Source organism: Haematobia irritans, chromosome 3 (genome assembly GCF_050003625.1).
Source record: "Haematobia irritans isolate KBUSLIRL chromosome 3, ASM5000362v1, whole genome shotgun sequence".
NCBI lineage: Eukaryota > Metazoa > Arthropoda > Insecta > Diptera > Muscidae > Haematobia > Haematobia irritans.
Genome location: NC_134399.1, coordinates 24,265,288 through 24,409,466, shown reverse-complemented (window position 1 = coordinate 24,409,466; position 144,179 = coordinate 24,265,288). Strand labels below are relative to the sequence as shown.

The 144,179-nt window shown below is 33.1% G+C and overlaps 3 protein-coding genes and 2 long non-coding RNA genes across 11 annotated transcripts in view; 1 reads left to right on the top strand and 4 right to left on the bottom strand.

The window, feature by feature from the left end:
- Nucleotides 1-34,660: 34,660 nt before the first annotated feature.
- LOC142229671 (uncharacterized) lies at nucleotides 34,661-35,259 on the bottom strand. Its single transcript, XR_012720457.1, has 2 exons — nucleotides 35,200-35,259; nucleotides 34,661-35,125 (listed from the first exon to the last, which is right to left on the bottom strand). It is a non-coding gene; the product is annotated as an uncharacterized LOC142229671 (long non-coding RNA).
- An 8,888-nt stretch (nucleotides 35,260-44,147) lies between these two features.
- On the bottom strand, nucleotides 44,148-69,712 carry LOC142230486 (uncharacterized). 3 transcript variants are annotated; one of them, XM_075301132.1, is made up of 4 exons: nucleotides 69,315-69,712; nucleotides 48,125-48,224; nucleotides 44,494-44,582; nucleotides 44,148-44,423 (listed from the first exon to the last, which is right to left on the bottom strand). In XM_075301132.1, exons 1-4 carry the CDS (start codon nucleotides 69,321-69,323, stop codon nucleotides 44,214-44,216), a joined length of 408 nt encoding a protein of 135 aa, XP_075157247.1. In that variant the 5' UTR covers nucleotides 69,324-69,712; the 3' UTR covers nucleotides 44,148-44,213. The 3 variants fall into 3 exon arrangements, with proteins under 3 accessions (XP_075157247.1, XP_075157246.1, XP_075157245.1); XM_075301131.1 differs by lacking the exon at nucleotides 69,315-69,712 and adding an exon at nucleotides 48,296-48,449; XM_075301130.1 differs by lacking the exons at nucleotides 44,148-44,423; nucleotides 44,494-44,582; nucleotides 48,125-48,224 and adding an exon at nucleotides 52,961-54,185.
- Nucleotides 69,713-73,800: 4,088 nt separating this feature from the next.
- On the bottom strand, nucleotides 73,801-82,172 carry LOC142229421 (uncharacterized). Its single transcript, XR_012720401.1, has 2 exons — nucleotides 81,892-82,172; nucleotides 73,801-74,126 (listed from the first exon to the last, which is right to left on the bottom strand). It is a non-coding gene; the product is annotated as an uncharacterized LOC142229421 (long non-coding RNA).
- Nucleotides 82,173-89,356: 7,184 nt separating this feature from the next.
- On the bottom strand, nucleotides 89,357-113,338 carry LOC142229498 (uncharacterized). 5 transcript variants are annotated; one of them, XM_075300059.1, is made up of 12 exons: nucleotides 113,171-113,338; nucleotides 112,541-112,582; nucleotides 111,655-111,696; nucleotides 111,369-111,404; nucleotides 111,245-111,292; nucleotides 107,090-107,125; nucleotides 106,968-107,018; nucleotides 94,541-94,576; nucleotides 94,406-94,468; nucleotides 94,041-94,076; nucleotides 93,908-93,970; nucleotides 89,357-89,926 (listed from the first exon to the last, which is right to left on the bottom strand). In XM_075300059.1, exons 1-12 carry the CDS (start codon nucleotides 113,247-113,249, stop codon nucleotides 89,676-89,678), a joined length of 783 nt encoding a protein of 260 aa, XP_075156174.1. In that variant the 5' UTR covers nucleotides 113,250-113,338; the 3' UTR covers nucleotides 89,357-89,675. The 5 variants fall into 5 exon arrangements, with proteins under 5 accessions (XP_075156174.1, XP_075156175.1, XP_075156176.1 ...); XM_075300060.1 differs by having other exon boundaries at nucleotides 94,418-94,468; XM_075300061.1 differs by lacking the exon at nucleotides 107,090-107,125.
- A 7,020-nt stretch (nucleotides 113,339-120,358) lies between these two features.
- The window catches only part of LOC142230099 (uncharacterized), a 26,477-nt gene continuing 2,656 nt past the window's right edge, over nucleotides 120,359-144,179 (top strand). The window contains exon 1 of the mRNA XM_075300736.1: nucleotides 120,359-120,416. Coding sequence (XP_075156851.1) covers nucleotides 120,374-120,416 — 43 coding nt within the window. The 5' untranslated portion in view covers nucleotides 120,359-120,373. The remainder of the gene's footprint in view (nucleotides 120,417-144,179) is intronic.

The following is a 144,179-nucleotide window of genomic DNA, read 5'->3' as shown; positions in this document are numbered from 1 at the left end:
GACTTTTGCAAAGTCAAAAAAATTAGTAAAGTAATTAATTGTAAATAATTACATTTTTTGTGAAAGCATTTATTGTAAATGGAACTGATATAGTAAGCAAAAAACATAAATAAATAAAAAAAGACTATTACTATTATTAATTTGTTACACAGCTATTTTAAACAAAATACTTTTTTAATATAAGCAATTTAATTTGCAACAATAATTTTCTCTGAATCATAGTTTATTTCTAATATTATTATAATATGTATAATGTTTTTAAAATGTTATAATTTAAATTTTAGGTTTCAGATATATAATTTTTTTAAATTAAAATTATAAATTTCTTTAATGGATAAATATAAATTTTGTTATACCGATAGCCTTTGTAGCTAATTCTTTAATGTTTATTATAGTTTTTAGAATTGTAATAAATAAATAAATAAATAAATAAATAAATAAATAAATAAATAAATAAATAATAAATTTTTTTAAACATTTAATACCAATTTTATAAATTGTTAATCCTGTTTCATTATACACATATTCTGACTTTATTTTTTTTTCCCACTATTTTATACTTTTTATTTTTGTATAAATCGAAAATAATTTTTCTTTTAAAAACTACAAATTATAATAATTCTTTGATGAAAAATATTTGGAAATCTAGAAATTTTTATATAGTTTGCTAAACTTTAAGTTAAGACAAAAATTAAAAAAAAAAAATATTATATTTTTTCACTTTGTGAATTATTTCCTTTGTCAATATATTCAGAAATATCCTTATAAAATTATTTAATAAATTTTGTCTTCTTTGGCTAAAAATATCTAAAAATTATTTACTTGATAAAATTAATGTATTTTCATGTTTCAATAATCATATAATTTTTTGTTTAAAATTTTATTTTATTTATTTCCTTTGTCAATATATTCAGAAATATCCTTATAAAATTATTTAATGAATTTTGTCTTCTTTGGCTAAAAATATCTAAAAATTATATACTTGATAAAAATAAATGTATTTTCATGTTTCAATAATCATATAATTTTTTGTTTAAAATTTTGAAAATACCAATTTCATATATATTCCAAAAAAAAAAAAAAAATAATAATAAATATTAAATAAATGATTACACTTTATTTTCTTCTTTCGCAATATTCAATTTTAGAAAAATAACTATATTCGAAAATATTTCTTGGAAAAGTTTTATTTTCTTACCCAAAAAATTATAATAAGAAAAAATTTTTAGTTTTTCTTTTTATATAGTTTTGTATATATTTTGTGAATTATAAAATAATATACTTTATCCCTATTTTCTATAATTTCTTATTCTAAAATTGTTTATTTGTTAAATATATTTATTTTTGGATCAAAATATCTGTAAATTCTTACATAATTAAAAAAAATATATATATTATATTTTTTATATTCACTTTGTGAATTATTTCCTTTGCCCATATATTCAGAACTATCGTTATAAAATTATTTAATAAATTTTGTCTTCTTTGGCTAAAAATATCTAAAAATTATATACTTTATAAAAAATTAAAGTATTTTCATGTTTCAATAATCATATAAGTTTTTGTTTTTACAATTTTTAAAATACCAATTTCATATATTTTTCAAAAAATAAAAAATAAATATTAAATGATTTAATATTTATATTTTGGAATAATAACGATAATAACTAAAATATTTCTTGGAAAAGTTTTATTTTTTTTTGTATAAAATAAATTCAAATTTTCTATTATAAACTAAAAAATTATAATAAGAAAAAATATTATTTGCTGAAAACAACCTTAGGTTTGATAGCTTAATCATATGGGAAAATTTAGATACTAATAAACGGACCAAAATAATAATCAAAAACAAAAATATTTTGTTTTTTATAGTTTTGTATATATTTTGTGAATTATAAAATATTTTACTTTATCCCTATTTTCTAAAATTTCTTATTCTACCGGAAAACAACCTTAGGTCTAAAAGCTTAATCATATGGGAAAATTTAGAAACTAATAAACGGACCAAAACAATAATAATAAAAAATTGTTTTGTTTTTAGTTTTTTTTTTTTGTTAGTTTTGTATATATTTGGTGAATTATACAATAAATTACTTCATCCCTTATTTTTATAATTTCTTATTCTAAAATTGTTTATTTGTTAAATTTATTTTTCTTTGGATCAAAATATCTTTAAATTCTTACATAATTTACTAAAAACGAAATTTAAAAATTGATGCATTTTCATTTTATAATAACCACATAATTATTTATTTTTTTAAGTTTGAAAATATAAATTTCATAGTTTTCCAAAACAAAACAAAATATTAAATTAATGAATCAGATGATTATTGTGTTTTTTTTAATAATTTAAAATATAAATTTTAAATTTTTCGTAAAGAATATTAAATTAATGACTCAGCTTTACTTTCTGCTTAACCAATAATAGATTTGGCAATGGTATGAAATAATAATAATCAGGTAATTTTTGTTTACAATTTTTGATATATAAATTTCACTAATTGCAAAAAAAAATATATATTAATTCAGCTTTATTTACTTATTGACCAATGGTATCTTTATTATAAAGCATTTCTTAAAAAGGTTTTATTTTTTGTATAAATTAAATTTACTATTATCAAATAAAAAAATCTGTAATTTTTTACAGTTTTTTTTGGGAATTATTATATTCATAATTTATAAAAAAAGGACTGTTTCATATTAGAACATTATTAATTTTTAAAATTTTATAATTATTTCGGAATGGTATCTTTATTATAAAGCATTTCATAAAAAAAGTTTTACTTTTTGGATAAATTAAATTTACTATTATCAAAAAAAAAAAAAAAAAAAAAATCTGTAATTTTTTTACAGTTTTTTGTGAATTATTATATTCATACTTTAAAAAAAAGTACTGTTTCATATTAAAACATTATTAATTTTAATTTTTTTTTTTTAATTTCTTAAATCTTCTTTGATTCAAAGATCTGGAAATTGTTGTATTTCGAATGTATTTAAGAAATAATTCATTTTAAGGTTATAATAATCACATATTAATTAGTTTTACTTAATTCAATATTTTAAGTTTTTTTTTAATTATTTAAAATAATTAATTTCTAAAATTAAAGATTACACCTCTTTTTTAGATAATTCCTATAAATGAATAAAGGTTTCCAACGATATTTTAAAATAAATTTAAAATAAAATTTATCTTTTCTCTAGAATATATTGAATTCAAAATTAAATTTATATTGAAAGAAAACATTGTTTTTCAAATAATCTTAAAAATTGATTCAGTTTCATTTTATAATAATCACATTTTATTATTTTTACTTAATTCAATATTTTGATAATATTTTAAATTATTTAAATTGTGGTAATTCGAATGTATTTAAGAATTTATTTAATTTAAAGTTATAATAATCACATATTTATTAGTTTTACTTAATTCAATATTTTAAAGTTTTTTTTTTTTAATTATTTAAAATAATTAATTTCTGAAATTAAAGATTAAAACTCTGTTTTAGTTAAATCCTGTAAATGAATTAAGGTTTCCAACGATATTTTAAAATAAATTTAAAATAAAATGTATCTTTTCTCTAGAATATATTGAATTCAAAATTAAATTTATATTGAAAGAAAAACTGTTTTTTAAATAATCTTTAAATTACTATTTGTGTTTTTGAAAAAAAAAATTGATTCAATTTCATTTTATAATAATCACATATTATTATTTTTACTTAATTCAATATTTTTATAATATTTTTTTATAATATTTAAAATTTAAATTAAAAAAAAAGTATAGTGACTAAATCTCGGTTTTAAAACATTTTAAAAATTTTTGTAGCTATTTCCTGTAGTTATAAATGTTTAACAATTTTTTTGATCAAATTTAAAAATAATCTCATATTTACTTTGGAACATTTGTAATTGGAAATTAAAAGTATATTTAAAAAAAGTTGTTTTTCTCAAAAAAATTTGTATTAAACAATTTGTGTTTTTTTTACTTAATTACAGTTCAGTGTTTTGTGTTTTCTATTAAATTCCACTATAGTTTTTTTTTATCAAAGTTATTAATTTCGAATTTTATTAAATTTTTTAACATTCTTTTTTAATTGAGATTTAAATTTTCCGAAAGAAATACATTTAAAAAAATCTCATATTTACTTTAGAATATTTGTAATTGAAAATTAAAAGTATATTTAAAAAAAAATTGTTTTTCTCAAAAAATCTGTATCCCACAATTTGTGTTTTTACTTAATTTCAGTTCAGTGTTTTGTGTTTTCTGTTAAATTACACTTCAGTTTTTTTTATCCAAGTTAATAATTTTATTAAATTTTTTAACATTCCTCTTTAGTTGAGATTTAAATTTTCCAAAAGAAGAAATTTTAATAAGCAATTTTTTCTATATGTAAGAATATTTTATTCAAACAAATTAATTTATTCATAAATTAAATTTACAAAATATATTCTTATTGAATTTTGTCTTTTAAACATTTTTAATATTTCAAACATTGTTATATCTTAAACCTACTTATTCTAAATTTTTTTCCTTTCTAGGAATATTATAATAATTAAAAAGTTTATTGGGAACAATTCAATATAAAAAAAATCTTAAGGGCTTTTAACCATTATTAACTACGATTTTTTATTTATTCGCTGAAAAAAAAAACAAACCAACAAAAATTTATATTGCTATAGGCAATTTCATCAAAGTTTTTAAATACAATATTCGCAAACTTTGTACGAAATATTATAGCCCAATAGATAGTCATCACATTAATATCACTGTCAACAAATTCACTAGACCATAACACCTCATACTTTTTTTATAGATTCCAATATTTTTCAATCTCTTTCGAAAAAAATGGATAATATGTCTGAATTACCTAATGATATGATCAATGTGGTGGCTGACTTTAATAGTTGTATGAACGAGTTAATTAATTCAATACATGTACATTCAATCATAAGAATATTTGATATTTGGCGATATTTATTTTCATGTTAATACCATAATATTATATTAATAATATTAAGCAAATATATATAAGTTTATAGAATTTAAAATGTAATCAACATTTAATTTTAAATTAGTTTCATAGATAGTTTTTAATTTTACTATATACAATGATCAAAGACTTTAAAATAGTATTATATATAGATTATAAAAAAAACATTGTTAAATAATTGAAAATAAATTAAATATGAATATACAAATAAAATGAAAGTAACCAGCTTTCGAATTTTTTTAATTTAGAAATTAGTCTTTTTACTTGAAAGCAATTTATTTGCATTTTGAAAAAAAAAATGTCGCAATAAAAACCGGTATTTAAGAGATGACTGCAATAAGCAATCAAATCTTATTATTATGGTACAAACAATGATGAGACATGCTATCGGAAAATAATTTATTATGATTGAAAAGATCTTTATATTATAAAAATCTTAAATATCAATTCCATAAATGCCAAGCCCGGCTATTGACCGTCTCGTTATCATTAAAGTATTATTTTGGGAAAATAAAAATGGATTTCTCTTATACAAAGGATATATTGTCAACCAAACACATAGAATTTAATTTGTTTTCGCGTTAGAAAGAGCTGGTCATTATATGAGATGGATTAGTTTTGAACAAGTATATACGGACGTAAGTTCGACAAGGCCGAATCTTATGTACCCTCCACCGTGGATTGCGTAGAAACTTCTACTAAAGACGGTCATCCACAATTAAATTACTTGGGTGTCGGCCGATGGCAAGGCATCTTAAAAATTCTTAACATCATCTTCTAAATTGTAAGTTAGTGCACGGACGAAAAAGACTGTTTGGTTGTAAAAATTATATGTTTGAAACTCAAAATTTTTAACACAATATTTTTAAGTGCAAGCATATGATGTTCATAAGCTAGCATAACATGTTTGGGACATATATGTTAGAACATATTATGTTTGGGACACAAAATGTTTGTAACTACAATATGCTTAGATGCAAACATATATGTGTTTAGAGAGATAGACCTAGAGAGTATATTGCAAGTAAAATAATGGAAGTAACCAATTGGCGCCTTAAGGATATATCCACACAAAGAAAATTTCATTAAAATTTTTTTCTACCAGTGTATGCCCTAAGGTGAAACAAAATATGTTTGAATAATAAAACAATATTTTGTTTGGACGAATCCTGAAAATATATATTCTTGAAGCAAAATGTGTTTGGGGCATATGTTACAGAAGCGATTTTTTTTAGGGTGTGCATGCGGGATATATAGTAGACAAAAGAAAGGTCGACTAAATACGTATATATTCAGTTCTTGACTGGTATATATAGGGAAGCAATAATTACGAATCGATATGAACTTTTGTGCTGTAATTATAGAGTCAGAATTGAAATATGGGGGTCGCTTTATATGGGGGCTATATACAATTATGAACACGAGTCTACCAAAAATGGCAGATTTTTTACTGTTTGGTAGATTGGTAGAATTCTTGATGTTTTGGCAGATTTTGCAAAATATTCCTCTCCAACTATGAAATGCTTCATAAATTTACTAAAGAAATAACATTTTGACAAAATTTTCTACAGAAATAAAATTCTAACAAAATTTTCTATAGAAATAAAATTTTGACAAAATTTTCTATAGAAATAAAATTTTGACAAAATTTCGTAAAGACATAAAATGGAACTATACAATTTTGACAACATTTTTTATGGCAATAAAATTTTGGTAGATTATTTTTGGCTCGAGTGACAATCGTGATTGGTTTATTTGGTGGCTATATATAATATAGATCGATATGGACCAATTTTGGCATGTTTGTTATCGGCGATACATTAGCGCAATGTACCATATTTCAACCGAATCGGATGAAATTTGCTACTCTGTGAGGCTCCGCAAGCCTAATCTGGGAATCGGTTTATATGGGGGATATATATAATTATGGACCGATATGGACCAATTCTGGCATGGTTGTTAGAGACCATATACCAACACCATGTACCAAATTTCAGCCGGATCCGAAGAAACTTGCTTCCCTTTGAGGCTCCGCAAGCAAAATCTGTGGATCGGTTTATATAGGGGCTATATATAACAAGTAAGGAAAGTCTAAAGTCGGGCGGGGCCGACTATATTATACCCTGCACCACTTTGTAGATCTAAATTTTCGATACCATATCACATCCGTCAAATGTGTTGGGGGCTATATATAAAGGTTTCTCCCAAATACATAGATTTAAATATCACTCAATCTGGACAGAATTTGATAGACTTATACAAAATCTACAGACTCTAAATTTAAGTCGGCTAATGCACTAGGGTGGAACACAATGTTAGTAAAAAATATGGGAAACATTTAAATCTGAAGCAATTTTAAGGAAACTTCGCAAAAGTTTATTTATGATTTATCGCTCGATATATATGTATTAGAAGTTTAGAAAAATTAGAGTCATTTTTACAAATTTTCGACTATGCATTAGCAATTTTACAAGGAAAATGTTGGTATTTTTACCATTTTTGTTGAAATCAGAAAAACATGTATATGGGAGAAATTTGGTTGAAATCGGTTCAGATTTAGATATAATCTGAACCGATTTCTACCAAATTTGGCACGCATAGTTACAATGCTAATTTTACTCCCTGTGCAAAATTTCAACTAAATCGGAACAAAAAATTGGCCTCTGTTGTCATATGAGTGTAAATCGGGCGAAAGCTATATATGGGAGCTATATCTAAATCTGAACCGATTTCAACCAAATTTGGCACGCATAGCTGTAATGCTAATACTACTCCCTGTGCAAAATTTCAACTAAATCAGAGTTAAAAATTGGCTTCTGTGGTCATATGAGTGTAAATCGGGCGAAAGCTATATATGGGAGCTATATCTAAATCTGAACCCAGAGCATTTTTGCCAAAGACCATGCGTCTATCTCGTCTCCTTCTGGGTGTTGCAAACATATGCACTAACTTATAATACCCTGTTCCACAGTGTGGCGCAGGGTATAATTATAGACCGATGTGGACCAATTTTTGCGAGGTTATTAGAGACCATTTACTAACACCACGTACTAAGTTTCAACCGGATCGGATGAATTTTGCTCCTCCAAGAGGCTCCGGAGGTCAATTCTGGGGTTCGGTTTATAAAGGGCTATATATAATTATGAACCGATATGGCCCAAATCTGGCATAGTTGTTAGAGATCATATACTAACACCACGTACCAAATTTCAAATGGATCGGATGAAATTTGCTTCCCTTTGAGGCTCCGAAAGCCAAATCTGAGGATCGGTTTATAAGGGGGCTATATATAATTATAGACCGATGTGGACTAAGTTTTGCATGGCTATTAGATACCATATACCAACACCATGTACCAAATTTCAGCCAGATCGGATGAAATATGCTTCTCTTAGAGGCTCCGCAAGCCAAATCTGGGGATCGAATTATTTGGGGGCTATATATAATTATAGACCGATGTGGACCACTTTTTGCATGATTATTAGAGACCATATACTAACACCACGTACCAAATTTCAGCCGGATCCGATGAAATTTGCTCCTCCATGGGCTACACGTAAAAGTGAACCGATATGTCCCATTTGCAATACCATCCGAGCTATCCGACATCAATAGCAACTACTTGTGCGAAGTCGATAGCTTGTTTCGTTCGGAAGTTAGCGTGATTTCAACTGACGGACGGACGGATGGACACGCTTAGATCGACTCACAATTTCACCACGAACCAGAAAATATATACTTTATGGGGTCTTAGAGCAATATTTCGATGTGTGGCAAACCGAATGACAAAGTTAATATACCCCCATCCTATGGTGGAGGGTATAAAATGATGTTTCCACTAGAAAGGCTATTGTATTCATAAAATTTCTGATCTCAAGAACTTATATTACCTAGATAATAGCACAATTTTTTGTTTTGGGGATCTCAAAGGCAAAAGTTCTCCTAAAGGTTATCGAAAAAAATGTCTTAAACACAAAAAGAAATTTCTGATTCCATCACGAAATTAATTGATTCAATTAATTATTTAATTGAAATGTCTTCAATCACAGAAATGATAGCATCAATTAAAAAATTAATTGAAAGTCAATTTAAAAATTAATTGATAGTATTAATTTTTGTTTCAATTAAAAAATTTGTTGAATCAATTAAATTTTTAATTGAATATTTAAAAAAAAAAATCAATTAAGACTTTACTTGGAAAAATTTTCGTGAAATTTTTTTTCTGTCAATGATTTGTAGGAATTCATAGTTGTTACAATTTACACCCACAAAAGGAATATGATCACCATCTTGAGTAAAATGTTTTTTTTTTGTTTTGGGACGGTAAATATATAAGACTTTAATTGCAAAAAATTTTCGTGAAATTTTTTTCTGTGTATGATTTGTAGGAAATAATAGTTGTTACATTTTACACCCAGAAAAGGAATATGATCCCCTCCTAGAGCAAAATGTTATTTTCGAACGGTAGATATATAACATGTTTGTCGCAGCCATGTTATTTTCACGGACATTATGTATTGGATTTCGACAACCATTTTGTATTTCGTGAGAAAACAAAATGTTTGTGGCAAAAATATTATTTTCTCCCCATTGCGATATCACTCAATTTATCTCTTGAATATGTGGCACATTTTGTACCAGCTACCACGCACACCCTCAAAAAAATTGCTTCTATAGCATATTCCCAAACACATTCTGCTTCAAGCATATATGTTTTCAGGATTGGTCCAAATAAGATATTGTTTGTGTTATTGGGAGCCACCGTGGTGCAATGGTTAGCATGCCCGCCTTGCATACACAAGGTCGTGGGTTCGATTCCTGCTTCGAACGAACACCAAAAAGTTTTTCAGCGGTGGATTACCCACCTCAGTAATGCTGGTGACATTTCTGAGGGTTTCAAAGCTTCTCTAAGTGGTTTCACTGCAATGTGGAACGCCGTTCAGACTCGGCTATAAAAAGGAGGTCCCTTGTCATTGAGCTTAACATGGAACTCAGTGATAAGAGAGAAGTTCACCAATGTGGTATCACAATGGACTGAATAGTCTAAGTGAGCCTGATACATATTTTGTTTTTCCTTAGTCATACACTGAGAGAAAAAAAATTAATGAAATTTTCTTTGTGTATATATATTCTTAAGGCGCCAATTTGTTTTTTCCATATTTCAAGCTCACTTAGACTAATCAGTCCATTGTGATACTTGCAACATACTCTCTAGGTCTCTCTTTCTAAACACATATATGTTTATAGGCTACTTCTAATTTAATATATGTTTGCATCCAAACATATTATATTTACAAAAATTTTATGTCCCAAACATAATATGTTCTAACATATTGACATATAAGCCCCAAACATATTATGCTAGTTTATGAACATTATATGCTTGCACTTACAAATAATGTGTTAAAAATTTGAGTTCCAAACATATAATTTTTACACCCAAACATATGAAAATCAGTCTTTTTCTTCCATGTATATCCATCGTAATTCATGTAATTATCATATATTACCAAAAAATAATGGTTCATTGTACTACCAGAAATCGATAACGTTTTGTTTTTATCAATTTTAATATATACACACTTATGCAAATAAAATAAAAATTAGGTAGTACTGCATGCCATTGACATCAGATTTTTTTTTGTAATTATTTACGTGACTACCATGTATTAATTCATTTTCTTGTTTATTGATAACAATATCCGAAATATTTATTTTAAAGTTTATTGTTTAAAACTTTGTCATTTATGACTTACTCATTTATATTTATACCGGAAGAAAACTATGTTTATAGACAATCAGCTGTTGGTGTTGTGTCTCTATGACTGTATTCTAGTTATGTTAATCGGCATTTTCTGTATTAGAATTTATTTATATTTATAACCAATATGGATAGCTAATGAGATATTTTGGAGGTCACTAATAAATTGACTATGATATGAAAGAGAAATTATGATAACTATACTATTTTTGGATTTTAGCTAGATAGATAGATAGATTGTCACCTATTTCTGTGGAAAAAAAAAACATCATTGACCTTGAAAATTTTAATTCGCTAGAACAAATTTAAGTTAAACTAGGTGCTTAAACATGGATCTTAATCAATTAATATTCATTTATTTAATATATAAACACAAAGAAGAAACTTGTTTTTGATGACATATTTTTTACACTATTCGACAAATGATTTATTCGCTAATTATGAAAACCCTCGAAATTATTAAATTCTTGAAGTAAATTCCAAATAGTGGAAATTCATAGAAACTCAACCGTTTTGTCTTTGCAAAATGCTATCTACACTGAAAAAAGAGTTTTCTTTTCTGGAGGAACGATATTTTAAAATAACGAAATGAACGCTAAAAAAATTTTTTTTAAGTAAATACAACAATATTATAAACAAAATAAATAAAATAAACTTTATAACAAAACGGAGTTTCGAGAGGATTTTTTTTGTATATGGAACCATTAGAGAAATTATGCCAAAATTAACCAATAGCTAGAAATCAACGCCACAATGATAGAAAACTCTGCTCGTAAGCTGAACAATTCACGAGAACGGATGAAACACATCCTATCAAAAAAGCGTACGCGATGGTAATGGTGTGGCCGCCTTACTGTCGATTTCAATTTCCCACTCGTATTCATCAACCATGGTGTCAAAATAAATACCGAATATTATCGGGAAAATGTCCTAAAGACAGGACTCAACATCATGATAATGATCATGCGTTAACCTAGAAAGGCTAAAAAAGACATTTTTTGCTTTAGAACAATAAAATTAAAAACCAATCAAATTGTATATCAGCCACTCAGTAGGGTAGTAATTGCGACCGGACCTAATGTTAAATATCAACCACCATGTACCAAATTTCACTTGAAAATACCCTTTTTATTTCTATGGAAAATTTTGCAAAAATTTTATTTCTATAGAAAATTTTGTCAAAATTTTAACCCTTTCACTACCGTTGTCCACTTAGAAGGACATTCGAAAAAGACACCAAAGTCTATTTTCCCACATAGTTTCGATTTATTTCTCGTTGTTATTTTAATTATAGGCTTTAATCTAAATAAGCTTTAAATATTTTCCATATTGGTGAGCACTAAAATAAATTTTTATTAACTTCTTTAACAATAAACGAAAAATATGAAAATTTGAGACAATTTTCCTACTGTATGTCTCTAGTAAATGGACATTTATGCAAAAACTATAGCCGATACTTTTTCAGGTTCTTTTTTGTATTTTTTCTCACACTTTGAAAGATATTATAGGCTAAATAGTGCTTCTTTTCGTAAGGCCATTTGGTCACAATTCAAGAATCAAGTTTAGAGAACAAGCTCATAAAGCTCTTGAAATAATTGAGGTAGGATCTCAAAATGACAATTTTTGTTTTACATGCTGTTAGTACTAGTAAAAACAGAAGAAAAATTAAAGTTTTTAACATTAGGTTTATTTCGGTAGTGAAAGGGTTAATTCTATAGAAAATTTTATTTTTATATACAATTTTGACAAAATATTATTTCTATAGAAAATTTTGTCAAAATATTATTTCTATAGAGCATTTTGCCAAAATTTTATTAATACGGAAAATTTTATTTTTATATAAATTTAGTCAACATTTTATTTCTACAGAAAATTTTATCAAAATATTATTTACACGAAAAATTTTAGTTTTGTAGAAAATTTTGTCAACATTTTATTTCTATAGGAAATTTTATCAAAATGTTATTCCTATAGAAAATTTAGTTAAAATTGTATTTCTATAGAAAATTTTATTTTTATAGAAATTTTGTCAAAATTTTATTTCTATAGTAAATTTTGTCAAAATTTTATTTCTATACAAAATTTTGTCAACAGTTTATTTCTATACAAAATTTTGTCAAAATTTTATTTCTATAGAAAATTTTGTCAAAATTTTATTTCTATACAAAATTTTGTAAAAATTTTATTTCTATAGAAAATTTTGTGAACATTTTATTTCTATAGAAAATTTTGTCAAAATTGTATTTCTATAGAAAATTTAGTCGAAATTTTATTTCTATACAAAATGTTGTCAAAATTTTATTTCTATATAAAATTTTTTAAAAATTTTATTTCTATAGAAAATTTGGTCAAAATTTTATTTCTATAGAAATTTTTGTCAAAAGTTTATTTCTATAGAAAATTTTGTCAAAATTGTATTTCTATAGAAAATTTTGTCGAAATTTTATTTCTATACAAAATGTTGTCAAAATTTTATTTCTATATAAAATTTTTTAAAAATTTTATTTCTATAGAAAATTTTGTCAAAATTTTATTTCTATAGAAATTTTTGTCAAAAGTTTATTTCTATAGAAAATTTTGTCAAAATTGTATTTCTATAGATAATTTTGTCAAAATTTTATTTCTATACAAAATTTTATCAACATTTTATTTCTATAAAAAATTTTTTCAAAATTTTATTTCTATCGAAAATTTTATCAAAATTTTATTTCTATCGAAAATTTTATCAAAATTTTATTTCTATACAAAATTTTGTGAAAATTTTATTTCTATACAAAATTTTGTCAACATTTTATTTCTATAGAAAATTTTGTCAAAATTATATTTCTATAGAAAATGTTTTCAAAATTATATTTCTATAGAAAATTTTGTCAACATTTTATTTTTATAGAAAATTTTGTCAAAATTTTATTTCTACAGAAAATTTTGTCAAAATTTTACTTCTACAGAACATTTTATTTTTATAGAAAATTTTGTCAAAATTTTATTTCTATAGAAAATTTTATTTTTATAGAAATTTTGTCAAAATTTTATTTCTATAGTAAATTTTGTCAACATTTTATTTCTATACAAAATTTTATCAACATTTGATTTCTATAAAAATTTTTTTCAAAATTATATTTCTATAGAAAATTTTGTCAACATTTTATTTTTATAGAAAATTTTGTCAAAATTTTATTTCTATACAAAATTTTGTCAAAATTTTATTTCTAAAGAAAATTTTGTCAACATTTTATTTCTATAGAAAATTTTGTCAAAATTTTATTTCTATAGAAAATGTCGAAATTTTATTTCTATAGAAAATGTTGTCAAAATTTTATTTCTATAGAAAATTTTGTCAAAATTTTATTTCTATAGAAAATTTTGTCGAAATTTTATTTCTATAGAAAATGTTGTCGAAATTTTATTTCTATAGAAAATTTTGTCAAAATTATATTTCTATAGAAAATTTTGTCAAAATTATATTTCTATAGAAAATTTTGTCAACATTTTATATCTATAGAAAATTTTGTCAAAATTTTATTTCTACAGAAAATTTTGTCAAAATTTTATTTCTACAGAAAATTTTGTCAAAATTTTATTTCTACAGAAAATTTTATTTCTATAGAAAATTTTGTCAAAATTTTATTTCTATAGAATTTTTTTTTTTCAAAATTTTATTTCTATAAAAAATTTATAAGCTCCATTATTAAGACTTTACCGTAATTACATCAGACAGACAGATTGGTTGGGATTGCCAATTAGAGTGATAATGTGCTCAAATTTTAGTTATCCAAACAATTTATGTATTGTTGTGCCAGACAAGAATTGGTTGCTCTAACAAATATTGTCGGTTATATTCTGATGGCAGATGAGACCAAATAAATTGGTTGGCACAACAAATTTGTTTTCTGTGTGTGTATACAAAAAAAAAAAAAACGAATCGATGCCAAATTTCAGAATGATAGCTCCATTACTGAGACTTTACCGTAATTACATCAGACAGACAGACGGACATAGTTTGTTACATTCCCAGCAAAAAAAGCTTCGCCAAAAAAAGTAATGAAAATGTTCTTTTTGGATCCGGAATTGGTGCAAAATTGACGCAGAAGCGATGAATTTAACATGGGCTTGTCATAGGATGGATGTCCTCCATTTCAACAGCCGTTGCACAGAATTTGCATCACTTCTTTAGGTGTGATCCGAATTCATTATTTTGGATGTAAATTAAAAAATTCTGTGATATTTTGTCAAATAAATCATTTTTATAATTTTTAATGGATTCTAACACTTGTCTGAAACGTTTGAAGATTTAGCATTTTTTCGACAATATTTAAATAATTTGTACCATTTTATGAATTCTTAAATTGTTTTTAACAAATTTGAAACAAAAAAAAGTTAAAATTACCCATTAAAAATGTGAAAAAAGCATGTTATAAAAAATTGAATGAAAATAACTTCCTGTATTGTTAAAATAAAGAACATCATTGGGAGTACATCTTTTGGAAGTGCTTTTAAAGTTGTGCTTTTGGAAGAACTTCCTAACTTTTTTGCTGGGATTGTCTTATAATGACCAAGTATATATATATACTTTATATAGTCGGAAACCGATATTTTGTGTGTGGTGGATATAAAACGCATCTTAAAAATGAAGTCTTGAAAGACGTCCCAGATTTTTGAATGACTTTTGATCTTATAGTCATGTTAAAAAATATAATGTCATTTAAAGATGACTTCAACATTATTGAAGATTTGTTTCAGATAGACCGATCACTAAATTTAGTTTGGTTAGCGTCGATCCAACTGAAAACCGATCTAGAATTAGATTTGGACCCATATAGACCGATTCCCAGATTTAACTTCAATAGCCTACAGAAGGTTTAGTTTTCAACTAATCCGCCTGAAATTGATGTTAATTTTTACGCTCAAGTAATAAAATAAAGATTCGTTCATACCAGTCCTTAATTCGATGCGCACACTCCAAAAAAATGGCACTAAAGTCAAATTAACTCAATTTTAGTTCATGGAATTATTATGTTTTGAAAATGTTTCGTTGACATAAATCATTTTTTGCTTACAGATTTAGTAAATTCATATTGTCCACAAAATAGGTTACAATTTATTTAAACTTTGCATGGAGCAAATTTTGCAATTTTGAACTCTAAACTAAGGAATTTACGTTTACAAATGAAATAAATTAATTACGTCTAATAATTTTTCTTAAATTTGTTGAAAAATGTGTATTTATTTTTGTGGTATCGGCGTGTAAAAAATTGTCTCCATCGATCCATAATTATAAAAGATCTTCATATAGACCGATCGAAAGACTTGATTTGATTATTCTCCTGCATATGTCATTCGATCGACTTTAAATACGACAAGTTTTATCTATCCATTGACTATTACTGGTCAACATCGGCCTATTATAACTGTTTATAGCCCTCATAACAACGATGTTCTGATAGTCCATACAAATGTTTGCTTGGAATACTAAAAGAAAACAGGTTTAGTTTTTTTTAATTCTATTCTAAGTTTAATGATCCCATTATTTCTTTCATTTCAGAAAGTACAATACTTCTAGATTACATTAACCCTTTGACTACCGATGTTCACTACAGAGGACATACGGAAGCGTCACCAAACTCTAACTCCCCATTTAGTTTCGCTTTATTTCTCGAAGCTGTTATTTAAATACGCTATAATTATTTTCCATACTGGTGGTCCCTAAAATGCATTTTTATAAAATTCTTTAATACACAGAAAAAAATATTTTTTGTCTTCAATCACGAAATTAATTGATACACGTAATTTTTAATTGAAATGTCTTCAATCACAGAAATGATAGTATCAATCACCAAAGTCAATTAAAAACAAGTAAGGAAAGTCTAAAGTCGGGCGGGGTCGACTATATTATACCCTGCACCGCTTTGTAGATCTAAATTTTCGATACCATATCACATCCGTCAAATGTGTTGGGCGCTATATATAAAGGTTTGTGCCAAATACATACATTTAAATATCACTCGATCTGGACAGAATTTGATAGACTTCTACAAAATCTATAGACTCAAAATTTAAGTCGGCTAATGCACTAGGGTGGAACACAATGTTAGTAAAAAACAAGTAAGGAAAGTCTAAAGTCGGGCGGGGCCGACTATATTATACCCTGCACCACTTTGTAAATCTAAATTTTCGATACCATATTACATCCGTCAAATGTGTTGGGTGCTATATATAAAGGTTTGTCCCAAGTACATACATTTAAATATCACTCGATTTGAACAGAATTTGATAGACTTCCACAAAATCTATAGACTCAAAATTTAAGTCGGCTAATGCACTAGGGTGGAACACAATGTTAGTAAAAAAAATATTGGAAACGTTTAAAGCTGAAGCAATTTTAAGGAAACTTCGCAAAAGTTTATTTATGATTTATAGCTCGATATATATGTATTAGAAGATTAGGAAAATTAGAGTCATTTTTTCAACTATTCGACAAAGCAGTGGCGATTTTACAAGGAAAATGTTGGTATTTTGACCATTTTTGTCGAAATCAGAAAAACATATATATGGGAGCTATATCTAAATCTGAACCGATTTCAACCAAATTTAGCACGCATAGCAACAATGCTAATTCTACTCCCTGTGCAAAATTTCAACTAAATCGGAGCAAAAAATTAGCCTCGGTGGTCATATGAGTGTAAATCGGGCGAAAGCTATATATGGGAGCTATTTCTAAATCTGAACCGATTTCAACCAAATTTGGCACGCATAGCTAATATGCTCATTCTACTCCCTGTGCAAAATTTCAACTAAATCGGAGCAAAAAGTTGGCCTCTGTGGACAAAGGAGTGTAAATCGGGCGAACGCTATATATGGGAGCTATATCTAAATCTGAACCGATTTGGATGATATTTTGCAAGTTTTTCGAGACTCATAAAATATTGGGATGTTCGGAATTTGAGGAAGATCGGTTGATATACACGCCAATTATGACCAGATCGGTGAAAAATATATATGGCAGCTATATCTAAATCTGAACCGATTTTTTCCAAAATCAATAGGGATCGTCTTTGAGCCGAAACAGGACCCCATACCAAATTTTAGGACAATCGGACTAAAACTGCGAGCTGTACTTTGCACACAAAAATACATCAACAGACAGACAGACGGACAGACAGACAGACAGACAGACAGACGGACATCGCTAAATCGACTCAGAATTTAATTCTAAGACGATCGGTATACTAAACGATGGGTCTCAGACTTTTCCTTCTTGGCGTTACAAACAAATGCTCAAACTTATAATACCCTGTACCACAGTAGTGGTGAAGGGTATAAATATGGGAAACTTCGCAAAAGTTTATTTATGATTTATAGCTCGATATATATGTATTAGAAGTTTAGGAAAATTAGAGTCATTTTTAAAACTTTTCGACTAAGCAGTGGCGATTTAACAAGGAAAATGTTGGTATTTTAACCATTTTTGTCGAAATCAGAAAAACATATATATGGGAGCTATATCTAAATCGAAACCGATTTCAACCAAATTTGGCACGCATAGCTACAATGCTAATTCTACTCCCTGTGCAAAATTTCAATTAAATCGGAGTAAAAGATTGGCCACTGTGGTCATATGAGTGTAAATCGAGCGAACGATATATATGGGAGCTATATCTAAATCTGAATCGATTTCAACCGAATTTGGCACGCATAGCTACAATGCTAATTCTACTCCCTGTGCAAAATTTCAATTAAATCGGAGTAAAAGATTGGCCAATGTGGTCATATGAGTGTAAATCGAGCGAACGATATATATGGGAGCTATATCTAAATCTGAACCGATTTCAATTAAATTTTGCACACTTGACAACACTACTAATTGTACTCCTAGTGCAACATTTCAACCAAATTGGGGTAAAACTCTGGCTTCTGGGACCGTAATAGTCCATATCGGGCGAAAGATATATATGGGAGCTATATCTAAATCTGAACCGATTTCAATAAAATTTAGCACACTTGACTATAGTACTAATTGTTCTTCTTGTGCAAAAATTTAACCACATTGGGGTAAAACTCTGGCTTCTGGGCCATATAAGTCCATATCGGGCGAAATATATATGGGAGCTATATCTAAATCTGAACCGATTTCTTCCAAAATCAATAGGGTTCTATTCTGAGCCAAAACACATACTTGTGCCAAATTTGAAGTCGATTGGACTAAAACTGCGACCTAGACTTAGATTACAAAAATGTGTTCACGGACAGACGGACATCGCTATATCGACTCAGGAGCCCACCCTGAGCATTTTTGCCAAAGACACCATGTGTCTATCTCGTCTCCTTCTGGGTGTTGCTAACATATGCACTAACTTATAATTCCTTGTTCCACAGTGTGGCGCAAGGTATACAAATTGCGATTTTTTGAAATTATTTGATATCAAACGTTTCAGACAAACGTTAGAATGCACCAAAAATTAAAAAAAAAATTAAATTAATTATTTGTCAAAATATCACAAAATTTTTAGTTCACATCCAAAACACTGAATTCAGATCACACCTTAAGTGATGCATATTCAGTGCAACGGCTGTTGAAATGGTGGACATCCGTCCTATGACAAGAACATGTTAAATTCTTGACTCCAGGACCAATTTTGCACCACTTCCGGATCCAAAAAGAACATTTTCACTAATTGTTTGCCTACGCTTCTGTTTTTGCTGGGATGCTGCTAGTACTACTAAAGAGTTAATGATGTGAAAGTTTTTTCCATCGGGTTTTGAACATATAAAAAATCATTCATAGTACATTGTTATAATAGAATAATGAATAATTTTTTTTTTCAAATGTGTATCTGTAATGTGTAAAATACCATATCGATGTCTCCATTCCAAAGTACGCTAAGTCTAAACAGTGAATTTTACAGAAAACAAGTTCAAAATGTTTTTTTTTTTGAATTTCCCAAAAACCGTATGTATGTACACAGAAAAAAATATCACCAAAATATTTCCAATTAAAAAGTTAATTGAAGTTGAAATTTTTTTCAATTAATAAATTAATTGGTACAATTAACTTTTTAATCAAGATAGAAACATTAAGTTAATTAAGTCAATGATTGAAAATTTTAAAATTTTTAATTAAAAAGTTAATTGATACAATAAACTTTTAATCATATTCGGAAGACTAAGTCAGTTAAAAAAGTGATTAACATTTTTTTAAATTTTTAATTAAATTTTTTTTCAAACAATCAATTGTTAATCCAAATAAAAATTCTAAGCCAATTCAAAAGGTAATTGAAAATAGTTACCTTTTTTTAATTAATAAATTAATTGAGTTTTGCAATCAACATCAATTAAATTTTTAATTGAATCAATTAAAAAATTAATTGAAATTTGGTAATGAAATCAATTAATTTTTTAATCAAGATTTTTTTCTATGTCCAATTAAAACGGTGATTGATACTATCATTTTCGTGATTTAATTAATTTCGTGATTGAATCAGAAAAAAATTTTTTTGTGTGTACGAATTCAAAATAGTGATATAGAACATTGCTAAAAATGACTTATACCACTTTAGACCGAACAAAACTTTTTGCCTTTTTTGGATTGGAAATTTTTAAAACTTTAGTCACAGGCTACGTACAATATTAACCATAACTTTTGATAGAGGCGTCCAATAAATTTGAACTTTTGACAGGATGCAAATCACATCAATCCGAATAAAAAACAACGAACTCCATCAAAAAACGTTAAGTCGACTTAGCGTACTCTGGAGTGTGGACATCGATATCTAGCTTTACATTTTATGAACACGTGTGTAAACAAAAAAACTATTAAGAAGGGATAACAGTTCATTGACTATTAATTTATTCATTTCTATATGAAATTCTATTAGTAATGAAAGATTAACCGGTTTTATAACACAGCTTAAGTGGATATCAGATTTACTTATAGAAACACAATGTACTTATTGTAACTAATTGAAGTTAGTACAAGTTATTGGTATAGAGGTTTTTTAATTTCTACTTATTCAAAGGTCAAATTCATATCAGTGTTTCCCAAATGATTAACATATCCATCTTGCTTTTATATATGGTAATATCTTATAGATAGAGATCTGTGTGTAAGTAAAATTTTACTAGCAACGTTATTATACGTCCATCTTATATATAACTAGCGTAACCCGGCCTGCTTCGCTGCGCCTCCCGAAGCATATTTTCGTTAACTTTGTCAACCATATCCATCAACCTGAAAACAAAGATTTGTACTCTTTTAAAGAGTAGGGTAAGGGGAAGTCTGGCACAAAAACTGAAGTACTGATTAATTACTCTATGGTTTCCACACATGTATCCCGTACATTTAAAAAACAAGTAAGTAAAGTAGAAAGTCGGGCGGGACCGACTATATCATACCCTAAACCACCATTACAGAATTAGTAATCATAAGCATTTGTGGGGTAACATATAGGTCTGGGAGATAAACCGCAGTTGCATATTTCAGAATATTAAGGGGCACATGTCTATGGATGCTTTTGTCAATCTGGCTATAGCTCATAGTCAATGTTGCCAGGGAAAATGTTCGGTTTACCCTACAAGGACAAAAAAAGTTCCCTACTTTCCCATACATTCCCAAACAATTTTGCCTACTATATTTTTCGTTAAATTTAAAAAAATTTTACAAAACAAAAATGGTTCTAAGTACTTTATTATCTTAAAATATGATAATGCAACGTATATAACTTAGAATATAAATTTCTATTACCACCACGGTTGCCACAGTTGCTAGAATTCCACCCAAATTAGTAATCTTTTTTGTTAAATCTCTATAAAAATAAAATTTTGGAAAAGTTTCTATAAACAAATTTTTGTGAGAAATGTTTCTATAGAAATAAAATTTTGACAATAAATTCTATAGAAATGGCATTTTGAGAAAAAATTCCACAGAAATAAAATTTTGAGAAAATTTTTAATAGAAATAATGTTTTGAAAAAAAAATTCTATAGAAATACAATTTTGACAAAATGTTCTATAGAAAAAATGTTGACAAAATTTTCTATAGGAATAAAGTTTACCACACATTGTTAAAGATCAAGCATTGTCGGTTTCTAATTTCCTCCTCTAGAGCCACCAAAATGTAAAAATTATTACAAATTGTGTTGAGTGAAAATGTCCTACATTGTGGCCCCTACAAGACGCTAAATATTAGAAAAATCCTACATATAGGGAATTTCCCCTATATGTAGGGTTCCATAAGGTTATTAGGGGCGAATTTTTCAAAATCGGGTGATACATATATGGGAGCTATATCTACATCTGAACCGATTTCGATGAAATTTTGCACATATAGTTAGTACTATAGATGACTGGATCTAGCCAATTTTTAGTAAGATCGGTTAATAAATAAGGGTTCTATGGCCAAATTTGGGAAAATCGGGCTATACATATATATGGGAGCTATATCTAAACCTTAACCGATTTCGATGATTTTTTGCACATATAGTTAGTGCTATAGAAGACTACATTTAGCCAAATTTGGGTAATATCGGTTGATAAATAAGGGTTTTATGGCCAAATTTAGAAAAATCGGGCGGTACATATATATGGGAGCTATAGCTAAATCTGAACCGATTTCGATAATTTTTTGCACATATAGTTAGTGCTATAGAAGATTATATTTAGCCAACTTTGAGTAAGATCGGTTGATAAATAAAGGTTTTGTGGCCAAATTTGGGAAAATCGGGCGATAGATATATATGAGAGCTATATCTAAATCTGAACCGATTTGGATGAAATTTTGCAGACTTGAAGGGCGATAGAAAAGATTACCTTTTGCCAAATTTGGTGAGGATCCGTTTGAAAAAACGCGCAACGTGACCCCATTTGTCCAAATCGGGCGATACATATATATGGGAGCTATATCTAAATTTGATCCGATTTCTTCCAAATTCAATAGCGTTCGTCCTTGTGCCCAAAAAACTCCCTGTACCAAATTTCATCAAAATCGGTTAATAATTGCGACCGGAATCCTGTGAACAACAAATACATGGACAGACGGACGGACGGACGGACACCAAGCGCAAGATCGACTCAGGAGGTGATTCTGAGTCGATCGGTATATATTTTATGGGGTCTAAAATCAATATTTCTGGTAGGCACATTTTTTGGCCGATCAAACTTATTATACCCTGACCACTATGTGGTTTAGGGTATAAAAATCGGACTACTTGCCTTTTCGTTTATATACAGAAATAGGGCGATCAAGCAGATGTAAAACGGACCGGCTTAACAAACGTCGAGTAGGCGTTTCAACCAAATATTTTGTTTTTTAATTGTTCTGTATTCAAATCGTTGGACAGTCTTCTACATTTCCTGTGAATTTCAAGCATGGTTTGTACTTCTCCTCAACATACCGTCCAATAAATCGGAAAAAGTAAAAGTACTTAAAAATTGGCCATATTAACATTTGTTAAAGTGTTGGACACGGAGAACTAGCCTTTCCCAAACATATACCGGAAAATGAGAGGGTGCTTCATTTGCTTGTCAACTTTAAAGTAAATTTAAGTTTTTTACTTAAAAAAGTCTGGCAGAAGATTGTGGAAAAATCATAAAATTATGTGCCGAATTCCCATTTATCGACAATCCTCCCATTTATCGACAATCCTTCTATTTTCAAAAAATCGAGCAAAAGAGAACCCCACTGCTTCGCTCATCCCCGACCAGATATCGTAAATTCACGTAGCCTTTATTTATTTCACAAACAACCCCACTTCACTATCCCCTTCTTCAACCAGACATCGAAGAATCATGTACTCTGTATAAATTTAATCATCTTCTTATCTCTTTAATCTTCTTCTCTTCTGGGCAAGGCCCCTCTTCCCTTCCGAATATCACAAAATCAAAGATCCCTTATAATAATATAACCTACATCCTCTGTAAATTTCAAGTAAATTGGAAAAGTTTAATTGTTTCACGGTACATACCGTGGAGGAGAAATGAGGTCTCCCTGTGCCCTTTTATTTTTCCCCGACCAAATATTAAAAAATCATATACCTCATATAAATTTCATAATCTCCCCCAAGTTCTCCGTAAAATTTCAGTAAGTCGACAAAATTTAGTTTTTTCACTGTACTTAAAAAAAAGTCGGACAAAAGGGAGGCCCCCTCATCGACCAAATATCGAAAAATAAAGTAGCTGGTCTCGGCCTAGACGCCCCTTCCCTGGAAATTTCAAGCAAATCGGATAATTTTGTTTCAATTTTCAAAAAGTCGGGTAAGGGGGAGGTCCCCCTTCCCGTCTAAATATTAAGAAATCAGGTACCCCATAATAAATTCGAACCTTACGGCGTGTTCTCTGTAAATCTCAAGTAAATCAGAGAATTTTTGTTTTTTACTGTACTTTAATCAAAAGTAGTATAAATAGGTGGTCCACCTCCGTGACCAAATATCGAAAAATAAAGTAGCGGGTATTTGTCTAGACATCACCCCTAACGTTCCATGGAAATTCCACCCAAATCGGAGAACTTTGGCCCAATTTTCAAAAAGTCTGGCAAGGGGGATGTCTCCCTCCCTCACCAGATGCCAAAAAAATGAGGTACCCTATTTTTAATGTGAAAAAATACAATTATTTTATAACAAAAGCAACTGCGATGAATTGAAATTATAAATTTTTGTAAGTGCGCTGTATGTAGAAAAAGATTTTCCCGCTTTTCCGTTGAAACTTTTCTTGAATTTTCTTTGCTATAAACCTCACAAAGCCCGAGACTTTTCCAACGTATGCAAAACCGTAGAAGTCGGTTCGTGTGTTCTGGAGTTGCATCAGAGATGGTGCTGTATATAAAAAAATATTTTCCAGTTTTTCCGTTGAAACTTTTCTTGAATTGTCATTGCTATAAACCTTGCGAAGCCCGAGAACTTTCCAACGAATACAAAACCGTGGAAATCGGTTCGTGCGTTCTGGAGTTATTCCGTCAGGAAGGAAAACCCGACTTATTTTTATACCCTCCACCATAGGATGGGGGTATATTAACTTTTTCATTCCGTTTGTAACACATCGAAATATTGCTCTAAGACCCCATAAAGTATATATATTCTGGGTCGTGGTGAAATTCTGAGTCGATCTGAGCATGTCCGTCCGTCCGTCCGTCCGTCTGTTGAAATCACGCTAACTTCCGAACGAAACAAGCTATCGACTTGAAACTTGGCACAAGTAGTTGTTATTGCTGTAGGTCGGATGGTATTGCAAATGGGCCATATCGGTCCACTTTTACGTATAGCCCCCATATAAACGGACCCCCAAATTTGGCTTTCGGATCCTCTAAGAGAAGCAAATTTCATCCGATCCGGCTGAAATTTGGTACATGGTGTTAGTATATGGCCTCTAACAACCATGTCGGTCCATAATTACATATAGCCCCCATATAAACCGATCCCCCGATTTGGTTTGCGGAGCCTCTAAGAAAAGCAAATTTCATCCGATCCGGCCGAAATTTGGTACATGGTGTTGGTATACGTTGTGTAATGACCATGCAAAAATGGTCCCTATCGGTCCATAATTATATATAGCCCCCATATAAATCGATTCCCAGATTTGTCCTCCGGAGCCTCTTGGAGGAGCAAAATTCATCCGATCCGGTTGAAATTTGGAACATGGTGTTAGAATGTGGTCTCCAACAAAAACGCAAGAATTGGTCCATATCGGTCCATAATTATATATAGCCCCCATATAAACCGTTCCACAGATTTGATCTCCGGAGCCCCTTGGAGGAGCAAAATTCATCCGATCCGGTTGAAATTTGCAACGTGGTGTTAGTATAAGGCCGCTAATTACCATGCCAAAATTGGTTCATATCGGTCTATAGTTATATATAGCCGATCCCCAATCACACAAAAATTGGTCCATATCGGTTCATAACCATGGTTCCCACTCGAGCCAAAACTAATCTACCAAAATTTTATTTCTATAGAAAGTGTTTTCAAAATTTTATTTCTATACAAAATTTTGTTAAAATTTATTCGGTTCATAATCATGGTTGCCACTCGAGCCAAAAATGATCTACCAAAATTTTATTTCTATAGAAAATTTTGTCAAAATTTTATTTCTATAGAAAATTTCGTTAAAATTTTATTTCTATATAAAATTTTATTTCTATAGAAAATTTTGCCAAAATTTTATTTCTATTGAAAATTTTGTCAAAATTTTATTTCTATAGAAAATTTTGTCAAAATTTTATTTATATAAACATTTTGTAAAAATTTTATTTCTATTGAAAATTTTGTCAAAATTTTATTTCTATAGAAAATTTTGTCAAAATTTTTTTTATATAAAAATTTTGTCAAAATTTTATTTCTATAGACAATTTTGTCAACATTTTATTTCTATAGAAACTTTAAACTTAATTATATACGTATTTAATCGGCCTTTTTTAGTTTAATATATACCACGTATGGACTATGTGGTATATATTACGGTGTTAGGAAGTTTTAATATACCTTGCCATCGGCAAGCGTTACCGCAACTTAAGTAATTCGATTGTGGATGACAGTCATCAGTAGAAGTTTCTACGCAATCCATGGTGGAGGGTGCATAAGCTTCGGCCTGGCCGAACTTACGGCCGTATATACTTGTTTTTTACTAACATTGTGTTCCACCTTAGTGCATTAGCCGAATTAAATTTTGAGTCTATAGATTTTGTATAAGTCTATCAAATTCTGTCCAGATCGAGTGATATTTAAATGTATGTATTTGGGACAAACCTTTATATATAGCCCCCAACACAATTGACGGATGTGATATGGTATCGAAAAGTTAGATCTACAAAGTGGTGCAGGGTATAATATAGTCGGTCACGCCCGACTTTAGACTTTCCTTACTTGTTATATTGTCAGATTCGGTCTATATGACCTCTCCATTATTTGAAAACTTTCGTAAAAAACTTCTATCAAAATAAGTTACAATTATGATCTTTTGATTAATAATAAACACAAACCACTTAATATAATCATTTCAAAAGAAATATTTATTTCTGTTTATTAAATTGTACTATGTTTGACAGAAAAGTTTCAACCATTATAGCCGTAACCATTACCACTTGTGCCGCTACCATAACGACCATCGGAAGTTTCATAATAATAGCCACCATTTCCTACAGCGCCACCATATGGACCATCGGGACCAACACCTCCAAAACCATAACCACCAGAACCATTACTTCCGCCACCGCCTCCTCCTCCACCACCACCATAGTATTGTGGTTTGCCTAGAATTGCAGTACAGCAGAATGCCAATAAAATGCCCAACAATCCCAGTATTTTCATTGTTACAACCAGAAACAATTCAACAATTCTGTAGAACAATCTTCCACCACTCGTATATGTCTAATCCACAAGGGTTACAAGGTGACTGGCAGAAATATAAAGAAAATTGCAAATCATTCGAATAAAATACGCTGATAAGATATTGATGAAAAATTTGCTGAGTGGAATATTGTCACACACTTAAAAAAAATCATATACACTTTCCATTTTGTTTTAAAGGAAACTACAATAGAGAAGGGCAGAGAATGAAGACACTGATTCTAGGCTCCGCTATAACTATAACAATTCTATATATTCAAGAATAATTCAAGAAATGTCACGCTCAGCAGATATGTATAAAATTTGATTTCGTTTGACAAATTAGTTGTTCAATTAATTTCATTACTATTGGAATACCTTTTTTTGATTTCTAATACATCTTAATTTGAAATTTGAGTAACATTGGTTAATAAATAAGAGTACGAGTATTATGGCAAAATTTGAGAAAATCTAGCGATGCATATATATCCCAGTTCCAAAGGCACAACTTTAACAGCACTTCCAAAAATGTCCTCCCAAAGATGATCTTTATTTTAATTACACCGGAAGTTCTTTTGATTCAATTTTTTATAACTCGCTTTCTCATATTTGTAAAGAGTAATTTTAACTTTTTTGCCTCAATAAGGTTACAAACACCCAGCAAAAAAGCGTCGCCAAAAAGATAATGAAAATGTTCTTTTTGGATGCGGAATTGGTGCAAAATTGACGCAGAAGCGATGAATTTAACATGGGCTTGTCATTGGGCGGATGTGCATCATTTCAATAGCCGTTGCACTGAATTATAAATTTTTGTAATATTTTGCCAAATTGCACATTTTTTTAAAATTGGTTGATACATATATGGGAGCTATATCTAAATCCGAACCGATTTGGATGATATCTTCAAGGTTTAGTTGATATTAGAGAAGATTACTTTGCGCTAAATTTGAATAACATTGCACTATGGGCGGAAATTGAAAATTTGCGGCAAAAATTATTTACAATCAATGTAGTATCGCCTATCATGTTTGGCGATACTACATATCGACCCCTTATTCCAGGCGTGTTACTATAGAGGGGTTGAAATTGTAATTCCACTTGGAGTACTATAGAATATACTCTTAGATGGAGTTTAATTTATACTAGCTTATTTTCCTTATAAAGAAAGCGCATTATCCCCAGAAATTGATGTAAATAGTATAAGCCAGTTGTCATTTTATTAAATTAATTTTATTAATTAATATTAAACAAATATTAACCATCAAAATCACTTTCTTCAGTATCTAACTCTAATTCCGTCCGTCTGTGTTTGCTGTTCGCAGGATTCCGGTCGCAGTTATTACGCGATTTTGATAAAATTTGGTACAACGTGTTATCTTGGTCAAAGGACAAACACGGTTGAATTTGGAAAAAATTGGATCTAAGTTGGATATATGGTGGCTATACATGTATCGCCCGATTTCGACAAATAAGTCCATACTGCGCTTATTTACTACCCGATTGTCTTCAAATTTAACACAAAGTATTTTTTATTTATATAATAATTTATAATAATAACAAGTATATACGGCCGTAAGTTCGGCCAGGCCGAATCTTATGTACCCTCCACCATGGATTGCGTAGGAACTTCTACTAAAGGCTGTCATCCACAATCGAATTACTTGGGTTGCGATAACACTTGCCGATGGCAAGGTATCGTAAAACTTTTTAACACTGTCTTCTAAATTGTAAGTTAGTCCATAAGGGGTATATATTAAACAAAAAAAAAAGGCCGATTAAATACGTATATAATTCAGTTTGACAAAATTTTCTATAGAAATAAAATTTTGACAAAATTTTCTATAGAAATAAAAACTTGACAAAATTTTCTATAGAAATACAATGTTGACAAAATTTTCTATGGAAGTAAAATGTTGACAAAATTTTCTATAGCAATAAAATTTTGACAAAATTTTCTATAGAAATAAAATGTTGACAAAATTTTCTATAGAAATAAAATGTTGACAAAATGTTCTATAGAAATAAAATGTTAACAAAATTGTCTATAGAACTAAAATGTTGACAAAATTTTCTACAGAAATAAATTTTTTACAAAATTTTCTATAGAAATAAAATTTTGACAAAATTTTCTATGGAAATAAAATGTTGACAAAATTTTCTATAGAAATAAAATGTTGACAAAATGTTCTATAGAAATAAAATGTTGACAAAATTGTCTATAGAACTAAAATGTTGACAAAATTTTCTACAGAAATAAACTTTTTACAAAACTTTCTATAGAAATGAAATTTTGACAAAACTTTCTATAGTAATAAAATTTGACAATTTTTACATGGCTGTTAGAGGCCATATACTAACGAAATGTACCAAATTTCAACCGCATCGGATGACTTTTGCTCCTCCAAGAGGCTCCGGAGGTCAAATCTGGGGATCGGTTTATATGGGAGCTATATATAATTATGGACCGATATGGACCAGTTTTTGCATGGTTGTTAGAGACCATATACTAATACCACGTACCAAATTTCAGTCGGGTAGGATGAAGTTTGCTCCTCCAAGAGGCTCCGGAGGTCAAATCTGGGGATCGGTTTATATGGGAGCTATATATATTTATGGACCGATATGGACCAATTTTTGCATGGTTGTTAGAGACCGTATACTAACACCACGTACTAAATTTCAATTGGATCGGATGAATTTTGCTCATCCAAGAGGCTCCAGAGTTCAAATCTGGGGATCGGTTTATATGGGAGCTATATATAATTATGGACCGATATGGACCAATTTTTGCATGTTTGTTAGAGACCGTATACTAACATCAGGTACCAAATTTCAAACGGATCGGATGAATTTTGCCCCTCCAAGAGGCTCCGGAGGTCAAATCTGGGGATCGGTTTATATGGGAGCTATATATAATTATGGACCGATATGGACCAGTTTTTGCATGGTTGTTAGAGACCATATACTAATACCACGTACCAAATTTCAGTCGGGTAGGATAAAGTTTGCTCCTCCAAGAGGCTCCGGAGGTCAAATCTGGGCATCGGTTTATATAGGGGCTATATATAATTATGGACCGATATGGACCAATTTTTGCATGGTTGTTAGAGACCGTATACTTAGACCACGTACCAAATTTCAACCGGATCGGATGAATTTTGCTGCTCCGGAAGGCTCCGCAAGCCAAATTTGGGGATCGGTTTATATGGGGGCTATACGTAAACGTGGGCCGATATGGCCCATTTTCAATACCATCCGACCTACATCAATAACAACTACTTGTGCCAAGTTTCAAGTCGATAGCTAGTTTCGTTCGGAAGTTAGCGTGATTTCCACAGACGGACGGACAGCCGGACAGACGGACAGACGGACAGACGGACGGACGGACGGACATGCTTAGATCGACTCAGAATTTCACCACGACCCAGAATATATATACTTTATGGGGTCTTAGAGCAATATTTCGATGTGTTACAAACGGAATGACAAAGTTAATATACCCCCATCCTATGGTGGAGGGTATAATAATTTATATTACCCTTAAAGTGTGCAAAATTTCATCAAATTCGGTTCAGATTTAGATATAGCTCCCATATATATGTATAACCCGATTTTCCCAAATTTGACTATAAAACCCCTTACATTTATTTTAGTATGGGCAAATTTGGGCAGACAAACTTTACAGTACGTAAAAGTATACTTTCTCACGAACAATTATAAGCAAAATCGTTAACATTTCTAGTTCTATTCCTCGCAAATATACGTATGTACTAAAATTTTCACATATAAACAGCACTTTTGAATCCACAAATTCAAGTTCAAAAATAAAAATATTTTTAAAGTGTTTAAAACATTTTGAACTACTAAACCTCCTCTTAGAATCTACATTTAAAAGTTTTCGTTATTCACTTTTATTGCGAAAAAAAATTAGGCACGAAATTTTTAAATTTTTGCTCTCCTTGATTACACGCAACTTGCACAAATTTTGGTAAACATTGGCAGCCTTTTTCTCCTGAACAGGGTTGCCAAGTTTTAAATTAACTTTAGATTTGTACTCTCCAAGATGTTCTATAGTAATTTCAATTGGAACATCCAATAATTTTTCATTTTGAAAATTTGACTTTTTGCCGCTGTTTTGCGATTTCCGCCCATAGTTCATTGGTTAAGTAATAAGGCTATTATGGTCAAAAATAGAGTTATTAGGGGTACATTTTTGAAAATCGGGCGATACATATATATGGGAGCTATATCTAAATCTGAACCGATTTGGATGAAATTTTGCAAACTTGAAGGGTGATGAAAAAGATTACTTTATGTCAAATTTGACGACAATCGGTTAGAAAAGAAGCGCAATGTAACTCCATTTGTCGAAATCGGGCGATACAAAAGTGTTATATATGGGAGCTATATCTAAATTTGATCCATTTTTTTCCAAATTCAATAGCGAAAAAAATACCGTGTACCAAATTTCATCGAAATCGGTTAATAAATGGACGGACGGACACCAAGGGCTAGATCGACCTAGGAGGTGATTCTGCGTCGATCGCACAGAAAAAAGTATGTTGTGAAACTGATGCTAAAATGAACTAAAAATTCGAGTAAAGGTGAATCGTACAGACCGATATCCCTTCTCTCGCCAGTAGCCAAGACACTTGAGGCACTACTACTACTACTACTACTTGCAGAATTGGTTGACACCATGGAAGCTTACCTTTCGCTAAATTTGAGTAAGATCGGGTAATAAATAAGGGTTTTATGACCAAATTTGTGAAAATCGGGTGATACATATATATGAGAGCTATATCAAAATCTAAACCGATTTCGATGAAATTTTGCAAACTTGAAGGGTGATGAAAAATATTACTATGTGTCAAGTTTGACGACAATCGTTTAGAAAAGAAGCGCAATGTTACCCCATTTGTCGAAATCGGGCGATACATATATGTTATATGTGGGAGCTATATCTAAATGTGATCCATTTTTTAATAAATAAATGGACGGACGGGCACCAAGGGCTAGATCGACTCAGGAGGTGATTCTGCGTCGATCGCACAGAAAAAAGTCTGTTGTGAAACTGATGCTAAAATGAACTAAAGATTCGAGTAAAGGTGAATCGTACAGACCGATATCCCATCTCTCGCCAGTAGCCAAGACACTTGAGGCACTACTACTCCCCAGCCTTGTGGAAAATTTTCCAGCTGCCCACCATCGTGTACCGTAAGGTACACAGTACGACGACAGCCTTACATGCCACTTCGACACATATCAATAGGGAACTTAATCATCCCAAGCCGTGTCATAGGACGGTCCTCGTGGCGCTTGACCTATCGAAAGCATTCGATAGGTCAACCATGCGACATTATTCGAGGACATTGAGAATACGTTCCTACCGGTAGGAACTTAACATTGGGTTCTGAATTATATGTGTGGACGCCAGTCGTACGTGGAATTCAGGGACAAAAAGTCAAAACCCCGTAGAGTTAAACAGGGAGTTCCCCAGGGAGGGGTGATATCTCCGGCACTATTTAACCTCTACCTGTCCTCGATTCCACCCCCCTCCTGACGGCGTCGAGATTGTATCATATGCGGACGACTGTACAATAATGGCATCCGGGCCCATTGTTGATGACATATGCGATCGTTTAAACGTCTGCATTGCTGATCTTACCAGTTATTTCACTGCTGGAAATCTGAGGATATCTGCCACCAAATCCTCAGCCACACTGTTTACTACATGGACGGCGGAAGTTCGTAGGCAGTTGAATGTTAGAGTCGATGGCTAAATAATTCCGACAGTAAATTACCCCAAGATACTCGGGGTAACATTCGACAGCCTTTTCAGGTCATCTGCCCATGCCACTGCAATATGTAATAAGATCCACGGTAGAAACAAGGTCCTCAAGTCACTTGCCGGCAGTACTTGGGGTTCGGACAAAGAAACCTTGTTAACTACTTATAAGGCAATTGGCCGGTCAGTGGTAAACTATGCAGTTTCAGTGTGCACGCAGTGGAATAACATACAGACCTGCCAGAACGCTGCCCTTAAAACTGCGACCGGGTGTCTCCACAGCAAACCCCTGGATCACCTCTATGTGGAGACAAAGATCATCATTATCATTATATGTTGTCAAAGCAGTATCTCCTGGGTTGTTATCGCAGTAATCATCCAAACCACCATTTCATGGATACACAACCACCACCCAGGAACATAAGGGTTGATATACATCATCTAGAGCGCGAGATCCAGCGTTACAAAATAGAGCCTCTAGAACAAGCAGCGTACCAGGCAGGTTTGAACAGGATTCATGTGGATACTGTAGCTGAAGCGGTGAGCAGCTACAAGGTCAATCCTGTTCTCGGAGTCCGTCCACCGCCCATTGCCCCGGAGGAAAGAGACCTCCCACGGCAGACGAGGGTAGTTTTAGCCCAATTAAGATCAGGCAAGTGCAGCCGCCTCAATTCCTACTTATCCGTGATTGATAGCAGCGTAGCTGACGTATGTCGAATTTGCAACCAAGGGCCACACGACACGCGTCATCTTTTCTCTTGCCCAGCTAAACCAACCCGACTTACCGCCAGGTCACTCTGGACGCACCCCACCTTAGTCGCAGAGTTCCTCGATCTGGCCACAAGTTGAAGTACCAGAGCGTATAACATAAAAACGGATGAAATCACAATAAACTGTTACAACAACAACAATTCTTTTTGCATAAATTTTTATTTTGTTTTACAACAACAACAATTTTTTTTTGCAAAAATTTTTATTTTGGTTTAGTTTATTTTTAAAATTTCGTAAGAAATTTTCCCCAGCCCAACGATTTTAAAAAATTTATGAACTAAATGACAGTAAAATTTCAATGACATACAAATTAGTTCAATTCTAACTAAAACATAAGAAGTGTTTCGTACACTTCTCAAAAATAGTAAGAATGAACTACAGCGTGGTTAAAATGGGATTGATCTGGCGCCTAAGATTTTTTTCTTTATTTTTAGTTCATTTTTTCTTTTCGATAAAGATGCATTTTGTAAATGTTAATTACAAATCCAAAAATGTCGGGAAATTTTCAATAATTTAATGAATCTCAAAATTTGGAATACAATTTAGTTCAATTTTCGCACGAGATAGTTCATTTTTCCCATAATGTAGATTACTTTTTTTTCATGTGGTATATATTTTATGGGGTCTAAAATCAATATTTCACATCTTTTGGCTGATCAAAGCTATTACGCAATGTGGTTTTGGGTATAATAAAAACTCGGAAATTATATTGAGATAATCTAATAATAATGGAATCCCTTGCGGTACACTATATCTGGGAGAAAAAGTTTTCATAAGATAAATGGTGCAATTTAGGTGTGCATGGTTTACTATGGTCACCATATAGGCAGGTGGGTTCTATGCCCGTTATCAACGAACTCGCAGCTTCTCCGAGGGTGCTAATCTTTAAAGGTCATGGATTTGTAGAAATAGGGACTTTGGAGAAAGTTTTAAGATTTTTAATTTAAATTCGCGCAAGAAATCCAGGATTGATTTTTTTTTTTTTCAAATTAGAACTATATTAATCTAAATGTAATTTTATCCCCACATCTTTAAAAAGTACTTTTTGAAATTGATAGATCACAACAGTTACCCGATATAACTGCTTTGGAAATTTATTTTTGCATATTTTCAGGCGGTAAATGTACCTGCTTAAAAATACCGCGGTGTTTTTTTAGTGAGTCCTAGATCTGCAATCGGTTTTTGTAGTATCCATAATACGGAATAAAAATATGTAAATATTTTATGAATATTCTATATGAAATTCTATACAAACATATTTTTTTTTTAATAAAATATTTTAGAATGATGATATGACATTTATTTTTTATAAAATTTTATCCAAATATTTTTCTTTTTTATTGTTTGATAAAATATTTTAGAATGATGTTGATCAGCCGAATTTATTTGCCGCCACCACCACCGCCGCCTCCGCCACCACCACCGCCGAACCAGCCACCACCTCCGCCGCCACCTCCTCCACCACCTCCGGGTAATGGTTTAGGTTGTGGGTTAGGATTGGGATTAGCTATATTATAAAATAATTAACAAATGATATAAATAAATTAGAGTCCATATGATTTGGATATTAGAAAAACTCACCCATTGCTATACCCAAGAGGACCAAGACAAATGCAAATAAAGCGTATAATTTCATTTTACTGAATGACATCGTGGTCTTCGAGATCCATTATATATATACAAAATTAGAAAATCTCATATCACGTTTAATCTCATTGATAATTGAAAAAATTCACTAGAACTATGGGAATACCCTTAATTTCTGCGGGTGAGATGTTTTATTTAATTTAATATCTCTCGCGACATGACACTTAAGCAATCAACAAAAATAATATTTTCTTAAGATATTAATATCAACAATAACTAGCAGACCATGAATTATTTTGAGATAATCAATTGCAATATACTTGAAATCAAAACGCCCTGGATTCTAAGAAAAATCGAGTGATATGTTGTGATTACAATTATATAGGAGTATAAGGAAAGCTATTCAAAAGTCCCCCATTTGACGGGGATCCTTTACAAAACAACTGGCAAACAGTGTTACCGTTGTGCCACTTTAGTGGCAAATTCGATACTTTTGTGCCACCATTTTGTTGAGCCACTAAATTTGCTATTTTGCGTACATTAGGTAAATTAACTAAAAAACGGAAAAATGAAACACAAACTAAGCATAAAGATTTACTAAATTCGTATTTCTCACAAAATAGTTCATTATTTCTTTAAATTTGTAGCTTTTACTACAAATGCGCCCACCTTGAACTTCGTATGGCACTAAAGAAATTCTTGCAATTTCCTTCAAACTACAGATTTTTCTTCAAATTATGTCTAATAAATTTTCTTGAATGAAATATCGGCGTGATGCCAGCGTTTGTAATACTGTTTAGTTAAAATTTTCTATTAAATAATATTCAAAATTTTCTAAAATTACCAAAAGTTTTCTTCCTGGTGGGTTCACTGTTTTTTCAGTGTGATGATTGTTTGTCAAAAATTTCGTTTGGTAAGAATATCATGTGTGTTTTTGCGTGTAGCATTCGCGAATATATTTAATATTTGAAGTCCCATCTGGGATCTGTATTACATGTCTTCTTTATATGACGTTGATAGTCAAAGGATTAATCAAAAATTGATATAGAATATATGTGGATTATTATATACTGTAGCTCCATCTAGTGTACGAAGAGAAGGTACATGCAAAACCATATTTTGCGCCGTCCTATCCGTCGATAGATGGCACTAAATGAACTTCTTAACATATTGCTTAATAGATAGCGCACTGCACCAATTTCAGTAGCTATCACCAACAAGATGGCGCTAAAAGCAAATCTCTTTCTAATCTGAATCAAAGATTATAGATTTGAGGAAGATGGGAGATTGGCTTGCGTCATACCAAATGTTGCATTTACCAGATTAGTTTAATACATGTTTGTAATCTTTTAGTTGTTTTTAGTTTTTATTTTATAAATGAAAATTTGTAATGTAATTTTCTTAATGAAACAATAGGTGTGTTCCTTTACTTTACTCGTAGTAAAAAGTAGTAAAAGAGAGAAATATCGAAAATCCTCTCAGATTTCTAAATTTTTTAAATGTACAGGAACGAAAATATAGTAAAAATGTCAAATAAAAAACAAAAGAAGCATTGTGATTTGAATAAATATTTTCAAAACATGTAGGTAAATTAAATACTTTTATATCGCAATTATTTTGGCAAATGGCAGATTTTTTGCAGGAAACTTTGAAATCCTTATTACGATAGAAAGAAGCTATGGTTTTTACTTTGTTATAAAAAGTACTCCTTTTGCAAAAATATTAATCAAAGTAAAACCCTGGCTTCTGGGCCATAAAGTAAAATAATAGCGCATATTATCAGTATCTTATAAGGTGGGGTTTTTCATTCCGTTTGTAACACATACAAACGAATTCTGACTATAGAAAGTATATATAGTCTTGATCAGGGAGAAATTATAAGACGATGTCTCTCTGTCTGGCTATCTGTTGTAATCAGGCTACTTCCTTCAATAATGAACTTATAGTGCTGAAATTTTACCAGACACGTTTTTCTTCTACAAGCAGGTCAATTTTGAAGATGGACTACATCGGCCTAAGTTTCGATTTTGCTTCCATATGAACCGACCCCCCAGTTGGGGTCTTCATGACATAGACATTAAAACTTTTATCCGATTTGCATGAAATTCAAAACGTAGAGGTACTTTTGGTCCATTAAAGGTTGCGTCGAAATCGGTGTGAGTCGGTCAATGTTTTGGTACTTTTTTGGTACTTGGTTCGGCATTGTTTTTAAATTCCAAATTGTGGAGTCTACACGTTAAATCTAAAGCACAAAGGTGCACAATTTTTTCCTCCAGAATACGTAGAATTTTATAAGGAATGTAGTTAAGAAAATATAACAACAATCGATCTTAAAACTATCCTTCTAGACTCAAAATACAGACCCCACTTTGTTCAAATTTTGCAAAAAAAAAATAAATTGTAAGGCCCTATCTCGCAAATATTAGATATATTCGCACACATACACAATCTTTTTATGGTAGTTTATAAGTTATATCCAGCAAATCATGAAAATCGGTGCATAATTGCGCGTTTGCCAAGTAAAACTAAATTTCATACATCCGAGGTGTCCAACTTCCAACGTCTATAGGCCAGCCCGTGAATCCACTAGGGACCTAAAAACCTCTAAATATTGAGAAAAACATCTCAGCTTTGGCACAAAGAAAAAATTATGATGATATCTTAATCCATTAAAACGTTACAGAATTATTTCCAAAAAAAGCGATTTGGAACTACTTTAGTTTGTAAAATTTGAAAACAAATAATTATTTTTGTCATGACATATCTACAACTTTTACTCGAAAGAATTTGTCGAGTAACTTGTAGTAAAAAAATTTTAAAAGAGACATGCATTTTGACTTTGTTCTCTTAAAATTGTTTACTACTTTTACTATTTTTTGGGGTTGAGGAACGGTTTCTAGTAAAATCTAGTAAAAGTAGTAACTAGTAGTACGTAAAGGAACACAACTAATGTTAAATTTTAGGCAACAACAAAAAACATTACATTTTCACCTTTATGGAAATTTATTTCGTGCTCTTAATTTCTTTTTATTTGCATTTTAATGCTATGTCAATACTTGTCGTATACGCGTTTGGTTCGAGTATTAAACTAATGTGGTAAATGGTTTGATGTGCTCAGTAGCCAATCTCCCATCTTCTGTACTCCATAATCTTTGATCTGAATACCAAATCTATAATCTTTGCTGAATACTCACTGGTATTAAAAAACAATATCAAATAAAAAACAAAACAAAAAAACACGCACGCAACATTTTGAAATTATAAAATAATATATAAAATTTTGAGAATATAGAAAAAAAATTTCGACAAAATTTTCTATAGAAATAAAAATTTGACAAAATTTTCTTTAGACCGATTGTATATGGACCGATTCCCAGATTTAACAAACCGGCCCCCTAAAGTTTTTCCAATATGCACATGGTAGCCTTATGGGAACGCTCACAACGATCGGTTTCGTTTGTAATGCGATCATTGCAACTTGCATTATTGAAGAGATAAGTGAAGAATGGTACCACAGGCAACATTTTGAAATTACAAAATAAGAAATAAAATTTTAAGAATATAAAAACAAAAAAATTAACAAAATTTTCTGTAAAAAAAAATTAACAAAAATTTTCTGTAAAAATAAAATTTTTACAAAATTTTCTATAGAAATAAAATTTTGACAAAATTTTCTATAGAAATAAAATTTTGAGAAAAATTTCTATACAAATAACATTTTGACTAAATTTTCTATATCAAAAAAAATGTAGACAAAATTTTCTATAGAAATAAAATTTTGACAAAATTTTCTATAGAAATAACATTTTGACAAAATTTTCTATAGAAATAAAATTTTGAAAAAATTTCTATAGAAATAAAATTTTGACAAAATTTCCATAAAAAGAAAATTTTGACAAAATTTTCTATAGAAGAAAATTTTGACAAAATTTTCTATAACAATAAAATTTTGACAAAATTTTCTATAACAATAAAATTTTGACAAAATTTTCTATAGAAATAAAATTTTGACAAAATTTTCTATAGAAATATAATTTTGACAAAATTTCTATAGAATGAAAATTTTGACGAAATTTTCTATAGAAAGAAAATTTTGACAAAATTTTCTATAGAAATAAAATTTCGACAAAATTTTCTATAGAAATAAAATTTTGACGAAATTTTTTATACACTGAAAAAAATATTATGCAACCTAAATTTTATGATGCGAAATTTACAAAATATTAAGGACAAATTTCTTTAAAATAATAAAATTTTAATTAAAATGAAGTTTATAATGTTTGCTTCAAAACATTTTTCATAAATTTTGGGACAGACATTTTGTAAATTTGCGTCCCTCCATTAAAGTCCCATGTCTTTGAGCTAAGGCTAAGTTTCCTTGGAGTAAAGAAACACATTTTTGATTTAAAGAAATTGTCCTTAAATTAACTGAAATATTGAAACTTTAGGCTCAACCTGAAAACGCTTCAAATAGAGGCTAAGACTTATTTTAAGGATTTAGCATCTTTGGGTTTTTTTTTGGAATTATGAAAACATTTTTTACTTTGAAGTATCCGTTTGGATTTTTAAACTAGCGTTTGTTTGTACGTGATTACCTTTTATTACTAATCCACGGAAAGAGAATGGAAATTTGATAAATGAGATCTGCATGTTATACTAATTTTAATTTCATTGGTCCTAGATTTAAAGCCAAATAGGTCGCTAAATAATTTCTTTATTTTAAAGAATCCGCATCTTTGGCTCGGAGACAATACCAAAATCCTGAAGGGAAGGTCAAAATCTTTGGATCCAAGTAATTTTTTTTTAATGTAGAAATAAAATTTTGACAAAATTTTCTATAGAAATAAAAATATGACAAAATTTTCTATAGAAATAAAATTTTGACAAAATTTTCTATAGAAATAAAATTTTGACGAAATTTTCTATAGAAATAAAATTTTGACAACATTTTCTATAGAAGCAAAATTTTGACAAAATTTTCTATAGAAATAATATTTTGACCAAATTTTCTATAGAAATAAAATTTTGACAAAATTTTCTATAGCAATAAAATTTTTACAAAATTTTCTATACAAATAAAATTTTGACAAAATTTTCCATAGAAATAAAATTTAGACAAAATTTTCCATAGAAATAAAATGTTGACAAAATTTTCTATAGAAATAAAATTTTGACAAAATTTTCTATAGAAATAAAATTTTGACAAAATTTTCTATAGAAATAAAATTTTGACCAAATTTTCTATAGAAATAAAATTTTGACAAAATTTTCTATAGCAATAAAATTTTTACAAAATTTTCTATAAAAATAAAATTTTGACAAAATTTTCTATAGAAATAAAATTTGGACAAAATTTTCCATAGAAATACAATTTAGAAAAAATTTTCTATAGAAATAAAATTTTGAGAAAAATTTCTGTAGAAATAAAATTTTGACAAAATTTTCTATAGAACTAAAATTTTGACAAAATTATCTACAGAAATAATATTTTGATAAAATTTTCTATATAAATAAAATTTTGACAAAATTTTCTTTAGAAATAAAAATTTGACAAAATTTTCTGTAGAAATAAAATTTTGACAACATTTTCTATAGAAATAAAATTTTGACAAAATTTTCTATAGAAATAAAATTTTGACAAAATTTTCTTTAGAAATAAAAATTTGACAAAATATTCTGTAGAAATAAAATTTTGGCAAAATTTTCAATACAAATAAAATGTTGACTAAATTTTCTATAGAAATACATTTTTTACAAAATGTTCAATACAAATAAAATGTTGACAAAATTTTTTGTAAAATTTTCTTATGGAAACTATACCCGAGGGCCATACTCCTAGCCAAAGCCCTAATCCACATTCTTAACGAAGGTCATGCCATAGAGTTTCATCGTCCCACGACGTATAATCACGGAAGGTCACGAATGCCAAGTGATCACTGAACACCAAGCACCAACCAAGTCTCGGTCCAATTTGCGTGCCCACTGCCATCCTGTAGCAATAACTTAGACAAATAAGCTTACATACGTGAATATGAATAAACCAACGAATTTAACCAAGGAAATTAGGTGGGTGATATCATTAGTCATCCGCACACACAATAATTGGGTCATATCAGTCCATAATTAGATATATTCTACATATAGACCGATCTCAAGATTTAACTTCTTGAGCATTCTGTGGGTTAAATGTCTCATTTCCCAGGAATTCATCACGAAATGTTTGTATTCACCATCAAGAAATTATACAAAAGTTGATTCCTATCGGTCCATATCGAGATATAGTCCCATATAGACCGATTCCCTGCTTTGCCATCTTGAGAGCCCTAAAGTGTATTTTTTATACTCCCCTATGTTCCAATATTCAGAATCCAAAATCGCAAGAATTTAGTTTTCTTATATTAATTTCTCATGCAAGGGTACTATATTTAAGGTTTGTACGTTTTCCTGTGGAGAAAATGTCTAAAGAAAATTTTGCAATTTGCTATTTCGAATATCGGAACATGGGGGACTATCCACGTAAAATTCGGTAGGTGATGTCAGTTTCAACTCTTAAGGCTCAGATCTAAAATTAGATATAGCCCCCATGTATATAGACTGATTCCCAGATTTAACATCTTGAGTGTCCTGAAGGTTTATTTTTAATTAAATTTATAATTAATTCAATCTATATCTATCTTTCACACAAAATCTATATATATAAAATTCAATCTATGTTTGTTTATTTGTTTGTTTGTATGTTCCGAGTTGGCTCCGAAACGGCTGAACCGATTTACTTGAAACTTTCAGAGATCGTAGGGGGCGTTCATGTGGTGAAAATAGGGTACCTCATTTTTTGACACCTGTTCGCGGAGGGGGACCTCCCCTTCGTCGGACTTTTTGAAAATTGGACTAAAGTTGACAGATTTGCTTGAAATTTTCATTGAAGATTGGGGTTAGCATCTAGACAAAGATCCGCTACTTTTTATTTCGATATTTGGTGGCGGAGGGGGGCCTCCCCTTTGTTCGACTTTTTTTTAAGTACAGTGAAAAAACTAAAATTCTCTAAATTATCTGAGATTTACAGAGAACATGTGGCGAGGTTATGGAATTAATATGGGGTACCCGATGATTTCATATGTGGATGGGGAGGGGGACCTCCCCCTTGCCCTACTTTTTGAAACTTGGAACAAAATTATGCGATTTGCTTGAAATTTTCATTGAATGTTAGGGTTGGCATCCAGACAAAAATCCGCTACATTATTTTTCAATATTTGGTCGGGGAGGGGGATCACCCCTTTGCCCGATTTTTTTTGTTTGAAAGTACAAACAAAACTAAACTCCCCCGACTGAAATTTTACGGAAAAAATGGGTTATGAAATTTATATCAGGTTCTCGATTTTTTAATAAAAATAAAAGGGCATAGGGAGACATCCGCTTCTCTTAAGTACATACAGAGAAACAATTAAACTTTACCGAGTTACTTGAAATTTACAGAGGACTGGGGAGAGGCTACGATGTTAATAGTTGATACCTGATTTTGTGATATTTGGACGGAAGAGAGACCGCCCTTTTAGGCTTATAATTTGCTTGACATTTTCTGGGACGTTTACAAAAGATACGCTACATCACTTTTCGATATTTAGTCGGGAAGGAGGTCCTCCTCTAAAACTGAAAAAAACAACAATTCTTAAGTTTTCTTGAAATTTACATAGGCAGTGGGGGAAGGTTATGAACGAAGAGGCAACCTTCCTTGCCCCACACTTGAAGGAAAGTTTCAACAATTTTAAGGGAAGGTTAGGGGTGCTATTCACTACGGTGTTTGTCGATATTGTATCGGGGAAAGTGACGTCCCTTTAAAACAATAGAGCAAAATTTAAACATCGCCGATCTACTTGAAATTTACAGAGAACGTGGGAGGAGGTGATTAAATTTATACATGATTTTTAAATTAGTATATTGATTTTCGATATCTGGTTGGGAAGGGGAAAATTGGAATAAACTTTGTCGATTTACTTCGATAGAATTTATAGGGACCATTGAATAGTTGCGAAATTAATATAGGGTACGTGATAGTCCGATATCAGGTCGGAGTGGAGCGATGGTGGGGGGAGGGTTCCCGTTTGTTCGTCTTTTTTTCTTAAATTGAAAGTAGAGGATTGTCCGTAAATGGGAACTCGGTACATAATTTTATGATTTTTGCACAGGCTTCTGCCAGACTTCTTTTTAGTAAAGAACTTAAATTTACATGAAATTGGCAGCCAACGTAGAGGGTGCATCATTTTCCAAAATTTTAGCAAATGTTAATGTGGTAAAATTTTTTACAATTTTTGCTTTTTCCGATTTATTGGATGGGAAACAGTAATTCTTTGTATGTTGTTATAATATAGTGCTTAATTTTCAGATATGTTGAGGAGAAGGATACCTTTCCTTGACAAACCACATTTAAAATTCACAAGAAATATAGAAGAAGGTACACCCTCTCCCGCCGTATTTGTACCTATAAACGAAAAATCAAGTAATCCGATTTGTTTAAAAGAATTCAAATCTTTTCGAATTTGTTTTCAGCACGAAGGATATAGTTGACTAAGTTAACGCAAAATATTCCTCCAAATATGCTTCGGAAGGCGCAGCGAAGCGGGCCGGGTTACGCTAGTAATATTATAATTTTTGAGCTAACAATAAATTGTTGTTACAGAAAATTTTTAAGTTCAACAAAATTTTTGTTGATATAACAAAATGTTTTTTGATATAACAAAATTAGTTGCTAAAGTGACTAAAATCGGTACTGTGTTTACAAATTATGTTGTTAGCTCAAAATTTACACATTAATTTAATTGTATTGACAATCAAATTAATTGAAATTTTTTGTGTGTTTATAATCAGGTTCTTATACTGCGTTTTGTCTTGTAGTAATGTCAGTACTTGCCTCCATAGTTTTGTGGATATTAAACAAATAAATGACATACCCTTTTGGAAAACTTTTTATTATGTGATAATTTTTTCTTATTTTCGATTTTTATTTCTAATATCTAAACATTTTTCAAACCGGCCGCCTGAAGTTTTTCCAGTATACACATGGTAGCCTTATGGGAACGCTCACAACGATCGGTTTCGTTTGTAATGCCATCATTGCAACTTGCTATAATACCCTTCAGATGATGTATATCAATGGCATTATTGAAGAGATAAGTAAAGAATGGTACTACAGCTGTTTCATCTAAGGAATTATCTGCGGTGAACTAAAAGTGGATAAATACATTTATACATTTATCTCTATAATAGATAACGTAGATAATTATTTTTGTTTACCAATCCATGTTTCTTCATTATACAATAACGAATACATTTGGCATTACGTACAGCATTACGAGATCCTTTTGCAATATCCTGTAAACCATCTGAAATTAAATTAAATAATTTGGGTATATTTAAATATTTATTTTTTTATACCCTCCGCCATAGGATGAGGGTATATTAACAAGCTATAGACTTGAAACATGGCATAAGTAGTTGCTATCCGTGTAGGTCGGATGGTATTGCAAATGGGCCATATCGGCCCACTTTTTGCGTATAGCCTCCATATAAACGGACTCCCAAATTGAGGCTTAAGGAGCCCCTAAGATTGGATATTTCATCCGATCTGGCTGAAATTTGGTACATGGTATTAGTATATGGTATCTAACAACCATGCAAAAATTGGTCCATATCGGCCCATAATTATATATAGCCCCCATATAAACGGACCCCCAAATTTGGCTTGCCGATCCTCTAAGAGAAGCAAATTTCATCCGATCCAGCTGAAATTTTGTACATGCTGTTAGTATATTGTCTCTAACAAGCATACAAAAATTGGTCCACATCGGTATATAACATAATTATATAAAGGGTGATTCTTTTGAGGTTAGGATTTTCATGCATTAGTATTTGACAGATCACGTGGGATTTCAGACATGGTGTCAAAGAGAAAGATGCTCAGTATGCTTTGACATTTCATCATGAATAGACTTACTAACGAGCCACAACGTCGAATTTTCAGTGAATGGGCCCTAGAAAAGTTGGCAGAAAATCCGCTTTTTTATCGACAAATTTTGTTCAGCGATGAGGCTCATTTCTGGTTGAATGGCTACGTAAATAAGCAAAATTGCCGCATTTGGAGTGAAGAGCAACCAGAAGCCGTTCAAGAACTGCCCATGCATCCCGAAAAATGCACTGTTTGGTGTGGTTTGTACGCTGGTGGAATCATTGGACCGTATTTTTTCAAAGATGCTGTTGGACGCAACGTTACGGTGAATGGCGATCGCTATCGTTCGATGCTAACAAACTTTTTGTTGCCAAAAATGGAAGAACTGAACTTGGTTGACATGTGGTTTCAACAAGATGGCGCTACATGCCACACAGCTCGCGATTCTATGGCCATTTTGAGGGAAAACTTCGGAGAACAATTCATCTCAAGAAATGGACCGGTAAGTTGGCCACCAAGATCATGCGATTTGACGCCTTTAGACTATTTTTTGTGGGGCTACGTCAAGTCTAAAGTCTACAGAAATAAGCCAGCAACTATTCCAGCTTTGGAAGACAACATTTCTGAAGAAATTCGGGCTATTCCGGCCGAAATGCTCGAAAAAGTTGCCCAAAATTGGACTTTCCGAATGGACCACCTAAGACGCAGCCGCGGTCAACATTTAAATGAAATTATCTTCAAAAAGTAAATGTCATGGACTAATCTAACGTTTCAAATAAAGAACCGATGAGATTTTGCAAATTTTATGCGTTTTTTTTTTAAAAAGTTATCAAGCTCTTAACAAATCACCCTTTATAGCCCCCATATAAACCGATTCCCCGATTTGGCTTGCGGAGCCTTTAAGAGAAGCAAATTTCATCCGATCCGGCTGAAATTTGGTACATGGTGTTAGTATATGGTCTCTAATGACCATGCAAAATTGGTCCACATCGGTCCATAATTATATATAGCCCCCATATAAACCGATCATCAGATTTGACCTCCGGAGCCTCTTGGAAGACCAAAATTCATCTGATTCAGTTGAAATTTGGTACGTGGTGTTGATATATGGCCTCAAACACCAATGCAAAAATTGGTCGAAATTGGTCCATAATTATATATAGCCCCCATATAAACCGATCCCCAGATTTATCCTCCGGAGCCTCTTGGAGGAGCACAATTCATCCGATCCGGTTGAAATTTGGCAAGTGGTGTTAGTATATGGCCACTAACAACCAAGCAAGAATTGGTCCATATCGGTCCATAATTAAGAGAAGCAAATTTCATCCGATCCGGCTGAAATTTGGTACATGGTGTTAGTATATGGTCTCTAATGACCATGCAAAAATTGGTCCACATCGGTCCATAATTATATATAGCCCCCATTTAAACCGATCATCAGATTTGACCTCCGAATCCTCTTGGAAGACCAAAATTCATCTGATTCAGTTGAAATTTGGTACGTGGTGTTAATATATGGCCTCAAACACCAATGCAAAAAATGGTCGAAATCGATCCATAATTATATATAGCCCCTATATAAACCGATCCCCAGATTTGACCTTCGGAGCCTCTTGGAGGAGCAAAATTCATCCGATCCGGTTGAAATTTGGTACGTGATGTTAGTATGTGGTCTCTAACAACTAAGCAAGAAATGGGCCATATCGGTTCATAATTATATATAGCCCCCATATAAACCGATCCCCAGATTTGTCCTCCGGAGCCTCTTGGAGGAGCAAAATTCATCCGATCCGGTTTAAATTTGAAACGTGGCATTAGTATATGGCCGCTAATAACCAAGCAAGAATTGGTCCATATCGGTCCATAATTATATATAGCCCCCATATAAACCGATCCCCGAATTTGTCCTCCGGAGCCTCTTGGAGGAGCAAAATTCATCCGTTGAAATTTGGAACGTGGTGTTAGTATATGGCCGCTAATAACCATGCCAAAATTGGTCCATATCGGTCTATAGTTAAATATAGCCGATCCCCAATCACACAAAAATTGGTCCATATCGGTTCATAATCATGGTTGCCACTCGAGCCAAAAATAATCTACCATTTCTATAGAAAATTTTTATCAAAATTTTATTTTTATAGAAAATTTTGTCAAAATTTTATTTCTGTAGAAAATTTTGTCAAAATTTTATTTTTGTAGAAAATTTTGTTTCTATAGAAAATTTTGTCAAAATTTTATTTCTATTGAAAATTTTGTCGAAATCTTATTTCTATTGAAAATGTTGTCAAAATCTTAATTTAATAGAAAATTTTGTCAAAATTTTATTTCTATAGAAATTTTTGTCCAAATTTTATTTTTATAGAAAATTTTGTCAAATTTCATTTCTACAGAAAATTTTGTAAGATTTTTATTTCTGTAGAAAATTTTGTACAAATTTTATTTCTGTAAAAAATTTTGTAATATTTTATTTCTGTAGAACAGTTTGTCAAAATTTTATTTCTGTAGAAAATTTTGTAAAAATTTTATTTCTGTAGAAAATTTTGTCAAAATTTTATTTCTATAGAAAATTTTGTCAAAATTGTTTTCTATAGAAAATTTTGTCAAAATTTTATTTCTATAGAAAATTGTGTCAAAATTTATTTCTATAGAAAATTTTGTCAAAATTTTATTTCTATAAAAATTTTTGTTAAACTGAGTTATATACATATTTCATCGGCCTTTTTTAGTTTAATATATACCAAGTATGGACTACCTTGCAATTTAGAAGACGGTGTTAGTAAGTTTTAAGACACCTTGCCATCGGCAAGTGTTACCGTAGTTCGATTGTGGATTACAGTCTTCAATAGAAGTTTCTACGCAATCCATGGTGGAGGGTACATAAGCTTCGGCCTGGTCGAACTTACGGCCGTATATACTTATTTTTATTTAAAATTATAACAAATGAATGATGATGAAAAATCAAGATTGAAATATACATACCATCAGTGATATCAATTTTCTTTGTTTTCGCATCATCTTCATAGCAATCTATAACCGAATTTTTGGCCATTTCCAGCAATGAATTTGAGGTATCCGCTTGCTGAGTAGTTAATAAAGAAAAAAAAACATATATTAAATAACTAAAAATATTCAAGCTACTATTCTGATTACCTGAAGTGATTGTTTAATACAAAGCATTATACAAAATAAAGTAAAACTCTTCATATTGCTTTTTTGTAAATATTTTCCTTTTATTTACAAAAAAAAAAAATAATTATATGTAAAATTTGATGTTCACTGAAATATTTTCGCGAAGGCACTAAAATTTTTCCTAAACTGCAATCGATGTTTTATACAAATGATATCAATTCCAATAGAATAATATATGCATATTTCAGTGGAAAAAATTCTCTAGTAATTCATCGCCAACAATTGTCTACAGTGTTTTGGGAAAATTTTACGATTATATCAATAGGAGAGCTTTGATTTGCATAGACGAATTTTTTACATTGATTGTAAAATTAAGTAATAGTGATAAATGGTGAAAAAATATTTAGGTGAGAAAATAGAATTTCCGGTTGATATGAATTACACTCTTCAACAAGAATACAAAATGTTCTGTAATGGATCTTTCACACAAAAAAATAATTATTTGGTTTCAATCAAAAAATTTATTGACTCAATTGACTCACTCACAGAAATGATTGTATCGATCCCCGAAGTCAATTAAAAATTAATTGATACTATTAATTTTTGTCTTAATTAAAAAAATTGATGAAAATTACATGAATTGAAAATTAAATTAAAATTTCAATTGGAACATAATATTTCCAAAATGAACACAGAAAAATGAACATTTGTTCTGGGTTCGTGCAGCGTGTGAAGGCTATGTCGGCCGTTTGAAGGCCATAATTCGTGGGTTCATCATTGACGGGGTAAATTTACACTTTAGGACACGTCTTGGACTCGTTCCTTAGGACACGTCCTGGGACATTTTAGTAGTAGCTCTCCATAGACAGGTCCTCATGAACCAGTCTCTGACAAACTCTTAGGAATCTGTTTCAGTTTGGTTATCCGAATCGCACCAGATACTAAAAACTTTTGAAATATATTAAACAACAGGTTATTCTGGTAATTCTACTTCACTAAATGTGTAGATCCAATAAGATTTTTTTTTATCAAGCGAGTATGAAAATCATTAAATTATGACTATTTAAAAACTGCGACAAACTGGATCACCGGTACCAGTGCTGTGATAGGTCCGTCAGAGGCAATTTGCACCAATTTCCCGTAGGGATATGTGCTTCCTGCAAGATATGTTTGGAACATATGTTAGAGAAGCAATTTTTTTTTGAGGGTGTAGTTGCTATTGATGTAGATCGTTTATATTGCGAATGGGCATTATCGGAATACTTTTAGATAGAGCCGCCATATAAACCAACTTCCAGATTTTATTTCCGGAACATATTGGAAGAGCAAATTTCATCATATTCGGCTGAACAACAATACAACAATAACGATTGAAGAATCGATGATTTTAAATTTGCAAAGGAAAAGGGAGATGTTTGTACGAAGATTTATTTCGGCAAAAGCCGACTATCTTAAACCTTTTTTCGGAAGATTCAAGTGTGGTTCACTTTGGGTTTAGTGAATAACTCGAATTTATTCTGATAATTGGCTGATAGCTTTGCTGCAAGTAGAGGATGCTGATGAGGAATGTAGCAATTCCGAAACGTGCGTCCATCCAATCATCTTGCAGTCTATAGGGCTTTGTCCAAATAAATTTGACAAACATTCTTTTCCTCTGTGGGTTAAGCTACACTGGTAGTTTAGTCAATGCATGGTTTTAAGCTGAAATCAAAAACAACAATAATGACTGAAGAAGGTTGGGTTAGGTTAGGTGGCAGCCCGATGTATCAGGCTCACTTAGACTATTCAGTCCATTGTGATACAACATTGGTGAACTTCTCTCTTATCACTGAGTGCTGCCCGATTCCATGTTAAGCTCAATGACGAGGGACCTCCTTTTTATAGCCGTGTCCGAGCGGCGGTCCACATTGCAGTGAAACCACTTAGAGAAGCTTTGAAGCCCTCAGAAATGTCACCAGCATTACTGACTGAAGAATAAACCAACAATAACAAAACAAAACAAAAATTTTGTCAAAATATGATGTCAACATTTTATTTTATAGACAATTTTGTCAAAACTTTATTTCTATACAAAATTTTGTCAAAATTTTATTTCTATAGAATATAGAATATATTGCCAAAATTTTTTTCCATACAAAATTTTCTCAAAATTTTATATTATGTTGATGGAGCTAACGTATTTGAGCTCTAGGTTAGGTTAGGTGGCAGCCCGATGTATCAGGCTCACTTAGACTATTCAGTCCATTGTGATACCACATTGACCTCTAACAATCATGCAAAAATTTGGCCATATGGGTCCATAATTATATATAGCCCATTGTAAACGAATGCCTGGATTTAATTTCCGGAGCTTCATCCATGAGTTAAGACTCCATAATATATATACCGATCTAGCCCTTGGTGTCCGTCCGTCCGTCTATGTATTTGAATTTTGGTAGCATTTATTAACCAATATTTTATGAAATTTGATACACGGTATTTTTCTGACACAAGGACGAACGCTATTAAATCGGATCAACTCTAGATACAGCTCGCATATATATATACATCACCCACTTTCACCAATTTGGCCATAAAACCATTATTTATTAACCAATATTATTTCAAATTTGTAGGTATTATTCGGACTTAGATACCATATAGCTCTTATGTGAATATATTTCCCGATTTTTAAAACTTTGGCTACATTATCCATAGTAATTAGCGATTTATCTTTTTTGATAATGGATTTAATATTAGCGTCATACTAACTCTGTAGGTATAAAATCAAGTATAGCTCCTTTTTGATGGAAATTTTAATATCCGTCAACCTAAAATCTATAGCTAATTATCCTAATCAAATTAGCTCCATCAACTTTCAAATTCCCTTTTTTCATCATAACAAAAACGTCATAATTATCATCGGACATCATAATCACCAAATATATTTAAATTGGATTATGAATTTCTTGCTGCAATTCTGAGACCAAGTATAACTTTTGCTATGCAGATCTCATCAATTTCCCCTTCATTTGTGTGTTGCCCATAATTACTCCAGCTGCATGTGCGTCACCATCCCCTGGGTCGTGGTGAAATTCTGAGTCGATCTAGCGATGCACGGCTGTCCGTCCGTCTGTGGAAATCACGCTAACTTCCGAACGAAGCAAACTATCCACTTGAAACTTGGCACAATTAGTTGTTATTGATGTAGGTCGGATGGTCTTGCAAACGGGCCATATCGGACCACTTTTACGTATAGCCCCCATATAAACGGATCCACGGATTTGGCTTGCGGAGCCCCTTAAAGAAGCAAATTTCGTCCTATCCGCTTGAAATTTGGAACGTGGTATTAGTATACGGTCACAAAGATTCATTCCATAATTATATATAGCCCCCATATAAACCGTTCCCCAGATTTGACCTCCGAAGACACTAGGAGAAACAAATTTCGTCCGATCCGGTTGAAATTCAGTACGTGGTTTTTATATATGGCCTCTAATATCCATGCCAAAATTGGTCAATATCAGCCCATAATTATATATAGCCCCCATATAAACCGATCCCCAGATTTGACCTCCGGAGACTCTTGGAAGACCAAAATTAATCCGATCCGGTTGAAATTTGGTACGTGATGTTAGTATATGGTCTCTACAACCAAGCAAGAATTGGTCCACATCGGTCCATAATTATATATAGCCCCCATATAAACCGTTCCCAAGATTTGATCTCCGGAGTCTCTTGGAGGAGCAAAATGCATCCGATCCGCTTGAAATTTGGAATGTGGTGTAAGCATGTGGTCCCTAACAACCATGCAAAAAGAAGGAGCGAAATTCATCCGATCCCGTTGAAATTTGGTACGTGGTGTTAGTATATGGTCTCTAACAACTATGCCAAAATTGGTCAATATCAGTTCATAATTATATATAGCCCCCATATAAACCGATCCCCCGATTTGAACTCCGGAGCCTCTTGGAGGAGCAAAATTAATCCGATCCGGTTGAAATTTGGTACGTGATGTTAATATATGGTCTCTAACAAACAAGCAAGAATTGGTTCACATCGGTCCATAATTTATATAGCCTCCATTTAAACCGATCCTCAGATTTGACCTCCGGAGCCACTTGGAGGAGCTAGTTTAATACCCATGCAAACACTGGTCCAAATCGGTCCATAATTATATATATATATATATATACATATACACAGTCTCACATAAGTTTACATACCCTTGAGGTTTTTACCTTATAACTAAACATGTTTCTTGTTGTTGTTTATAATCCAGACTAAAAACATCTTCTTGGAAATGGACAAATACTTTGTTTTTCAAATTAATTTACAAAATCTAAAGCATATATATGCATATTTTATTATATTTTAATAATTAAAGAAAATACAATTTCTTAAACCGTATGTAAACTTGTGTAAGACTGTGTATATATATATATATATATATATATATATATATATATATATATATATATATATATATATATATATATATATATATATATATATATATATATATATATATATATATATATATATATATATATATATATATATATATATATATATATATATATATATATATTGTACAATTTCCTGGCTTGGTCTTCTGAAAGTGGACTGTATTCGGTTTTATCGAAGCTCGGAAAATGTAAGGAGTGCCAAGTAAAAGAAAAGCAAAAGAAATAGAACAAAGACAGGTTTCAGATTCAGAATATGTGTAACAGTTTTTATTTAAGGATCGCTGCTGCTTACCAGGTTGAAGTGATAAATTGAAGTGAGTAATGAAAAAAGTGGTAAACTATGAACAACTATTACAATCAAAAAAAGAGTACAAGTCAGTGAAAATGAGACAACTAGTCTTAGATATAAAAAGCTTTTCTTGCTTGACGATTTAAAGTAGAGTTACCACTAATAGAATATAAAACTAGAGCAATTATTTTCAATGAAAGTTAAGATGATAAATTCAATAATTCAATTCATTTGAAAGTAATTCATGTTCTTAAAGATACATTTTAGGATGTAATTAGAAAATAGACGAAGACTGTTAAACTGGGTTTAACATGCCGCCCGCCTTGCAGGACTGCAACGTTGGTAGCGACATGCTCCGGAAATAAGCCAACCGAAAATGCTGCTTTGTAAAATGGGCATATTTGATGATGTTCTTATCATTCCAGCTCGAAGTATTCCAGGTAATTGATCGTTGGCAATTATAATTTCAATGTTAACTGGATTATAGAAATTCGGATCTGCCAGTTCATTTATATGGTTATAAATAGCCTTTAGAGAAGGCTCCGTTGTTGGTTTTGGCAAATTGTTGTGGAATCGAGGTTGTACCAGGGCGTTGATTTGTATTTTAACCTGAGGGTCGTAATATGACTCTAAGTTAATCGTACAATATTTCATATTTTCTCTGGTAGTAGTACGCAGCTTCAAACGATCGACCAACCCTTTCAATATTGTGGTTTGAGCTTCTCCAGTGCTCAACAGAAGTCGCACTTTCTCTGGGCCATTTGATGTAACTACTCGGGCGAGCGCTGTGGGTACGAAGACGTGAGTGTGAAGACGGCGGCTCAATCTTTCGTGAAGATGGGATTGTCGACTACGACGATTGGGAACACTTTGTATTTGACGACTCACATTAGAATTTCGGCGGTTTCGAGGAGTGGATGATTGGACAGAAGGAGGTTGTTGTTGTGGAGTGTCTACGTGGACCATTGTATGGTGATTTTTCTGGCAAACCATGCATTTGTTTCGGGATGGACAAAAGTTTCTCTGATGAGCGGTACAAAGGCAGTTGAAACAAAATCCTTTTTCTCGGATTACATCACGGCGTTGTATTGCTGTCATTCTTTGAAACTGAGGACAATGTTTAACAAAATGACGCTTCTTGCAAATGCGGCACGTTGGTATACTAGAGTTTGAGCTGAAATGGTAAGATTTATTAGGTATGTGAACGGTTGTGAAAGAAGCTAAGGTTGATCAATTGGAAGTATGCACAGTTTGATTAAAGGACGTGTCAGAATGCCGTTTTGAGTGCGTATTTCGGCAACGCGTACATTACAGTCTGATCCTTTGAAGACCTTTATCACTCTGCCTAAACACCATTCGTTAGGAGGAAGGTTGTCTTCTTTGATTACCACGAAGTCATTAGGCTTCAGATTCTGTTGAACAGATTTCCATTTGTATCTCCTTTGGAGCTCAGAAATGTATTCAGTCTTCCAGCGCTTGGCAAATTGCATTTGTAATGCCTTCAATCTTTGCCATCGATTCAGTAATGTCAGATTCCCAGAATATTCTTCAGGGGCAGCGACTAAAGCAGCTCCTCTCAGTAAATGACCAGGAGTGATGGGCACTAAATCAGTTGGATTCTCACTCATTGGGGAAAGTGGACGAGAATTCAGAACACTTTCGATACGAACAAGAAGAGTGGAGAATTCTTCAAACGTAAACTTAAAGTTGGAGGCCACTTTGCGTAAATGAGTCTTCATGCTCTTTACTGCTGCTTCCCACAGGCCACCCATGTGTGGGGAATGCGGAGGAATGAATTGCCACGAGAAACCATGCAAATTATATTTATCAGAAACAGATTTCTGGACATTCTTCAAAAATATTTTGAACTCAGCGGTTAATGCCCGACTAGCACCCACAAAATTAGTTCCATTGTCGGAAAACACTTTATTTGGGAATCCTCTGCGGCCAACAAAACGACTAAAGGTGGATAAGAAAGCTTCAGTTGTCAAATCTGAGCAGGTCTCCAGGTGGACGGCTCGAGTGGAAAGACACACAAATATGGCAGCATACCCTTTTATCAGTTTAGCATTTCTAAGTTTTGAGGATTTCAACTCAAAAGGTCCTGCAAAATCTACGCCTGTGTGCGTAAAGGGCAAAGAAAATGTACATCTTTCAGTTGGGAGGGATGCCATTATTTGAGTTCTTATACGATGCTTATATATAGTACAGATACGGCATTGTCTTATACAACTCCTGATCGCATTTTTCAAACGTATAACGTAAAATTCCTGTCGAATTGTGCGCAACATAACCTGATGTTCAGCATGTAACAGCATCTTATGTGTAAATTCAATAAATAATTTACACAGACGTGATCTTTCAGGCAGTATGATCGGATGGCGTTCGTTATAACTAAGATCTGAGTTACTTAAACGACCATTTACTCGTAACAGTTTGTTGTCGTCAAGTGTCGGATTCAATGTCAATAGACGACTTTTTGAACTTATGGGCAAGTTATTTTCTAGCGAATGGTATTCAGAAAAATAATATTTCTGCTGAGCCAAACGAATCAGCTTGAATTTAACAAACGATATTTCCTCATGAGTAATGAAATCAGTATTACAGGTTTGTCTTCGACATTTGTTCATGAACCGATAAATAAAACATAGTACTCGCAACGCTCTCGGAAAAGATGAGAAACGATCTAATACATCTTCCTGTTGTGTATCAGTGTGAAAGTTATCTATTTTTCGTTCTATGTCAGGTTCTTTGAAGGTAGTAGATTTTGGCCAGCAATCAGATGATCCTAACAACCATTTTGGCCCGTGCCACCAAAGCGAGTTAGAGTCAAGTTCCGAAGGTGTACATCCTCGCGTACCGATATCGGCAGGATTTTCATGCGTTGGAACATGTCTCCAGGTAGCATTCCCCACGTTACTTAATATCTCAGATATTTTATTGGCCACAAAGGTTTTCCAATGGAAAGGTGGCTTATCGAGCCACGCCAATGTAATCGTGGAGTCAGACCAAAGATAAACGTCGGATACTTGGCAGTTCATATTTTGACGGACAGATTTTAATAATTTGGACAGTAATGCAGCCCCGCATAACTCCAGTCTGGGCAGACTTACAGTTTTTAAGGGTGCCACCTTGCTTTTCGATGCTAGCAAATTAGAAGTTTTACTATTTTCAGGTGAAACAGTGCATATGTATATGCAAGCACAGTATGCTTTTTCAGAAGCATCACAGAAACCGTGAATTTGAACCTGTTTATCAGGGGAGTAACTTAACCAGCGGGGAATCTTTATACGCTCAATATCCGGAAAATTTGCAATAAAATGATTCCATTTCTCAAGTGCGTGTGGCTTGACTTCCTCGTCCCAGTCGGTCCCATCAATCCACAGTTGTTGCAATAGGACTTTTGCAACAATTATAATGGGGGATAACCACCCAGCTGGATCGAAAATTTTCGCTATTATAGACAATATTTTTCTCTTTGTTAAAGGAGCAGATGGAACAGAAATGTTCGAAATCTTGTAATAAAACATGTCAGTCAGTGCATTCCAACGAATGCCTAATGTTTTGGTCTCACTTGTATTTTCCAGTTTTAAGAAATCTTCGTTTAGAAGATCCTCGGGGGGCATTTGGTTCAGTATTTCAGTATGGTTGGCTGTTAGCTTTTTTAGAGGAAAACCAGCAGAATCGAGCAAAGCAATTAATTGCAACAAGTAATATTTAGCCTCAGCAAGCGAGTGGCCACCAGAAAGAATATCATCTACATAGACTTGATGTTTTAGTATTCCTGAAGCATTGGGATGTGTAGCCACTCCATCTTCGCTCAATTGTTGTAGTGTTCGGATAGCCAAATATGGGGCACAGTTAACTCCGAACGTTACAGTCTTTAGACAGTAATCGTGAATGTGTTCAGTTTCAGAATTTCGAAATAAAACTCGCTGAAATTGTCTATCATCAGAGTGTACATAAATTTGACGGTACATTTTTTGTATGTCACCGTTAAACACATATTTGTAAAAACGCCAACGCAATATCACATTCATTAAATCATTTTGAAGAATGGGCCCAGTATGTAAAATGTCGTTTAGAGAAAGACCGGTAGACGTTTTCTTTGAGGCATTGAAAACGACCCTAACTTTAGTGGAAGTTCGTTCAGGTTTTACTATAGCATGATGCGGTAAGTAAAACGAATAGTATTTTTCATCTTTACAGATTTCAGAAGAAGTAGTTGGCTCCATATGATCTAATTCCAAGTATTCAGATAGTACAGTTTCATATTCAGAAGCTAACTCAGGCGATTTTTTTAAATTCTTCTCCGTACGTAGGTATTGGCCCATAGCTGCTCGTCTCGAAGATCCGAGAACTAATTTAGATGGAAAATCTTGTCGAAATGGCAATCGTACCATATATCTTCCATTTGGTAGGCGACTGGTGGTTTCAGAATAAAACTTTTCACACCAACTATCGTCATCAGACAATGGATTTACAATAGGGACTTCTTCAAGCTCCCAAAATTTCCGAATGTCATCGTTTAAAGTTTCATGTGATGCCACCCACGAGGCAAAAGTCGAAATAGTTCGAGGTTTTGGAGGGCCACTTATAAGCCAACCAAATTCGGTGTTCTGGGCCAAAAGGCACCCAGCTACATCCCTCTCTACTCCCGATAATATGATAGAAGGCAAAACATCACTTCCCAGTAACATATCTATGGGACCAGGCTTGAAGAAATTCGGATCAGCTAGCTCAAGTCGATTCAAATCGCACCAGCTAGTAATGCGTGTGGGAGAGCTTGGCATTAAGTGTTTTAAATTAGAAACAACTATAGCAGAGGTATTTAATCTAAACTGAGATTTGCGAGATTTCAATGTTATGTGACACATTTTTGTAGAATTCTCCAGTGTGGTTCCTCCAAGACCAGAAATTCTTGTGAATGATCTCTTCGTAGGAATCGCGAATTTATTTACTAATTTGTTGGAAATGAATGACTCCTGTGAGCCTTGGTCAATGAATACTCTAATAGTGATAGCCTGCCCCAAATGTTCCAAGTCCACTAAAGCGGTGGGTAATATAGTTTCCTCCCCAGAATTAGCATAGTTAGCATGGACATTAACCGTAGGTTCGGAGTAAGCAGCGGCCGACGTAGTCGGTTGGGTTTCAAGCGCACTTTCAACATAAAAAGATCCAACATTGGATTGAGGATTGTGTTGCAGTCGCGGTTGGTCAGAATCCGAATGCAGAAGCGTGTGATGCTTCTCTTTACATATCTGGCAGACATTTTCACTTAGACAGTTTTGAGACGTATGTCCGTACGACAGACAATTTTGGCATACTTTATTTTCCATAACACACCTCATTTTCTGCGAAAATGGCCAAGATCGAAATTTGGAACAGATACGTAATGAGTGACCCTTTTTGCATGCTTTACATGCACGTTTATCATTGGGTTCAGACTTGGTATGATAGGATTGCGTCTTATTTTGAACAGGGGCAGGGTTGGATGGTTTTCTCATATCAGATATTGATTCAAGCATATCTAGCCGTTTCGATATGAACTCATCAAGTTGCTCCCAAGAAGGCATTTGTTTATGGTCAGTAAGCGAATTCTCCCAAGCAGTCAAAGTTTCTTCAGGTAATCTTGATGACACCCAATAGACCAAAATAGGATCCCAAGACGCGACCGAAATATTATAAGTCTTCAAAATTGAAGTACAGTTATTAATCGTGTATTGCAAATTGCGCAAAGCCTTTCCCTTTTCAGATGTTACACGTTCCATTTCAAAAATTTTCCTCAGTTGGTGGTTTATAAGGATTCTTTTATTCTCATAACGCTGACGGAGCGCTTCCCAGGCCAATCTGAAGTTATCGTCCGTAAGAGCGAATTGCTTGACAATTTGATTGGCTTCACCACGAGTTTTTGCTCTCAAATGGAAAAGCTTTTGTGCCGATGAAAGTTTTGGGTGTTTAATGTAAATGGCTGAGAACATGTCCCGAAAACTTGGCCATTTATCGTAACCCCCTGTAAACAGTTCAGTATCGCATGGTGGAAGTTTAACAGAAAATCCGCCTTCATCAGACTGTCTAGTCTCAGTTCTGTCAGGTGCCACAGAGGACATCTCCATCTTTCGTTTCTCAATACCCATCAAGTCCAACAGAGAAGTCTTACATATCTTATATGACTTGCAAGACTCGTTGAATTTTGAATGTAGCGATTCCTTTTCCGATTGGGTGAACTTTTCTTCAGAGGTCATATCAGCCTCATATACTTGAGTTAAAGTGTGCCAACGCCTTTCCAAGTCGTCAAGATCGACTTGTAAACTCGACAGCGAATGTTCAGATATATCGATTTGAGCGAAGTTCGCACAGAATGTGACCAATTGGTCCGAGAAAAATATAAATTTTTGCGAAGACATATTCCCAATCGCGTTGAATGTCAATGGAACAACAATTGAAGTGTTAACAATAGTGCTTTTGAAATCTCAAAAAATCAAATGTTGTCGTGAAAATGGGAAATCTACAGTCAACAGTGAAATGGGTATAAGTATCAAAACTTTACTGATCAAAATCAAATATCTAATTCAACAGAACAGTTGTTGTAGATGTGAATCTACACGCAATTACGAATGGTAAAAATGCACTAGAAAATGTTAAAATAAATGTGTATCAACAACAGAATATTTCAAAGATAATTTCCAACAACAGCAAATAGCCCAAATTAAATGTGTAACAATAACAGAATATTTCAATGTAAATGCGTAGCATCAACAGAATATCTCAAAGATAATTTTTAACAACAGCAAAATAGCCCAAATGTGTAACAATAACAGAATATTTCAATGTAAATGCGTAGCATCAACAGAATATCGTAGTATGTAAGTAACAGTGAGCAACAGTTGCAAATGCCTTAATTTAAATGTGTAGAAACAACAGAATATATCGGTGTAGATGTTTAAATACTAAAATAAATTTGTATCAACAATAGAGTCTTCTCAAAGTAAATGTGTAACAGAAATAGAGTATTCCAAATCAACTGTGTACACTGAAAAAACAGTGAACCTACAATTTTCGTTAATTTCAGCAAATAATAGATTAATTTTAGAAAATTTTAACTAAACTGAATTAGAAACGCATATGTCACGCCGATTTCACAAACATAAGTAAATAATTGTCGAAAACTTCAAGAAATTGTATCAGACAAAATTCTTAGTTCCTTAGTTCTTAGTTTTAAGGAAAAATTGTAGTTCAAAATTGCAAAAGTGTCCTCAGTGCCACACGAAGTTCAAGATGGGCGGATTATTGGTATATTTACAAATATTAAGAAATCCTGAACTATTTTGTGGGAGACACGAATTCAGTTAATCTGTCTGCTTCATTTGTGCATAATTTTCCCTCTGTTTTAGTTAATTTAACTAACGTACGCAAAAATTATTAAAGTCGTGGAAACGTTCCCAAAATGTAACAATTCCATGAACTAAAATAGACTTAAATTGGCCTCACTTTTTTCTCTTTTTCTTGAGTGTAGAAACACTAGAATATCTCAATGTAAATGAGTAACAGAAACAGAATATGCCAAAGTAAAAGTTATTAGCATTCAATTAAACTTTTCGCATACTGACAGGAAAATGTTAAATGCACACACTGTAAATAACAGGGGTTATTACTTCTCCATATATGTGGTAGACAATAACATCAAATTAAAATTTCTCAGATTCTAAATGAGTTATGTGATATATATGTAAATATGTAGTAAATCATATGGCTTTTGGAGCTTCAAAGGCCGTCAGTCCAATTGCTGATGTTATGTGTAGCATAGAATCTTGCCTGGACAAAATATGTGGGCGATATTGTATTTCAATAAGCCGTAAATTCCAAATTCGTTTGCGCTGTATATATTTACTTAGAATTTGATTGAAAAATTAAAATCCCAAACATTTCATTCTCCAGGATTCTTTGGGTTGGCAGTTCTTGATTCCGTTAATATATTTTGCCAATGCACAATATATTAAATCAAAACACTTTAAAAATCGGGTATATAACTTGATATAATTTCTTTCAATGTCTTAAATTCCATTAAGATTGAAACGATTTTGTTTTGTAAATTTACTTTCGTAAATTTACATATTTTCTAATTTGATTAATTTCCGTCTGTTGGGGCAGATCGTATTTTATGTCATTTATATTACTTTAATTTATATATTTATTAATTTATTGTTTTTATTTTATTTATTCTTCACTATTTATTTTATTAGTCGTTTAATTGTTCTTTATTTAAATTTTATTTACATCCCTTTAATGTTTCCCCACCCTAATATTTACTTTCAAATTCATTTCGTTTATTTACTTTACTCTCTTTTAGTTCTATGACCTATATTCGTTTTTCGTTTGTTTTCGATCATTTAATGTTACATTAGTTATTATAGTTTGTTTTGGTTTGATCGATCTCTTCCCACTGCTTATGTTGGTCGTGGGTATAGTTGAAGAAAACAACAACAACAACAAAGCATAAATATCGTTTATGCTTTTGCTTGTTATTTGTTTTTCATAATGCTTGCAAATTTGATACATTGGTTGAATGCATGTATGTATGTACATACATACATATCAATAACTGTCATCTTTTGGTTCTTTTCGTGGTTCAGTGGGAAGAGATGATCAAAGTTAAAGTTAGTTGTCGATTATTGTTTGTCACCAACGCGTTGCTCGAATAAAGGAAAACAATGTTTGAACTTGTTATATTAAAACAAATAGAATATTAACTCTTGTTGTTCGGCATAGTTACATTGAAAATAATTATTGTAATAAAACAAATTATTTAAACTGAATTTTTACTCGGTCGTTGGGTTTTTAAAAAGGCAATGTTTGAACGGGTAAAAATATAAAGAAAATCTAAGTTGTTCTACGGGCGACATATCAACTTTGTGGTTCTGTGCAAACATTTTGGCGACCGTGACAGGACGGTCAGTGTTTAAAGTTGAAAATAATTTGTTGTGGAAAAAGGTTTTCGTACATTTGAAGTGGTGTGGGGTATTTCATCATTGTTGTGTTATTCGTGCTTTCGTTGCCCCTACTGCTGATGTTAAATCCTGTTAGTTTTGTACCTTTGGACACCAACTTTAATTGCTGCCGTCGTAATTATTTTGAAAGAAATTCAACTCGGAGTTTCTTAGCAGAATCAAAGTGAATTGTTGTTAGGTAACAATTATAAAGCTTGGCTTGGTGATACATAAAATTCCAATTTAGTGGAAATTAGCGCCATATTTATTGGAAAGCGCTAATTGCAAAATTGTTGTTCCTGAAATATAAGAAACGCAATTTTCTCTTTCGTCGTTGACGTTCTCTTAAGTTTGCAAAATGACGAGAGACGATAATGATGCTTCTGAAGAAGCAAGTGGTGCTGATTTGTCTTCTCTTAAACAGCAACGTAGCTCTATGAAGAGGAATATCAGCAACATGCATAAAAAGGTAGAAAAAGATGGTGCAAAAGTAGATTCCACTATTTTAGAGTGTCGTTTGCAAATTTTGGAATCATACTTCAAACAGTTGTGCCACATCCAAACTCAAATAGAAACACTTAGTCCGGCTGACACATCGAGGAGTGATTTGGAAGAACTTTTCATAACAGCAAAGGCAAAAATATTGGGCCTTCTGAACAAAAGTCGTAGTTCTATACCTGGTGATACTACTTTGATGAATGCTTCAATTGCCGGAATTTCAACACAATCTCGTTTGCCTTCGTTGAAATTGCCTCGTTTTGATGGAAAATATGGCGAGTATAAAAGATTTATTTCGACATTTAACAACATGGTCCATGAAAATCAAACTATTACCCCAGTTGATAAATTCAATTATTTATTGAACTGTCTCAGTGGTCCCGCTTTGGCAGTTGTTGAAGCTTTTCAAGTGTCAGAGGAAAACTACCCGAAAGCACTAACACGGCTCCAGGAACGTTATGACAAAAAGGTATTGATTTTTTTGGAACATATCAACACTCTTTTCGATATTCCGAAAATGGCAAAAGGTGATAGCTCATCATTGCGGAATATTATTGACACTGTTTCGGCTGTTCGTGGTTCTTTGTTGTCGCTTGGGTCTGAAGCAGATGTTATGAACGCAATTTTAGTACATTTGGTTTTGAATAAAGTGGATGCAGATACGAAACAGAATTATGATGAAAAACAAGAATATAAATCGTTGCCCTCTTGGGATTGTTGCTATGATGTTTTGAGTCTTCGTTGTCAATTTCTCGAAAGTCATGGAAAAAGGACAGAATTTGGTGAAAAAGCAAAACTTGTCAAGCCCAAGCAAAATTTTAATCGCACTGCCCATACTTTCGTCAATTCAAATCCAAATTGTGTATATTGTAATTCAACTGATCATTATCTGCAAACTTGTTCTTCGTTTTCGGCAATAGCAGTTCCCGATCGTTTTAATTTTGTAAAACGCGGTGGCCTGTGCATTAATTGTCTGCGAAAGGGGCATATGGTTTCAAAATGTCCATCAAAATCACGTTGCAGATTTTGTAATTCAACTCACCACTCAGTGTTGCACATTTTTAGTCCAGACAACTCGGGACAGTCAACCATTTCGAATACTACTACAGTGCAACCTTCAACTAGTAATCAAAATCCAGTTTCGCTTGTGGCTCGCTCATGTAAAAGGGCAATCATTCCGACTGCTGTGGTTCTCATCAAAGATTATTGTGGAACTTTTCAACCGGTAAGAGCTTTACTTGATTCCGGCTCCGAACTCAATTTCATTTCAGAAGAAACTGCAAAAAGGCTTCGGCTTAAATTTCGACCATATTCACAAGAAGTTTCGGGAATTGGAGAAGTTAGAACCAGAATTAAATTTACCGTGTCCGCTACAATAAAATCAAGAATTAGTTCGTTCCAGTGGTCCTCAACTTTTGCTGTTACCCCAACAATTGCATCTGTACAGCCCGGTGAGTACATATATACTTCAAATTGGAAAATTCCCACCGATATACCGTTAGCTGACCCATTGTTTTTCAAACCGCAACATATTGACATTCTTTTGAGTGCTGAAGTATTTTTTGATTTATTACTTGATGGTCGAATTTCTCTTGGATATGGTATGCCAAACCTTACCAATACTGTTTTTGGATACATTGTTGGTGGTATCGCAAGTACTGGTCAAGCGAGATCTAATTTTACATGCAATTTGATGGTCAATTCTTTAGAAGTGGATCTTGATAAAACTCTAAAAAAATTTTGGGAAGTAGAAGAATACGAAAAGAATCCCAATATGTTGTCCGAAGAAGAAGCAGCATGTGAAAATCACTTTGTTGAAAATGTTAAATTAGATTTTGATGGAAGAGTTGTGGTCCGCTTGCCATTTAAAGAAAATCCCAAATGTCTCGGCGATTCGTTCGAAGCTGCTCGAAAACGTTTTTTGTCCCTGGAAAGACGTTTAGATCGTGATCTACAATTGAAGTCAATGTATAAAGAATTCATGGATGAGTATTTGTCCCTGGGTCACATGTCGCTCTATAATCAACCGTTATGTGGTACCTATTACATAATACCACATCATTGTGTTTTGAGACCACAAAGTACTACAACAAAAATTAGAGTTGTATTTGATGCATCTTCTCGTAGTTCGTCAAATAAATCATTGAACGATATTTTGATGGTTGGACCAACAATACAACAAGACCTGATCACCACACTATTTTCGTTTCGTTTACACAAGTATGCTTTTACTGCTGATATTTCTAAAATGTATCGACAATTTCGAATAGATGAAAATGATAGAAAATATCAACTCATATTGTGGAGAAATCAAAAAGATGAACATTTAAAGGTATATCAACTGAATACTGTTACCTACGGTTTATCTGCCGCCCCATTTTTGGCGATTCGTAGTTTGTTTTTCATTGCAGATAAATATTCGCACTCGCATCCTTGTGGTTCTGAAGTTTTGCGCAACGATTTATACGTGGATGATGTACTCACCGGCGCTGACGACCTTGCAACGCTGGCTCAAAAGAAAAACGAGCTAGTAAAAATATTAAGTTTCCATGGCCTTGAGTTAGCAAAATGGAACAGCAATAACATCATGTTCGGTTCAAATCAAGATGCAGAAATCACCATTAAAACAAGTGAAGATGAAGTTGCAAAAGCCTTGGGTATGTCTTGGAAACCCAAGGAGGACGTTTTTACTTACCGATTCGAGTTACCAGATGTGATGAATCCTACAAAAAGATCTGTTTTGTCAATTGTATCAAAAATCTATGACTTGCTTGGACTATTGAGCCCCATTGTCATTCGATGCAAAATACTTCTTCAAGAAATGTGGGTGCAAAACATTGGATGGGATGACCCATTAACTGAACATCTTAAATCATTATGGCTCCAAATTAAATCGGATTTAAATTACATACATAAAGTTGAAGTCCCCAGGTATGTTTTAACCTCAAATGATACTCTTGGAGAAATTCACGGATTTGCTGACGCCTCGCAACGAGCATATGGTTGTTGTATTTACTATCGAGTTTGTCTTAAGGGAGAATACAAAACGACCCTTTTAATTGCAAAATCCAAAGTGGCCCCAATTAAGGCACAATCACTACCACGGCTCGAATTGTGCGCAGCAGTATTGCTGAATAACACATGGCTCAAAATACAACCAAAAATTTCAAGTTTTGTCTCATCGATATATTTTTGGACTGATTCCAAAATCGTACTACAATGGCTTAAATTACATTCGTCGACGTTGAATTGTTTTGTGGCAAATCGTATTTCTGAACTACAGGAGAAAACAAGAAATGTTAGCTGGAGACACGTCCCTTCGAAGAGTAACCCTGCTGATGTGGTTTCGCGTGGATGTAGCGCGGAGGAAATTTCTAATACCATTTGGTTTAGTGGCCCTTCGTTTTTGGAAGAAGATATTACAAAATGGCCCGGAACTGAAGAACAATTGAACATCGAAATTCTCGAACGTAGAAAGGCAGCTGTTTTTGTGGCAAATTCATCAGAAGTCAACATCATAGATGACCTTCTCGATAAGCATTCTTCCTATATTAAATTTATTAGAATAATTGCTTATATTTTTCGTATATTCAACAGATGTCCTGCTAAGAAAGATGTGAATATTTCTGATGTAATTCATTTGTCCCCAGATGAATTAGAAGAAGGTTTTTGGAGAATTGTGGCTCACATCCAGATGTGGTGTTTTGGTGCCGATATCAAATCACTGAGTAATGGTGGTCTGGTAAACCCATCGCTTCAAAAACTTTCACCATTTGTACATGAGATGACACTTGGAGCAACCACAGTCAAAATTCTTCGTGTTGGTGGTCGTTTGTCCCAAGCGCCCATTCCATATGATGCAAGATTTCCAGCACTATTACCAAAAGACCATCGCTTCGTTAAATTGTATATTGAGCATGTTCATCGCTCACATTTACACGCTGGAGCAAAAGTGTTGTTGGGACTATTGCGCCAGAAAATATGGATTGTAAACGCCAGAGATGTTGTACGCAAAGTTGTTCGCAATTGCGTTCATTGTTTTCATTACAAACCGAAATTGATGGAACAGTTGATGGGAAATTTGCCATCAGATCGACTTCGAGCTCAACGCCCATTTTTGATTGCTGGTGTTGATTTTTGTGGTCCATTCATGACGTCGTACCGTATCCGAGGAAAAGTGCCTTATAAAACATACATAGCTGTATTTGTGTGTTTCACTTCCAAGGCAGTTCATTTAGAACTAGTTTCGGACCTATCGACAAACAATTTCATCTTGTGTCTCAAAAGATTTGTTGGAAGACGTGGCATACCCCAAAAGTTGTATTGCGACAACGCCACTAATTTCGTTGGAGCACGTAACCAAATCAAAGAATTAAAAGAAAGTCTTTTTCGAGATGATGTGGTCCACGACATGAAATCACTTTGTTGTCAACTTGGTTTCGAATTTTGTTTTATACCTCCCCGTGCCCCACATTTTGGCGGACTGTGGGAAGCAGCCGTCAAATCTACAAAAACGCTACTTATAAAGAACGTTGGCAAAGCATATCTTACTTTCGAAGAGCTACAAACAGTCATAATTGACGTTGAGGCAATTTTAAATTCGCGCCCCATCGCTCCAATATCAAACGATCCCAATGATGGTGAAGCCCTAACGCCTGGTCATCTGCTTATTGGTTCTTCATTGGTTGCAGTTCCCGATAAACATATCGATTCATCCCAATCATCATTATTGTCTCGGTGGCAAAGGGTCTCATTTTTGAAACAACAATTTTGGCAAATGTGGTCCCGAGATTATATGCTATCTTTACAACAAAGGTCAAAGTGGTTCAAAGACAATAACAACATAAAAGAAGGGCAACTAGTTCTAATACATGAAGACAACACTCCGCCACAACAATGGTTACTAGCTCGTGTTACAAAACCTATTCTAGGCCGTGATGGAAAGGTTCGTGTGGTTGAACTGAAAACTAAATCTGGAATTTGTACTCGGCCAATTCACAAAGTGGCTCCCCTACCAAATAATGAAGAGGTTTGAAACATGGAGGTTTCAACGGCGGGAGAATGTTGGGGCAGATCGTATTTTATGTCATTTATATTACTTTAATTTATATATTTATTAATTTATTGTTTTTATTTTATTTATTCTTCACTATTTATTTTATTAGTCGTTTAATTGTTCTTTATTTAAATTTTATTTACATCCCTTTAATGTTTCCCCACCCTAATATTTACTTTCAAATTCATTTCGTTTATTTACTTTACTCTCTTTTAGTTCTATGACCTATATTCGTTTTTCGTTTGTTTTCGATCATTTAATGTTACATTAGTTATTATAGTTTGTTTTGGTTTGATCGATCTCTTCCCACTGCTTATGTTGGTCGTGGGTATAGTTGAAGAAAACAACAACAACAACAAAGCATAAATATCGTTTATGCTTTTGCTTGTTATTTGTTTTTCATAATGCTTGCAAATTTGATACATTGGTTGAATGCATGTATGTATGTACATACATACATATCAATAACTGTCATCTTTTGGTTCTTTTCGTGGTTCAGTGGGAAGAGATGATCAAAGTTAAAGTTAGTTGTCGATTATTGTTTGTCACCAACGCGTTGCTCGAATAAAGGAAAACAATGTTTGAACTTGTTATATTAAAACAAATAGAATATTAACTCTTGTTGTTCGGCATAGTTACATTGAAAATAATTATTGTAATAAAACAAATTATTTAAACTGAATTTTTACTCGGTCGTTGGGTTTTTAAAAAGGCAATGTTTGAACGGGTAAAAATATAAAGAAAATCTAAGTTGTTCTACGGGCGACATATCAACTTTGTGGTTCTGTGCAAACACCGTCCTTGAAAGAAAATAAATTTTATTCATCCAAGTATATCTCGAAAATCCCGCGAAAAATGTATGAATAGGAATATTTCTAGGATGACTTCTAGAAAACCTTTTGTAGAAACCTCAGGTTAATTAGGTGAAATCCAAAGTTAGAATATTGGATTTTGCCACAAATTTTTTTTTTTTTTTTTTTCAACTTTTGCTCTTACCAAAAACATACATATATGGTTGAGAAAGAAAGGAAAAGCCGTCAGCAGCAATCAAAACAGTGTGATTGTCGTAAAATAAATTTAAATACAATTTAATTTATTTATGGACCCAATTTCCAGTTTTCAGACTTGAAAAATTCTATATGATAATAATTTAGAAAATTCTCCGTAAAAGAATATATAAGCAGAATGATAAGCAGAACCAGAGAAAAAGTATTTTTGAATTTTGGTTATAGATGTTATTATCGGTACGATCTTTTGTGATAATCCCAGAAAAAATAGAATTATCAGAACTCTACACCTCCATCTGAAATTGTTCGGATATGTATGGATCAAACATTCCTTCCATATGTTGGCACAGAGGAGTAACTACAATTGGTATTAAAAAATATATTGGTAGAGTTCACTGCACTCAATTTTCTCTTTTCGAAATATGTAATTTGAACTTTCAAGGGAGCAAGAAAGGTTTCAATTTTGGCAAATGCACAATCTTCATATCAAACACAAATTATATTCTCAACAACTTTTCCGCGAAAAAAATGTGTAGGATCATAATAAAAAATATAAATATATGTGTTGTAAACAATCCAAATAAATGTATATATTATACATAAATAGCATTCAATATAATCTGAAAAAGAAATCTTTCATACATAAGCATTCATTTCAAGCATCAATTATCATACATCATCCATTCCAGCATTTTTCATAATATGAGATGCGGTAACTCTGACAAACTAGTAGTTACAAACATTCGTCGACTTACCATATGCATAGAGCCAAATGTGTTATACTCATATCTCTCTAATGGTATACTCCAATTTGTATGTACCAAAAAACCACATGAATCGCTATATACAATGCCATGTATGTCGACACCTTACTCTTGCCACAAATTTAATGCCACTGATATTTGCCTTCAACTTTGATTTTGCTTGTTTTGTTCTCCGGGAGGGAGGGGTGGGGAATGCAATGTTAACCACAGATCCAACAAAACTCTTTCTTTGAAATATTTGCTTCGCCAAATTTGATTTAAAAATAACTGCACAGCTTTTCTCAATTTTCTTTTCAATATAATAAAAATCACATTTATTTCAGTACTTTATAATTAATTTTCTTGAAAATTTTGATTGATTTCTCCGTTTAATTTTTTCTGTTATGCGTTCCCAATGAGTTCTCAATAATGAATGACTTTGATCCAGTGCTGCCGCTAGTGACAAATTGTGTGAAGTATATTTTGGAAAAAAGTGTAGTAGATTGAATAAAATTGAAGTAGCATACATTTTTGAAAACAAACATTAGAATTCATTTTATTATACCCTCCACCATAGGATGGGGGTATATTAACTTTGTCATTCCGTTTGTAACACATCGAAGTATTGCCCATAAAGTATATATATTCTGGGCCGTGGTGAAATTCTGAGTCGATCTGAGCATGTCCGTCCGTCTGTTGAAAAACGCTAACTTCCGAACGAAAGAAGCTATCGACTTGAAACTTGGCACAAGTAGTTGTTATTGATGTAGGTCGGATGGTATTGCAAATGGGCCATATCGGTCCACTTTTACGTATAGCACCCATATAAACGGACCCCCATATTAACTGATCCCCCGATTTGGCTTGCGGAGCCTCTTAAGAGAACCAAATTTCATCCGATCCGGCTGAAATTGGGTACATGGTGTAAGTATATGGTCTCTAACAACTATGCAAAAATTGGTCAACATCGGTTAATAATTCAATGATTAAAACCGCTATGTTCATCGTAATTAAAGTAATAGGAAAAACAATTAGGTAATATGGGGAAAAATTTTAAAATTTGAAGCAGAACAAAAAGTGAAGCAGATTTTTGGAAGAAGGAGTGACGAAGTAAATTTTGTGAAAATGAAGCAAAATACTTCGATTGAAGTAGTAGCGGCAGCACTGCTTTGATCAACTGTCTTTGATTTTCTTATGGCTCTCTGGGCTTTAGCTAATTATGTTGTAGGAAAGAGAATAGTGTTGCCTTATTTGCAGTGAGCCGTGGGATAGGAATCCACTTCTCGGGATGCATGCATATTGACTAAACTGCAAACAACAAAGTTTAAAGTTCATACGTATTCCAATGGGAATTCATGTCAATCAAATGGAGACTATTTATGAAAATTAATGTGTGGCAACGATGATTATGAAAATTAAACTCTTTCAACCTAATGAGAAGAAGAGTTACAGGCCCAATTCGTCCAGTTTAAATTTGGCGTATGCAAATAAATATTGTTCGTGTAATTGAAAGTATGTGATTAAATTGAAGCTGTGAGCTAAAAAACACACATTGGCTGCAAACACTGAAGTTTGGACTGCACTGCCAAGACAAATTTTTAAATATATAACATATATTTCTTTTAAAATTTTGGTGTGTAGTTTAAAATTTGTGGGAAGAAACTGTTGTTTCCTCAATGGTCACAGGCCATGGATGAAAGCATAACATTGAATCAAATTGAAATATGGTGGCAAATATTTTATTTTTATAACCCTTGATGAATATGTTGGAGCTATTTTAATTTGGTTGGCGATTCAAGTAGTTGGAGAGAGGTATGTATGTAACAATCCGTTATTTGAGAATTTGAGTGTAGCTATGTATAAACACGTGTGCATAGGAGATTGCCAGTGCTAAGAGAATGGAGTTACATATAAACTTGATGGCTCTTTTAACAGTGCAACGATAACAGAAACAAAAAGCGAGGGTCTGTTTCTCGCATGTAAGCCGTATTATGTTATGTTAGCCGGGATGGTAAGAGTTTGTATGTATGTTCGCAAGTAAAATGATTGATGTTAAAGTGTTACTGATACAGTGTATAGATGAATGTTAATTGCTGACATTGAATATGGACATTCTTTGTTCAGGCAGTGCAATAAAAAATTTGATGCACAGAGAATTTACAAAAAATGTATTCCAATTGCTATTTAACAGGAAAAGAAAATATTCTCCTCAGTATTACACGCCAATATATAATTTTCCGTATTAGTTTTCAGTTGATTTTTTTTGTCGCGGGGTAAGCTCAAGTAGCCAAGAGCTTTACCAAAGAGATATTCTTTAAAAATTTTATGTACAAGATGATGTGCATACATATAATTAGTGATATATGTATAAATTGGTGAGTTGGTAACGCAATTTTTGTTTTTTCAGTCTAAACAAATAAGCAGAATATGTACATAGATCGATACGACGAAAAAAAAATATTTTACCCGTTAGGCAAAGAGATCAGATTAGAATTGCTTCTCTTTCACGTTTGTTCCTTTTGTGGTAAAATAGACCAACAAAAGGTTATTTTTGGACTTTGATCTTTTCAGATTCTTTTGCGGTCACCTTCAAAGTGGTGAAGAATGTATCCAAAAATTATGCTTTCTCAGAGAAAGTTTTAAGTTAGCTTTCGTAGAAAGCTCTTTTCAAGTTGAGATGTAATACAGACGGATTTAAAGCGTTAAATTTTTTCGAGAAAATCATTGATTTTCCCAATCCAGTCTTAACAAAAAAATATTTTTCACTCGAACAGATATTTTTCTTTCTCAACAGGAGAATATTCAATTTCACTTCCTTACGATTTCTTCACACAATCCTAATCCGTTCACATACATAAAAAATCTCACCTACCTTCGATTCATATTTCTCTTGCAAGCGGTTGCGATTTAATTATTTCAAGCGGTGGACGTAATCCAGTTAATTGCAATCTTTAACCCAGTTCCTTAATCCGGTTCGAAGGACCATGTACAATTTCCTGGCTTGGTCTTCTGAAAGTGGACTGTATTCGGTTTTATCGAAGCTCGGAAAATGTAAGGAGTGCCAAGTAAAAGAAAAGCAAAAGAAATAGAACAAAGACAGGTTTCAGATTCAGAATATGTGTAACAGTTTTTATTTAAGGATCGCTGCTGCTTACCAGGTTGAAGTGATAAATTGAAGTGAGTAATGAAAAAAGTGGTAAACTATGAACAACTATTACAATCAAAAAAAGAGTACAAGTCAGTGAAAATGAGACAACTAGTCTTAGATATAAAAAGCTTTTCTTGCTTGACGATTTAAAGTAGAGTTACCACTAATAGAATATAAAACTAGAGCAATTATTTTCAATGAAAGTTAAGATGATAAATTCAATAATTCAATTCATTTGAAAGTAATTCATGTTCTTAAAGATACATTTTAGGATGTAATTAGAAAATAGACGAAGACTGTTAAACTGGGTTTAACATATATATATATATATATATATATATATATATATATATATATATATATATATATATATATATATATATATATATATATATATATATATATATATATATATATATATATATATATATATATATATATATATATATATATATATATATAGCCCCCATAAAAACGGATCCTAAATTTGAACTCCGGAGCCTCCTGGAGGAGCAAATTTCATCCGATCAGGTTGAAATTTGGTACCTGGTGTAAGTCTCTAACAACCATGTAATAATTGCTTCCTATCAGTCCATAATTATATATAGCCCCCATATAAACCGATCCCTAGATTTGACCACTGGAGCCTCTGGGAGGAGCAAATTTCATCGATTTCTGTTGAAATTTTTAATGTTGTGTTAGTTGTTGTGCCACAGCGACCATGTAGCATATTTGTCGCAAAAATATTCTTTTCTCGTCAAACATAAAATGCTTTCCGAAATCAGACACATAATATATATATATATATATATATATATATATATATATATATATATATATATATATATATATATATATATATATATATATATATATATATATATATATATATATATATATATATATATATATATATATATATATATATATATATATATATATATATATATGTAGCATATTTGTCGCAAAAATATTCTTTTCTCGTCAAACATAAAATGCTTTCCGAAATCAGACACATAATTTCCGAGAAAAGAACATAGTTTCGATAAACATACTACATGTTTTCCGTGAAAAAGTGACATTTTGCTCTTGGAACATGGTTGGGGTTATCATATTCCTTCGCTGCGTGTAGTAGAACTTTCTAAGCAATCCATGGTGGAGGGTACATAAGATTCGGCCTGGCCGAACTTACGGCCGTATATACTTATTTTTTTTTGTAAATAGGGGTGGTTTAGCGTATAATATAGTGGGCTCCGCCCGAGATTCTTCTTTACTTACTTGTTTTTCGTTATATATATTTCTGCTGATCCAAGGGATGATGTCAATGAAATAAGAAGCAAAACGCACATATTGCCAATTTATATATTTATTATATTATATTTTATGTGGTGGGATTATAATAATAAATCGTTTTTTTTTTTGTGTTTAAAGGTGACATACTTTCGCACAGCATTTCAAAGAGTTATATTTGTTTTTCAAACTTTTTAGAGGTCGATTGATGAGGGCATCTTCATTAAATTTCTTTTCAATGTCATTCCAAGCTTGTTTCTTGCGTTTGACGCTTTCTTCGTCTCTTCGGAGACATTCCAAGATGGATTTTTTACATTCCGTCAGAATTTTCAATTTTTTTATTTCGTAGCGAAAGAATTTAGGACCTCTAAAGCGGATTCGTTTACCTGTAAGAGAAAAAGATAATCTATGTACTTTTGGTATAAAATATCAGTAGGTATTTGAATGTACGTCGTATTTGTTACAAAGTTTATTTCGATATTAAAAAATTTCATGTTTTTTTATTTTATAATAAAGTGGAAGGTATTGTATTAATAATAATGAGAAGCACTAGCACTACGCCTCCGCGACCATAAAGTTTTCATGAAATTTTCGGTTTTTTTCAGGATTTGCATGGAATTTTCGATTTTTTCGGCGATGATCACAAATTAAGCTCTTTTTTGCTATACAACGCTTTATCACAATGGACTGAATAGTCTAAGCGAGCCTGAATCTTAATCGGCTTGCCACTTTAACCTAACGCTTAGTTTACATTATATTCATTTTTTTTATGATTTATATGGAATTATCGATTTTTTTTGGGGTAATTACGAATTAAGCTTCTTTTTGCTCTACAATTCTTAGTTTAAGAGAAATGAGCAAAATAAGTTTTTCATATAAGAATTTCGATTTTTTTTTTCAGAATTTGGATGGAATTTTCGCTTTTGTTGGGGGTGATCACAAATTAATCTCCTTTTCGCTCTAGGACGCCTAGTTGAGGAGATATGAGCAAAAGGAGATTTTCATATAAGAATTTCGATTTTTTTAAGATTTGAATGGAATTTTCGCTTTTGTTTTTGGTTTATCACAAATTAATCTCGCGAATTCCATCCAAATCCTGAAAAAATCGAAATTTTCTATGAACAAATTGTTCGATCATATCTCCTAAACTAAACTCGTACAGCGAAAAGTACGAGTTTAGTTTAGGAGATATTTTCGCTCTAGGACGCCTAGTTTAGGAGATATGAGCAAAATAAGTGTTTTATATACAAATTTCGCGTTTTTCAGGATTTGGGTGGAATTTTCGTGTTTTTGTTAGTGATCACAAATTAATCTCCTTTTTGCTATACAACGTTTAGTTTAGAACATATTAGCGACAAGGAATATTACATTGGGCTGTTGGAAGGTTGTTTTTTTTTTTTTTTTTAATTTTAAAAAGAAATTTGTTACGTACTCTATACATTGCACTAGGGCGGCGTTTGACAGCTCAGTCCAAAATACCAGTTGGTTCCAACCCTCATCAGGGTTCATTGATTACGGCCGCAATAAGGTCCGAGCTCCAAGGATTCCTTATCACGAAAAAAGGGACCTTGTTGCTCGTCCAATGTGGCGATCGCCTCAGAAGCTATTTTGACGGGTGAACGTCGTGGACATAACGCCTATTGGAGGATGCAGGACCAAGCGCCCGCAACAAAATAAAGCAAAATAATTTTTTTTCAATAAAAATATGTTAATATGAGTTGAGTTTAGACATGGACTTTTTCTATATGTACACTCAAAAAAAAGTTAACTCTCTATTTCACTAAAGCCAATTTAACTTTATTTTAGTTCATGGAATTATTATGTTTGAAGAAAGTTTCCTCTACTCTAATAATTTTGTGTGTACGTTAGTTAAATTAACTAAAACCGAGGAAAAAAATGTACACAAATGAAAGATAAAGATTAACTAAATTCGTGTCTTCCACAAAATAGTTCAATATTTCTTTAAATTTGTAAATTTAACTACAAATGCGTTCATCATGAACTTCGTATGTCACTAAAGACATTCTTGCAATTTTGAATACCAATTTTTTTTTTCAAACTACAAAATTTTCTTTAACAAGTGAAAAAAACCTAATTATGTCTAATAAATTTTCTTGAATTTGTCGAAAAATATTTACTTATTTTTATGACATCGGCGTGATATTCAAAATTTTCTAAAATTAACCGAAATTTTTCTTCCTGGTGGGTTCACTGTTTTTTTTTCAGTGTAGGAACTTTTCGTCTTTGCCTAAAACTTACTTAAAAGCAAAGGGAAACTACTTTTCTTCGGAACGAAATTTTAAACAAACGAAAATTATTGTAATTTATTTCCCCTAGAAGCAAGAAAAATCTAATTTATGGCAAACGATTATCTCTATCCCTTTTTAATGAAAGAAACATTTTTAGTTATTGTAGACATTTTTATATCCTCCACCATAGGATGGGGGGTATATTAACTTTGTCATTCCGTTTGTAACACATCGAAATATTGCTCTAAGACCCCATAAAGTATATATATTCTGAGTCGTGGTGAAATTCTGAGTCGATCTAAGCATGTCCGTCCGTTCGTCCGTCTGTTGAAATCACGCTAACTTCCGAACGAAACAAGCTATCGACTTGAACTTGGCACAAGTAGTTGTTATTATATGTAGGTCGGATGGTATTGAAAATGGGCCATATCGGACCACTTTTACGTATAGCCACCATATAAACGGACCCCCACATTTGGCTGGCGGAGCCAATAATTGTGGCATATTTCATCCGATCTGGCTCAAATTTGGTACATGGTGTATGTATATGGTCTTTAACAACCATGCAAAAATTGGTCCATAACGGTCCATAATTATATATAGCCCCCATATAAACCGATCCCCAGATTTGACCACCGGAGCCTCTTGCAGGAGCAAAATTTATCCGATCCGGTTGAAATTTGGTACGTGATGTTAGTATGTGGCCACTAACAACCAAGCAAGAATTGGTCCATATCGGTCCTTAGTTATATATAGCCCCCATATAAACCGATCCCCAGATTTGTCCTCCTGAGCCTCTTGGAGGAGCAAAATTCATCCGATCCGGTTGAAATTTGGAACGTGGTGTTAGTATGTGGTCTCTAACAACCATGCAAAAATTGGTCCATAACGGTCCATAATTATATATAGCCCCCATATAAACCGATCCCCATATTTGTCCCCCGGAGCCTCTTGGAGGAGCAAAATTCATCCGATCCGGTTGAAATTTGGAACGTGGTGTTAGTATGTGGTCTCTAACGAACACGCAAGAATTGGTCCATATCGGTCCATAATTATATATAGCCCCCATATAAATCAATTCCCAGATTTGACCTCCGGAACCTCTGGGAGGAGCAAAATTCATCCGATTCGGTTGAAATTTGGTACGTGGTGTTATATGGTCTCTAACAACCATGCAAAAATTGGTCCATATCGGTCCATAATTATATATAGCCCCCATATATACCGTTCCCCATATGTAATCTCCGGAGCATCTTGGAGAAGCAAAATTCATCCGATTCGGTTGAAATTTGCAACGTGGTGGTAGTATATGGCCGCTAATAACCATGCCAAAATTGGTCCATATAGGTCTACAGTTATATATAGCCGATCCACAATCACACAAATATTGGTCCATATCGGGTCGTAATCATGGTTGCCACTCGAGCCAAAAATAATCTACCAAAATTTTATTTCTATAGAAACTGTTGCCAAATTTTATTTTTATAGAAAATTTTGTCAAAATTGTATTCCTATAGAAAATTTTGTCAAATTTAATTCTATAGAAAATTTTTACAAAATTATATTCCTATAGAAAATTTTGACAAAATTATATTTCTATAGAAAATGTTATCAAAATTTTAATTCTATAGAGAATGTTGTCAAAATTTTAGTTCTATAGAGAATGTTGTCAAAATTTTAATGCTATTGAAAATTTTGTCAAAATTTTAATTCTATTGAAAATTTTGTCAAAATTTTATTTCTATAGAAAATTTTGACAAAATTTTATTTCTATAAAAAAAAATTGTTAAAATTTTATTTCTATAGAAAATTTTCTTCAAATTTTACTTTTATAGCAATTGTTGTCAAAATTTTATTTCTATAGAAAATTATTTCCAAATTTTATTTCTATAGAAATTTTTTTCCAAATTTTACTTTTATAGAAAATGTTGTCAAAATTTTATTTTGTCAAAATTTTATTTCTATAGAAACTTTAAACTTAATTATATAAGTGTTTAATCGGCCTTTTTTAGTTTAATATATACCACGTATGGACTATGTGGTATATATTACGGTGTTAGGAAGTTTTAAGATACCTTGCCATTGGCAAGTGATACCACAACCCAAGTAGTTCGATTGTGGATGACAGTCTTCAGAAGAAGTTTCTACGCAATCCATGGTGGAGAGTACATAAGCTTCGGCCTGGCCGAACTTACGACCGTATATACTTGTTTTTGTCTAAAGTTTTGTTTCTGATATGAATGTCCATTTACTAGAGACGTACAGTGGAACAATTTTTTCGTAGTTTCGTATTTTTCTTTTATTATAAAAGAAATTTGTAAAAATGCATTTTAGTGCTCACCAATATGGAAAATATTTATTGCTTATTTAAATTAAATTCTCTTCTTTAAAATAACATCGAGAAATAAATCGAAACTATGTGGGGACAAAAAAAATTGGTATGGTTTTCGAATAACCCCCTAAGTGAACATCGATAGTGAAAGGGTTAATACTTATATTAATTTTTCCTAATTATTCAGGATTATTATACGAAATCTACAAATTTTTGAAAGTGCGTGTTAAATATCATCTTATAAGCCATTTTTACAAAAGTTTATCTTTGTCAATTAATATTTAATAACTCGTATATTAGTTAAGCTACCCGTTGTCCCAACGAAGCACTTTTTTGGGATTCATCTACATTTGAAACAAAATAATACATTAAATCAATTTAAAATTCGAGACTTTAGTTAATAATTATCTTAATTGTTGCCAATATTTTTGGATTCTATACTGAATCTGAAATTTTTTGAAAATACTTCTCTTAAATATATTTACAAATATTTAAGAGAAGTATTTTTCAAAAATCGGAAAGTAACAAAAAAGAAATATTGGCCATTCATAAGGACAGTGTATATTTGTCAATTAGGATTTGATAAATCATATACAGTCGAACTTCTCTATAATGAATTTCTATGTAGCAAACATGAATTTGCCTATTACGCAGCATATGTGCGGGTATGACTTCAAGATTGAATCATTTTAATGCTCCCATAATGATTTCAAATAATTTTTCGTTAATATTTACATCATTGATACCAAAGTAGAAAGCGCGGTACCCAACAGAAATTGTTGCTCTATATGTACTTTGGTGCTTGAATCCAACAAACAAGCAGAACTTTAATTCATTTATGTATATACCAGGGATAGAAAATGCAGTACTATAGTACTATTTTCACCCTGGTCAGTACCGTAGTTCCCTCGCGAATGATTTTGTACCTTTTGTGTAGACATTTTTGAGCCGATATCAGATTTATGGTATAATAGTTTTGACAAAATATTTAAATATTTTGAGAAAGTCTTTAACAAACTTATTTGCTAATAGTCTCTTACAAATTTGGCAAAACAGCCAAGTTCATGCGGGAAGAAAATCTGGATTTTGTAAACGCCATAGAACAATATTGAATTTGAAGAATGTTTTAGTAGAAAAAAAGTATGTGATTCTATTTTACGCTTCCGCACGAAAACTTTCTATATAAGAAGTTATCGATCGCGTACTAAAATAATGCCAACCATGACAGTCACGGTCGAAACTTGAGACAAAAATTATCAACACTTGGAGAAAATCTTATCAAATACTACCAAAAAATATTATTTTCCAAAAATATATTTCTTCAGAAGGTTTTATCAAAATTTTATTTCTACAGCAAATTTTGTCAAAATCGAAAATTTTGTCAAGATTTTATTTCTATAGAAAATTTTGTCAAAATTTAGTTCTATGCAAAGTTTTGTCAAAATTTTATTTCTATAGAAAATTTTATAAAAATTTTATTTTTATAGAAATTTTTTTGTCAAAATTTTATTTTTATTGAAAATTTTGTCAAAAAAATTTTAATAGAAAATTTTGTCAAAATTTTATTTTTATTGAAAAATTTTGTAAACTTTTTATATCTATAGAATTTTTGTCAACATTTTATATCTATAGAATTTTTGTCAAAATTGTATATCTATAGATTTTTTTTCAAAATTTTATTTCGGTAGAAAATTTTGTCAAAATTTTATTTCTATAGAAAATTTTGTCAAAATTTTATTTCTATAGAAACTTTGTCAAAATTTTATTTGTATAGAATCTTTTGTCAAAATTTTATTTCTATAAAAATTTTTGTAAAAATTTTATATCTACAGAAACTTGGTCAAAATTTTATTTCTATAGAATCTTTTGTCAAAATTTTATTTCTATAAAAAATGTTGTCAAAATTTTATATCTATAGAAAATTTTGTCAACATTTTATTTCTGTAGAAAATTTTGTCAAAATTTTATTTCTATAAAAAAAAATTCTCAAAATTTTATTTCTATAGAAATAAAACTTCTACCAATATACCAAACATTAGAATTCTACCAACTGTAGCGACCGTGATTACAATGCTGCTAGTCTTTGTAGGCGGATATAAAACTAAAACAAAAAATTTTTAAAATTGGGGTCAACTCAACAAATTTTTAATTTCTTTAAAATTCATTATACGGGAGCTCTGTCAATAATCTTTCAATGGAATTTTTGTTGATTTTGGTGAAAAGTACATTTTCGCTCAATAAAATACCTTTCTTGTACTTTCTTAAATATTGTATTTTTGATCCCTGGTATGTACCATAAAATTCAATATGTATTTCGGGAAACCCCCCGAACTATGCAAGCGACAACTGGTAGTACTATCATCTCTCACATTTCTTGCAGTCACTATTAGTTTTTCTTTGTTTTCCTGGATGTAAATATCCTGTCCCTTGGAATTCGTTATAGAGAATTTCGACTATACATATAATTTAATTTCCTTGATGACTCATTGTACACGAAATTCTATAAATAGATCTAAGGGGCTTACCCCCTTTTTCCGATTTTGTGAACCACGGTTTTCTGCAAAGATTTCACAAGAAAAAATATAGTTCAGAAAAACTTAAACAGTTCACTAAATTTGTATAGAATTTCATAATATCCCAGCAAAACAAATTGCAATTTTTTCTAAACGCACAAAGTTTTTCTAAAACCAAAATATTGCTCCCAAAGATGTTGTTATTTTTTAATTAAATTGCGTATTACTCTCTTTTTTCACACTTTCAAGAATAAATATGTATATACATTTTTTAAAACAATTAAACACACAGTAAGAATTAATACAGTGGTACAAAAAATCATAAAAAATATAAAAATTTAATTTTTCGCATAATATTACAGACATTTTTAATTCACTACCAAAACCAAAGACAATAAACTCTAGGAAGATAGGAAATTGGCTACTGAAGAGATCAAACCATTTACCGTGTTAGTTTCATACTTGAACCAAACGCGTATACGACATGTATTGACATAGCATTAAAATGCAACTAAAAAGAAACTAAGTGCACGAAATAAATTTACTCAAACGGGAAAATGTAATTTTTTGTTGTTGCCTAAAATTTAACATTGTTTCATCAAGAAAATTAAGTTTTTCATTTAAAAAATAAAAACGAAAAACAAATAAAAAAATTACAAACATGTATGGAACTAACATGGTAAATATAACATTTGGTATGATGTAAGCCAATTTCCTATCTTCCTACAATTTCTTGTCTTTGACCAAAACCACTGAATTTGTACCACACTTTTAGAATTCTTGCATATTTAGTGCAAAGGCTGTTAGAATGGTAGACATCCATCCAATTTTGAACCACTTCACTTATCTTTTGACGACGCTTTTTTCTGGGATGATATTGAATTTCACAATATAAAAATTTATTACTTATGACATTCATCCAATTTTGAACCACTTCTCTTCTCTTTTGACGACACTCTTTTTCTGGGATGATATTGAATTTCACAATATTAAATTTATTACATATTTTACAATAAAACCACTTGAACAAAATCTATCAAAAACAAACACTTTTTACCTTTCATCCATAACACCACAACAAACAAAACTACTATAATTACAATTATGAATAATAACCAGTTAAAAGACATTTTAATTTTTTCTTTTTTTTCGCTTATTGTTAACGACGTTCTTGTTACAGCTCTTTTTTATCAAGTGGGCGCTTTTGTTACTTGACGCTCATAATATAAGAAAACAGAATAGAATTCAACTACTCAATTGGCATTAAATATATTTGCAATGACTCGCAATAGTTATGATGGTGGGCAACTCAAGAGAAAAATTGCTATCAATAATGCAACGAGAACAAATTACACTGACCTTTAAAGAGATAAATTGAGTGAATCCTACACGCAAAGAAAAAAAACGTTTGGAAAACGTGTACCGAAAACGTTTTTCTTTTGTTAGAGTTTTTTGAATTGCTTCGAAAAGTAAATATTTTTATCACCAAAAAAATTCGTTTGTTACAAAATTTTTATTTTTTCAATAAAAAAAGTTATTTTTGAACCAACAACACAGTCCATTTCGTTTATATCAAACACTGTTCTTTTCTAAATTTAGGTCTTTAATAAGACACATTTTACAGTTCATAGTGAAAATTTTATATAGTAGAACGTAATGTTGAACATTTTTTCGGAATCTTCCGACCGTAGTTGAAATATATGTAAAAAAAAAAAAAAAACTTTGGTCGAAGCAGGGATCGAACACACGACCCTTGGCATGCAAGTCGGACGTAGCAACCACTGCTCCAAGGTGCCCAACTAAATGTTTTTTTTTCTGTTAAATAAACTTTGTTTAATCGGCTCGTGGGCGCCGCAAGCTATGCTATATAAATATAACTTATATGGGTAATTGTCTATTGATGACAACAACGGCATCATGGCTCAGTGGATAGTGTGTTGGCTTACAAATTGGATGGTCCGCTGTTCGATTCTCCGTCCAGGCGAAAGGTAAAAAAAAATGTTAAAAATTTATAAAATCGTATAATTTCTTCTACATTGTTTGTGTTACATAAAAAGGTGCTAAGAACTAAAAAACTTCGTGGAAGTGAGAAAAATGTGAGGGAAAATGCAATTGGAATTGTTTTTACATCCTGGAAAAGAATAAACGTTTATCACAAAAAGTATATACTTTTCTTCCAAATACACTTCCTTTCAACGAAAAGCAAATGCGAAACGAACTTTGTTTGTCCAAAATTTCGTTTGGGAGGAAAGAATTATTTTTTTGCGTGTATGCACAATTGAGTGCACGAGACTACCATATCTCTCTTGGTCTATGGTATAGACAAATGAAAAAGCAACAAGTAAAAGTACAAACATTTTCATTCACAAAAGATTCTTCTTCAAATCGTCACAAACACACAGCCAAATGTAAATATTATTTCAGTCTGGAATTTTTAACTTTAATTATTATTTTATTGATTTTGATTTATAATAAAAATATACAATTTGTCTTTAAAAGTGTTAATACAATTGTACTATTTATTATTGAATACGTAATAACATACATATTTGGAAATAAAAGGTGGCCCACTTTTCCTGCCCAATATATTGTTGGCGGTGTACGTTCATCTGATTTTCAAATTGTTTTCAATAGTCGCAAGTACTTCTATCCGGATCACAAATCTTCTAAAATAAGTTTATATAATTCGCATGCAAAATGTATGTACGCATGTATGGACTTTCGGAAAAGAATAATCTGTAATTCATCTGACATTCTTCATATATTCGACTGAACATTTACCAGACATTCGACTGCAAAAAACTACTATTACAAGGTGTAAGTATACACTCAAAAAAACATTGAACTCAGCAAGAAAGAAAATATAGATCAAAATTTAACTAAACTTTATTACAAACGCCTATATGACAAAAAATAGTATGCGTTTCCCCAGTTTTTATTGGGAAATACTCAACTAAAACAAAAGGTAAACTATACACTGAAAAAAATATTTACATGATATTAAAGAATACGCATACTAAATTTTAGGATGCCCTATTTACAAAATTTTGAGGACATTTTTTTTTAATATAATGAAATTATAATTAAATTATTACGGTTTTATTTTTTACGGTTTTATTTTTTTAATAAATAAATAAAGTTTATAATCTTTGCTTCAAAATTTGTATACCCTCCACCATAGGATGGGGGTATATTAACTTTGTCATTCCGTTTGTAACACATCAAAATATTGCTCTAAGACCCCATCAAGTATATATATTCTTGGTCGTAGTGAAACTCGGAGTCGATCTAAGCATGTCCGACCATCTTTCCGTCCATCCTTCCGTCCGTCCGTCTGTTGAAATCACTCTAACTTCCGAACGAAACAAGCTATAGACTTGAAACTTGGCATATTTAGTTGTTTTTGATCTTTTACGTATAGCCCCCATATAAACGGACCCCCAGATTTGGCTTGCGGAGCCTCTAAGAGTAGCATATTTCATCCTATCTGGCTGAAATTTGGTACATGGTGTAAGCATATAGTCTCTAGCAACCATGCAAAAATTGGTGCTATCGGTCCATAATTATATATAGCCCCATATAATTAGATCCTCAGATTTAGTTTGCGGATCCCCTAAGATACGCAAATGTCATCCGATCCGGCTGAAATTTTGTACATGGTCGAAGTATATCGTCTCTAACAACCACGCAAAAATTGGAGGAGCAAAATTCATCCGATTTGGTTGAAATGTGGTACGTGGCGTTAGTATACGGTCTCTAAAAACCATGCAAAAAATGGTCTATTTCGGTCAAGAATTATGTATAGCCCCATATAAACCGTTCCCAAGATTTGATATCCGGTGCCTCTTGGAGGAGCAAAATTCATCCGATCCGGTTGAAATTTGGAACGTGGTGTTAGTATATGGCAGCTAATAACCATGCCAAAATTGGTCCATATCGGTCTATAGTAATATATAGCCGATCGCCAATCACTCAAAAATTGGTCCATATAGGTTCATAATCATGGTTGCCACTCGAGCCAAAAATAATCTACCGTTTCTATAGACAATTGTCAAAATTTGTTTTCTATAGAAAATTTTGTCAAATTATATTTCTATAGAAAATTTTGTCAAAATTTTATTTCTGTAGAAAATTTTGTCAAAATTTTATTTCTGTAGAAAATTGTGTCCAAATTTTATTTCTGTAGAAAATTTTGACAAAATTTTATTTATATAAAAAATGTTGTTAAAATTTTATTCTATTGAAAATTTTCTCCAAATTTTATTTCTATAGAAAATTTTGTCAAAATTTTATTTCTATACAAAATGTTATCAAAATTTTATTTCTATGGAAAATTTTGTCCAAATTTTATTTGTATAGAAAATTTTGTCCAACTTTTATTTCTACAGAAAATTTTTTCAACATTTTATTGCTATAGAAAATTTTGTCTAAATTTTAATTCTATAAAAAATCTGCTCAAAATTTTATTTCTGTAGAAAATTTTGTCTATATTTTATTTCTATAGAAAATTTTTAAAAATTTTATTTCTATAGAAAATTTTGTCAAAATTTTATTTTATAGAAAATTTTGTCCAACTTTTTTTTCTATAGAAAAATTTTGTCAAAATTTTATTTCTATAAAAAATCTGGTCAAAATTTTGTCTAAATTTTATTTCTGTAGAAAATTTTGTCAAAATTTTATTTCTGTAGAAAATTTTGTCCAAATTTTATTTCTGTAGAAAATTTTGACAACATTTTATTTATATAGAAAAAGTTGTTAAAATTTTATTCTATTGAAAATTTTCTCCAAATTTTATGTCTATAGAAAATTTTGTCAAAATTTTATTTGTATGGAAAATTTTGTCCAAATTTCATTTGTATAGAAAATTTTGTCCAACTTTTATTTCTAGAGAAAATTTTTTCAACATTTTATTGCTATAGAAAATTTTGTCAAAATTTTATTTCTATAGAAAATTTTGTCCAAATTTTATTTTATAGAAAATTTTGTCCAACTTTTTTTTCTATAGCAAAATTTTTCAAAAATTTATTTCTATAGAAAATTTTGTCAAAATTTTATTTCTATAAAAAAATCTGGTCAAATTTTGTCTAAATTTTATTTCTGTAGAAAATTTTGTCCAAATTTTATTTCTATAGAAAATTTTGTCCAACTTTTATTTCTATAGAAAATTTTGTCCATATTTTATTTCTATAAAAAATCTGCTCAAAATTTTATTTCTATAGAAAATTTTGTCAAAATTTTATTTCTATAGAAAATTTTGTCAAAATTTTATTTGTATGGAAAATTTTGTCCAAATTTCATTTGTGTAGAAAATTTTGTCCAACTTTTATTTCTACAGAAAATTTTTTCAACATTTTATTGCTATAGAAAATTTTGTCAAAATTTTAATTCTATAAAAAATCTGCTCAAAATTTTATTTCCGTAGAAAATTTTGTCTATATTTTATTTCTATAGAAAATTTTGTCAAAATTTTATTTCTATAGAAAATTTTGTCCAAATATTATTTTATAGAAAATTTTGTCCAACTTTTTTTTCTATAGCGAAATTTTTCAAAAATTCATTTCTATAGAAAATTTTGTCAAAATTTTATTTCTATAAATAAATCTGGTCAAAATTTAGTCTATATTTTATTTCTGTAGAAAATTTTGTCAAAATTTTATTTGTATAGAAAATTTTGTCCAAATTTTATTTCTATAGAAAAATTTTTCTAAAGTTTATTTCTATAGAAAATTTTGTCAAAATTTTATTTCTATAAAAAAAATCTGGTCAAAATTTTATTTCTGTAGAAAATTTTGTCTAAATTTTATTTCTATAGTAAATTTTGTCAAAAAAAAATTTTTTTCTGTAGAAGATTTTGTCCAAATTTTATTTCTATAGAAAATTTTGTCCAAATTTTATTTTTATATAAACTGTTGTCAAAATTTTATTTCTATCGAAAATTTTGTTAACATTTTATTTTTATAGAAAAATGTGTCAACAATTTATTTTTATAGAAAATTTTGTCAATATTTTAGTGCTATAGAAAATTTTGTTAAAATTTTATTTCTATAGGAAATTTCGTCTAAATTTTATTTCTATGGAAAATGTTTTCCAAATTTTATATGTATAGAAAATTTTTAAAAATTTTATTTCTATAGAAAAATTTTGTCTAAATTTTACTTCTATAGTAAATTGTGTCAAAATTTTGTTTCTGTAGAAAATTTTGTCCAAATTTTATTTCTATAGAAAATTTTGTCTAACTTTTATTTCTATAGAAAATTTTGTCCAAATTTTATTTTTAAAGAAAATTTTGTCAAAATTTTATTTATATAGAAAATTTTGTTAAAATTTTATTTATATAGAAAATTTTGTTAAAATTTTATTTTTATAGAAACTGTAGTCAAAATTTTATTTCTATAGGAAATTTTGTCTAAATTTTATTCCTATGGAAAATTTTTTTCCAAATTTTATTTCTATAGAAAATTTTGTCCAAATTTTATTTCTATAGAAAATTTTGTCAAAATTTTATTTCTATAGAAAATTTCGTCCAACTTATATTGCTATAGAAAATGTTGTCCAAATTTTATTTTTAAAGAAAATTTCGTCAAAATTTTATTTCTATAGAAATTTTGTCAAAATTGTATTTCTATAGAAAATTTTGTCAAAATTTTATTTTTATGGAAACTGTTGTCAACATTTTATTTCTATCGAAAATTTTGTTAACATTTTATTTTTATAGAAAAATATGTCAACATTTTATTTTTATAGAAACTGTTGTCAAAATTTTATTACTATAGAAAATTGTGTCAAAATTTTATTTCTATAGGAAATTTTGTCAAAATTTTATTTCTATAGAAACTGTTGTTAAAATTTTATTTCTATAGAAAATTTTGTCAAAGTTTTATTTCTATAGAAAATTCCTTCAAAATTTTATTTCTACAGAAAATTTTTTAAAATTTTCATTTCTATAGAAAATTTTGTCAAAATTACTCCATAGCATATTTTCGCAAAATTGTAAAAAAAATTGTTGGGAATATGTTGCAAATTCTACCAAAACACCAAGAATTCTATGAAATCTACCAAAGAGTAAAAAAAAATATTGTAGTGAGGTCAAAGATTTCATGTCTTTAAAATACGAATGCAAATTTTTCTTAGCATTGAAGACGCATTTCTCTAATATAAAAATTTTTTCCTTGTCCAAAAATCGATAAACTTTTCAATGAATTCATATTGTCCTTATAATTAAGCGATTTCACTTAAAAATAGGTATCATAACATGAAAGAAAAAATGTTTGGGCTAAGGTCAACTTTACTTTAATAATTCAGAAAAATTCTTTAAATTTAATGAAATTGTCTTTACATTTGTTGTCTTTTTGCATCTTGACTACAAAGCAAAAATTCGTTCAAATATAGGACATGTTTTTCAACACTTTATTTTGAAGACGTTTTTCACTTGAAATATAGCATAATTACTACTGGAAGTCGAGTCTTAATGTCGAAAATAAAGTTGTCGTTAACTCAGTTTTAAAGGACTTTTATAGCGTATGAAGAAAAATAGCCGAAAAAGCGAAAAATTAAAATTTGCTTCCTAGAAGCAAGTACACAAAACCCAAATTTAAAAGAGAATTGTGTCTTAAAAGTATCCTTACTTGTATTCTCCGCTTCTTTGGCTCGGAATCAATACCAACATTTTTAAAGTAAAGACAAAATCTTTGGAACCGGGCATGCTTTTTTTTTTCAGTGTACTAGCGGAGGAAGGGGACAAATTTCATCCGATCTGGTTAGAATTAGGTTCGAGGTGCTAACGTATTTGACCTCTAACAATCAAGCAAAAATTAGACCATATCGGTCCATAATTATATATAGCCCCCATATAAACGAATGCCTGGATTTAATTTCCGGAGCTTCATCCATGAGTTAAGACTACATAATATATATACCGATCTAGCCCTTGGTGTCCGTCCGTACGTCCATGTATTTGAATTTTGGAAGCATTTATTAAACAAAATTTTATGAAATTTGATACACTTTAGTTTTCTGACACAAGGACGATCGCTACACGCAGCGAAGGAATATGATCACCTCAAACATGTTTCAAGAGCAAAATGTTATTTTTGTATGGTGACCATGTAACATGTTTGTAACTAAAATGTCATTTTCTCGTCAAATATAGGTTAGGTTAGGTTTATTAAATCGGATCAACTCTAAATACTGCTCCCATATATATATATACATCAACCACTTTCCCCAATTTGGTCATAAATCCATTATTTATTAACCAATGTTATTTCAAATTTATAAGTATTAGCTGATCTTATTCGGACTTAGATACCATATAGCTCTTATATGTATAGCTCCTAATATACAGAATTCCTGCTCAGATTGAGATAAAGCTCCTATAAACATGTGCCCCTTAATTTTTTTATATAGAAGTAGGCGTGGTTTAGGGTATGATATAGTCGGCTCCGCCCGAGATTCTACTTTACTAATATATTTCTGCTGATCCAAGGGATGATGTCAATGAAATAAGAAGCAAAACGCACATATTACCAATTTATATATTTATTATATTATATTTGATGTGGTGGGATTATAATAATACATTGTTACATATTTATATATATATTTAGAAAATCATCTGCTATATGAGTTTACTGAAAAAACTGTGAACCCAACGGAAAGAAAATTTTTGGTTAATATTAGAAAATTTAGATTATTTTTAAAAAAATTTAACTAAACGTATTAAATTTAATATTTTACGTATTTTAATTGTAAATACGTAAATGTTTTTGAAAAAAATTCACTTGTTAAAGAAAATTTTGTAGTGTGAAGGAAAAAATTGGAGGGTTCACTTTGTTTGAGTGTTTAAAGACAAAATACTTTAGCGCAACATTTCAAAGAGTTGTATTTGATTTTCAAACTTTTTAGGGGTCGATTGATGCGGGCATCTTTATTAAATTCCTTTTCAATGTCATCCCAAGCTTGTTTCTTGCGTTCGACGCTTTCTTCGTCTCTTCGGAGACATTCCAAGATGGGTCCTTTAGATTGCGTGAGCATTTTCAACTTTTCTACTTCGTGGCGAGAGAATTTGGGACCTCTATAGCGAATCCGTTGAACTGTAAGAGAAAAAAATAATCAATGTACTTTTTGTATAAAATATCAGTAGGTACTTGAAGGTACCCAGCAAAAACTAATTATAAAATTGGAAGCACTAGGCACTACTTTTCTGCGCAAAGTTGTAAGTGCAAATTTCATCGCTACTTCTTGTAAAGGTGTAAGCAAGTTCGTTGTTTACAGCGGGCGACGCACTTTTTTATACCCTCCACCATTGAATGAGGGTATATTAACTTTGTCTTTCCGTTTGTAACACATCGAAATATTGCTCTGAGACTCCATAAAGTATATATATTCTGGGTCGTGGTGAAATTTGCAGTCGATCTAAGCATGTCCGTCCGTCCGTCTGTTGAAATCACGCTAACTTCCGAACGAAACAAGCTATCGACTTGAAACATGGCACAAGTAGTTGTTATTGATGTAGGTCGAATGGCATTGCAAATGGGCCATATCGGTCCAGTTTTACGTATAGCCCCCATATAAACGGACCCTCAGATTTGGCTTGGGAGCTTCTACGAGAAGCATATTTCATCCGATCCGGCTAAAATTTGGTATGGTGTTGGTGTATGGTCTCTAACAATCATGCAAAAATTGGTCCACATCGGTCCATTATTATATATAGCCCCGATATAAACCTATCCCCAGATTTGACTTGCGGAGCCTCAAAGAGAAGCAAATTTCATCCGATCCGGCTGAAATTTGGTACATGGTGTTAGTATATGGTCTCTAACAACCGTGTAAAAATTGGTCCATATCGGTCCACTTTTTTGAAATTTGGAACATGGTGTTAGTATATAGTCTCTAACAACCGTGCGAGAATTGGTCCATATCAGTCCATAACTACATATAGCCCACATATAAACCGTTCTCCAGATTTGAACTCCGGAGCCTCTTGGAGGAGCAAAATTCATCCGATCCGGTTCAAATTTGGAACGTTGTGTTAGTATATGGCCGCTAGGTTAGGTTAGGTGGCAGCCCGAAGTATCAGGCTAACTTAGCCTATTTAGTCCATTGTAATACCACATTGGTAAACTTCTCTCTTATCACAGAGTGTTGCCCGATACGATGTTAAGCTCAATGACAAGGGACCTCTTTTTATAGCCGAGTCCGAACGGTGTTTCACATTGCAGTGAAACACTTAGAGAAGCTTTGAAACCCTCAGAAATGTCACCAGCATTACTGAGGTGGGATAATCCACCGCTGAAAAACTTTTTGGTGTTCGGTTGAAGCAGGAATCGAACCCACGACCTTGTGTATGCAAGGCGGGCATGCTAACCATTGCACCACGGTGGCTCCCGTGGCCGCTAACAACCATACCAAATTTGGTCCATATCGGTCTATAGTTATATAGCCGATCCCCAATCAGACAAAAATTGGTCCATATCGGTTCATAATCATGGTTGCCACTCGAGCCAAAAATAATCTACCAAAATTTTATTTCTATAGAAAAATTTGTCAACATTTTATTTCTATAGAAAATTTTGTTAAAATTTTATTTCTATAGAAAATTTTTGTTAGAATTTTACTTCTGTAAAACATTTTGTTAAAATTTTTTTCTATGGAAAATTTTGTCAAAATTTTATTTCTATAGAAAATCTTGTCCAACTGAATATACGTATTTAATCGGTCTTTTTATACCCACCACCATAAAATGGTGACGGGGGTATAATAAGTTTGTCATTCCGTTTGTAACACATCGAAATATCGATTTCCGACTATATAAAGTATATATATTCTTGATCAGGGAGAAATTCTAAGACGATATAAGCATGTCCGTCTGTCCGTCTGTCTGTCTGTCTGTCTGTTGTAATCACGCTACAGCCTTCAATAATGGCGCTATCGTCCCGAAATTTGGCACAGATTAGTTTTTTGTTTGCAGGCAGGTCAAGTTCGAAGATGGGCTATATCGGTCCAAATTTTGATATAGTCCCCATATAAACCGACCTCCCGATTTGTGGTCTTGGGCCTATAAAAACCGTAGTTTTTATCAGATTTGCCTGAAATTGGAAATCCAGAGGTATTTTGGGACCATAAAGGGGTGTGTCGAAAATGGTCCGTATCGGTCCATGTTTTGGTATAGCCCCCATATAGACCGATCTCCCGATTTTGCTTCTTAGGCGTCTAGAAGCCGTATTTTCTATCCGATTTGTCTGAAATTGAAAATCTAGAGGTATTTTAGGACCATAAAGAGGTGTGTCGAAAATGTTGTCCATCGGTCCATGTTTTGATATAGCCCCCATATAGACCGACCTCCCGATTTTGCTTCTTGGCCGTCTAGAAACTATATTTACCATCCGATTTGCCTGAAATTGGAAATCTAGAGGTATTGTGGGACTATGAAGAGGTGTGTCGAAAATGGTCTGTATCGGTCCATGTTTCGGTATAGCCCCCATATAGACCGATCTCCCGATTTTGCTTCTTACGCGTCTAGAAACAGTATTTTCTATCCGATTTGTATGAAATTGAAAATCTATAGGTATTTTGGGACCATAAAGAGGTGTGTCGAAAATGGTGACCATCGGTCCATGTTTTGATATAGCCCCCATATAAACCAACCTCCCGATTTGGAGTCTTGGGCCTATAAAAACCGTAGTTTTTATCCGATTTGCCTGAAATTGGAAATCTAGAGGTATTTGAGGACCATAAAAAGGTGTGCCGAAAATGGTGCTCATCGGTCCATGTTTTGATATAGCCCCCATAGAGACTGATTTCCCGATTTTGCTTCTTGGGCTTCTAGAAACTATATATTTTCTATCCGATTTTCCTGAAATTGAAAATCTAGAGTTCTTTTGGGACCATCAAAAGGTGTGCCGAAAATGGTGCCCATTTTTTGGTATAGCCCCCATATAGACTGATCTCTCGATTTTTACTTCTTGGGCGTCTAGAGACTATATTTTCTAGCCGATTTGTTTGAAATTGAAAATCTGGAGGTATTTTAAGATCACAAATATGTGAGTAGCAAATGGTGCCTATCGGTCCATGTTTTGGTGTAGCCCCCATATATACCGATCTCCCGGCTTTATTTCTTGGGCTTTTAGAATCCGTAGTTTTTATCCGATTTGCTGGAAATTAGTAATCTATAATGAAAATTTAGACAAACGAAATTTCTTTTTTTATAAAGTATTTTCGTTTATTCAACGATTGTCTCTAAAATTTGTGTCAAAAGAAAACTTTGCTTGTCCAAAATTACGTTTCTCAAAAAAAAAAAAACACTTCTTTCAGGGTATAGCAGGCGGAAAAAAACTACATATTTAAGATTTTAAATCATGGCGTAATTTCATCATATACACGATATGTTTATAATTTCTCTAAAACTCAAATAAATTGGTTCTCATAAATACAGAATCTGATCTGGTCTTCATAGGTAGAATCTTTAAAGTTTGTCTTCGGGAACTGACTTGCTTGGGAGAAGATTTGTCATCAAACCCCCTACAATTCTATATATTATCAAGTAACCCACTACGACGAAGAGTTTTCAAAGTAAACTATCATATTTGATTCATGGTGGTGGGTATTTAAAATTCGGCCCGGCCGAATTTACTGCTTTATATACTTGTTTAATTTAATTTAATGTATGGATTTACTTACAATTTAGAAGACGGTGTTAGGAGGTTTTAAGATACCTTGAAATCGGCAAGCGTTACCGCAACTCAAGTAATTCGATTGTGGATGGCAGTGTTTAGAAGAAGTTTCTACCCAATCTATGGTGGAGGGTACATAAGCTTCGGCCTGGCCGAACTTACGGCCGTATATACTTGTTATTTATAGTTATTGCACAAAAATATTCATTTGCAATATATAGTTATAAGACGTACATATTCATATTATCTAATTTGTCTGACGACTCATTCTACACGAAATCCTAATTTTTAAAAGTCTGCTCAATTTTACAATGATTTCCTAATGTATGCTATTATGCATGGTAACGGCATACATATAGTTTTCCGTACCACAAGCAGCCTTCAGTTTTTTTTTTGACTTACCTGTTACTTCCATAACTTCTTCTTCTTCTTCTTCCGAACTATCAGTTTCCCGGCTTTCGTCTTCTGCAAGAATGAAACAGGAGCACACTATTAATATTAACAACCTATTATATTATTTCAGAATTATACTTACCAGATACTTTCATAGCACCGTCCTCAAAGGTATCATCTAAATTAGAAACAAAATAATAAATTAACGTAGTTGTATACAGATATTATAGTTAATAATTATCTTAATTTTTTTCAATATTTTCGGATATTTATACTGAATCTACAATATTTTGGAATTACATCTCTTAAATATCACAATAAATAAATTAAAGTGAAAAGTAAAAATTCCATTAGTCATTTTTAACAAAACTTTATCTTTGTCAATTAGCATTTTATAAATCGTATACATATTCTTCATGGCTTATCAGGCAAATACGAGCTATTCGACACGAAATCCTAATGTTTAAATGACTGCTCGTTTTTACAATGATTTCCTAACGACAATTCTTGTTGACTTACCAGTTACCACACTTTCGCCATCGTATGATCCATCATATTCGCGGCCTTCGTCTGTAACAGAGAAACAGGAACATAATATTAATATTAACAACTATATATATTATAGTTGAGGATTCTGCTTACCCTCTACAATCTCAACTTCTTTCTTAGTGACCTCATCTACATTAGAAACAAAATAATCCATTAATGAGTTTTTAAATAGAGATCTTTATTTAATAATTATCTTAATTTTTCCCAATTATTTACGATTTTTATACAAAATCTACAAATTTTTGAAAGTGCTTCTTAAATATCTGTTTAAGTTCGAGTAAAGATTAATTGGACTTAATAGTGTTCGTTAGAATTTGTATACTACTTTTTGGTACATCCCTGCCAGAGTAGAAATGTCATAATTTGAATATTAATTTATCTTGTCAAAAGCCCCGCCTTCCGCCATCTTGGTTGAGAGCATCTCTCACTTTACTTGTTATCGATAAGCCAATTGGTGCGGTTGCAAATTTATCCATATCGTTGGAAATTATAGGTAATATTGTTTACCATTAATTATAATAGAAAACACCTTAATAAAACCTTCTGCTCTTGTTATATATTGAAAATATTAAACTATCGTGTTTTTATTTTTCCCTATATTTCCATACTTTTCGCATTCGGCGAACATTTTGATCCATTCGTACCGGATAATTGGACTTCGGAGTGGAAGAATTGGTTTAACCGGTGTTTTTCTTGGTTTTTGTTATAGACACAGTCCACCTGACCTGGTCATCAATTTCACCTTAAACTCAAACCAATCAGTTCATCATCCTCAACATCTGTTTCATCGTTTTATAAGGTAAGTGCAGTGCATTTTCCCTTATAAAGTGAGTTCGCGGTCGGTGCAACAACAAATATAGTGGTCGTCCGTCCATTTAAAGAAAAAAAAAGGTTGTTTTACAACGCTACGCGATCGGTTTTTATTATAAATATTCCTAAAAGTGGTGTACAAGTTCAGTGGTATCAGTGAATATTAGTGTTTTTTTATTTAAAGTGGTTTATTTGCCTTTATTTGCGTGAAAATATCGTTTTTCATTGTTTTTAAGTAAATTTTCATTTGCCGACGGCAAAACGCATTCAAGGTTTTTGTTTTTGTATTTCCATTTTGACGTCTGTGCAAATAATTTCGGAGAGAAATAACTTAAAGTACATATTTTCACCACTTTCGTACACTAATATTCACTATACACATATATCACTCTCTTTGTTTCGTATATTCACCACTTTTTCGCGTTTTCTGTGCTGAAATTTCATTTATTAATTATTGTTTCGTTCATTTGCATACATTTGAGAACATACAAAAGCTTTTATTTTGTTTTGTTCTCATCAGTGTTGCGCTCTTAGTCGATTGCTATAGTATAGTGACTAATCGGGCACATCTCGTACTATCGTGTTATCGGATATCGATCATCATTTGAATTCTTAAGGGGGCTATACACTACGTGTAATTCCCACATTAGAATTCAAGTTGAATTCAAAGGTTTGAATATTTCCCGGTTGGAATCGGGGCTTGAATTAAAACTCGGTATATTTTGAAACTTTTACGCTCTCACACTGAGAGAAATTATTCGATCATTCAAATATTTGGTAAATTTTGAATATTTATTGGACAGGTATTTATTATTATTGATTTATTTATACCTTTGTTTATTATTATTATTATTATAATTTTTCTTGTGTCAAGCGTTCGGGGGTAATATTTTGTGCACCCTACATTCAGTATTTTCGGTTTCTGGGAACGTTTGATCATCGATCACTTCGTCTGCGTCTTCGGTCGTTGCAGCATCGAGACGGAGTATCGGGTCTCATAAATCGACTCAAGGATCCGAAGCGATTTGGGCTAATAACGCGACTACTTCGATACCGGCTGATCGGGATGGGAAGTCGCTGCCTAATGGCAAAGCCGGGTTTAGGGGTGAAGTGGCCGTTAGTGGCCCTCCACTTTGTGATATGGTTCACAATTTGGCGTTGCCACCGTGCGATACGGATGTATTTGAGGGCAATTTTCTAGACTGGCCTACATTCCGGGATTTGTTTCAAGCAGTTTATGTTAACAATTCAAGATTAACGGACGTCGAGCGTTTGTGTCATCTTGTGCGGAAGACCAGTGGCGAAGCTAGGGAAATTGTCTCGAAGTTTCCGCTGACACATCGAAGTTTTGCCCTCGCGTGGAAGGCCCTCGTTGATGCATACGACAATAAGCGGGTTCTAGTTCACAATCAACTTAAGTCTCTCTTTGCAATTTCGGCAGTATCGGTAGAGACAAGTGCGGGTTTGAAATCGATTCAACGTGGAATCAATGGCTGTCTTTCGGCATTGAATACGTACGAAGTTTCGACCGATAATTGGGACCAGATACTCGTTTTTATTTGCCTTCAACGTTTGCCGCGGCTCACACAGACTCTTTGGGAGCAGAGTGTTAGGGACAAATCAGCCCTTTCGTCGTGGGCGGATTTAGACGCTTTTTTGTCCGAAAGGGTTCGTACGTTGATGTGTTTGCATGATTTGCGGGAAGACACGTCTTCGAAGCGTTCTCAGGAAAAGAAGGTAAAAGCGCATTTTACCAATGCGTCTTCTTCTAAATCGTCGCGTGCTTCGTCGGAATCTAAGTGCGTTATTTGTCCTAAACATAATCATAGACTTTCGGCTTGCGTTAAATTTGGTAAACTCTCGGTATCGGAACGTTACATAGTGGTAAAACGTAACCGGTTGTGCTTGAATTGCTTAATGAAAGGTCATGAGATGAAGGATTGTCCAAGACAATATTCGTGTGCAAAATGTAATTCGAGACATCATTCGCTATTGCATCGCGATTCTACGCCGTCTAATAGCGCGACTTCGGCGACGGGTTCGACCAACACCTTGTCGAGTTCAGCGGCTAGTTTTCAACCGAGAACTATGCCTTCGGTTGATCAGCCGCAACCTTCTACCTCGTCGGCGTGCCTACCTCGCCAGGCATTTCATACGACGCAAAATAGGGCCGTGCTTTTGGGAACTGCGATGATTAATATCATGCACGATGGGGTTTCATATCCGGCACGCGCTTTGATTGACCCCGCTTCAGAATCTTCGTTTCTGACGGAACGCTTTCGAAATCGGGTGAAACTACCGGTTCACGCGGCTAATGTTACAATTTCGGGGGTAAATAGCGCAATTTCGGCCAAATCGAGTAAAATGTGTAATTTGAAAATCGGATCTCCACTCAACGCGTCGGTTTTGTTGGAAACTATGGCTATAGTGCTCCAATCTATATCCGGGAATTTACCTTCCTTTACGGTGTCGCAGGAAGTTTTGTCTCAGATTCCGGATATTCGCTTAGCTGATCCGAATCTTTTCGTGTCGAGACCGGTCGATATTCTACTAGGCGCTGACTTGTACCCGAGAATACTATTAGAAGGTTGCCGGCAGATTGCGGCTCAATCATTGATAGCACAGAACAGTGTTTTCGGCTGGCTAGTAACGGGTCCGATTTCTACATCGCAAATTCAAACATTTACTACGACTATAGCGGTTGATGAAGAGGAAAATTTAGATAGAACGCTTTTACGGTTTTGGGAGTTGGAGGAAACACCACGTAAAGGGGTTTTGTCCCCCTCCGATAAGTTCTGTGAGGAAAATTACGTTCGGACAACGCGCAGAGATTCGGAAGGTAGATATATAGTTACACTTCCGCTAAAGGAAGAGCTCGGTCCTCGTGGATATTTGGGTGAGTCCCGAACAACTGCTTTGAGGCAATTTTATCGTAATGAATCGTCATTATCGAAAAGGCCGGACGTGAAATCAGTTTATGATAGTGTTGTTAAAGAATATTTGCATTTGGATCACATGAGGCCAGTATCCGCCATTTCTGCAAGTGATACACTTTCGTGTTATCTTCCACATCATCCTGTCATTAACCTCGAGAAGAAGACTTCCAAACTTCGCGTCGTATTTAATGCGTCTAATAAAACGTCCAACGGGAATAGTCTTAACGATATCCTTCACGTAGGTCCCACTTTGCAGCAGGACTTAGTCCTTCTTATTGTGCGATGGCGACTATTTAAATACGTGTTCAACTGCGATATTACACAGATGTATAGGCAGATTCGAGTGGACTCTTCTCATGCTCCGTTGCAGAGAATTGTTTTTAGGGATTCTCCGACAAGGACAGTCCAGGACTATGAACTACAAACGGTGACCTTCGGTGTAATCTGTGCACCATATCTCGCGATACGGACACTGTTACAGTTAGCTGAAGACACTGAGGAGGAGTTTCCACTCGCGGCCGATATATTACGTAAATGTATGTACGTTGATGACGTTTTGACCGGAACTCATGACCTTGAAACTGCGATAATGGCTCGGGATCAATTAATCGCGGCGCTTGCGACGGCTAAATTTGAACTGCGGAAATGGACATCGAATTATAGAGAAATTTTAGATTCACTACCGCCGGAATATTTGGTTGATGCTCAATTGCTGGCATTTGTCGAGGCTAGCAATTCGAAACCATTGGGTGTGAGATGGAATGCTCAATTGGATGCATTCTACTTCGCGGTCGAGCCTATAGCAAAAAGGTGTGGATACACTAAACGGGAAGTGTTGTCGGCTATCGCGAAATTATTCGACCCTGTCGGTTGGTTAGGTCCAGTGATAATTGTGGCAAAGATTATCATGCAGAAGGATTGGCTTGATCGCGTCGGCTGGGATGAAATACTGCCTTCGGCAACGGCATCCGAGTGGGAAAAATTTGTAGATAGTTATCCGGATGTCAATTCGATAAATATTCCTCGGTGGATTCGTTACACACCGTGCACTTCGGCCGAGCTTCACGTATTTTCAGATGCCTCGGTTAAGGCATACGCGGGGGTAGTATATATTCGAGTTTTGGCCCCAAATGGCGAGATTGTCGTTAATTTGCTATCGTGCAAGACGAAAGTTGCTCCGTTGAAATCGGTTTCTTTGCCTCGTTTGGAGCTTTGCGGCGCTGTTTTAGCGTCCGAACTCGCAAGAACGGTCATTCGAGAAATCGGTATTGATTTTGGTCGAATTTATTGTTGGACGGATTCGACTATTGTACTAGCCTGGTTAAAGAAAACGCCTTCGGCTTGGACAACATTTGTCGCGAATAGGGTATGTCGCATTCAGGAGAACGTCGGTGGTACGAATTGGTATCATGTGAGGTCGGAGGATAATCCTGCTGATCTTGGCAGCCGCGGTGTGTCCCCTTCGGATTTGGCCGCCTCTCGACTTTGGTGGCATGGGCCTCAGTGGCTATCGTGTAGTCAATCGGAATGGCCGGTTCGTGACACTTCCTCTTTTGACACCGACGTAGAAATTCGGTCTGTGAAGGCACATGCTTCTTTCGTTAATTCATACGAGGATGTTCTCGATAGATTTTCTTCTCTGGATAGAGCGCTGCGTGTTATCTCATATGTTATGAGATTCTTTTATCGGACGCATCCCGCTCATAGGCGTGATTGTAGCTATGCGGATCACAGTTTATCATCGTCTGAGATTAGGGCAACTAAAAGTCGCTTGATAGTGCTTGCTCAAAAAATGAATTATGGTAATGAATATAAGGACTTGATGGATAGGTCTTCGTTAGGTACTGGCAGTTCACTTGTTTCTTTGAACCCGTTCCTTGATGAAATGGGTGTAATGCGGATGTATGGTCGTTTGAGCCGCTCGCCTATTCTTTCGTATTCGGAGCGGCACCCTATAATTTTGCCCTACAGCTGTCGATTCACGAAGCTTTTGGTGGAATTTGTTCATTTGATTTCCATTCATGGAGGAAATCATTTGATGTTGCGTATTCTTCGTATAGAATACTGGATACCTCGGGTGAGGAATCTTATTCGTTCGGTTATACATAGGTGTAAACCATGTCTTTTGGAGAGGAAACGGGTTTGTAGTCAGGTGATGGCTCCTCTTCCTCCGGAAAGAACTGTTCTCGACAGACCTTTTACTACGACTGGCGTAGACTATGCAGGCCCCTTTGAGGTGAAGTCGTTCACCGGACGTTATTGTCGCATAACTAAAGGTTATGTGTGCGTTTTCGTGTGTTTTGCTACTAGGGCGATTCATTTGGAAGCGGTTTCCGACTTGTCGACTGCCGGCTTTCTTGCGGCATTTCATAGGTTTGTTGCTCGTCGGGGTTGTCCTGCGACCATTTTCTCGGACAATGGGACAAATTTTGTCGGTGCGTCGCGTGAGCTTGAACGAAATTTCCGGGATGTAATTAGGGGAAGCAGTGATGTCGTGTCCTCTAAGTTTGCACACCAGGGCCTATCGTGGCGATTTATCCCAGCTGGTGCGCCTCATATGGGAGGCCTTTGGGAAGCTGGGGTGAAGAGTTTTAAGTTGCATTTCAGAAGGCAAATAGGGAATGTTCGTTTCACGTTTGAAGAGTTTTCGACGGTGTTGGCTCGTATTGAGGCTTGTTTGAATTCAAGACCTCTTTGTCCCCAATCGGATAACCCGCAGGAGCTTGACGCTTTGACACCGGGTCATTTTCTTATAGGTGCCCCTCTACTCGCCCCTGCTGAGCCAGTTATAACCGAACAGCCTCTTTCGTTGGTGAATCGGTTTCGTAAGGTACAGGCTCTTGCACAACAGTTTTGTGTACGTTGGAAAGAGGAATATTTGAAGAATCTGCATATGAGATATAAGTGGAAATTTCCTCAGCGCGATGTTATGGTAAATGACCTAGTCGTTATTCGTCATGAACAGCTTCCACCAACTTCTTGGAAATTAGGTCGAGTCGTGTCGGTTCACCCGGGCGTAGATGGTCACATTCGGGTCGCGGATATACGTACGGAGAATGGCGTTGTAAGACGACCTATAGCTAAGTTGGTCTCATTGACCGACACTTCGGCGAACTCTTTGTAATTCGTATATTTTCTCGCAGTATCATGGAAAATACCTCGTGCTTCGCTGACGACTTGGAAAATTTCGAGGTTATTATGGATCAATCGGATGATGATACTGCGTGCCCCCTTGATATGTCGGCGGTCGAACGGGCATTGTTGGAGGAGCCGATGGCGATACCGTCGCCTGCCATTCCGGAGGTTCAGCTATCGCCCCAAGAAATTGAGAGTCCACCTCCGGTAGTTGTGGATGAGCCCGTGGTGGCGCCTGCTGTAGTAGAGGCTACTGATGTTGGTCGAACTCCTGCTCAATTGGTTTGCAGGGTTTGTGGAGGTCGTCACGCATTGCGGCGGTGTCGGAAGTTCCTCTCTCTTTCGATTGAGAAGAGGATACGTATGGTGGTACGACATCGCTATTGCTACAGATGTCTAGCACAGACCCACCAGTCGAAGGATTGTCCTAGCCGGCGTAGGTGCCCCAGTTGCTCCGGGGACCGCAATGTTTTGTTACACGCTGCGGCTGTGGCGCCTCGAATTGAACATGGGAGCTCGAGGTCTGCTCAGCGGATTCGTAGTGGGAACCATACGAATCGTCCGTCCGATCTTGCTGTGGCACGGTCATATTCCGATTTTGGCGGCGTCGGAGTTCTGCCTCTGCAGAATGTCGTTACTCTGGCGCCCAGCCTCGTAGTCCGCGTGTCCCCCCATGGTGTGTCCGTTCCGGTCCGTGCAGTAATCGACAACTGCGCGCGCCAAAGCCAAATCTGTCGTTCTATGGTCGAGAACTTAGGGCTACCGGTTACAAATATTGAGGGGGTCCAATTTTGCCGGTTGACAGTATCGTCCGCTTATGATCCAGAGCAGCGACTGACGTTTACTGCTCGTGTGCACGATCTAGGTCGTGTGTTGACCCCCGCCGAAGCCGTGCCAGAACGGATCAAGGAATCCTTTTTGGGATTACCTTTGGCAGATCCGCAATTTTACCGAGTGGGACGGGTTGCGATCGTTTTTGGTCCTGAGGTGTATGGGCGAATCATAACACATAGGGTGTATACGTCGCCCGGTCTCCCGGTGGCTCATTATACAATCTTCGGTTGGGTTCTGTCCGGGTTGTGTAACTGCTAGGGTAAATGCGCGAGAGCCCCCCTTTTGGGTTCTAACGGCCCCCTTTTGGCCATCGTTTTATTGTATCTCTTCGCGAGAGCCCCCTTTTTGGGGTTCTAACGGGTCCCCTTTTGACCCATCGATATATTGTCGCGAGAGCCCCCCTTTTGGGTTCTACCAGGTCCCCTTCTGACCTTACGTAATTATTTTTATTAGTTTTTTTTTGTAATCTAGTCTTAGGTTGAATTTGAAAAGATAAATGAATTAATAAATTGGATTTATGGTAAATGAACTGAAGGAAACTCACTTTGCACTGCACTTAGCCTCATTTTGTATTTTAAGTTTAGTTTTAGTTACAACATACCTTGATGTTGCAAGGCGGCCGGCAATGTTTAAGTTCGAGTAAAGATTAATTGGACTTAATAGTGTTCGTTAGAATTTGTATACTACTTTTTGGTACATCCCTGCCAGAGTAGAAATGTCATAATTTGAATATTAATTTATCTTGTCAAAAGCCCCGCCTTCCGCCATCTTGGTTGAGAGCATCTCTCACTTTACTTGTTATCGATAAGCCAATTGGTGCGGTTGCAAATTTATCCATATCGTTGGAAATTATAGGTAATATTGTTTACCATTAATTATAATAGAAAACACCTTAATAAAACCTTCTGCTCTTGTTATATATTGAAAATATTAAACTATCGTGTTTTTATTTTTCCCTATATTTCCATACTTTTCGCATTCGGCGAACAATATCACAATAAAAAAATTATATAATTAAGTGTGACAAAATTTTCTATAGAAATAAAATTTTGATAAAAGTTTCTACAGAAATAAAATTTTCACATTTTCTATAGAAGTAAAATTTGGAGAAAATTTTCTAGAAATAAAATTTTGACAAAATTATTTATAGAAATAAAATTTTGACAAAATTATTTATAGAAATAAAATTTTGACAAAATTTTCAATAGAATTAAAATTTTGACAACATTCTCTATAACATAGAATTAAAATTTTGATAACATTTTCTATAGAAATATAATTTTGTCAAAATTTTCTATAGAAATATAATTTTGTCAAAATTTTCTATAGAAATAAAATTTGACAAAATTTTCCATAAAAATAAAATTTTGACAAAATTTTCTATAGAAATAAAATTTTGGTAGATTATGACCCGATATGGACCAATATTTGTGTGATAGTGGATCGTCTATATACAACTATAGACCTATATGGACCAATTTTGGCATGGTTATTAGCGGCCATATACTAACACGACGTTGCAAATTTCAACCGGATCGGATGAATTTTGCTTCTCCAAGACGCTCCGAAGATTAAATCTGGGGAACGGTTTATATGGGGGCTATATATATTTATGGACCGATATGACCAACTTTTGCATGGTTATTAGAGACGTACCAAATTTCCAAATTACATCACGTACCAAATTTCAACCGATTTTGCTCCTCCAAGAGGTTCCGGAGGTCAAATCTGGGGATTGATTTATATGGGGGCTATATATAATTATGGACCGATATGGACCAATTCATGCGTGTTTGTTAGAGACCACATACTAACACCACGTTCCAAATTTCAACCGGATCGGATGAATTTTGCTCCTCCAAGAGGGTCCGGAGGACAAATCTGGGGATCGGTTTATATGGGTGCTATATATAATTATGGACCGATATGGATCAATCCGTGCATGGTTGTTAGAGACCATATAGTAACACTACGTACCAAATTTCAACCGAATCGGATGAATTTTGCTACTGCAAGAGGTTCCGGAGGTCAAATCTGGGGGATTGATTTATGTGGGGTCTATATATAATTATGGACCGATATGGACCAATTCTTGCGTGTTTACTAGAGACCACATACTAACACCACGGTCCAAATTTCAACCGGATCGGATGAATTTTGCTCCTCCAAGAGGGTCCGGAGGACAAATCTGGGGATCGGTTTATATGGGTGCTATATATAATTATGGACCGATATGGATCAATCCGTGCATGGTTGTTAGAGACCATATAGTAACACTACGTACCAAATTTCAACCGAATCGGATGAATTTTGCTACTGCAAGAGGTTCCGGAGGTCAAATCTGGGGGATTGATTTATGTGGGGTCTATATATAATTATGGACCGATATGGACCAATTCTTGCGTGTTTACTAGAGACCACATACTAACACCACGGTCCAAATTTCAACCGGATCGGATGAATTTTGCTCCTCCAAGAGGCTCCAGAGGACCAATCTGGGGATCGGTTTATATGGGGGCTATATATAATTATGGACCGATATGAACCAATTCGTGCATGGTTGTTACAGACCATAGACTAACACAACGTACCAAATTTCAACCGGATCGGATAAATTTTGCTCCTGCAATAGGCTCCGGTGGTCAAATCTGGGGATCGGTTTATATGGGGGCTATATATAATTATAGACCAATATGGACCAATTTTTGCATGATTGTTAGAGACCATATAGTAACACTACGTACCAAATTTCAACCGGATCGGATACATTTTACTCCTGCAATAGGCTCCGGTAGTCAATTCTGGAGATCGGTTTATATGGGGGCTATATATAATTATGAACCGATATGAACCACTTTTTGTATGGTTGTTAGAGATCATATACCAATACCATGTACCAAATTGCAGCCGGATCGGATGAAATTTGCTGCTCTTAGAGGATCCGCAAACCAAATATGGGGATCGGTTTATATGGGGGCGATATATAATTATGGACCGATGTGGACCAATTTTTGTATGGTTATTACAGACCATAGTCTAACTCCACGTACCAAATTTCAACCGGATTTGATGAATTTGCTCCTCTAAGAGGCTCCGCAAGACAAATCTGGGGGTCCGTTTATATGGAGGCTATACGTAAAAATAGACCGATATGGCCCATTTACAATACCATCTGACCTACATCAATAACAACTACTTGTGCCAAGTTTGAAGGCGATAGCTTGTTTCGTTCAGAAGTTAGCGTGATTTCAACAGAGGACGGAGGACGGACATGCTTAGATCGACTCAGAATTTCACCACGACCCAGAATATATATATTTTATGAGGTCTTAGAGCAATATTTCGATGTGTTACAAACGGAATGACAAAATTAATATAAAGGGTGATACGGTCAAAATTTGGTCAAGGGAAAACGCGTGTAAATCGGTGAAATCGTTTATTTAAAAAATCAAATAAAATTTCTTTTTCAAGTTCAATTAGTATAAAATTCAGGAAAAATATTCTGTTAGGCTTTCGCTTTTCCCAATCCGAATTGCCGGGCCTCACGCTTTACACCTGCCATCAGATTTTGTACAGCCACCTTGCCCACATCCTTCGCCGCAGAAAGCCAGTTTGCCTTGAACTGCTGCTCGTCCTTAGCAGTTTTTTAGGTCTTCTTTAGGTTTCGCTTGACAATAGCCCAGTATTTCTCAATTGGGCGGAGCTCTGGCGTGTTGGGAGGGTTCTTGTTCTTGGGAACCACCTGCACGTTGTTGGCGGCGTACCACTCCATGGCCTTTTTACCGTAATGGCAAGATGCCAAATCCGGCCAAAACAGTACGGAACAACCGTGTTTCTTCAGGAAAGGCAGCAGACGTTTATTCAAACACTCTTTCACGTAAATTTCTTGGTTGACAGTCCCGGAAGCTATGAAAATGCTGCTCTTCAAGCCACAGGTACAGGTGGCTTGCCAAACCAGATATTTCTTTGCGAACTTTGACAGTTTTATGTGCTTGAAAATATCTGCTACCTTTCCCCTTCCTTTTGCCGTATAAAACTCCTGTCCCGGAAGCTGCTTGTAGTCGGCTTTGACGTAGGTTTTGTCGTCCATTACCACGCAGTCAAACTTCGTCAGCATCGTCGTGTCCAGCCTCCGGGATCGCGCTTTGGCCGTCGTATTTTGTTTATCATCGCGATTTGGAGTCACTACCTTCTTGTAAGTCGATAGTCCGGCTCGTTTTTTGGCTCGATGCACGGTTGTAGACGATACACCCAGCTTATTTGCGGCATCTCGGAGAGAGAGGTTAGGGATTCGCTTGAAACTACCGGCAACTCTCTTTGTCGTCTCAGCGGCTTCCAGTTTTCGATTTCCCCCCGATCCAGACTTCCTGGTTGTCGACAAACGTTCCCCAAACACTTTAATTACATTTGTAACGGTTGATTTGACAACTTTTAGCGATTTTGCCAGCTTTGCGTGCGAGTAGCTCGGATTTTCGCGATGCGCGAGCAAAATGTTGATACGCTGCTCTTCTTGCTTGGACGGCATTTTGACAACTGAAGAGTGAATTCCAAAATCAAAATAGGAGCAACATTCTACACACACACCTTCAAAATGAGTGGTGTTCAGGTTTTTTAAATGCAAAATTGAAAGAAATACGTCAAGTTTATATTGACCAAATTTTGACCGTATCACCCTTTATACATATTATTCCTGGTTCATCAGGCGAATATGAGCTATTCGACACGAAATCCCAATCTTTAAAAGACTGCCCACATTTACAATGATTTACTAGCGCATCTTATTATTCATGATTTTCTTGACTTACCAGTTACCATACTTTCGCTATGGTATGACCCATCATTTTCGCGGCCTTCGTCTGTAACAGAGAAACAGGAACATAATGTTAATATTAAAAACTATATTATTTTAGTTGAGAATTCTGCTTACCCTCTACATTCTTAGCTTCTTCCTTAGAGGCCTCATCTATATTAGAAACAAAATAATAAATTAATGGGAATTTAAACAGAGATCTTTGGTTCCCAATTATTCAGCATTTTTATAGAAAATCTACACGTTTTTGAAAGGACTTCTTAAATATCACAAGAAATAAATTAAAGTGAAAAGTAACAAAATCTTATAAGCCATTTCTACAAAAGTTTTTCCTTTTCAATTAGTATTTAAATAAATCGTATAAGCCGGATGTGCTACCCGCAACATATGTCTTAAATTAGGATTCATCTACATTTGAAACAAAATAATAGATCAAAAGATTTAATGTTCAGTAGATTTAGTTAATAATTACAGTGAAACCTCTGAAAGGTGGACACCCACGGTCGCCTAAGTTTTGTCCACATTTGATAGGTGTCCAGGTATGAGAGGTTAATTTTAATGTGTTAATATAGCAAACGTCCCCAGACAACTGTCCATGTTTGGGAGGTGTCCGGTTTTCAGAGTGTCCAAGTTTGAGAGGTTTCACTGCGTATAAACTTTTCTCAATATTTTGGATTTTTTTTACTGACAAATTTTACAAATTTTTGACTTCTTTTAAATATCACAATAAATAAATAAAAGTGCAAAGTAAAATATTCCATTAGTCATTCTTCACAAAAGTATTTTTTCTCAATTAGAATTTTTAAAATCGTATACATATTATTAATGGCTCATCAGGCAAATATGAGCTTTTCTACACGAAATCCTAATCTTTAAAAATCTGCCCACATTTACAATAATTTATTAGCACATCTTATTATGGATGATTGTTATACCCTCCACCATAGGATGGGGGTATATTAACTTTGTCATTCCGTTTGTAACACATCGAAATATTGCTCTAAGAGCCCATAAAGTATATATATTCTGGGTCATGGTGAAATTCTGAGTCGATCTGAGCACGTCCGTCCGTCCGTCTGTTGAAATCACGCTAACTTCCGAACGAAACAAGCTATCGACTTGAAACTTGGCACAAGTAGTTGATATTGATGTAGGTCGGATGGTATTGCAAATGGGCCATATCGGTCCATTTTTACGTATAGCCCCCATATAAACGGACCCCCAAATTTGGCTTGCAGACCCTCTAAGAGAAGCAAATTTCATCCGATCCGGCTGAAATTCGGTACATGGTGTAAGTATATGGTCTCTAATAACTATGCAAAAATTGGTCCACTTCGGTCAATAATTATATATGACCCCCATATAAACTGATCCACCGATTTGGCTTGCGGAGCCTCTAAGAGAAGCAAATTTCATCCGATCCGGCTGAAATTTGGTACATGGTGTTAGTATATGGTCTCTAACAACCATGCAAAAACTGGTCCACATCGGCCCATAATTATATATAGCCACCATATAAACCGATCACCAGATTTGACCTCCGGAGCCTCTTGGAAGACCAAAATTCATCCGATTCAGTTGATATTTGGTACGTGGTGTTAATATATGGTTTCAAACATCCATGCAAAAACTGGTCGAAATCGGTCCATAATTATATATAGCCCCCATATAAACCGATCACCAGATTTGACCTCCGGAGCCTCTCGGAAGACCAAAATTCATCTGATTCAGTTGATATTTGGTACGTGGTGTTAATATATGGCCTCAAACATCCATGCAAAAACTGGTCGAAATCGGTCCATAATTGTATATAGCCCCATATAAACCGTTCTCCAGATTTGATCTCCGGAGACTCTTGGAGAAGCAAAATTCATCCGATCTGGTTGAAATTTGCAACGTGGTGTTAGTATGTGGCCGCTAATAACCATGCCAAACTTGGTCCATATCGGTCTATAGTTACACCCAGAAAAAAGTGCCTTCGAAACTAAAGGAAAAAATTTTCATCAATATAGTTTATCCATTTTATTTCCATTAAGGTAAATTTTTGTGAAAAATAATAAAATTTACTCGTTTCAGTAAAAAAATCCTAAACTGTAAGCAGTTAGGAATAGTTCATTAACTATAATAAGGCATGGAATTTTACTCATACTATTTTCTTCGCTGGGTATAAGAATTTACTACTGAAAAAGAAAATTTTATTCACCGATAACAAAGCATTCGTAAAAATAAACAAAAACCGAACTAAAACCAAGTTTCCTCAAAATTAGTAAAATTTCTTATAAAATGATAATTGCGACTTCCTTTATAATAGAAAGTTTTTCATACATACGAACAACACTTGGCATAGAAAAATATTTTAGTTCATTCGTACTAAGAAGTATGCAATCCTTTCAAAACTTAAGGAAACACACTTGTTAGAATATAGGAAATTTTCCTAAATTTCTATTGTCTACCTGTAATCGATACCTGTCATCGTAATCGATGTGTTTGCGCGTGGGTGTAATCGATATATTTGCGCGTCGGTTGTTTTTTTAGTTGGAATCGCGTTGTTTTGGTATACGGAGAGATTGTTAAAAAATAATATGGTAAAATAATATAATAAATAACAAATAAAATATATAAAATATTTGTTATTTTAAATTAGTGAGAAAAATTTTCGTTTTTTTAAATAAATCTATCAATGTTCGTGATAGTGTATAAAGAAAGAAAACACCAGCAGAATAACAACCCTTTCATTTGTCTTCATTTTGGAATCTTCAATTATCAGGTAATATTCAGTGACGCTAACCTTTTGCAACAAAAATGTTTTATGATTTTTTATATTTGTAGGTATTGAAATTGTAAAAGGAGGACAAAATCGTTAGGCAGCAACTTATTAAAAGTGAAAAGTACAAGAAGAAGAAAAAGTGCGTTTTACAGTTGATAATATCACACGGAAATTGGAAATAGTGGAATAATAAACTAATATTTCAAAGAGATTCGATGCTGTTGATTCTTAATAAATATATTCAATATATTAATAAAACATGTCTTTTATTGAAGATAAAATTGCTTATAGAAATAAATAAAATTGTATTTAAAAACGAAGGTAAGCAGTTCTAATTATGAAGTAAAAGTTTTACCACAAATGTGTAAGATTTGTCGAAATGAATGAAAAAATGTCAATAAAATCATTCCATATATGAATTCAAATTAGTTAAATTTTTTCATTCTGTAGTATAGTGGTATATAAATATAGGAAAATGTTAACTAATATATGGAATGCATTATTCCTAATTTCTACGAAAATCACATCGTTCAAACAAATAAAAATGTCTTTGGCGCTATACGAAGTTCAACTTTCTTCACAATAAGTTCATTTTAACTTAAAGAAGGGGTCACTTTTTTTCTGGGTGTATATAGCCGATCCCCAATCACACAAAAATTGGTCCATATGGGTTCATAATCATGGTTGCCACTCGAGCCAACAATAATCTACCAAAATTTTATTTCTATAGAAAATTTGGCAAAATTTTTCAAAAAAATTTTTTTTTTCAAAATGTTATTCCTATAGAAAAATTTTGTCGAACTTTATTTTTATAGAAAATGTTGTCAAAATTTTAATTCTATTGAAAATATTGTCAAAATTTTATTTCTATAGAAAATTTTGTCAAAATGTTATTTCTATAGAAAATTTTGTCAAAATTTTATTTCTATAGAAATTTTTATCAAAATTTTAATTCTATAGAGAATGTTGTCAAAATTTTAATTCTATTGAAAATTTTGTCAAAATTTTATTTCTATAGAAATTTATATCAAAATTTTATTTTTATAGAAAAGTTAACAAAATTTTATTTTTATAGAAAATTTTGACAAAATTTTATTTCTATAGAAAATTTTGACAAAATTTTATTTCTATAGAAAATTTTGACAAAATTTTATTTCTATAGAAAAATTTTTCCAAATTTTACTTCTATAGAAAATGTTGTCAAAATTTTATTTCTATAGATTTTTTTAATGTTATTTCTATACAAAGTTTTGTCAAACTTAATTATATACGTATTTAATCGGCCTTTTTTAGTTTAATATATACTACGTAAGGATTACCTTGCAATTTAGAAGACGGTGTTAGGAAGTTTTAAAATACCTTGCCATCGGCATGTGTTACCGCAACCCAAGTAATTCGATTGTGGATGACAGTCTTTAGTAAAAGTTTCTACGCAATCCATGGTGGAGGGTACATAAGCTTCGGCCTGGCCGAACTTACGGCCGTATAAACTTATCTTTACTTACCAGGTACCATACTTTCGCCTTTTGACCCATCAGTTTCACGTCCTTCTTCTGTAACAGAGAAACATGAACATAATATTATTATTAACAACTATGTATGTATATTTTAGTTGAGAATTCTGCTTACCCTCTACATTCATAACTTTTTCCTTAGAGACCACATCTACATTAGAAGCAAAATAATAAATTAATGGCGTTTTTAAACAGACATCTTTAGTTAATAATTATTTTAATTATTCCCAATTATTCAGTATTTGTAAAAAAATCTACCAATTTTTGAAAGCGCTTCTTAAATATCACAATAAATAAATTAAAGTGAAAAGTGAAACGTTTTTATAAGCCCTTTTTAACAAAAGTTTATCTGTGCCAATTAATATTTTATAACTCGTATATTAGTTAAAAATTCTACTTACCCGTTGCCGCAACGAAGGACTTTTTTTGGGATTCATCTACATCTGAAACAAAATTATAGATTAAATCGATATAAAGTTCGAGGCATTTAGTTAATAATTATCCCAATTTTTTTTCAATATTTCGGGATTTTTGTATTGAATCTATAAATTTTTGAAAATACTTCTCTTAAATATTTGTAATTCCAAGAAAGTAAAAAATATATTGGCCATTCCTAAGAACAGTTTATATTTGTCAATTAGGATTTGATAAATCGTATACAGTCAAACTTCTCAATAAGGAATTTCGATTTAACAAACACGAATTTGCCTATTATTTAAATATTTGTAATTCCAAGAAAGTAAAAAAATATTGGCCATTCCTAAGAACAGTGTATATTTGTCAATTAGGATTCGATAAATCGTATACTGTCAAATTTCTCTATAACGAATTTCTATTTAGCAAACATGAATTTGCCTATTACGAAGTATATTAGCGATTGAAGCATTTTAATTCTCTCATAATGATTTCAAATAATTTTTCGGTAATATTTACATCATTGATACCAAAGTCGAAAACGCGGTACCAAACAGAAATCAACATAATTTGTTGTCTTATATTCTTGCTTTATATATACTTTGTTGCTTGAATCCAACACATAAGTTAATTCATTTATATATCTATTCAATATGTATTTCGGGAAACTCCCCGAACTATGCAAGCGACAACTGGTAGTACTATCATCTCTCACATGCCTTGCAGTCGCTATTAGTTTTTCTTTGTTTTTCTGGATGTAAATATCCAGTCCCTTGGAATTCGTTATATATTATAAATTATTCAATTTCCTTGATGACTTATTGTACACGAAAATATATCTAATGTATCTGATTATACGTGATAACTACTTACCCTCTTTTGCTCGATTTTTTGGACCACCGTAAGCTGAAAGGACTTCACAAGAAAAAATATAGTTCAGAAAAACAGTTCACTAGCGGTAAATTTGTATAGAATATCATAATATCCCAGCAAAAAAACAAAAACAACAATTTTTCTAAGCTCCAAAAAAATTTTTCTAAAACAAAAATGGTGCTTCCAAAGATGTTTTTTTAAATTCAATTGTGTATAACTCTTTTTTCACATTTTTAAGGATAAATGTTTTAAAATGTTTAAATCTTTAATAAAATTGTACAAATTTTAATATGTTGTCGAATAAATTTGCGAAATTGCTTCTAGAAAATTTACGAATTTTTAGCTCACACGTTTCGAAAAAGTGTTATTAAAAATCATAAAAAAAAATTATATTTCGTAAAATATTACCAAAAATTTTAATTCACATCCAGACCACTGAATTTGTACCACACCTTACGAAATGATGTATATTCGATGCAACGGCTGTTGAAATGGTAGACATCTTATTGCAAGCCCATTTTAAATTCATCACTTCTGTGTCAAATTTTCACCACTTTTTTGCTGGGATGATATGGAATTTCACAACAAAATCTTTTGATCTAAATTTTCGAAAGCCAAAGCACTTTTTACCTTTTGAGAATATCACCACAGCAATCAGATATATTACTATAATTACTAAAAGATATAAAACCTCAATAATTGGAATCATATTATTTAATTTTCTTTCGAATCTTGACTTTAAAATAAATTAATTCTTCCACGAACAAGTGAACGTTTATATTTATGAAAAGGGAATGATTTGAACTTATCAATTGGAATTAAATATATAGTAGTTACAATGGTGTATAACTCAAGAGAAAAATTGCTATCAATAATGCAAAGAGAACATAATACGCTGGTTTTCAAAAAGAGAAATTGAATGAATCGTATCTACAATTGAGTGCAATATATGCGCCCTGTAGACAAAGAACATTTTACGTGAGATGACGGAAGCCACCGTGGTGCAATTTGACTATGGTATAGTCAAATGAAAAATCAACAAGTACATTTATAAACATTTCCCTGCAAACATTTTCATTCACAAAAGATTCTTCTTCAAATCGTCACAAAAACAGAGAAAAGTGAAAATTTTATTTCATTAAACCTGGAATTTGAAACTTTAATTATTCTTTTATTGATTTAATTAATTTACCATCCTTTAAGTCTACAAAATTTCATTGAAATTGGTTCAGATTTATATGGCGATGGTCTATAACCATTTTTTTCAACATGCCGCACCGAAATACAATAATAGGCGTTTTTAGAAAATATTTCCCAATTGAGGAAGAATCTTTTGAAAAAGAAAATGTTTGAAGGGAATTGGAATTGAGTGAGGAGGCATTTTACATTAGACAATCTTGTTGCCCACATAACATATTGCCCTCGAAATTAAAGAGTTGAAATAAAGAGTATTATTTTGCAAAGCACATCTTACTGTTCATTTGCGATATTGCTCACGCATACAGCCTAACTTTACTTTTGGCGCCAATGCATTCTTCTCGAAATCAGTGATGCCAACTCTCGAAAGGCAAAGAGCACTAAAAATTTCTAAAAACCCAATTTCCATCACAAAATATATTCCAGCCAGTATGTTTGTTTGTATGTTCAAAGTAAGATCGGGAACGGCTGAACCGATTTACTTTCAATTTTCGGAGAACGTAGAGGGTTATCATGTGGTGAAAATAGGGTACATTATGTTTTGATATCTGGTGGGGGAAGGGGATCTCCCCATTGCCAGACTTTTTCAAAATTGGACCATGGTTAGGTTAGGTTAGGTTAGGGTGCAGCCCGATGTATCAGGATCACTTAGACTATTCAGTTCATTGTGATACCACATTGGTGAACTTCTCTCTTATCACTGAGTGCTGCCCGATTCCATGTTAAGCTCAATGACAAGGGACCTCCTTTTTGGGATAATCCACCGCTGAAAAACTTTTTGGTGTTCGGTCGAAGCAGGAATCGAACCCACGACCTTGTGCATGCAAGGCGGGCATACTAACCATTGCACCACGATGGCTGCCCAAATTGGACCAAAGCTCTGCGATTTTGGGTGAATTTTCCAAGAAAGGTTATGGATGATGTCTAGACTAAGATCCCCTACTTTATTTTTCTATATTTGGTCGGGGAGGGGACCTCCCCTCTTTCTTTTTTAAAACGTACAGTAAAAAAAAAAAAAACTAAAATTCTGTGATTTGCTTGATATTTACAAAGACTATGTTATGTGGTTATGAAATTAATAAGGGATAGCTGTTTTTTTATTACATGGATGGGAGGGGACCTTGCCCGGCATTTTTAAAATTGGAACAAAATTATCGCACTTGCTTGAAATTTGCAGGGAAGTTTGAAGGGGGCGTCTAGACAAAGAACGACTACTTTATTTTTTGAAATTTAGTGGTGCAGGGGACCTCCCCTTTGCCTAACTGTTTTTAAAGTATAGCGAAAAAAAAACTAAAATTGTACCATGGTTTGAAATTTACTATATGTCATTTTGTCTATGTTTTATCTTTACCATATTTCCCCTATACATTTTGAAAAGGTATTATTAATCAAAAACAAACAAAAAAAAAAAAAACAAGTATGTATATACGGCCGTAAGTTCGGCCAGGCCGAATCTTCTACGAAAGGCTGTCATCCACAATTGAATTACCTGGGTTGTGGTATCTTAAAATTTCTTAACACCGTTTTCTAAATTGTGAGTTAGTCCGTATGTGGTATATATTCGACAAAAAAGTTATGTATAGGTAAGTCTACAAATAATTACGAATCGATATGGACTTTTGCACGGTACGTAGAGAGCCAGAATTGAAATATGAGGGCCGCTTATATGGGGGCTATATATAACTATAGGCCGATATGAACCTACTTAGGCATGGTTGTTAACGACCATATACTAGCACAATGTTCAAAATTTCATTTCATTCATTTCAACTGACTCGGATGAAATTTGCTACTCCAAAAGGCTCCAAAACCAAATCTCGGGATCGGTTTATATTGGGGCTATATATGATTATGGACTGATATGGATCACTTTTGGCATGGTTGTTAAATATCATATACTACCACCACGTACCAAATTTCAACCAGATCGGATGAATTTGGTTTCTCCAAAAGGCACCGGAGATCAAATGTGGGGATCGGTTTATATGGGGGCTATATATAATTACGGACTGACATGAGCCAATTCCTGCATGGTGTTGGATACCACATATACTAACATCACGTACCAAATTTAAACCGAATCGGATGAATTTTGCTCTTCTAAGCGGCTCCGGAGGTCAAATCTAGGGATCGGTTTATATGGGGGCTATATATAATTATGGACCGATTTCGACCAATTTTTGCATGGGTGTTTGAGGCCATATATTAACACCACGTACCAAATTTCAACTGAATCAGATGAATTTTGGTTTTCCAAGGGGCTCCGGAGGTCAAATCTGGGTATCGGTTTATATGGGGGCTATATATAATTATGGACCGATGTGGACCAGTTTTTGCACGGGTGTTTGAGGCCATATATTAACACCACGTACCAAATTTCAACTGAATCAGATGAATTTTGGTCTTCCAAGAGGCGTAGGAGGTCAAATCTGGCGATCGGTTTATATGGGGGCTATATATAATTATGGACCGATGTGGACCAATTTTTGCATGGTTGTTAGAGATTATATGTGACACCATGCACCAAATTTCAGCCAGGTCGGATGAAATTTGCCTCTCTTAGAGGCTCCGTAAGCCAAATCTGGTGATCGGTTTATATGGAGGCTTACATATATATAATTATGGACCGACGTGGACCAATTTTTGCATGATCATTAGAGACCATATACTTACACTATGTACCAAATTTCAGCCAGATCGGATGAAATTTGCTTCTCTTAGAGGCTCCGCAAGCCAAATCTGGTAATCGGTAATTATGGACCGATGTGCACATGGTTGTTAGAGATTATATGCTGACACCATGTACCAAATTTCAGCCAGATCGGATGAAATTTGCTTCTCTTAGAGGCTCCGCAAGCCACATCTGGGGATCGGTTTATATGGGAGCTATATATAATTATGGACCGATGTTGACCAATTTTTGCATGGTTGTTAGAGACCATATTCTAACACTACGTCCCAAATTTCAGCCGGATCGGATGAAATTTGCTTCTCTTAGAGGCTTCGCAAGCCAAATTTGGGTGTCCGTTTATATGGGGGCTATTCGTAAAAGTGGACTGATATGGCCCATTTGCAATACCATCCGACCTACATCATTAACAACTACTTGTGCCAAGTTTCAAGTCGTTAGCTTGTTTCGTTCGGAAGTTAGCGTGATTTCAACAGACGGACGGACGGACATGCTCAGATCGACTCAGAATTTCACCACGACCCAGAATATATATACTTTACTGGGTCTTAGAGCAATATTTCGATGTGTTACAAACGGAATGACAAAGTTAATATAACCCCATCCTATGGTGGAGGGTATAAAAAACCAAAAGCTCTAAATGGAAATGCCGAAGTTGATGCTTTTTGTGAAAAGGCACTAAAGAAGCAATTTATTGCCTTTTAGAAATCACTAGATTGACACCACTGCCCGAAATTGATAAGTTGCAATAAAGAGCATTATTATTTTGTTGAGAAAATGTTGTTGCTCATCTAGTATATGACTCACGCATACAGTCGAACTTTACTTTTGGCGCTTTTTATTGCACTCGAAATTGATGAGATGCAATATTGCGCAAAGAATCTACACTTGTTGATTGAGTATAATTGAAACTTCTGGAATCTTCTAATGGTTCTGGAAAATGTACGTATGTAGTCCAACAAGTGTTTGATACCAATGAAGTGATGGAAACTAGTGATGAATCATCGATAGATAAATAAATATGTACACTCTTAGAAAAATATGTTTTTCATATGTTCCGATATAAACAAAATGTGTTTCGGGTACAATTTTAAAACACAATATATTTAAGTGCAAACATGTAATGTTCCTAAACTAACACTAAATGTTTGGGACATCTATGTTAATATGTTAGAATATATTATGTTTGGGGCATGAATGTTTCATAAAAATCATATGTGTGAATGCAAACATATATAAATTTACAAATTTCGACTAAACATACATATGTTGTGATATTTTATTCAAAGCGACAGAGAGAGTATAGAGAAAGAAATAGAGATGGGAACCGGGAGAGTTGACAAAAGATATCAACATAACACAGCGAAAGAATGTTGTATGTTGTTTCGGAAAACTGTTTTATGATAAGGCCAAAAATTTGATATGCTTAAGTCTAAATATTATTTAATTTGAATAAAGAGAATGGACATTCGGAACCAAGAGAATAGACATTTGAAAAACAAACAGCATATGTTTTCGCCTTGAGAGCAGCATTTTATGTATGTGTGGACATGTGTTTTGTTTATCATTTTGGCATTATGGGCACAATTTTTTTCTTGGTTCGTTAAAAGAAATCAGGGGTCTTCATAAAAATAACGAAAGGGCACTATACTCTTTTTAGAGTTGGGATAGTAAAATAAAATAAGGAGGAAATAGTGAAAAATTACACAGTAAAATATATAAAAACAAAGTTTAGTTCCTCTTTATTAATAAGTAGTCCACGAGGAGTTGACGGACACCTTCAAATATAAAAGCGGGCATTAAGTTCGAGTTTTGCAGCTAAAACAATTTAAAAAGTTTATTTTCTTTAAAATGAATTATTAACGAAAAATAAAATGCATTTTAGAGCGATGGTGTTAAATGCTAGTAGAAAATTGTTCACGCCTAAATAAATTTATGTTTATATTATAAAATTACTTATGTATGTTTATACTCGACTCCACGTTCTTCTTTTGTTAGAGTTTTTGAATACCAAATTTTAAAGTTTTGTACCAAAAACAGTTTTTTGTTACAAAATTGTTATTTTTGCTTTAAAAAAATAATATTTTATCCAAAAATCAGTCAATTTCGTTTATATCAAGCACTGTTACTGACTATAAATCTTTAATAACCCACATTTCAAAGTTTTAAAGTTAAATTAAAAAAAAGTGTTCGGTCGGAGCAGGGATTGAACCCACGACCCTTTGCATGCAAGGCAGACATGCTAACCACTGCTCCACGTGGCAAACAAATGTATGTTTCTGTTAAATAATGTTATGTTTGCATGGGCTCGTGGGCGCTGCAAACTATGCTATATAAATGTAACTTATAACGATAATTATTTGCTGGTGACTATAACAGTTACGTAGCCCAGTGGATAGTGTGTTGGCTTACAAACTGTATGGTCCTCGGTTCGATTCTCCGTGCAGACGGGAGGTAAAATTTAAAAAATTTATAAAAGTGAATAATTTCTTCAACATTATTTGTATTACAGAAAAAGGTGCCAAGAATTAAAATATTTCGTGGAAGTGAAAATAACGAGTATGTTAGGGAATGAGCACAATCGTCTTTGGGAAAAATTCTTCCAAGCATACAATATTTTTGGGCTCAAAATGCTTCCAAACATATAATATGTTCACATAAAACAAACATATTAATGTTTCGGCAGTATCCAATAATATATATGCTTCCTGCAAAATATGTTTGGAACATATGTTAAAGAAGCGATTTTTTTTGAGGGTGTATGTATGGATACATTTGTACGAATATCACAATATAAAGAACATTTGGCGGGAAAGAAAATAAATACATTTTTTGAGCATCAGCGGGGCAAAATTTGTTATGTTTAGTTTCCAGAAATTTTGGTATTGGAAATAAAATTAGGAAAACCCGTTTTATAGTTTTCAAGTGGATAGATTGTTTCATTCGGAAGTTAGCGAGATTTCAACAGACGGACGGACAACCAGACAGACATCGCTAGATCGACTCAGAATTTCACCAAGACCCAGAATATATGTATACGTAATGGGGTCTGAGACTTAAATTTCGATGTCTTTCACTCGGAATGGCGGAATGGTGGAGGGTATAAAAATACTGGTACTACTAAGTATTCTAGAATTGTTGTCATCCTCTACATCGAAAAAAGTAAACTATGTTATAGGAAGAATGAACTATCTCGTGCAAAAATCTAACTAAATTGTATTCCAAATTTTGTGAATAATTAAATTAACGAACATTTTCTGAAATTGTTATATATACAATTTTAAAAATAGACTAAAACAAAATAAATTGTTTTCAAGTTGTTTATAAGTTAATTTTAGCATCAATTTAACGACTTGTTTTTCTGTATACAACCTAACCTAACATGCAATTTTACGTGATTATTTGAAAACAAAACCAACTGTTTGGTATCGTTTAATGTGTTTTATGTTACATTTGAGTATTCAAAAGGCTGATGTCAATAATGCCATGATAGAAGAGCAATCAAATTCTTATTTGATTGAGAAATTACTTTATAAAAATATAGTGCTGCTTATCAAACTCATACACACAGTCTCATTTTACTCTTATGTTACTCCAGAGAGTGAGTAAGTAAATGACGAAAAACACATGAGTAAGTACTCGTAAATAACGAGATGCACATACAGTCTCATTTTACTCTTACGTTACTCCCGCAATTGAGTAAGTAACTGAAATGAGATGCAATGAGAAGCATGATTATTTTGCAAAATCTTTGAATGTACTCTCAACTTCCAGAATTTTCTGTTCTGGAAAGTTGAAATATTCATACACGTGTTTGAATCCAATGAAGTGATGGACATTCATGATGAATTATAATACCATACTATCGTAGGTGTGGAAAATTTTTTACGAAAAGAGATCTTTTGAATAGAACAACCAATATTGTGGAAAATAAAGACAAATACTTAATGACTTTAAATTCAAACTTATGTTTGTGGTTGTGGTCACATGGTAGTTCTCAAAAAATAACAAATCGTAGCCATACGGAAAACCTTCTGTGATATTTAAATTTAGTTTTATAATTATTTCAAATATTTGTTTAATGTCGTGATGTTTCTGTGCCGTCGCCTTTTACAATTTAAAAACAAGTATATACGGCCGTAAGTTCGGCCAGGCCGAAGCTTATGTACCCTCCATCATGGATTGCGTAGAAACTTCTTCTAAACACTGCCATCCAGAAACGAATTACTTAAGTTGCGGTAACGCTTGCCGATGGCAAGATATCTTAAAACCTCCTAACACCATCTTCTAAATTGTATGTAAGTCCATACGTGGAATATATTAAATCAAACAAGTATATACGGCCGTAAGTTCGGCCAGGCCGAAGCTTATGTACCCTCCATCATGGATTGCGTAGAAACTTCATCTAAACACTGCCATCCAGAAACGAATTACTTAAGTTGCGGTAACGCTTGCCGATGGCAAGATATCTTAAAACCTCCTAACACCATCTTCTAAATTGTATGTAAGTCCATACGTGGAATATATTAAATCAAAAAAGATCGATCCAATACGTATATAATTCAGTTTGACAAAGTAGACATAAAATTTTTACAAAATTTTCTACAGAAATAAAATTTTAACAAAATTTTCTACAGAAATTCTATAGAAAGAAAATTTTTATGATTTTTATCTCATAATCTCGGCTGTAGGTCTATAAATTAAACTCGAAATTGTTGGTTTCTAGTTTTTTATTTTCCGATATTTCGGTTGACTTCGTCAGACCGTTTTCAAGGCTACAATTTACAAAATTAAACAAAAGTTAATTACAAAATTCACAAATTAAAGTTAAACTATTGTCATTTACATTTTATCCGATGTCTTGTTACTTCGCTGTCTGGTTTTCTACTGGTGATCACTTTCTCCTGTGTTTTTGTATCGTATGTCGATATATTCTCGCGCAGTTCTCAATATCTTTTTTATAGTTTATTCTCTCGTTAGTGGGAAAATTTTGACAAAAATTTCTACAGAAATTAAATTTTAACAACATTTTCTATAGAAATAAACTTTTGACAAAATTTTCTATAGAAATAAAATCTTGGTAGATTATTTTTGGCTCGAGTGGCAACCATGATTATGAACCGAATAAAATTTGAACAAAATTTTCTATAGAAATAAAATTTTGACAAAATTTTCTATAGAAATAAAATTCTGACAATGATGAAAATTTTATTATGAACCGAATAAAATTTTAACAAAATTTTCTCTAGAAATAAAATTTTGACAAAATTTTCTATAGAAATAAAATTTTGGTAGATTATTTTTGGCTCTAGTGGCAACCATGATTATGAACCGATATGGACCAATTTTTGTGTGATTGGACCAATTTTGGTATGGTTGTTAGCGACCATATACTAACACCACGTTCCTAATTTGAACCGGATCGGATGAATTTTGCTCCTCCAAGAGGCTCCGGAGGTCAAATCTGGAGAACGTTTTATATGGGGACTATATATAATTATGGACCGATATGGACCAATTCTGCCACGGTTGTTAAAGATCATATACTAACACCATGTTCCAAATAACAACATGATTGGACGAAATATGCTTCTCTTGGAGACTTCGCAAGCCAAATCTGGGGATCGGTTTATATGGGGGCTATATATAATTATGAACCGATGTGGACCAATTTTTGCATGGTTGTTAGAGAACATATACCAATATCATGTACCAAATTTCAGGCGGATCGGATGAAATTTGCTTCTCTTTGAGGCTCCGCAACCCAAATCTGGGGATCGGTTTATATGGGCGCTATCTATAATTATGGACCGATGTGGACCAATTTTTGCATGGTTGTTAGAGACCATATACCAACATCATGTACCAAATTTCAGCCGGATCGGATGAAATTTGCTTCTCTTTGAGGCTCCGCAAGCCAAATCTGGGGATCGGTTTATATGGGGGCTATATATAATTATGGACCCATGTGGACCAATTTTTGCATGATTGTTAGAGACCATATACCAACACCATGTACCAAATTTCAGCCGGATCGGATGAAATATGCTTCTCTTAGAGGCTCCACAAGCCAAATCTGGGGATCGGTTTATATGGGGGCTATATATAATTATGAACCGATATGGACCAATTTTTGCATGGTTGTTAGAGACCATATACCAACATCATGTACCAAATTTCAGACGGATCGGATGAAATTTTCTTCTCTTTGAGGCTCGGCACGCTAAATCTGGGGATCGGTTTATATGGGGGCTATATATAATTATGGACCGATGTGAACCAATTTTTGCACGGTTGTTAGAGACCATATACCAACACCATGTACCAAATTTCAGCCGGATCGGATGAAATTTGCTTCTCTGTTAGGCTCCGCAAGCCAAATCTGGGGATCGGTTTATATGGGGCTATATATAATTATGGACCGATGTGGACCAATTTTTGCATGGTTGTTAGAGACCATATACCAACATCATATACCAAATTTCAGCCGGATCGGATGAAATATGCCTCTGTTAGAGGCTCCACAAGCCAAATCTAAGGGTCCCTTTATATGGGGGCTATACGTAAAAATGGACCGATATGGCCCATTTTCAATACCATCCGACCTACATCGATAACAACTACTTGTGCCAAGTTTCAAGTCGATAGCTTGTTTCGTTCGGAAGTTAGCGTGATTTCAACAGACGGACGGACGGACGGACATGCTTAGATCGACTCAGAATTTCACCACGACCCAGAATATATAAACTTTATGGGGTCTTAGAGCAATATTTCGATGTGTTACAAACGGAATGACAAAGTTAATATACCCCCATCCTATGATGGAGGGTATAATAATCAAAAATATGACAAAAGACTAACCCCCATTTTCATGAAGCTCCGTTAGTGCTCCATTAGCTAACGAAATTTTAAACCGTACTACGGACATATCTGACAATTTGCCTATACATTCCACATGCCAATTAGGAACTTAACTACAGGAAATTATTTCAGTTAAAGTTAACAGGAGAAAAGATAATTGAAATTTATTTTTTTTATCCGGCAGTTAAAGCCTAACGGAGCTACAAGACAATGGCCGTAAATGTAAGTTTAGAGTTTAACTTATTGTACGCAACATAGATGTAATTGTATGTTTTCTTTTCATATATTGTGGTTGCCAGATTTCAATGAAAAATTTATCCCAGAAAAGGTTGGAAATCACCATCCAAGTAGGATGTAACTATGAAACAAAGTCTTTTATTTGCATATTAACACAGGAAAGTAAACTTTATACTTTATATCCATCACTACAGGATGCAAATGCGATATATTATATCGATTTCTGACAAATATACAAAGATGAGGTGCCACGAGGTTATATGGGGGGCGCAGCATCAGTTTAGGTTCGCCAGGGTTTGAAAAAGCTGTGAACCCACCAGGCACAAAAAAAGTTGGTTAATTTTAGAAATTTTAGATTATTTTTAGAAAATTTTAACTAAACAGTATTACAAACGAGGGAACAGTGATGCCGTGCGCAGGGAATTTTGTATGGATTTTTGCCTGTTTTGTAGGGATTTTTGTATACCCTCCACCATAGGATGGGGGTATATTAACTTTGTCATTCCGTTTGTAACACATCGAAATATTGCTCTAAGACCCCATAAAGTATATATATTCTGGGTCGTGGTGAAATTCTGAGTCGATCTGAGCATGTCCGTCCGTCTGTTGAAACACGCTAACTTCCGTACGAAACAAGCTATCGACTTGAAGCTTGGCACAAGTAGTTGTTATTGATGTAGGTCGGATGGTATTGCAAATGGGCCATATCGGTCCACTTTTACGTATAGCCCCCATATAAACGGACCCCCAAATTTGGCTTGCGATTGCTCTAAGAGAAACAAATTTCATCCGATCCGACTGAAATGTGGTACGTGGTGTTAGTATATGGTCTCTAACAACCATGCAAAAATTGGTCCATATCAGTCCATAATTATATATAGCCCCTATATAATCCGTTCCCCAGATTTGAACTCCGGAGCCACTTGGACGAGCAAAATTCATCCGATCCGGTTGAAGTTTGCAACGTGGTGTTAATATACGGCCGCTAATAACCATGCCAAAATTGGTCCATATCGGTCTATAGTTATATATAGCCGATCCCCAATCACACAAAAATTGGTCCATATCGGTTCATAATCATGCTTGCCACTCGAGCATAAATAATCTAGCAAAATTTTATTTCTATAGAAAATTTTGTCAAAATTTTATTTCTATAGAAAATGTTGTCAAAATTTTAATTCTATAGGGAATGTTGTCAAAATTTTAAATCTTTTGAATTACTTGGGTTGTGGTATCTTAAAACTTCTTAACATCGTTTTCTAAATTGTGAATTAGTCCATACGTGGTAGAGAGCCAGAATTGAAATATGGGGGTCGCTTATATGGGGGCTATATACAATTATGAACTTGATATGGACCAATTTTTTGTGATTGGGGATCGATTCATCTGAGGGCTATATAAAGGGTGATTTGTTAAGAGCTTGATAATTTTTTAAAAAAAAAAACGCATAAAATTTGCAAAATCTCATCGGTTCTTTATTTGAAACGTTAGATTGGTCCATGACATTTACTTTTTGAAGATAATTTCATTTAAATGTTGACCGCGGCTGCGTCTTAGGTGGTCCATTCGGAAAGTCCAATTTTGGGCAACTTTTTCGAGCATTTCGGCCGGAATAGCCCGAATTTCTTCGGAAATGTTGTCTTCCAAAGCTGGAATAGTTGCTGGCTTATTTCTGTAGACTTTAGACTTGACGTAGCCCCACAAAAAATAGTCTAAAGGCGTCAAATCGCATGATCTTGGTGGCCAACTTACCGGTCCATTTCTTGAGATGAATTGTTCTCCGAAGTTTTCCCTCAAAATGGCCATAGAATCGCGAGCTGTGTGGCATGTAGCGCCATCTTGTTGAAACCACATGTCAACCAAGTTCAGTTCTTCCATTTTTGGCAACAAAAAGTTTGTTAGCATCGAACGATAGCGATCGCCATTCACCGTAACGTTGCGTCCAACAGCATCTTTGAAAAAATACGGTCCAATGATTCCACCAGCGTACAAACCACACCAAACAGTGCATTTTTCGGGATGCATGGGCAGTTCTTGAACGGCTTCTGGTTGCTCTTCACTCCAAATGCGGCAATTTTGCTTATTTACGTAGCCATTCAACCAGAAATGAGCCTCATCGCTGAACAAAATTTGTCGATAAAAAAGCGGATTTTCTGCCACTGATTTTGGTAATAAAATTCAATGATTTGCAAGCGTTGCTCGTTAGTAAGTCTATTCATGATGAAATGTCAAAGCATACTGAGCATCTTTCTCTTTGACACCATGTCTGAAATCCCACGTGATCTGTCAAATACTAATGCATGAAAATCCTAACCTCAAAAGAATCACCCTTTATAACTATAGACCGATAATGACCTAGTTAGGCATGGTTGTTAACGGCCATATACTAGCACAATGTACCAAATTTCATCTGACTCGGATGCAATTTGCTCCTCCATGAGGCTCCAAAACCAAATCTCGGGATCGAGGCTATATATGATTATGGACTGATATGGACCACTTTTGGCATGGCTGTTAAATATCATATACTACCACCACGTACCAAATTTCAACCAGAGCGGATGAATTTTGTTTCTCCAAAAGGCACCGGAGGTCAAATCTGGGGATCGGTTTATATGGGGACTATATCTAATTATGGACTGATACGAACCAATTCCTGCATGGTTGTTGGATAACATATACTAACATCACGTACCAAATTTCAACCGAATCGGATGAATTTTGGTCTTCCAAGAGGCTCCGGAGGTCAAATCTGGTAACCGGTTTATATGGGGACTATATATAATTATGGACTGATTTCGACCAATTTTTGCATGGTTATTAGAGACCATACACTAACACCATGTACCAAATTTCAGCCGGATCGGATGAAATTTGCTTCTCTTAAAGGCTCCGCAAACCAAATCTGAGGATCGGTTTATATGGAACTATATATAATTATGGACCGATGTGGACCAATTTTTGCATGGCTGTTAGGTCATATGCTGACACCATGTACCAAATTTCAGCCGGATCAGATGAAATTTCCTTCTCTTAGAGTCCCCGCAAACCAAATTTGGGGGTCCGTTTATATGGGGGCTATACGTAAAAGTGGGCCGATATGGCCCATTTACAATACCATCCGACCTACATCAATCACAACTACTTGTGCCAAGTTTCAAGTCGATAGCTTGTTTCGTTTCGTCAACAGACGGACGGACGGACGCACATGCTCAAATCGACTCAGAATATAAAGGGTGATTTGTTAAGAGCTTGATAACTTTTTTTTTTAAAAAAACGCATAAAATTTGCAAAATCTCATCGGTTCTTTATTTGAAACGTTAGATTGGTCCATGACATTTACTTTTTGAAGATAATTTCATTTAAATGTTGACCGCGGCTGCGTCTTAGGTGGTCCATTCGGAAAGTCCAATTTTGGGCAACTTTTTCGAGCATTTCGGCCGGAATAGCCCGAATTTCTTCGGAAATGTTGTCTTCCAAAGCTGGAATAGTTGCTGGCTTATTTCTGTAGACTTTAGACTTGACGTAGCCCCACAAAAAATAGTCTAAAGGCGTCAAATCGCATGATCTTGGTGGCCAACTTACCGGTCCATTTCTTGAGATGAATTGTTCTCCGAAGTTTTCCCTCAAAATGGCCATAGAATCGCGAGCTGTGTGGCATGTAGCGCCATCTTGTTGAAACCACATGTCAACCAAGTTCAGTTCTTCCATTTTTGGCAACAAAAAGTTTGTTAGCATCGAACGATAGCGATCGCCATTCACCGTAATGTTGCGTCCAACAGCATCTTTGAAAAAATACGGTCCAATGATTCCACCAGCGTACAAACCACACCAAACAGTGCATTTTTCGGGATGCATGGGCAGTTCTTGAACGGCTTCTGGTTGCTCTTCACTCCAAATGCGGCAATTCTGCTTATTTACGTAGCCATTCAACCAGAAATGAGCCTCATCGCTGAACAAAATTTGTCGATAAAAAAGCGGATTTTCTGCCAACTTTTCTAGGGCCCATTCACTGAAAATTCGACGTTGTGGCAGATCGTTAGTCTATTCATGATGAAATGTCAAAGCATACTGAGCATCTTTCTCTTTGACACCATGTCTGAAATCCCACGTGATCTGTCAAATACTAATGCATGAAAATCCTAACCTCAAAAGAATCACCCTTTATATACTTTATAGGGTCTTAGAGCAATATTTCGATGTGTTACAAACGGAATGACAAAGTTATATGGTGGAGGGTATAACAAAAATGTAACAAATCATCTAAATAAGATTACAGGCAAATTATTTTCACAGTTAAAATATAAATAAATGTTGTCGTTTAAGGGAGTTAGATTCACATTATGTTCGAAATCTACTAAAAGTGGATTTTATATATCCTTTTTATAAGGCAAATGGCAGTTGAAGTCGATTTTGAAAATGTGAAGTCGATTTTGAAAGTGTAATGTGAATGAGGTATAATAAAGCATTTATTTAAAATGGTAATATCATTAATTTAAAACACAATTATTATGAAATATTCTTGAAGAATATTCCTTAACGGAAAAATCTTCAGAATTACCGTTACATAACATATTCTTTTTGAGTTTTTTTTTTAAGTAAATGCTCAATTATGTGAATAATTATACCTAATGGCACCGTCATTTATTATATTTTATTAAGTCATTAACGGCCAAATGCATTACATTTTGGAATATCAATTCAAAAATTACCGAGAAGTATTTATTATTGCCATTACAAGTTAGTCATTATAACTCACCGCAATGTAATGCAATGTGTAATGAATGCTTTACTCCTGGTTATGTAACTTGTAATGAGATGTGGTTACCTAGTTTTTGCTGGGTATCGTTAAAAGATGTTTTTGCATTGGTATTTAATTACATGAACGTGTAGATTTGATTTGCAGGAATGAACGCTACCAACTTTGTGCTTTCCAATATTTTCTAATACAAAGATTCGTTTATCTAAACGGAGGATTTTTATTCCGGAATATCTTAAAAAACTGTTTTACTCTGTTGTCTATAGGCAAATCACATTCATGAGTTTTTAGTGTTTTAGAAAAATGTCGTCTAGCGAATAAAATAGAAATATTCCAGCAAAATTTGGAAAACAGGCTTTTTGTGCAAATTGCTTCACTGTTGAATTAAATGATGATTTTAAATGCCAGTGCATTGCTTGTGGAAATCTGACCTGAAAAAAATACGCCGCCATTAAAGTCCATTTATCCTCCAAATGGACCTAAACTACAAGTAAAATTTCCCGATTTTTTTTGCGTGTTTATACGAATTAATATTTAAATTTCAGATCATATGAAATGTATAGAACGAAAATAAACGCGAGTCTCATATTTTGTCGAAGTACCAGGGTTAAGGTATTTTTCGAAGCAACTAAAATTGTTTCATTGCCTTTAATTCACACACAAATACGCTTTTGTTGGAAACTTTTTCTCATATATACAGAGATAAAATTTTAGCACTTTCACTTTCTGGCACTTTCACTTTCGTTAGAATATAAAGAGAGGTAAACACTCTTTGTCGTAAAATTCTATTTTTGCCGGTTAAGAGAGTTTGGCAGCGAAACCAAACTCTCTTAACCGGCAAACCACACATTCATATGTATTCGTATAGACATATGTATTTTAAACACAATGCAATTTTTAATCAAGCAACAACCCAGTAGGAAAAATCAAAATGCCACCTCAATTCCAAAGAAATAAATCGGAACGGATGAGGATAATGTTTGATATTTGAGCGAAATAACACATCTTCCAGTTTGACATATACTGACAAAAAGTCATACTCAGTTCCAATGATTTTGTCTTTATCCTAGGTTAGGTGGCAGCCCGATGTATCAGGCTCACTTGGACTATTCAGTCCATTGTGATACCACATTGGTGAACTTCTCTCTTATCACTGAGTGCTGCCCAATTCCATATTAAGCTCAATGACAAGGAACCTCCTTTTTATAACCGAGTCCGAACGGCGTTCCACATTGTAGTGAATGTTGTAGGAAATGTCACCAGCATTACTGACGTGGGATAATCCACCGCTGAAAAATTTTTGGTGTTCGGTCGAAGCCGGGATCGAACCCACGACCTTGTGTATGCAAGGCGGGCATGCTAACCATTGCACCACGGTGGCTCCTAAAGACTTTGGCTTTGATTCCGAGCCAATGAAGCTATTAAGCTATAAGGATGCGTTTAAGACGCGATTCTTTTTTTATACCCTTTGCCACACTGTGGAACAGGGTGTTATAAGTTAGTGCATATGTTTGGAACACCCAGAAGGAGACGAGATAGATTTATAGTATCTTTGGCAATAATGCTCAGGGGGGTTCCCTGTCCAATCGACTTCAAATTTGGCACAAGTTTTTGTTTTGGGTCAGAATAGAACCCTATTGATTTTGGAAGAAATCGGTTTAGATTTAGATATAGCTCCCATATATATTTCTTTCGCCCGATATGGACTTATATGGCTCCATAAGCCGGAGTTTTACGCTAATTTGCTTGAAATGTTGCCTTATATGGTTCCATATGCCAGACTTTTATCCTAATTTGCTTGTTGAAATTTTGCACTAGGAGTACAATTAGTAGTATAGTAAAATGTGCTAAATTTTATTGAAATCGGTTCAGATTTAGATATAGCTCCCATATATATCTTTCGCCCGATTTTCCGTCATATTAGCACAGAGGTCAAAGTTGTAGTCCGATTTACGTGAAATTTTGCACAGGGAGTAGAATTAAAATATTTAGAATGCATGTCAAATTTGCTTGAAATTGGTTCATATTTCGATATATATGTTTTGCCGATTTGGGCAAAAATTGCCTTTTTTTCCTTATAAAATCGCTACTGCTAAGTCGAAAACTTGTAAACGTGACTCAAATTTTCCTTTATTTCTAACACATATATATCGATCGATACACTTTTGCAAAGTTGCATCGAAATTGGTTCAGATTTAAATGTTTCCCATATTTTTTACTAGGTTAGATTACGTGGCAGCCCGATGTATCAGGCTCACTTAGACTATTCAGTCCATTGTGATACTACATTGGTGAACTTATCTTTTATCATTGAGTGCTGCCGGATTCCATGTTAAGCTCAATGACAAGGGACCTCCTTTTTATAGCCGAGTCCGAATGACGTTCCACATTGCAGTGAAACCACTTAGAGAAGCTTTGAAACCCTCAAAAATGTCACCAGCATTACTGAGGTGGGATAATCCACCGCTGAAAAACTTTTTGGTGTTCGGTCGAAGCAGGAATCGAACCCACGATTTTGTGTATGCAAGGCGGGCATGCTAACCATTGCACTACGGTGGCTCCCTTATTATAGCCACCACCATAGAATGGTGACGGGGGTATAATAAGTTTGTCATTCCGTTTGTAACACATCGAAATATCGATTTCCGACATATAAAGTATATATATTCTTGATCAGGGAGAAATTCTAAGACGATATAACGATGTCCGTCTGTCCGTCCGTCTGTCTGTCTGTCTGTTATAGTCACGCTACAGTCTTCAATAATGAAGCAATCATGCTGACATTTTGCACAAACTCGTATTTTGTCTGCAGGCAGGTCAAGTTCGAAGATGGGCTTTATCGGTCCAGGTTTTGATGTAGTCCCCATATAAACCGACCTCCCGATTTTGGATCTTGAGCTTATAGAAATCGTAGTTTTTATCCAATTTGCCTGAAATTTGAAATCTAGAGGTATTTTATGACCATAAAGAGGTGTGCCAAAAATGGTGAGTATCGGTCCATGTTTTGGTATAGCCCCCATATAGACCGATCTCCCAATTTTACTTATTGGGCTTATAGAAACCGCAGTTTTTATTCAATTTAGCTGAAATTGGAAGTCTAGAGCTATTGTAGGACCACAAATACGTGTGCCAAAAATTGTGAGTATCGGTCCATATTTTGGTATAGCCCCCATATAGACCGATCTCCCGATTTTACTTCTTGGGCTTATAGAAACCACAGTTTTTATGCAATTTACCTGAAATTGGAAATCTAGAGGTATTGTAGGACCACAAATACGTGTGCCAAAAATTGTGAGTATCGGTCCATGTTTTGGTATGGTCCCCATATAAAACGACCTCCCGATTTGGGGTCTTGGGTTATAGAAACCGTAGTTTTTATCAAATTTGTCTGAAATTGGAAATCTAGAGGTATTTTAGGACCATAAAGAGGTGTACCGAAAATGGTGAGTATCGGTCCATATTTTGGTATAGCCCCCATATAGACCGATCTCCCGATTTTACTTCTTGGGCTTCTAGAATCCGAAGTTTTTATCCTATTTGCCTGAAATTAGAAATCTAGAGTTATTTTTGGGTCATAAAGAGGTTTGCCGAAAACGGTGAGTATCGGTCCATATTTTAGTATAGGCCCCGTAAGAACGATCTCCCGATTTAACTCCTTGGGTTTATAGAAACCGTAATTTTTATCTGATTTGCCTGAAATTGTAAATATTCTGGTATTTTAGGCTCAAAAACGTGTATCGGATTAAGTTTTTATCGGTCCATTTGGTAATGCCTCCATATAGACCGACTTAACTTCTTGAGGGTGTAGAAGGCGCACTGATCATGAAAATTGCTTGAAACTCAATGTAAAATTTCCAGATTTTACTTCTACAGATTTAAGATTTCAAATCAAGACGTTATTTTATAATTTTCTTGAACACTTACAAGAGATGTTAATGATTCCTCTAAAACTCAAACATAAATGGTTCTTATGAATCCAGAATCTGATATAGTCCTCATAGGTTAAATCTTTAAATTTATCTTCGGGAAGTGTCCTCAAGCCCTCCTGAAATTTCAAAGGAAACCCTAATAAAGGGTGATTTGTTAAGAGCTTGATAACTTTTTAAAAAAAAAAAACGCATAAAATTTGCAAAATCTCATCGGTTCTTTATTTGAAACGTTAGATTGGTCCATGACATTTACTTTTTGAAGATAATTTCATTTAAATGTTGACCGCGGCTGCGTCTTAGGTGGTCCATTCGGAAAGTCCAATTTTGGGCAACTTTTTCGAGCATTTCGGCCGGAATAGCCCGAATTTCTTCGGAAATGTTGTCTTCCAAAGCTGGAATAGTTGCTGGCTTATTTCTGTAGACTTTAGACTTGACGTAGCCCCACAAAAAATAGTCTAAAGGCGTCAAATCGCATGATCTTGGTGGCCAACTTACCGGTCCATTTCTTGAGATGAATTGTTCTCCGAAGTTTTCCCTCAAAATGGCCATAGAATCGCGAGCTGTGTGGCATGTAGCGCCATCTTGTTGAAACCACATGTCAACCAAGTTCAGTTCTTCCATTTTTGGCAACAAAAAGTTTGTTAGCATCGAACGATAGCGATCGCCATTCACCGTAACGTTGCGTCCAACAGCATCTTTGAAAAAATACGGTCCAATGATTCCACCAGCGTACAAACCACACCAAACAGTGCATTTTTCGGGATGCATGGGCAGTTCTTGAACGGCTTCTGGTTGCTCTTCACTCAAAATGCGGCAATTTTGCTTATTTACGTAGCCATTCAACCAGAAATGAGCCTCATCGCTGAACAAAATTTGTCGATAAAAAAGCGGATTTTCTGCCAACTTTTCTAGGGCCCATTCACTGAAAATTCGACGTTGTGGCAGATCGTAAGTCTATTCATGATGAAATGTCAAAGCATACTGAGCATCTTTCTCTTTGACACCATGTCTGAAATCCCACGTGATCTGTCAAATACTAATGCATGAAAATCCTAACCTCAAAAGAATCACCCTTTATTTGGTTCATGGTGGTGGGTATTTAAGATTCGGCCCGGCCGAACTTAGTGCTGTATATACTTGTTTTTTTACTAACATTGTGTTCCACCCTAGGACATTAGCCGACTTAAATTTAAAGTCCATAAATTTTGTAGAACTGTAACAAATAGGGTCAGATAGGGTCAAATTTAAATATATGTATATGGGAACATAAACCGTTATATATAGGACCCAACACATTGGACGGATTTGATATGCTATCGAAAATGTGAACCTACAATGTGGTATATACACTATAGCCCCCGTATAAATCGGTTTATCTGGGGGCTATATATAACTATATATACTAGCAGAATGTACCAAATTTCAACCGAATCGGATTAATATTGCTCCTCCAAGAGGCTCCGGAGATCAAATCTGGGATCGGTTAGTGTGGGGGCTATATATAACTATGGACCGGGGGCTAAATATAACTATGGACCGATATATACTAACATGACGTACCAAATTTCAACCGGATCGGATGAAATTTGTTCCTCCAAAAGGCTCTGGAAGTCAAATCTGGGGATCGGTTTATATAGGGCTATACGTAAACGTGAACCGATATGGTCCATTTTCAATACCATCCAACCTACGTCAATAACAACTATTTGTGCCAAGTTTCAAGTCCATAGCTTGTTTCGTTCGGAAGTTAGCGTGATTTCCACAGACGGACGGACAGACGGATATATGCTATATACTTTATGGGGTCTTAGACCAATATTTCGATGTGTTACAAACGGAATGACTATCCCAGCGGGAAAATTGCGAAGTACCGCAAAAATCATGCCTTCTTAACCCATGATTTTGGGATCCTTAACACCTTCCCATATGCCTTCTCCTATCATGCATGCTAAAATGCCTTGCACTTCCTTTCTAAAAAATGCCCGCAAACATTATTCTGTGCCTTCTTTGGGAATTGGAAAAAGAAGGACCTACATTGTTGTTATAAGAACGAAAATTCAGTTTTTTTATATAATCATCAAACAAACATTTGTATAAACATTTTTAACAGGACACGGTTTTAATCCGATTTGCCTCAAAACTGGAATTTGCTGTTATTTCGCAAGATGATTTATAGTTAGATATAGTTCTTGATTTTAGTTTTAGACAATGTAATGTATTCTCATCCATTTGCCAGAAATTTGGAAATTAGTATCCCTCCCCGCCTTCCAGTATATTTAAAATAGAATATATCTTTATACCCTCCACCATAGGAAAAAAAGCAGTAGAAAAGTGAAGTTTTGTATTCGAAACAGCGTTTCTGGCGATGTCTTAAAATTTACGTATTTTTGGGATTAAGTTGGACATATAGTTAGTTGTAGATCAATTTACCCACATATTTTCCATTGGTTTTACTTTATACGTTTGTTTTGATCGTGATATTTCTCTTTGTCTTCTATATTAGTTGTTGTTGTTATAATACAGTTTTGTAATGTTGTTGTGAGAGCATACATACAGAAAAATTTATTTGACTTCAAATCTTTTTAATCTTTTTAAGGATTTCGTTATTGAATCTGAGATATTGTTTTTTTTTTTAATATAAAGTCACTTTTTTGGAAGCTAACTAGCTTTAGATCTAGGCTCTGTGAATTTAAAGCTAGGATATAGGTCTCATTTATTGAATTTTCGTTCACGTTTTGCGATATATCAACACAGGTATACATCTATAAATAAATTTCGAATAAAAATCCAAATTGTAAAATACATTTTAATGCAACAAATGTTTTCTTATTTTCAAATAAATTTTTAATCAAAAATGCAAAATCTTCCAAATAAGTATTAGCGTATTTTCCAAATAAGTATTAGCCTCTTTAATACAAGGTTTCAACATCACAGTTAATTAAAAGATTATTCACTTAAATAATTTTTTTCTTCTTTATATTAAATGAAATCGGCCTTATTTTAAGGTCCTATAACTTTGATAGAGGCACGAACATTTCAAAGATTCTTGTACTAAATTTAAATAAAATAGATTTTAATTTAAGATTATGAACTTTTTTCAATTATTTTTTTTTGTATGTGTGCAGTTTTATCTCTACATGGTTACTATAGTTTGTTCTCCCTTGCTTTTGAAAAATAAAATTTTAAAAAATTAAAAAGTATAGCACTTGTTGTATTACATATCAGCCACCCTGTACATATGGGGAGGGTGCTTGCCACTCAAAAAAAAATGTTTGTTCAAAATTTCAAAAAATTGGCTGAGTAATATGGGATATAAACTCAAATCGGACGATTATATATACGGGCGCTATATATATACCTGACACGATCTCTTTGAAAATTGACAGAGATACTACTATTAACAAGAGCAAACGTTTTGCCAAATTTCATGTAAATCGGTTGTTCCCTTGAATTAGTACCAGTTTGGGGGTCAAATACCCCACTGTTCGACGGTATACTTTATACAAGTAGCTACTATTTATGTAGGTCGGATGGTATTGCGGACCACATTTAGGTGTAGCCCACGATCCTCTTGGAGGAGACAATTTTATCACATCCGGTGGAAATTTGATACGTGGTCTGTAACAACCAGGCAAAAATTAGTCCAAACCCATCCCCCGATTTTATTTCCTGCGCTTTCTGGGGGTGAAAAATTACGGTACGTGGTGTTAGTAACTGGCCTCTAACAACGATGCAAAAGTGGCCCATATCGGTCCAAAAATATATGTAGCCTCCATAAAAAGCAACTTCCATTATTTATTTATTATTCAATTTATTATAATTACAAATTACAATAAACTTATTTATACGGGCACTAGCAACTAGAGGCTATCGGCCTAAACAATTTGCATATTTGATTACCTGTGCCTCTGCAGGGGGATATTTCATACGATCCAATCGAAATTGGAAATTTTATGTTAACCGATCAAGAACTGATTTAGCTTATATAGGTATTTAATCTACCTCCATGTACATTAAGGCAATGTTAAGAGGTTTTAAGATACCTTGTCTTTAGTATAACTTACTGTATTACGAAACATGGTGGATGGTCCATAACAATCGCCCTGCCTGACATTACGGTCGTATTTACTTATTTTTACAGTGCGGTTAAATAAATAAACATAAATCTTTTTAAATAATTAATAATTAAATTAATAATAACAAAAATCTATAACTTTGCCTATGGTAGAATCTGTTCGAACCCACCAATGATCCCATACTCATTCTTTGTTGGCTGCCAAGCTATTAATTTGCTTATGTCTAGTTACTCCTAACTTTGGCCTTCTAGAAGACATTCTCTGTAACATATAAAAGATCCGATACCCATTATACGTTCACTTCCAACAGAAGGGAACGCGGAATGACCTCATGTGTAGCTTAAGTTTACCTTTTGGCGCCCACATCCCATAAATGTGTCGTAGGCCAGTGGATGAGTGTAGGACTACCAATAACGAGGACCCCGGTTCAAATCCCGATAGAGCAGAAAAATAAAAATACACTTGAGGTAAATATTAAAATCACAAAAATAAGATAAACTGTATAGGCAAAGTAAGTCAAATTAAATTCTAACGTAAAAGGTATGAGGGCAAATGTTCAGTTCATAGACAACCTTGCCTTCAAAATATTTTTTTTTTACACGCTTTCTTTTATGCCTTCCTGTCCAGGCCTTTTTGAGGGCCTTCTTTGGAAGGCATGATTTTTGTACTTAGTATGAAGGCCTGATAACATGGCATCGACGACACCACCTCTAGAAGGCATACGAATAGAAGCGAGAGGCAAGGCCTTGGTCTCCAATCCAATCCAATGTTATTTTGAAATGAACACGTAATGCAGCGCCCAGGCCTTATAGCTACCCGGACAACACTTCCATCATCGATTCCACGTCGCTTCCATTTCCCGCTGGGATGTTAATGGGTGGTATCAACATCCTATGGCGGAGGGTATAAAAACAATTGCTTTGAATAAATAATACTAGGAACAGTTGACACTCAAATTAAATATGCATTTGTATTACCTATTTTTAGGCGTAAATATAAATAAAACAGTGTGGCGCAGGGTATAAAAATTGTTTAGCTATATTTCTCAAGATGGCATGACATAAGGGAAACAAACTTTTACATTAGTAGATGGTGCTAAAGTATTCATTCGACACATTGTTGTGTTCGGGACGTGGTTAAGTATGAATTCTAAAATCTGATAGAAACATTAAAAAATCATTCGAATCGGCTATCAAATTAGCCTTCAGGAGGTTCATGAATTCCAGTCTATATGGGAGCCATACTTATATTTAGTCCGATATCAACCATTTGTAATACTCGGAAAGCTATGGTAGTAAGAAGTATTTGTGTCCATTTTCAAGCAGATATCTCAACTCGTTCGAAAGTTTGTGTGATTTAAATAAACAGACATATGGGTGGTGGCTTTAAGGCGAGTTTCACAAAAGCTTCCTTTTTCAACGAACACACCCTAAAAATTAGCTTGGACATTGTGTTTGAGAAAACTTGGTCGAAAAAAAGTTTTGTTTCGTCAGTCAGTATGGCAGGTACATATTGAACGCACTTGAACCTGCCTACTAATAAAGATTTTATTTTTATACCCTCCACCATAGGATGGGGTATATTCACTTTGTCATTCCGTTTGTAACACATCGAAATATTGCTCTAAGACCCAATAAAGTATATATATATATATATATATATATATATATATATATATATATATATATATATATATATATATATATATATATATATATATATATATATATATATATATATATATATATATATATATATATATATATATATATATATATATATATATATATATATATATATATATATATATATATATATATATATATATATATATATATATATATATATATATATATATATATATATATATATATATATATACATATACATATATATATATGTATATATATATATATTCCGGGTCGTGGTGAAATTCTGAGTCGATCTACGAACGAAACATGCTATCGACTTGAAACTTGGCACAAGTAGTTGTTATTGCTGTAGGTCGGATGGTATTGCAAATGGGCCATATCGGACCACTTTTACGGGAGCCACCGTGGTGCAATGGTTAGCATGCCCGCCTTGCATACACAAGGTCGTGGGTTCGATTCCTGCTTCGACCGAAAACCAAAAAGTTTTTTTTTCAGCGGTGGATTATCCCACCTCAGTAATGCTGGTGACATTTCTGAGGGTTTCAAAGCTTCTCTAAGTGGTTTCACTGCGTGTGGAACGCCGTTCGGACTCAGCTATAAAAAGGAGGTCCCTTGTCATTGAGCTTAACATGGAATCGGGCAGCACTCAGTGATAAGAGAGAAGTTCACCAATGTGGTATCACAATGGACTGAATAGTCTAAGTGAGCCTGATACATCGGGCTGCCACCTAACCTAACCTAACCTACGTATAGCCCCCATATAAACCGACCCCCAGATTTGGCTTGCGGAGGCTCTTGGAGTAGCAAAATTCATCCGATCCGGTTGAAATTTGCTACGTAGTGTTAGTATATGGTCTCTAACGACGATGCAAAAATTGGTACATATCGGTCCATAATTATATATAGCCCCAATATAAATCGATCTCCAGATTTGACCTCCAGAACCTCTTGGAAGAACAAATTTCATCCGATTCGGTTGAAATTTGGTACTGTGCGCTAGTTAGGGCCCCTAACAGCCATGCAAAAATATAAATATAAAAAATATAAATCGATCTCCAGAACTTCTTGGAGGAGCAAAAATTGGTCCATATCGGTCTATAGTTATATATAGACGATGACCAATCACACAAAATTTTGGTTCAAATCGCCAAAAATAATCTACGAAAATTTTATTTCTATAGAAATTTTTGTCCAAATTTTATTACAGCAGTAAGTTGTGTCAAAATTTTATTTCTACCGAAGATTTTGTCAAAATTTTATTTCTATAGAAAATTTTGTCAAAATTTAATTTCTATAGAAAATTTTGTCAAAATTTTATTTCTATCGAAAATTTTGTCAAAATTTTATTTCTATAGAAAATTTTGTCAAAACTTTATTTCTATCGAAAATTTTGTCACAATTGTATTTCTATAGAAAATTTTGTCAAAATTTAATTTCTATAGAAAATTTTGTCAAAATTTTATTTCTATAGCAAATTTTTTCAAAATTTTATTTCTATAGAAAATTTTGTCAAAATTTTATTTCTATAGAAAATTTTGTCAAAATTTTATTTCTATAGAAAATTTTGTCAAAATTTTATTTCTATAGAAAATTTTGTCAAAATTTTATTTCTATAGAAAATTTTATCAAAATTTTATTTCTATAGAAAATTTTGTCAAAATTTTATTTTTATAGATAGTTTTGTCAAACATATTTAATCGTCCCGTATACTTACAATTTAGAAGACGAAGTTTAGAAGTTTTAAGATACTTTGCCATCGGCAAGTGTTACCGCAACCCAAGTAATTCGATTGTGGAAGACAATCTTTAGTACAAGTTTCTACGCAATCCATGATGGAGGGTACATAAGATTCGGCTTGGCCGAACTTACGGCCATATATACTTGTTTATATCTATCACTTGTGGACAGAAGAAAACGATTCAGTCTGCCTTAGTTCAAAGCTTCTTGCTAGATTATCGTTGCACTGAAAAAAATATTGTCGTGAGGTCAAAGATTTCATGTCTTTAAAATACGAATACAAATTTTGCTTAGCATAGAAGACGCATTTCTCTAAAATAAAGTTATTTTCCTTGTCCAAAAGTCGATAAACTTTTCAATGAAGTCGTATTGTCCTTATAATTAAGTGATTTGACTTAAAAATGTGTATCTTAACATGAAAGAAAAAATTTATAGGCTAAGGTCAACTTGACTTTAATAATTCAGAAAAATTCTTTAAATTTAATGAAATTGTCTTTAAATTTGTTGTATTTTTGCATCTTGACTACAAAGCAAAAAATCGTTCAAATATAGGACATGTTTTTCAAAACTTTATTTTAAAGAAGTTTTTTACTTCAAACATAGCATAATTTCTACTGGAAGTCGAGTCCTAATTTGCAAAATAAAGTTGCCGTTAACTCGTTTTTAAAGGACTTTGATAGCATATGAAGAAAAAAAGCTGAGAAAGCGAAAAATTAAAATTTGCTTCCTAGAAGCAAGTACACAAAACCTAAATTTAAAAGAGAATTGTGTCTTAAACCTATCCTTACTTGTATTCTCCGCTTCTTTGGCTCGGAATCAATACCAAATTTTTTAAAGTAAAGACAAAATCTTTGGAACCGAGTATGCTTTTTTTTCAGTGTGATAGCTCTGGTTTTGACGCAATGAATATTTTTGTTTAGCACCCTACCGATTTCTTTCAATAGCTTGTTAACATGGCCACATACTAACTGAGATCTGTTCGTAAATAAATAATATCATCATTGTAAAAATATTTAAATTTTCCCATGTAAATCTTGTTTTCTAAATGACATAACAAATAGAACAATAGAATTTCATCTCATGTACATATTCAGCTCAGGAATACTCTTAACGCTTATATGCGCTGATAACAATAAACATCTAAATAAACAAAATTGAAACTATTAACCCAAATTTAACCCTCTAATGCCCGAATTTTTTGCTAGCGGATTAAATATTCAATGTTAACGACACAAAAAGAAGAAAACTAAACAAGAAAAAATATACGGTAAAATTCAGTGTATGCTGTAAGGCCTCTTGAATAGTTTTAACTAAGCTTTCTTTGTATTTTATTCATTTTTGTTGTCTTAAGGTGCGTTTTACTCAAAAGTTTGCTGATTTAATGAAGCCCGCCTAAAGGCGGGATTGGGCATTAGAGGGTTAAAATTAATTTTATACATTTATATTGAAGTAGGTTTTCCCAAAATATCTAAATTTATTTATTTTTGACTGAATTACATAAAAGAAATTAAACTAATTTCAATATAATATAACAAAAAACGAAATTCTTTTTGATTTGTTATTGTTGGTTTGTACTTCAATCAATATTTGTTATTTTGATCTCAGCTTAAAACGAAATATTTATTTATTTTAAATTAATTTTAATTTATCAAATTTTAATATTTTAATTCACCTAGCTAGCAAACATTAAGTCCAATTCTCATGAAGCTGAGTTTAAGCAAGGTGTGCTAACCAATATGTAAACGGTACAACGGATATGCATATAATTCAGCTTATATTGTTTTTTTATTATTAATTAGAAAAATAAATTTAGACCAATTTGTACTCAAAATTGAATTAAATGTTAGTTAATATAAATATTATGTTTAAAATAAATTAAATTAATTAATAATTAAAATGTTTCGTTGAGCTAAACAGGATTTATTTTATTTCTTTCCAATGCAATTGAAACTTATTAATAATTAAAACAATTATAAATGTATATTTTTTATTAACGCATTTAGAGTAAAGAATATTTCCTGAACTGAAAATGTACATTATTAAAATAAATTAATGGGAATTAAAATGAATATATATATATATATATATATATATATATATATATATATATATATATATATATATATATATATATATATATATATATATATATATATATATATATATATATATATATATATATATATATATATATATATATATATATATATATATATATATATATATATATATATATATATATTTGTATTTTTTAATAAGTTATTTATTTATTTAAATAAGCTGAAGATATTTAAGACATATTTTTTACGACATATTTTTCTTTATTGAGCCTTTTTGGGTGACAATGGTTTACCATGCTTTTTTATTCTTGAAAATTTTGTTAAATACTTTAGACTATAATGTAATATCTTAATAGTGTATAATTGTGTTACAGCTCCATGCTTTGTTGTGTAATTTTGTTGTCGTTATTAATTTTAATAAAATTAACTATATAAAGGAATAATGCTCTTGCTCCCGGAGCTTTTATGCTGTCAGCGTTTAAAGAGCTGAAGATATTTAACAAAATCCAACTAAATAAATTAAACTAAATTACCCCATAATACGAGTAATTTGAATTTAATTACATTAAAGGAATAAATATATTTTTTAACAAGCAAATTAAATTAATCATAATTAAATTACTTATAATATATACTTACAAGTACTTATAAACAACAAATAAAATTTGCAAAAAAAAAATAAAACGAAATTATATGTAATTTAGTTATTTTAATTTAAAACAAATTAATATAACAAACTCATTTTTCTAAGTAATCCAATCGAAAATTATTAATAATTAAAATTTTATAAGATAATTAAATATAAATGTATTAGTTTAATTTTAAGTTTGTTTAATACTTTCAACATTTGTTTATTAAACAATTTATATTTGTTCTAAGCGCATTTAGAGTAACGTTATTTATTTATTTAAATAAGCTAAATTTATGTAATCAAAACAAAACAAAAACAAATAAATTAAATTAACTAAATGAATCCAAAGTATTTTGTATTTAATTACATTCAAGGAATAAATCTAAATTCGATACATTTAACAAAAAAAATAAATTAATTATAATTAAATTACTTATTATTTAAGAACCAAATAAAATTTCTCAATTTGGCTTAATTCAATTTAATCTACATTAAATCGGTTCGTATTAAAATAAATTAATTTAAATTGAATTAAATCAATTTTTATACCCTCCACCATAGGATGGGATGTATATTAAGTTTGTCATTCCGTTTGTAACACATCGAAATATTGCTCTAAGACCCCATAAAGTATATATTCTGGGTCGTGGTGAAATTCTGAATCGATCTAAGCATGTCCGTCTGTTGAAATCACGCTAGCTTCCGAACGAAACAAGCTATCGACTTAAAACTTGGCACAAGTAGTTGCTATTGATGTAGGTCGGATGGTATTGAAAATGGGCCATATCGGACCACTTTTACGTATAGCCCCCATATAAACCGATCCCCAGATTTGGCCTGCGGGGCCTCTAAGAGAAGCAAATTTCATCCGATCCGGCTGAAATTTGGTACACGGTGTAAGTATATGATCTCTAACAACTGTGCAACAATTGGTCCACATCGGTCCATAATTATATATAGCCCTATATAAACCAATCCCCAGATTTGTCATCCGGAGCCTTTTGGAGGAGGTTGAAATTTGGAACGTGGTGTTAGTATATGGCCGCTAATAATCATGCCAAAATTGGTCCATATCGGTCTATAGTTATATATAGCCGATCCCCAATCACACAAAAATTGGTCCATATCGGTTCATAATCATGGTTGCCACTCGAGCCAAAAAATATCTACCAAAATTTTATTTCTACACTGTTAGAAAAATATGTTTTTCATATGCTCCGATATAAACAAAATGTGTTTCGGGCACAATTTTTAATCACAATATATTTAAGGGCAAACATGTAATGTTCCTAAACTAACACTAAATGTTTGGGACACATATGTTAATATGTTAGAATATATTATGTTTGGGGCATGAATGTTTCATAAAAATAATATGTGTGAATGTAAACATATATAAATTTACAAATTTCGAGTAAACATATATATGTTGTGATATTTCATTCAGAGAGCGGCAGAGAGAGAGAGAGAGAGAGAGTATAGAGAAAGAAATAGAGATGGAAACCGGGAGAGTTGACGAAAGATATCAACATAACACAGCGAAAGAATCAAAAGAGAACAATTTCTGTGAAACCGCTTGTATGTTGTTTCGGAAAACTGTTTTATGATAAGGCCAAACATTTGATATGCTTAAGTCTAAATATTATTTAATTTGAATAAAGAGAATAGATATTCGGAACCAAGAGAATATACATTTGAAAAACAAACAGCATATGTGTTCGCCTTGAGAGCAGCATTTTATGTATGTGTTGACATGTCTTTTGTTTATCATTTTGGCATTATGGGCACAATTTTTTTCTTGGTTCGTTAAA

Coding starts and splice junctions, on each gene's coding strand:
- LOC142230486 (XM_075301130.1), bottom strand. CDS start 69,346: ATGAGTATAACACATTTGGCTCTATGCATATG. Junction 54,186..69,314: donor CATTTGGCTCTATGCATATG/GTAAGTCGACGA, acceptor TTACCATTTCAG/CTCAAACTCTAGTATACCAA.
- LOC142229498 (XM_075300059.1), bottom strand. CDS start 113,249: ATGATTCCAATTATTGAGGTTTTATATCTTTTAGTAATTATAGTAATA. Junction 107,019..107,089: donor AGAAGCTAAGAATGTAGAGG/GTAAGCAGAATT, acceptor TCTCTGTTACAG/ACGAAGGCCGCGAAAATGAT. Junction 94,577..106,967: donor TAGCGAAAGTATGGTAACTG/GTAAGTCAAGAA, acceptor TTTCTAATGTAG/ATGAGGTCACTAAGAAAGAA.